The following is a 144,179-nucleotide window of genomic DNA, read 5'->3' as shown; positions in this document are numbered from 1 at the left end:
TGTACAGACAAAGGCAATGTCTTATTCTTCATAGATTGTAAGCTTGCGAGCAGGGTCCTCATTCCTCTTGGTATCTATTTTGAACTGTGATTTCTGTTATGCTGTAATGTCTATTGTCTGTACAAGTCCCCTCTATAATTTGTAAAGCGCTGCGGAATATGTTGGCGCTATATAAAAAAAATTATTATTATTATTCATTTACCAATCTACACAGTTCTTTGTTCTATATATTTGTGATTGAGGATAATGTCACTTGTGCATGTAGTTGAAAGTGTTGGCTACTGGTGGACCATTGACTCCCCAGTCCGTTACTGTTTATATGATCCGTATATTGGGTGTAGCTAAATAAAAAATTCACATTGATGTACAGTAAGTAGATGACAGACTATTATGTTGATGTCGGATTTATGTCTGCAATAAGAGATGTTGCAGCAGATTGAGGTCATTTTCATACACTGAATGACGGCAGAACTCATGTCTCGGTACATTCCTGGTTTCCTCATTCTGGACTCTTTGGGTTTTTCTCAGTCCGAGAAGTGACTGTGCAGTGGGAGACATGGCAGCCAGGAGCCTCTGTGCTTCTACAGCACATTCCTTTCCAGTAGAGACATCGCTTTGAGGCAGGCAGGTAACATTAATCTCAAGTATCCGACAGACCATAATTCTGCTACATTTTACTCAATGCTTCATGAACTCCTGGACACAGGCCAGACAGCTGCATCTCGCAAGAAGCTGGAGCCTCCAGGACCTGGGCATCATGAAAAGAGGGCCCCAAGGTTTACTTACCAGCCATCACTGATGCTTACCAGCCGCTGATGCTTTTATTGGGAACATGAAGAACATAAGGCCCCTTCCATTATTATGTGGAAGATTCATGAGTAGGTATATTATCTCCATGTTGGTGCATTAGATCCATTTCTGCTTTACAGATTTTTGTAGGTGTATTAGGTATATCTATGCCTACTTGTACGGATCCAAAATTTGGTGTTTTGGGTCCATGTATGTCTTCCTGGGTCCATGATTAAGTTTGCTTGGTCTGTTTCTGTTTTCATGGATCCATGTGGACAGGGCCAGACAGGGACTAAAATCCAGCCCTGGCATTTGAAGTTACACAGGCCCACTTGTCACATGGTGACCGTATAATAACATTGTACACTTGTAGGTTACAAGAAGTGAGGGGAGTGTAACATGACTATATAACATATAATCACAGCTGTATCCAGCATTACAGCTCAGTCCTATTTATTGCTTTTAGTTGCAGTACCAAGAAAAGCCGCTACTTTACCTACATAACTGGATCTCGTAGATAATGAAGGGATTGAGACGACCAAAGGCTATGGAACCTCATTCTGATGCTCCATAAACTTTGCCTACAGCCACTTCTGGTTCCGCTGCGCAGCATGAGACCCGGTGACTCTGAAAAGCGGTGACATCAGTAACGTCACCGCTCTGCAGATATTCCGGGTCTTGCGCTGAGCTCGGTGACTGTGGAGAGCGGTATTGTTACTACCGTCACCGCTCTTCAGAGTTGCTGGGTCTCGCCAGGTCTGGACTAGTAGTGGGGGTGTCTGATAGACACCTCTCCATTACTTACACTAGGGATTGATAGCAGCTGACATTACGCAGCTGACATCAACCCTAAAAATCATTACACATACCAGAATTAAATGCTCTGGCGGCTGGGAAAAGCAGTAGAGTTAGCGCTATTCCCAGGCGCCGGGTGCTAACTACAACTGTCATCATCCTTGCCTGGTCTCCCTGCGAAGCATTTCTGCCGTATTTACATGCGCTGATCTCACTAAATGAGTGTGATCAACAATAGTGAAGTCGTTCGCTTGTTTCCCGGCCTCTTTACACCAACTGAGAAAGAATGAAGGGATCAGAACAATCACAATTAGATCAATCTGTCCCCATACAGTATCATGTTATCAGCAGCACAACTACAGTTTACAGCGGTGATGTGCTGCTGAGAACAAGGATTTCTGTTCCCACATAAACAATCCAATCATTCAATGAATAGGCAGCATTTTGCTTGTTTAGTATAATACACCCCATAGTCCTCCATATATTATAATGTGCACCTCAGTTCTCCATATAGTATAATACACTCCTCAGTCCTCCATATAGTATAATACACTCCTCAGTCCTCCATATAGAATAATACACTCCTTATTCCTACATATAGTATAATACACTCCTCAGTCCTCCATATAGCATAATACACTCCTCAGTCCTCCATATAGTATTATACACTCCACATAGTACTCCATATAGTATAATACAGTCCTCATAGACCTCCATATATTAAAATACACTGCAATTCCTGCATATAGTATAATACACTCCTCAGTCCTCCAAATAGTATAATACATTCCTCATAGTGCTCCATATAGTATAATGCCCCGTCATTGTCATCCATGTAGTACAATTCACTTCCCATAGTATAATGCACCCCATAGTTCTTCATATAGTATAATGTATTCCCCATAGTCCTCGATACAGTATAATGCAGCCCACATATAGTATAATGATGCCACCCCAGAGTATAATGCAGCCACCCCACAGAATATATTGTAGCCCCGAGTATAATGTAACCCCCCCAGAGAATATAATGCTGCCCCCTCATATAGTATAATGCAGCCCCTGCATATATAATATATGGTAGCCCCCTCATAGAGCATAATGCAGCCCCCCATAGAATATAATGTGGCCCCTCCATAGAATACAGCACCCCATAGAATGTAATACAGCCCTCCCCCATAGAATGTAATGCAGCCAGCCACCTATAGAATGTAATACAGCCCTCCCCCATAGAATATAATGCAGCCAGCCACCCATAGAATGTAATGCAGCCAGTTCCCATAGAATGTAATGCAGCCAGCCCCCATAGAATGTAATGCAGCACAGCCCCCATAGAATGTAATGCAGCACAGCCCCATAGAATGTAATGCAGCACAGCCCCCATAGAATGTAATACAACACAGCCCGCATAGAATGTAATACAGCCAGCCCCCATAGAATGTAATACAGCCAGCCCCCATAGAATGTAATGCAGCACAGCCCCCATAGAATGTAATACAGCACAGCCCCCATAGAATGTAATACAGCCAGCCCCCATAGAATGTAATGCAGCACAGCCCCCATAGAATGTAATGCAGCACAGCCCCCATAGAATGTAATACAGCACAGCCCCCATAGAATGTAATACAGCCAGCCCCCATAGAATGTAATACAGCCAGCCCCCATAGAATGTAATGCAGCCAGCCCCCATATAATGTAAAAGAGCCAGCCCCCATACAATGTAATACAGCACAGCCCCCATAAAATGTAATGCACCACAGCCGCCATAGAATGTAATGCAGCACAGCCCCCATAGAATGTAATGCAGCACAGCCCCCATAGAATGTAATGCAGCCCCCCAATAGCCCACAATCCAGTTATCACTGTGATATATTAAAAAAAAAACCACTCACCTCTCCTCATGCCCCACGCTGCTCCTGGCTCTGGTCTCGGCAGCTGGAGTCTGCCCGCCCGACACACAGCAGGTGCACGATATGACATCATCGCACACCCGCCAGCACCAAGCAGAGCGGGGAATGATGGGAGAGGGAGCGTCAGCAGACGCTCTCTCCTCCATCATTGCATTCAACTGTACCGGCGTCATAGATGCTGGTATAGTTAAATGCGGCGGCGCTGGTGGGTGGGTGAGTCGTCGGCAGTGGGGGAGGGGTGAGTCGCGGGGGGAGTCGGCCCTGGCAAGTGGCCCACGACTGCCACTGGCCAGAACTGCCTGATGGCCAGTCCGGCCCTGCATGTGGATTTCTAAGGTGCAATTAAGCGTGTTAAGTTCATGTATGCCTACTTCTCTCTACATGGGTGTCACGATTCACACCGTGACTGTCATCCCTACGTCACGGATCGGGGGGTGACTTTAGGCCAACAGACGGCTATCACATGTGCAGGGGGGCTTATCTTAGTTATCCCTCCACTGTTACAATGTGATGAAAACACACACAAGGTTATTGACCTCTTAGTTTACCGCAGGGGCTTATTTTAGTTATCCCACTGCTCTACAATATACCACGAACTGCAGGGATTTATGTATATCCCGCTTTACAGTTCCGCTTGAAAACTTGCAGCTCTCTGGCACCCCCTTACCCTCAGGTCAGATTAGGTACTGCACCTAGGGTAATTAGTCGCCAGAAAGGCTGCCTGCTATGTACTGGCTATTGGGCACGCTGCAGCGAGGCGATATAACTACTCCCACTCAGACAGGAACAATAATTATCAACATCGCCGTCGCTACAACGACTCCCAAAGGCACAGAACAAGGTATGCTGCCACCAGCTTCGATTAACGGGTCCGAAGCTAAGCCAAAACAGTAACGTAATTCCCTTCAGAAGGCGTAGGATACGTTTTAGAGCAAGAAAAACGAAACTAGTAGTTTTATAGTTTACTCCGAAAGATTAGGCAGTGTTTATAAAAATATCACAAGGATGTTACAATAAGAGTCAATTGAAAGTATGTACAAAGTAATTATAAAATAACAGGGATTAAATGAGAAATTACCACTTACATGTGTTCAGATCATTTCAGGCAAAAAAAGTGCATCAGGAGGTCTGGATAGGAACAGCTCCTTAGGCAAAACTGAAGGCTGGGTGAAGAGTAGAGACTTATACCTGGTCGGCTGTGACATCACTAGAAAGGGCTGATTCACCTAGACCGTCCCCTTTCCTCAGACTACAACTTTTAACAGCAATTCTTATAATTCTTGTATTTTGGCTCCCGAACATGTCAGAATCACAGCACACCCCTCATTCATCTTCCTTTACAATTGGCTTTCTATTGGTACCAAATTCGGGCTAGTTGGGACACACAGCTCCGGAGAAATCCATACTTTGTACCTGTTAGGATTAGAGGCTCGCACTTAGAGTGTTTGGCAGATCTACCAATGGAAGTTAGCAATATGTACTTATTATAATCCTAGCCCAAATCAGTGGCCCAATATCTTACTATAACAGAACAAAGAACCGCATGTCTTGAGAGAGGTATCAGACCAGTTTTAGCTGGTACAATTGTCTATTGTAGCCACAGCGGTCGTAAAAATTATTTTGGTGGGAGGGAATGAGTAAGTTGCCCAGAACCTGGAATTTGCAGCTAGAAGCAATAAAACCTCTTCTACACACACGTTTCAGCAAGCAGAAACACAGAGAGAAGGGGGGTCGGCGCCCACGGTGTGCTAACAGGGAAAACTAATAATCATATTACATTTTATACATATCGTGACAATGGGCTAAGAACTTACTGTATATGTTAGGCCCATGTAGGTATGTTAGGTCCAGGTCAGCCTTCACAGATTAATATACAGTACAGACCAAAAGTTTGGACACACCTACTCATTTAAAGATTTTTCTGTATTTTCATGACTATCAACATTGTACATTCACACTGAAGGCATCAAAACTATGAATTAACACATGTGGAGTTATATATTTAACAAAAAAGTGTGAAGCAACTGAAATTATGTCTTATATTCTAGGTTCTTCAAAGTAGCCACCTTTTGCTTTGATGACTGCTTTGCAAACTCTTGGCATTCTCTGGATGAGCTTCAAGAGGTGGTCACCAGGAATGGTCTTCCAACAATCTTGAAGGAGTTCCCAGAGATGCTTAGCACTTGTTGCCCTTTTGCCTTCACTCTGCGGTCCAGCTCACCCCAAACCATCTTGATTCGGTTCAGGTCTGGTGACTGTGGAGACCAGGTCATCTGGCGTAGCACCCCATCACTCTCCTTCTTGGTTAAATAGCCCTTACACAGCCTGGAAGTGTGTCTGGGGTCATTGTCCTGTTGAAAAATAAAAGATGGTCCAACTAAATGCAAACCAGATGAAAGAGCATGCCGCTGCAAGATGCTGTGGTAGCCATGCTGGTTCAGTATGCCTTCAATTTTGAATAAATCCCCAAAAGTGTCACCAAAAAAGCACCCCCACACCATCACACCTCCTCCTCTATGCTTCACGGTGGGAACCAGGCATGTAGAGTCCATCCATTCACCTTTTCTGCATCGCAAAAAGACACGGTGGTTGGAATCAAAGATCTCAAATTTGGACTCATCAGACCAAAGCACAGATTTCCACTGGTCTAATGTCCATTCCTTAGGTTTTTAGCCGAAACGAGTCTCTTCTGCTTGTTGCCTATCCTTAGCAGTGGATTCCTAGCAGCTATTTTACCTGTTGCACAAAGTCTCCTCTTAACAGTTGTAGTAGAGATGTGTCTGCTCCTAGAACTCTGTGTGGCATTGACCTGGTCTCTAATCTGAGCTGCTGTTAACCTGCGATTTCAGAGGCTGGCGACTCGGATAAAATTATCCTCAGATGCAGAGGTGACTCTTGGTCTTCCTTTCCTGGGGCGGTCCACATATGTGCGACGGTTTCTTTGTAGCGCTTGATGTTTTTTGCCACTGCACTTGGGGACTCTTTCAAAGTTTTCACAATTTGTCGGACTGACTGACCATCATTTCTTAAAGTAATGATGGCCACTCATTTTCCTTTAGTTAGCTGCTTTTTTCTTGCCATGATGCAAATTCTAACAGTCTATTCAGTAAGACTATCAGCTGTGTATCCACCAGACTTCTGCACAACACAGCTGATGGTCCCAACCCCATTTACAAGGCAAGAAATCCCACTTATTAAACCTGACAGGGCACACCTGTGAAGTGAAAACCATTCCCGGTGACTACCTCTTGAAGCTCATCAAGAGAATGAGGCTGAACTGGAATGGACAAATGTCTTTTTTCGGCCTTACTAACTATGTTACTATGTTACTATGTTACTAGAATGCCAAGAGTGTGCAAAGCAGTCATCAAAGCAAAAGGTGGCTACTTTGAAGAACCTAGAATGTAAGACATAATTTCAGTTGTTTCACACGTTTTTGTTAAGTATATAATTCCACATATGTTAATTCATAGTTTTGATGCCTTCAGTGTGAATGTACAATTTTCATAGTCATGGAAATACAGAAAAATCTTTAAATGAGAAGGTGTGTCCAAACTTTTGGTCTGTACTGTAGGTATTTTAGGTCCATACCTGGATTCCTAGGTCCAAGAATATTAGGTCCATGTTTGCCTTTACATTTGCCTTCACATTCACTTCACATACATTTAGTTGGGTTATAATGGAAATAAGCCTCATATTTCCTTGTCACCAACAGTCTCCAGACCTGATGTTTTATTCCATGATGAACCAGGCAAACAATATTTGCCTACAATACTTGTTTAAAGGGACACTGCCACCTAAATTTGGAGGGAACAATCTTCAGCCATGGAGGCGGGGTTTTTGGGTGTTTGATTCACCCTTTCCTTACCCGCTGGCTGCATGCTGGCGGCAATATTGGATTGAAGTTCATTCTCTGTCCTCCATAGTACACGCCTGCGCAAGGCAAGATTGCCTTGTGCAGGCATGTACTACGGAGGACAGAGAATGAACTTCAATCCAATATTGCAGCCAGCATGCAGCCAGCGTGTAAGGAAAGGGTGAATCAAAAACCCAAAAACCCCACCTCCATGGCTGAAGATTATTCCCTCCAAATTCAGGTGACAGTGTCCCTTTAACCCCATGGACATGACAAGGCCAATGAGAAAAAGCAATAAATACAGAATCGGGAGGGGGTTTTTCCTGAGATGTGGAGGTCCAAAGTTTACATAATGGAGACATATTTACTTTCACAATGGGGCAATCTGAAGGATGGAGTCACTGGGTTTGTCTGATACAATTTAGAAGAAAATGTCCAGACGAGTTTCCTTTTTGAAGCCTGAAACAACAAGATTGTAAGGAATGAAATCAAACCTAGAAACAGGAAAAATTTCCTGTGAGCCACTGGATGTGAGACCAGAAGCGCAATGCTAGAGTAGAAACTACTTAAAAACATACAAAGAGAAAAGCATTCAGGACAAATCTTTATGGCAGAGTGTACAAGGGATATGATTCTTCCTAATAGTGGCCTGCTCATCTGTGTGTTGTACTAAAACACCTTTTGATAATCATACTGTTTCTGTCAGTCCTGTGTAAACGAGAAGAAACCTAGTGATAATGCCAAATACATTGAAATCTTGTAAGTCAGGACTAGATCTCAATGAACAAAAGACTCACTGTCACTTCCAAACAGAAAACAGGTGTGTACATGTGTATACTAAGAGTAGCCATCTCCTTATATACCGTATATACTCGAGTATAAGCCGACCCGAGTATAAGCCGACCCCCCTAATTTTGCCACAAAAAACTGGGAAAACTTATTGACTCGAGTATAAGCCTAGGGTGGAAATGCAGCATTTACCGGTGAATTTCAAAAATAAAAATAGATCATTATTTCCCCATAGCTGTGCCATATAGTGCTCTGCACCGTTCATATTTCCCCATAGGTGTGAACCATATAGTGCTCTGCACCGTTCATTGTGCCCCCTAGCTGTGCCATATACGGTGCTCTGCACCGTTCATTGTGCCCCATAGATGTGCTGTGCCATATACGGTGCTCTGCACCGTTCACTGTGCCCCATAGCTGTGCCATATACGGTGCTCTGCACCGTTCACTGTGCCCCATAGCTGTGCTGTGCCATATACGGTGCTCTGCACCGTTCACTGTGCCCCATACATAGCTGTGCTGTGCCATATACGGTGCTCTGTACCGTTCACTGTGCCCCATACATAGCTGTGCTGTGCCATATACGGTGCTCTGCACCGTTCACTGTGCCCCATAGCTGTGCTGTGCCATATACAGTGCTCTGCACCGTTCACTGTGCCCCATAGCTGTGCTGTGCCATATACGGTGCTCTGCACCGTTCACTGTGCCCCATAGCTGTGCTGTGCCATATACGGTGCTCTGCACCGTTCACTGTGCCCCATAGCTGTGCTGTGCCATATACGGTGCTCTGCACCGTTCACTGTGCCCCATAGCTGTGCCATATACGGTGCTCTGCACCGTTCACTGTGCCCCATAGCTGTGCTGTGCCATATACGGTGCTCTGCACCGTTCACTGTGCCCCATACATAGCTGTGCTGTGCCATATACGGTGCTCTGCACCGTTCACTGTGCCCCATAGCTGTGCTGTGCCATATACGGTGCTCTGCACCGTTCACTGTGCCCCATAGCTGTGCTGTGCCATATACGGTGATCTGCACCGTTCACTGTGCCCCATAGCTGTGCTGTGCCATATACGGTGCTCTGCACCGTTCACTGTGCCCCATAGCTGTGCTGTGCCATATACGGTGCTCTGCACCGTTCACTGTGCCCCATAGCTGTGCCATATACAGTGCTCTGCACCGTTCACTGTGCCCCATAGCTGTGCCCATATACGGTGCTCTGCACCGTTCACTGTGCCCCATAGATGTTCCACATAAATCTCTGCCGCCGCCGCCGCCGCTGCCGCAATAAAGAAAAAAAACAACACATACTCACCTCCCTTGATTGCAGCTCCCGGCGTCTCGTTCCGGCGCCTCCATCTTCCCGGCGTCTCTGCTCTGACTGATCAGGCAGAGGGCGCCGCGCACACTGTATGCGTCATCGCGCCCTCTGCCTGAACAGTCAGAGAGCAGAGACGCCGGGAAGATGGAGGCGCCGGCCGGGAAGATGGATCGGCGCCCGGCGGCTGGAACGAGGACAGGTGAATATGCTATACTTACCTAGTCTTGGCGATCCTCGCGCTGTCCCCTCCTGTCTTTGGTGCCGCAGCTTCTTTCTCTATCAGCGGTCACCGGCACCGCTGATTAGAGAAATGAATAAGCGGCTCCGCCCCTATGGGAGGTGGAGCCGCTTATTCATTTCTGTAATGAGCGGTCCCACGTGACCGCTGAAGAGAGGAAGAAGCTGCAGCACCGAAGCCCGTGGGACGGCAGGGACAGCGCGAGGATCGCTGGGACTAGGTAAGTATGCCTCAGCGCCCTCACCCCCTCACCCGCCGACCCCACCGCTACCGTGACTCGAGTATAAGCCGAGGGGGGCACTTTCAGCCCAAAAATTTGGGCTGAAAATCTCGGCTTATACTCGAGTATATACGGTAAGTAGCAAAAAAAGTTGCACTCTGTAGCACTAGAGCAGTGATGGGCAACCTTTTGAGCTTGGTGTGTCAAAATTCGCCAAAAAAACGAACATAACTTGGGTGGGGTGTCACCTTGAGAAAAAAAACATAATTTTGCGACATGTATAGTTTAAATAACAAATATGTATAATTATTTAACTTACCTGCTTAGTGACTTCTTTGTTCATGTGTCAGTTGGTTTCTTTTGTTGGTCTTACTATTATTTAACTTGTGTGGGGTGCCATGAACTAAGATAAGTGAGGGGGAGAGGGAATTCTTCCAGTGATGGCGAACCTGTGGCAGTCCAGCTGTTGCAAAACTACAATTCCCATCATGTCTTCACAGCCAAAGCTTTTGCTTTGAATGGCCAGGCATGATGGGAATTGTAGTTTTGCAACAGCTGGACTGCCACAGGTTCGCCATCACAGAATTTTTAGTGACTTTTTTGTTGCTGAATTTCATTGGCTAAATGTTCAATTGAAGGTTGGTATTTTGTACACTTCAAGCCCAAGCAAGCGCTACTAAGTTCATCTGTCAATCTGTTTCTTTTGTTGGTTTTGATATTATTTAATGCTGAGAATAAGGTCTCACAAAAGTAGGTAGAGGGAAAAATAGTGAGTAAAGCCATTGCTATATTTTTCAGGGTGCTAAAAGTGTCTGGTAACCTATTCCAGGCACTCCAAATTTCCGGTTCATAGTGGCACTCTTCTTGATTCTCCAAGTGGCACCTTTCTAGATTCTCAAGCTTTGACCTCAAGTCAACAAACACCTGAGCCCAGATGCTGTCCTGAAATTCTGCAAGTTGCATCTCCAAATCATCAATTTGTATCTACTGGAAACCATTTAATTCCAAACTACTGTAGACTACTACATCAGGATACTTAATTATTTTCATGGTCTGTTCTAGGCTTCTAAATTGATTAAATCTATCACTGAACTGGTCAAGTAATGAGTCTAAAACATGCTGGTACTTTATATGCAAGGGTTCCATTTCATTTTGTACAGCTGCACTGGCCTTCTCAAAATACTTTGTTACTCGAGGAAAATACTTATAAGTTTTAGTTTCTACATCTCGCTTGAAAATTTTAAGTTTACTTTCAAAAGCTTTTATGTATCCAAACATAATGTCAATACTTTTGCCAAAACCTTGTAGCTTTAAGTTCAGTTCATTAATATAAACAGAGAGATCTGAAAAAAACATCAGGTTGTTGACCCACTTAGAATCATAGAGCTGAAGAAAGTTTCCCAGATCCTTATCCTCAAGAAATACCTTAATTTCTTCAAAGCACTCCACAAAGCGCTCAAGAACTTTGCCTCGGCTCAGCCATCTTACATTATTGTACATCAGCAGTCCACTGTAGGTGGAATCAACCTCCAGTAAAAGTGCAGAAAATTCTCGCTTGTGAAGGGGGCGAGCAGATATTAAATTAACTATTTTTGTAACAACTGACATTAAGTCGTTTAAGTCAGTGAATCCTGCTTTGGCACATAAAGCCTCCTGATGGATAATACAATGAAAAGGCACAATCGGATGTCCAATACCTTCCGTAAACAATTTAACAAATCCGACTTTTTTCCCCACCATGTTTGGTGCCCCATCTGTCGTCACTGACACAACTTTAGAGATATCAATGCTTAGGTCACAGAATGTTTGCATAACCTTACATATTTCAGTTCCTGATGTACTTGTTGGCACTGATACTAACTTTATCAACTCTTCTCTCATTGTGAGACCATCAGAATATCGACCAATAATGGCCAACTGAGCATGTGATGTGACATCAGTAGTTTCATCAAGAGAGATCGAAAAATATTTACAAATACTTATGTCTCTCTTTAATTGATGTTGTATGCTTGTGTTCAGTCTCATTATTCGGTCTTTTATGATATTTCTACTGAGTGGTAACTCATATATTCTCTTAATAATTGCATCTTTATTCTGCATATCATGAAATAGAACTGGTGCACATCTTAAGAGAGTTTCTTTAATAAATTCTCCCTCACTGAGTGCTTTTCCATACTGAACTATGGAGTGAGCAATGCTCAGACTTGCAGATGTTAAATTTGTAGAGCTTTTTACAAATTTAAGGATGGAATTAGATTGGCTCTTATGAAGGTGTAGCTGCCTGGAAATGTATTCCTTCCTTTCATCCTCACTTTTTTTCAAGAGCTGGGAATGATTAGTTTCAAAATGTCTATTTATATTCCACGTTCTGCTTACTACCGTTTCACTACATAGAACGCAAAATGATCTGCCATTTCTATAATGCCATACATCTCAGTCCATGTCTCTTGAAAGGGTCGGCTACTGCTACTACCACTCCCTTTACTTAACTTAGTTTTTTTATTTTGTGGCTTCTCCATGAGAGGGGCAGTGAGAGAAGATTTATAGTTAGCCCTGCAGTCAATTAGTTGTTAACTAACCTAACTGACCATATGATGGCACATGTAACTTTTAGGAAAGGGCAGAGTTAATAAGCTGAAATAGGGGTTAATAAGGATGCACAACAGTAATGGTGGTGAAATGGAGTCTGTACTATGCTGCAAGATGGCGTTCCTTATGTAAATTAATGGCGGGAAACAGCACCCACAGCACAGGCCTCTTCCAGCCTCCCCCTCACTTATCTCAGTAATGGCCAATGACACCCCACAGTTCACTGGATGATGGTTGCAGTAGTAATCACAGGGCCTTCAGACAGCAATCACAGGTCCAGACAGCGATCACCTCAGGCCTCAAAAGTGCGTCCCCAGCGGCATTGCGCTGCTCCCTGCTGCGCCAGCCGGAAGTTCGGGCCTACCGGAAGTCCCAGGCCTAGACGCTCTGCGCCGGAGCTCTGTTGTTTGGGCGGCATTGCGCTGCTCCCTGCTGCGCCAGCCGGAAGTTCGGGCCTACCGGAAGCCCCAGGCCTAGACGCTCTGCGCTGGAGCTCTGTTCTTTGGGCCTACAGACCTCCGGCACAGACCTCCTGCATGGCATCCGATCCGATAAAAAATCAGAATGGCTTGCCATGCTATTTAAAGGATGCTTAATTTCTATGGGGCCGTGGCCGGCGGCCGTGTGCCACTGAAAATGACTACGCGTGTCAGCACTGACACGTGTGTCATAGGTTCGCCATCACTGCACTAGAGCATGAAAACATGAAATATATGAAATTTGAATTGCATTACTGCTCTAGAAAATAGGAAAAAATGATAATACTTAGCACATAAATTGGCAAATTCATGTATGCCCAGCAGCCGCGATAAGGCCATTCTCTTTTCTGGGAACCTATCTAATGTAAATCCTCTCCTAGGCTGAAGCCTACCTTTATATGGGAAGGTTGGATCCTGCTGTGATTAAAACTACCAGAGGCTGATTGGTGAAGTGATTGGTCAGAGGGCCTATGTATACCAATAGCAAAAGACTGACCATCACTTCCAAACAGAAACCAGGTATAGGTGTATACTAAGAGTAGCCATATCCAGATTAGAATAGGATCCAAGCAAAGAGAATCACCTTATCGCGATTGGTGGGTATACTGTTGTGAATTCTGTGGCTGAGTTCACTTCTGTGGTCACAAGTGGTATTGCAGTCTCTGGGCTTCCTCCCTCAGGTGTTTTGGTGAGCTCGTTGGCTGCCTTGCTATTTAGCTCCACCTGAGAATGTCTTCCTTGCTCCTTGTCAATGTTCCAGTGTTGGATCTGAGCTACTGCATCTTTCCTTGGGCCTGCTGCTCTGCTAGATAAGTGCTTCTAGTTTGTTTTCTGTTTTTTTCTGTCCAGCTTGCTATTGTCTTTTGCTGGAAGCTCTGAGAAGCAGAGGGGTGCACCGCCGTGCTGTTAGTTCGGCACGGTGGGTCTTTCTGCCCCTTTGCGTGGTTTTCGTTTTAGGGTTTTTTGTAGACTGCATAGTTCTCTTTGCTATCCTCGCTCTGTCTAGAATATCGGGCCTCACTTTGCTGAATCTATTTCATTCCTACGTTTGTCTTTTCATCTTGCTAACAGTCATTATATGTGGGGGGCTGCCTATTCCTTTGGGGTATTTCTCTGAGGTAAGTCAGGCTTGTATTTCTATCTTCAGGCTAGTCAGCTCCTCAGGCAGTGCCGAGTTGCATAGGTAGTTGTTAGGCGCAATCCACTGCTGCTTATAGTTGTGTGAGGATAGATCAGGTACTGCAGTCTACAGAGATTCCACGTCTCAGAGCTCGTCCTATTGTTTTTGGTTATTGCCAGATCTCTGTATGTGCGCTGATTACTGCACGCTGTGTTGCCTGATTGCCAGCCATAACAGTACAAGGAGCCAAACCAATGATTCCCAATAGAGGGAAAAAAGAAATCCTGACATCATTTTTTTTTCTTAGCTCTGTCTTCAGTCTTTTTTTTCCCCTAGACATTAGAGTGCTTCAGGACACAGCTGTGGACATGGATATTCAGGCTCTGTGCTCCTCAATGGATAATCTCGTTGTAAATGTACAAAAGATTCAAGATACTATTGATCAGAAATCAATGCTAGAACCAAGAATTCCGATTCCTGATTTGTTTTTTGGTGACAGAACTAAGTTCCTGACCTTCAGAAATAATTGTAAGCTATTTTTGGCCTTGAAACCTCATTCTTCTGGTAATCCTATTCAACAGGTTTTGATTATTATTTCTTTTTTGCGCGGCGACCCACAGGACTGGGCGTTTTCTCTTGCACCAGGAGATTCTGCATTGAGTAATGTTGATGCATTTTTCCTGGCGCTCGGATTGCTTTACGATGAGCCTAATTCAGTGGATCAGGCTGAGAAAAATCTGCTGGCTTTATGCCAGGGTCAGGATGATGTAGAAGTATATTGTCAGAAATTTAGGAAATGGTCAGTACTCACTCTGTGGAATGAATCTGCACTAGCGGCTTTGTTCAGAAAGGGTCTCTCTGAAGCTCTTAAGGATGTAATGGTGGGATTTCCTATGCCTGCTGGTTTGAATGAGTCTATGTCCTTGGCCATTCAGATCGGTCGTCGCTTGCGCGAGCGTAAATCTGTGCACCATCTGGCGGTACTGCCTGAGAGTAAACCTGAGCCTATGCAGTGCGACAGGACTATGACTAAAGTAGAACGGCAAGAACACAGACGTCTGAACAGACTGTGTTTCTATTGTGGTGATTCTACTCATGCTATTTCTAATTGTCCTAAACGCACTAGGCGGTTCGATAGCTCTGCCGTTATTGGTACTGTACAGTCCAAATTCCTTTTGTCCATTACCTTAATGTGCTCTTTGTCATCGTATTCTGTCATGGCGTTTGTGGATTCAGGCGCTGCCCTGAATCTGATGGATTTGGATTATGCTAAACGTTGTGGATTTTTCTTGGAGCCTTTGCGGTGTCCTATTCCGTTGAGAGGAATTGATGCTACACCTTTGGCCAAGAATAAGCCTCAGTACTGGGCCCAGCTGACCATGTGCATGGCTCCTGCACATCAGGAAGTTATTCGCTTTCTGGTACTGCATAATTTGCATGATGTGGTCGTGTTGGGGTTGCCATGGCTACAAACCCATAATCCAGTATTGGATTGGAACTCTATGTCGGTAACCAGCTGGGGTTGTCAGGGAGTACATGGTGATGTTCCATTTTTGTCTATTTCGTCATCCATTCCTTCTGACATCCCAGAGTTCTTGTCGGACTTTCAGGATGTATTTGAAGAGTCCAAGTCTGATGCCCTACCTCCGCATAGGAATTGTGATTGTGCTATCGATTTGATTCCTGGTAGTAAATTCCCTAAGGGTCGTTTATTTAATTTGTCCGTACCTGAACACACCGCTATGCGCAGTTATGTGAAGGAGTCCCTGGAGAAGGGACATATTCGCCCATCGTCGTCACCATTGGGAGCAGGGTTCTTTTTTGTAGCCAAGAAGGATGGTTCGCTAAGACCGTGTATTGATTACCGCCTTCTTAACAAGATCACTGTTAAGTTTCAGTATCCCTTGCCATTGATTTCTGACTTGTTTGCTCGGATTAAGGGGGCTAGTTGGTTTACTAAGATTGATCTTCGTGGTGCGTATAATCTGGTGAGAATCAGGCAGGGAGATGAATGGAAAACGGCATTTAATACGCCCGAGGGTCATTTTGAGTATCTGGTGATGCCGTTCGGACTTGCCAATGCTCCATCTGTTTTTCAGTCTTTTATGCATGACATTTTCCGTGAGTATCTGGATAAATTCTTGATTGTTTACTTGGATGACATTTTGATCTTCTCAGATGATTGGGAGTCTCATGTGAAGCAAGTCAGAATGGTTTTCCAGGTACTGCGTGCTAATTCCTTGTTCGTGAAGGGATCAAAGTGTCTCTTCGGTGTGCAGAAAGTTTCATTTTTGGGGTTCATCTTTTCCCCTTCTACTATCGAGATGGATCCGGTTAAGGTTCAGGCCATCCAGGATTGGACTCAGCCGACATCTCTAAAAAGTCTGCAGAAATTCCTGGGCTTTGCTAATTTTTATTGTCGCTTCATCTGTAATTTTTCTAGCATTGCCAGACCATTGACCGATTTGACCAAGAAGGGTGCTGATTTGGTTAATTGGTCTTCTGCTGCCGTGGAAGCTTTTCAGGAGTTGAAGCGTCGTTTTTGCTGTGCCCCTGTGTTGTGTCAACCTGATGTTTCTCTTCCGTTCCAGGTCGAGGTTGATGCTTCTGAGATTGGTGCAGGGGCGGTTTTGTCACAGAGAGGTTCTGGTTGCTCAGTGTTCAAACCATGTGCTTTCTTTTCCAGGAAATTTTCTGCTGCTGAGCGTAATTATGATGTGGGCAACCGAGAGTTGCTGGCCATGAAGTGGGCATTCGAGGAGTGGCGTCATTGGCTTGAGGGTGCTAAGCATCGCGTGGTGGTATTGACTGATCATAAGAACTTGACTTATCTCGAGTCTGCCAAGCGCTTGAATCCTAGACAGGCCCGTTGGTCGTTATTTTTTGCTCGTTTTGATTTTGTGATTTCATACCTTCCGGGCTCTAAAAATGTGAAGGCGGATGCTCTGTCTAGGAGTTTTGTGCCCGACTCTCCGGGGTTATCTGAGCCGGCGAGTATCCTCAAGGAAGGAGTCATTGTGTCTGCCATCTCCCCTGATTTGCGGAGAGTGTTGCAGAAATTTCAGGCTAATAAACCTGATCGTTGTCCGGCCGAGAAACTGTTCGTCCCTGATAGGTGGACTAGTAAAGTTATCTCTGAACTTCATTGTTCGGTGCTGGCCGGTCATCCAGGAATCTTTGGTACCAGGGAGTTGGTTGCTAGATCCTTCTGGTGGCCATCTCTGTCACGGGATGTGCGTGCTTTTGTGCAGTCCTGTGGAATTTGTGCTAGGGCTAAGCCCTGCTGTTCACGTGCTAGTGGGTTGCTTTTGCCCTTGCCGGTCCCGAAGAGGCCTTGGACACATATTTCGATGGATTTCATTTCTGACCTTCCCGTTTCTCAAAAAATGTCGGTCATTTGGGTGGTCTGTGATCGCTTTTCTAAAATGGTCCATCTGGTGCCCTTGGTTAAATTGCCTTCCTCCTCTGATTTGGTGCCTTTGTTCTTCCAGCATGTGGTTCGTTTACATGGCATTCCTGAGAATATTGTTTCTGACAGAGGTTCCCAGTTTGTCTCGAGGTTCTGGCGAGCCTTTTGTGGTAGGATGGGCATTGACCTATCTTTCTCCTCGGCCTTCCATCCTCAGACTAATGGCCAGACCGAACGAACCAATCAGACCTTGGAAACATATCTGAGATGTTTTGTTTCCGCTGACCAGGATGATTGGGTGTCATTTTTGCCGTTGGCTGAGTTCGCCCTTAATAATCGGGCCAGCTCGGCTACCTTGGTCTTTCCATTTTTCTGCAATTCTGGGTTCCATCCTCGTTTCTCTTCAGGACAGGTTGAGTCTTCGGACTGTCCTGGTGTGGATTCTGTGGTGGACAGGTTGCAGCAGATCTGGACTCAGGTAGTGGACAATTTGACCTTGTCCCAGGAGAAGGCTCAGCTTTTCGCTAATCGCAGACGCCGTGTGGGACCCCGACTTCGTGTTGGGGATTTGGTTTGGTTATCTTCTCGTCATATTCCTATGAAGGTTTCCTCTCCTAAATTTAAACCTCGTTTTATTGGTCCGTATAGGATTTCTGAGATTCTCAATCCGGTGTCTTTTCGTCTGACCCTCCCAGACTCCTTTTCCATACATAATGTATTCCATAGGTCGTTGTTGAGGAGATACGTGGCACCTATGGTTCCATCTGTGGAGCCTCCTGCCCCTGTTTTGGTGGAGGGGGAATTGGAGTATATTGTGGAGAAGATTTTGGATTCTCGTGTCTCTAGACGGAAACTCCAGTATCTGGTCAAATGGAAGGGTTATGCTCAGGAAGATAATTCCTGGGTTTTTGCCTCTGATGTCCATGCCCCAGATCTTGTTCGTGCCTTTCATGTGGCTCATCCTGGTCGGCCTGGGGGTTCTGGTGAGGGTTCGGTGACCCCTCCTCAAGGGGGGGGTACTGTTGTGAATTCTGTGGCTGAGTTCACTTCTGTGGTCACAAGTGGTATTGCAGTCTCTGGGCTTCCTCCCTCAGGTGTTTTGGTGAGCTCGTTGGCTGCCTTGCTATTTAGCTCCACCTGAGTCTGTCTTCCTTGCTCCTTGTCAATGTTCCAGTGTTGGATCTGAGCTACTGCATCTTTCCTTGGGCCTGCTGCTCTGCTAGATAAGTGCTTCTAGTTTGTTTTCTGTTTTTTTCTGTCCAGCTTGCTATTGTCTTTTGCTGGAAGCTCTGAGAAGCAGAGGGGTGCACCGCCGTGCTGTTAGTTCGGCACGGTGGGTCTTTTTGCCCCTTTGCGTGGTTTTCGTTTTAGGGTTTTTTGTAGACTGCATAGTTCTCTTTGCTATCCTCGCTCTGTCTAGAATATCGGGCCTCACTTTGCTGAATCTATTTCATTCCTACGTTTGTCTTTTCATCTTGCTAACAGTCATTATATGTGGGGGGCTGCCTATTCCTTTGGGGTATTTCTCTGAGGTAAGTCAGGCTTGTATTTCTATCTTCAGGCTAGTCAGCTCCTCAGGCAGTGCCGAGTTGCATAGGTAGTTGTTAGGCGCAATCCACTGCTGCTTATAGTTGTGTGAGGATAGATCAGGTACTGCAGTCTACAGAGATTCCACGTCTCAGAGCTCGTCCTATTGTTTTTGGTTATTGCCAGATCTCTGTATGTGCGCTGATTACTGCACGCTGTGTTGCCTGATTGCCAGCCATAACAGTATACATGAATTTGCCAATTTATGCGCTAAGCATTCTCATTTTTTCCTATTTTCTAGAGCAGTAATGCAATTTAAATGTCATATATTTTATGTTTGCATGTTATAGTGCTACAGAGTGCAACTTTTTTAGGACCAGATATCATTTAACACTGCAGGCAAAAGAAAATCGGTATGCTAGTGGATGCAGGAATAGTGGTGACTTTCTTTTGGACATCTACATGCGTTTCAGGGCTGGACTGACCCCTTCATCAGAATGGAAAAATGTGCTAAGTGTCAATGGCAGTTTACGTAATAACAAAGGGCCCCACATTTTGTAATATCACATAGTGGGTGGTTTTAAGTAATGCAAAATGCAGGTTAGTCTGGTGAAATGATCTTTTGTGCTGAAAAAAGGTCATTGTTCTCGTCAGCAAATCATTTTGTGTAATCAGGACTCGTACTGCCAACAACAATGGCAGCCTACTATATATGCACAGAACGATCTACCACAGATCATTCAGTGCTCATCTGAAGTCCAGTCTGACGGTATAAGCAGGCTAGCTGGCTGGGATAGCATGCGTGCGGGTTCGCGTGTGCAACAGATTTTAAGTGCGACAGTTTAAAGTGCTTTGCAGTTAGACAATGACATTGAAGCAGCTGATGTTCCTCTCTTCTCTTCTTCACACAGGTATTTTATCCATCCATCCATTTGTGTGCTGACCGCAAGTGTGAACAGATTCATATCTAGCAAGCTTTGCTCAGGGTATTTTATCCATCCATCCATTTGTGTGCTGACCGCAAGTGTGAACAGATTCATATCTAGCAAGCTTTGCTCAGGGTATTTTATCCATCCATCACTCCTGTGCTTTTATTTTTTATTTTTTCCCTCTGTTTTTGGTTTCTGATTTAAAGTGTTCAAAGTTTTTTTTTTTCTTTCTTTCTTCCTCCTTCCCACTGTTTTATGGCTTTGTTAAGCATTGGTTGTTTACCCTCCATAGTAATGCCTGCTCTGGCCTTATGCTAATTGGTTGATTGCTGATTGGGACCATTTGCTTTCTGATGCTAGCAGTCACTCCATTTCATATATATTTAGTCTGGCTGGGATAGCACGCGTGCGGGTTCGCGTGTGCAACAGATTTTAAGTGCGACAGTTTAAAGTGCTTTGCAGTTAGACAATGGCAGTTGGACAGGGCAGGAGACAGGTAAGGTGCATAAGTTTTTCAAACAATCATGCTTCTTGGTCAGTCAGAATACATTATGCATTAATAATATCAATCTGCTTCTTATTTGTTTTTACTTATGCTTTCTCACAACTCGCCCGCCCTTTAACACATTCTGGGCACTCCCTCTATATCCACCCCTCCCTTCTCCCCTCTCCCATGTATAACTCTGAGGCTCTACTGACATTTCTTACCCACTCCAAACCAGCCACTACCGCCATGCAGCACTCAAAACGTTCATACAAATCATCCCAACACCTGCTCTTTCTGTTTTTTCTCCTTCTACTAGTTGCAGGTGACATCTCCCCAAACCCTGGACCTCCCTCCTCCAGCATACATTACTCTCCTCCAGCTACATATAGAAACCTCTTATGATGCGGTGGTTTAGGAGCAACATGGAACGAGCTCTGAAGGAAGTGGTAACTGTACTGACCGCAGTCCCTAAGCTCCACACCACACTAGAAGTAGCCGTGGGATGCTCCTAACTCTCCCTAGGCACCTCGTCACCGCCTAAGAGCTAACTACCCCTAAAGATAGAAGCAGGTAAACTATCTTGCCTCAGAGAAAATCCCCAAAGGATAGATTAGCCCCCCACAAATAATCACTGTGAGTGGAGAGGGAAAAGACATACACAGAATGAAACCAGGATGAGCACAGGAGGCCAGTCTAACTTGATAGATAGGACAGGATGGAATACTGTGCGGTCAGTATAAAACACTACAAAAATCCACGCAGAGTTTACTAAAAATCTCCACACCTGACTAAAGGTGTGGAGGGTAAATCTGCTTCCCAGAGCTTCCAGCAAGACAGAATCAATTCATACTGATAACGCTGGACAAACATAGAAGCACAGAACGGATAAGTCCACAATCTGTGAACAGAAAAGAGCAAGCAAAAACTTAGCTTTGCTGAACTGGTCAGGATAACAGGGAACTCCAAAGAGATGTGAATCCAACCAGGAACCATTTACAAGTGGCACTGGCAGAAGGACAGAGCAGGCATAAATAGCCGAGCAGAAAAGACGATCAGTGGAAGCAGCTGAAGACAGCTAACTCCAAGGAGCAGCCATACCACTTAAAACCACAAGAGGGAGCCCAAGAGCAGAACTCACAAAAGTGCCACTTACAACCACCGGAGGGAGCCCAAGAGCGGAATTCACAACAGTACCCCCCCCCTTGAGGAGGGGTCACCGAACCCTCACCAGAGCCCCCAGGCCGATCAGGACGAGCCAAGTGAAAAGCACGAACCAAATTGGTGACATGGACATCGGAGGCAACAACCCAAGAATTATCCTCCTGACCATAACCCTTCCACTTGACAAGATACTGAAGCCTCCGCCTCGAAAAACGAGAATCCAAAATCTTCTCAATCTCATATTCCAACTCTCCCTCAACCAACACCGGGGCAGGAGGGTCAACCGAGGGAACAACGGGCACCACATATCTCCGCAACAAAGATCTATGGAAAACATTATGAATGGCAAAAGAGGCTGGAAGAGCCAAACGAAAAGACACCGGATTAATAATTTCAGAAATTTTATAAGGACCAATAAACCGAGGCTTAAACTTGGGGGACGAAACCTTCATAGGAACATGACGAGAAGACAACCAAACCAAATCCCCCACACGAAGCCGGGGACCAACACACCGACGGCGGTTAGCAAAACGTTGAGCCCTTTCCTGAGACAACGTCAAATTGTCCACCACATGAGTCCAAATCTGCTGCAGCCTGTCCACCACAGAGTCAACACCAGGACAATCAGAAGGCTCAACCTGCCCAGAAGAAAAGCGAGGATGAAAACCAAAATTACAAAAGAAAGGTGAAACCAAAGTAGCCGAACTAGCCCGATTATTAAGGGCAAACTCAGCCAACGGCATGAAAGACACCCAATCATCCTGATCAGCAGACACAAAGCATCTCAAATAGGTCTCCAAGGTCTGATTAGTTCGCTCAGTTTGGCCATTAGTCTGAGGATGAAACGCCGAAGAAAAAGACAAATCAATGCCCATCCTAGCACAAAAGGGCCGCCAAAATCTAGAGACAAACTGAGAACCTCTGTCAGACACAATATTCTCCGGAATGCAATGCAAACGAACCACATGCTGAAAAAACAATGGAACCAGATCTGAGGAGGAAGGCAACTTAGGCAAAGGTACCAGTTGGACCATTTTAGAGAACCGGTCACAAACAACCCAGATAACAAACATCTTCTGGGAAACAGGAAGATCCGAAATAAAATCCATGGAAATATGCGTCCAGGGCCTCTCAGGGACCGGCAAAGGCAAAAGCAACCCACTAGCGCGGGAACAGCAAGGCTTCGCCCGGGCGCAAGTCCCCCAGGACTGCATAAAAGCACGCACATCGCGCGACAAGGAAGGCCACCAAAAGGACCTAGCAACCAAATCTCTGGTACCAAAAATCCCAGGATGACCAGCCAACACTGAACAATGAACCTCAGAAATCACCTTACTCGTCCATCTATCAGGAACAAACAGCTTCCCCACAGGACAGCGGTCAGGCCTATCAGCCTGAAATTCCTGAAGCACCCGCCGCAAATCAGGGGAGATGGCAGAAAGAATCACCCCTTCCTTAAGAATGCCAACCGGCTCAAGGACTCCAGGAGAATCAGGCGAAAAACTCCTAGAGAGGGCATCAGCCTTAACATTCTTAGATCCTGGAAGATACGAGACCACAAAATCAAAACGGGAGAAAAACAGAGACCATCGAGCCTGTCTAGGTTTCAGCCGCTTGGCCGACTCGAGGTAAACCAGATTCCTATGATCAGTCAAGACCACAATGCGGTGCTTGGCTCCCTCAAGCCAATGTCGCCACTCCTCAAACGCCCACTTCATAGCCAACAACTCCCGATTGCCGACATCATAATTGCGTTCCGCAGGCGAAAACTTTCTGGAAAAAAAGGCACACGGTTTCATCAAAGAACCATCAGACTCCCTCTGAGACAAAACGGCCCCTGCCCCAATCTCAGAAGCGTCGACCTCAACCTGAAAAGGAAGAGAAACATCCGGCTGACGCAACACAGGGGCAGAAGTAAATCGGCGTTTAAGCTCCTGAAAGGCCTCAACAGCCGCAGAGGACCAATTCGTCACATCAGCGCCTTTCTTCGTCAAATCAGTAAGGGGCTTAACCACACTGGAAAAGTTGGCAATGAAACGGCGATAGATATTAGCAAAGCCCAAACATTTTTGAAGGCCCTTCACAGATGTGGGTTGACTCCAGTCATGAATAGCTTGAACCTTAACAGGATCCATTTCTATAGACGAGGGAGAAAAAATAAAACCCAAAAAAGAGACCTTCTGAACTCCGAATAGGCACTTAGACCCCTTCACAAACAAAGCATTATCACGAAGGATCTGGAACACCATCCTGACCTGCTTCACATGAGACTCCCAATCATCGGAAAAAATCAAAATATCATCCAAATATACGACCATGAATTTATCAAGATAATTGTGGAAAATATCATTTATGAAAGACTGGAACACAGATGGAGCATTAGAGAGCCCAAATGGCATCACAAGGTATTCAAAATGGCCTTCGGGCGTATTAAATGCAGTTTTTCATTCGTCAACCTGTTTAATACGAACAAGATTATATGCCCCTCGGAGGTCAATCTTAGTAAACCAACTAGCCCCCTTAATCTGAGCAAACAAATCAGTAAGCAGAGGCAAGGAGTATTGGAATTTGACCGTGATCTTATTAAGAAGACGATAATCAATACAGGGTCTCAAGGAGCCATCCTTCTTAGCAACAAAAAAGAAACCCGCTCCCAATGGTGACGAAGAGGGCCGAATATGCCCCTTCTCCAAAGACTCCTTAACATAACTAAGCATGGCGGCATGCTCTGGCACAGACAGATTGAAAAGTCGGCCCTTAGGGAACTTGCAACCAGGAATCAAGTTAATAGCACAATCACAGTCCCTGTGTGGTGGAAGGGAACTGGACTTGGGCTCATCAAATACCTCCTGGAAATCCGACAAAAACTCAGGGACCTCAGAAGAGGGGGAAGAGGAAATTGACATCAAAGGAACGTCACTATGTACCCCTTGACAACCCCAACTAGTCACAGTCATAGTCTTCCAATCCAGCACCGGATTATGTTCCTGTAACCATGGAAAACCCAGTACAACAACATCATGCAGGTTATGCAACACCAGAAAACGGCAATCTTCCTGATGTGCTGGGGCCGTGTACATAGTCATCTGCGTCCAGTACTGAGGTTTATCCTTGGCCAAGGGTGTAGCATCAATATCCCTCAAAGGAATAGGGCTCTGCAAAGGCTGCAAGGAAAAACCACAGCGCCTGGCGAATTCTAAGTCCATTAAGTTCAGGGCAGCGCCTGAATCCACAAATGCCACGACAGAAAAGGACGACAATGAGCAAATCAGGGTCACAGATAAAAGAAATTTAGGCTGTATAGTACTAATGGTAACAGACCTAGCGACTCTCTTAGTACGCTTAGGGCAATCAGAGATAACATGAGTAGAATCACCACAGTAAAAACACAGCCTATTCTGACGTCTGAATTCCTGCCGTTCTGTTCTAGTCAAAATCCTATCATATTGCATAGGTTCAGGACTCTGCTCCAAGGACACTGCCATATGGTGCACAGCTTTGCGCTCGCGCAGACGCCGATCAATCTGAATGGCTAGAGACATAGATACATATATGCTAGCCACCTTAGGGAGAGACCCAAGTTGGGCTAAATGTAGCGGGACGAAAGAGACCGAAAAGCCCTCTACTTAAAGGAAATACATAGTGGATGCTTTCCTGAAACGGAAAGTACCCGAAACACGTGTCCACAGGTAGGAATTGGTTGGCTGTGTAAATTTAGAAACTAATCCGCAGCATTGCACGCTTGGCGGTTCCAAGCGCTGTGGATTAGACTGGGGTGGAAAGAGATGATTTGCATAGCTCCGCCTACTGCAAAGGATTCTGAGTAAACCTGCTATTCTTTTTATTATGCTGCTTGCAAGTACTTTCCGTTTCAGGAAAGCATCCACTATGTAGAGACATAGATTCGCTCAAACCGGCAGGCGTAGGAAAGCCCACCATAACATCTTTAAGGGCTTCAGAAAGACCTTTTCTGAAAATAGCAGCCAGAGCCTCCTCATTCCATTTAGTGATCACAGACCATTTTCTAAATTTCTGGCAGTATAATTCTGCCGCTTCCTGACCTTGACACAAGGCCAACAGGGTTTTTTCTGCATGATCCACAGAATTAGGTTCGTCATACAATAATCCGAGCGCTTGAAAAAATGCGTCTACATTCAATAATGCCGGATCCCCTGTTTCGAGAAAAAAGGCCCAGTCTTGAGGGTCACCACGCAGCAAAGATATGATGATTTTCACTTGCTGAATGGGATCACCTGAAGAACGGGGTTTCAAAGCAAAAAACAATTTGCAGTTATTTTTAAAGTTCAAAAACTTGGATCTGTCCCCAAAAAACAAATCAGGAGTAGGAATTCTAGGCTCTAAAGCCGGAGTCTGGACAATGTAGTCCTGGATACTCTGTACATCCATGCCATAGCATATTTCCTGAACCACCCAGATATCAAGAGGAGAAAAAAGACAAACCAGAGCACAGAAAAAAAATGGTTCAGAACTTTCTTTTCCTTCTTTTGAGATGCATTTAATTCATTTTTGGCCACTTGTACTGTTATGATGCGGTGGTTTAGGAGCAACATGGAACGAGCTCTGAAGGAAGTGGTAACTGTACTGACCGCAGTCCCTAAGCTCAACACCACACTAGAAGTAGCCGTGGGATGCTCCTAACTCTCCCTAGGCACCTCGTCACCGCCTAAGAGCTAACTACCCCTAAAGATAGAAGCAGGTAAACTATCTTGCCTCAGATAAAATCCCCAAAGGATAGATTAGCCCCCCACAAATAATCACTGTGAGTGGAGAGGGAAAAGACATACACAGAATGAAACCAGGATGAGCACAGGAGGCCAGTCTAACTTGATAGATAGGACAGGATGGAATACTGTGCGGTCAGTATAAAACACTACAAAAATCCACGCAGAGTTTACTAAAAATCTCCACACCTGACTAAAGGTGTGGAGGGTAAATCTGCTTCCCAGAGCTTCCAGCAAGACAGAATCAATTCATACTGATAACGCTGGACAAACATAGAAGCACAGAACGGATAAGTCCACAATCTGTGAACAGAAAAGAGCAAGCAAAAACTTAGCTTTGCTGAACTGGTCAGGATAACAGGGAACTCCAAAGAGATGTGAATCCAACCAGGAACCATTTACAAGTGGCACTGGCAGAAGGACAGAGCAGGCATAAATAGCCGAGCAGAAAAGACGATCAGTGGAAGCAGCTGAAGACAGCTAACTCCAAGGAGCAGTCATACCACTTGAAACCACAAGAGGGAGCCCAAGAGCAGAACTCACAAAAGTGCCACTTACAACCACCGGAGGGAGCCCAAGAGCGGAATTCACAACAGAAACCCTGCTAATCTTATTAACATTCAGTGTATGCCTTCTCCTACTGCTTTCCACAGTGCTCTCTGGAATGCACGGTCTGTGTGCAACAAACTAACTTACATTCACGATCTTTTCCTCTCTAATTCCCCTAACCTTCTGGCTATTACAGAAACCTGGATCCAGCACTCAGACACCACCGCCACTGCCGCTCTATCATTTGGTGGGCTGAAATTTTCACATACCACCAGACCTGAGAACAGACAGGGTGGAGGTGTTGGTTTACTCCTTTCATCACAATGTGCTTTCCAGGTCATCCCCCCGGTTCCCTCACTTACATTTCCTTCCTTTGAAGTCCACGCCGTCAGACTCTATAAGCCCTTCCACTTGCGGGTGGCGGTTGTTTATCGCCCTCCAGGCTCCTCCCACCTGTTTGTAGACCACTTTGCCACCTGGCTTACTCACTTTCTATCCTGTGACATCCCCACCCTCATCATGGGAGACTTTAACATCCCCATCATTGATCCCCTCTCCCAATCTGTCTCTCATCTTCTCTCTCTAACTTCTTCATTCAACCTTTCACAGTTTACTAATTCTCCTACGCATGAGGATGGGAATACTCTGGACCTGGTTTTCTCCCGTCCCGGATCGCTGCATGACTTTACTAACTCCACTCTCCTGCTCTCGGACCACAACCTTCTTTCCTTCTCTGTCAACAATTGTCTCCTCACCCGGGACACCCCCACTTACCACACTTATCGGAATACACGTACCATTAATACCCAGCAGCTTATGGACAACCTCCACACATCTTTAGCCCCCATGTCCTCACTCTCCTGTCCAGACTTAGCATTGTCACACTTCAATATTACACTTAAGAATGCCCTGGATGAAGCAGCACCTTCTACACACGCAGAAAGACCCAACACAGACAACGGCAGCCCTGGCACACTATGCAAACACGCTTTCTTCAGCATTGCTCAAGGTGTGCAGAGCGGCAGTGGAGAAAATCTCTCTTAGCAGAAGACTTCATCCACTATAAGTTCATGCTCAAAACCTATAACTCTGCCCTTTCTCTGGCCAATCAATCCTACTTCACCACCCTCATCACCTCACTCTCCAACAACCCAAAACGACTTTTTGAAACCTTAAACTCTCTCCTGAAACCTAAAGTACAGGCCCCCATCTCCAATCTCAGTGGTGAGGATCTGGCCACTTATTTCCTAGAAAAAATCAACCACATCCATTAGGATATCTCAGCCCAATCTCCTCAGTGCCTGGATCCCCTTCCCTGCTGCACCTCAAGCTCATTAGACATCTTTGAGCCTTTTTCAGAAGAAGAAGTTTTCAAGCTCCTCGCTTCTGCCCGGCCTGCAACCTGCAATAGTGACCCCATTCCTTCACCTCTCCTGCAGTCTATGTCACCAGTGGTCACCAGTCACCTGACTAAAATATTTAACCTCTCTCTTTCCTCAGGCATCTTACCCTCCTCATTTAAAGATGCCATCATTACACCTTTACTTAAAAAGCCATCCCTGGACCAGAACTGCACGGCTAACTACAGACCTGTCTCTAACCTTTCCTTCATCTCTAAACTCCTGGAACGCTTGGTCCACTCCCGTCTAATCCGCTATCTCTCGGATAACTCTCTTCTTGACCCCTTACAATCTGGTTTCCGCTCTTTACACTCCACTGAAACTGCCCTCACTAAAGTCTCTAATGACCTAATAACAGCTAAATCCAAAGGTCATTGCTCTCTGCTGATTCTCCTGGATCTATCTGCCGCATTTGATACTGTGGATCACCAGCTCCTTCTCACCATGCTCCGCTCCATAGACCTCAAGGACACAGCCCTCTCCTGGTTCTCCTCCTATCTCTCTGACCGCTCCTTCACTGTATCTTTTGCCGGCTCCTCTTCCTCTCCTCGTCCCCTTACTATCGGGGTTCCGCAGGGCTCAGTCCTGGGCCCCCTCCTCTTCTCTCTATACACTTCCCCTATTGGACAAACAATCAGCAGATTTGGGTTCCAGTACCATCTCTATGCTGACGACACCCAATTATATACTTCTTCCCCTGACATCACCCCTACCCTAATTCAAAATACCAAGGATTGTCTGTCTGCTGTCTCTAACATCATGTCCTCCCTCTATCTAAAACTAAATCTCTCCAAAACTGAACTACTTGTGTTTCTCCCTTCTACTAAACTCACTCTACCCAACATCGAAATTACCCTGGAGGGTTCAACCATAACTCCCAAACAGCATGCCCGCTGTCTTGGGGTCATATTCGACACCAAACTTTCCTTTACTCCCTATATCCGATCACTCACTCGCTCCTATCACCTGCATCTTAAAAACATCTCCAGAATCCGACCTTTTCTCACCTTTGAAACTGCTAAGACTCTTACTGTTGCTCTTATTCATTCTCGTCTGGACTACTGCAACTCTCTTCTAATCGGTCTCCCTCTTTCCAAACTTTCTCCTCTCCAATCCATCTTGAATGCGGCAGCCAGGGTCATATTTCTGTCCAACCGCTTCACCGATGCCTCCATCTTGTGCCAGTCATTACACTGGCTACCCATTCGCTACAGGGTCCAGTATAAACTCATCTCTCTCACCCACAAAGCTCTCCGCAGTTCTGCACCGCCTTATATCTCCTCTCTCGTCTCCGTCTATGGCCCTACACGTGCCCTCCGTTCTACAAATGACCTAAGACTAACATCCCCCGTAATCCGAACCTCGCACCTCCGTCTCCAAGACTTCTCTCATGCTGCGCCAGCTCTCTGGAATGCACTTCCCCAGACGATCAGACTGATACCTAGCCCCGACCTATTCAAGCAAGCTTTAAAAACCCATCTCTTCAAACAAGCCTACCACATCAACTACTCAGTAAACTAACTTTGTCCTGTTCCCTCCTTCCAAATATTATCTGCATGTGAATCTGCACCCTACTATTCATCTGTCTCCACACCCTCCATGCACACGATAACTGCACTTGATACTTGACTATTGCACTTAAACACACGGGCTGATGACCGGATCATGCAGCTTCATATGAAAATCCCTATTTATTATAATTGCCAGACCTGAAATAACAAGCACTTTTCACCTATTGTGTCCCCCTATTTCCTTGTAGATTGTAAGCTTGCGAGCAGGGACCTCACCCCTAATGTCACTGTTTAAATTGTCTTAACTTATACTGAATTTATTGTCTGTACATGTCCCCGCTTAATTGTAAAGTGCTGCGGAATATGTTGGCGCTATATAAATAAAAATTATTATTATTATTATTAGACTGTAGGAGGGATTATTGTGTAATTTTAAGGAGGTCGATACGCTCAACCCTCTGGGCCGTCCGTAACTCAGGTTAGGTGCTGAAAGTGGTTACTGTGAGTTTGAAAAAATAGTAGTTACTCCCTATATAAAATAATCAAAGAAGTGGAGGGGAGTGTATTATATGTTGTACTTGTTGTTAAGCAGGTATTAATTTTAGTGATTCACTCTCTTTGGTAGTTAGTAGTGTACACACAGGCACATGGTTTTGATGCCACAAACAGAATAACGTTTATTTCTACAGGTTGCACCAAAAACAAAATCATAAACATAAATCCCGAGCCTTGTCCAGGTGCTAACTAAACAGTATAGATGTTGACTACTTCAGGCACTGCTGAGCTAGCCCCAGATTGGTAAAAAAAACTGCTATCGTCCATACCAACTACTGATGCTTGTGGTTTTGAGCACACAGTCTGTGCAGACCACTCTCAGAGAGATTCTAGCTGGTCTCTCTCTTCGGCTCCAAAACACATCTAGTTTGCTCAGATCCCCCAGCAGACTGACTTAGATGAACACCTAGCCTGTTTACATGCAGAGTTAGCTAGTTGCACCTAGTCAGAGCCTGCAGAGCTAGGATTTAACCCTGGCCTACCTGGTATTGCTACAAAATAAATAAAAAACACCATATACATAAAAAAAATGTTAAATCTTAAAGGTTAAATGGAATATGTAACCCTCTGTGTGGGTTGTGTACATACAGAGTAAAGTCTTCAACAATGAAATTGCAGCATCAAGAAGGAAACGTCTTGGAATTATGGAAATCAGAGTATGGAGGCATATTACTGATTCACAAATGATGAAAAAATGGAAACAACATTTTCAAAACATGTCGTAGATTTATTCAGTATGGAATATGAGCACCACGTGCAGAAATCCCGGCACTTACAGCCTTGGCTGCTATCAGTGAGGATATTAATGGGTTTCTGAGGAATGTTCTGCCGCACTGAATGCATTGGAGCATATCATCAAGAGCCGTGGCTGACATCTCCTGTGCAATTGACAACCAATGAAGTCCCAGATGTGCTAGATGAGAGACAAATCCGGAGACACTGCAGGCAAGGGTAGCACATTTAGGCCATACAGGATGCTCACAGCAGCACAAACAACATGTGGCCTGGTATTGTAGTGTTCAAAACAATTCCTGGGCAACTGGGATGAAAACTAGAGGGGTCCAACTAATGTACAGTATGACACCCACACCTAAATCCCGGTAGTAGGATTATGTTATCCTTAGCAATGAGATTGGAGTTCATAGATATGGACCCCAATTTATATATAAATATATATTTTTAAATATTTCTGCAGACTCCATATGAAACCCAAGCAGCTGACGCTGGACCCAGGGAGGGCACAAGTAACTGCTCTGTTTGCTATTTTAGGCATTTTACAGCATTTCAGGTCTACTGTCCTGAAAGTGGAAAACCCTTTACACTTAAGCTTTAGTCACACTTAACGACTTACCAACGATCACGACCAGCGATACGACCTGGCCGTGATCGTTGGTAAGTCGTTGTGTGGTCGCTGGGGAGCTGTCACACAGACAGCTCTCTCCAGCGACCAACGATGCCGAAGTCCCCGGGTAACCAGGGTAAACATCGGGTTACTAAGTGCAGGGCCGCGCTTAGTAACCCGATATTTACCCTGGTTACCATTGTAAAAGTTAAAAAAAAACACTACATACTCACATTCTGATGTCTGCCACGTCCCCCACCGGCGTCTACAGGGTTAAAACTGCTTTCGGCAAGAGCACTGCTAATGCACGCGCTGCTGCCAAGAGCTTCCCTGCACTGACTGTGTCAGCGCCGGCAGTAACAGCGGTGACGTCACCGCTGTGCTCTGCTTTACGGCCGGCGCTGACACAGTCAGTGCAGGGAAGCTCTCGGCCAGAGCGCGTGCATTAGCAGCGCTCCTGCCGAAAGCAGTTTTAACCCTGTGGACGCCGGGGGACGTGACAGACATCAGAATGTGAGCATGTACTGTTTTTTTTTTTTAACTTTTACAATGGTAACCAGGGTAAATATCGGGTTACTAAGCACGGCCCTGCGCTTAGTAACCCGATATTTACCCTGGTTACAAGTGAACACATCGCTGGTTCGGCGTCACACACGCCGATCCAGCGATGACAGCGGGTGATCAGCGACCAAAAAATGGTCCTGATCATTCCCCAACGACCAACGATCTCCCAGCAGGGGCCTGATCGTTGGTCGCTGTCACACATAACGAGATCGTTAGCGGGATCGTTGCTACGTCACCAAAAGCGTGACGTTGCAACGATTTCGTTAATGATATCGTTATGTGTGACTCCAGCTTAATAACAGAACTGACTTCTTGGTAAAAGTATGTGCTCCCTTTTACAGATTGTTAGCAGTTGTATGTGACTAATTAGTGGCTTAAAGTCAAGAAAGCTGCTGAAGTTAATCTTTGTAGTAATGGTTGCATAATGAATTCCCATAACATATCGCATCTACAGTAAGATCAGTAATGTGGCATCAGCTCTAGCCTCACCTACTGTATTCTCACCCATCCCTTGTAGATTGTGAGCCTTCGCGGGCAGGGTCCTCTCTCCTCCTGTACCAGTTATGACTTGTATTGTTTAAGATTATTTTAATTGTTTTTATTATGTATACCCCTCCTTACATGTAATGCGCCATGGAATAAATGGCGCTATAACAATAAATAATAATAATAATAATATGGGTAAAGATGCCATAGCTCAGCAATGTCTCAGTGTTGTCCTGGAAAAACCTCTTCTCATCTGAAGTAAAATCTGTTTCCTCCCAAACATCGGAAATTTCAGGGCTGCATTTGTTCCATTCCCACAGTAAAATATATCGATATCTTCATCTCCACCCACTGGCTCCAACAACATCCGCTCAACAAAATATTACATCCTGCATAAAGGCCAACAAAAAAGTGGTACTGTGCTTCTCGTACTTACAGAATAAGATAAATTATAATGTGCAGTGCAGTACAGTTACTGAGCAACATAATGAGAATTGCAACCACCATACAGGACAGAAGTGGTACTGTGCAGAGTATATACAGCATAATGCAGATACTGAGAATTACTCCCAGTATACAGGACAGGAGAAGTGGTACTGTGCAGTGTATACATACAGGATATTACAGATTCTCCACCTGGCTTCTTCACTTTCTCTCTGCTGACATACCCACCATCATCATGGGTGACTTTAATATCCCTACTGACACCTGCCAGCCAGCAGCTTCCAAACTCCTGTCTCTTACCTCATCCTTTGGACTTACTCAGTGGTCCTCCACAGCCACCCACACAGACGGACATTCACTAGACCTCATCTTCACCCGCCTCTGTTCCCTATCTAATCTCACAACCTCTCCCTTCCCCCTATCTGACCACCATCTACTCACCTTCTCATCCTTGTCCTTCCCACCCACCCCCATGTCCAGCCGCTAGCACATCTTTGCAGAAACCTTGCACACCTAGACATTCACAGACTCTCAGACTCTCTTCTACCTCTGTCCTCCATATCTTCACTCCACAACACGGACAGCGCCACAGCTTTGTATAACACTACCCTCACATCAGCCATAGACTCAGTTGCCCCTCTCATGCATGGCAAAGTGCGACAAATCAATAGGCAACCCGGGCTTAACAATCTCACCAAAAAACGTCAACAAGCATCCAGGGTCGCGGAGCGGCGTTGCAAGAAAACACGCCTGCCAGACGACTTGCCTTCAAACAAGCTACACTTGCTTTCAAATTAGCCTTCACCTCCGCTAAACAGACCTATTTCACAAGCCTTATATCTTCATTATCCTACAACCCAAAACAACTGTTCAGCATATTCAACTTTCTCCTCCTCCCACCACTGCCTGTTGTGATAAGGTAATTCAGTACCACAATGGACATAGAGGTCAGAGCACATACAGTGACCTGACAATAACCCAAAAACATAGAACGAGCTCTGAGACGTGGGAACTCTGCTGACCGCAATCCCTAATCCTCTCCAACCACACTAGAGGCAGCCGTGGATTGCGCCTAACGCTCCCTATGCAACTCGGCACAGCCTGAGAAACTAGCTAGCCTGAAGATAGAAAATAAGCCTACCTTGCCTCAGAGAAATACCCCAAAGGAAAAGGCAGCCCCCACATATAATGATGAAAAGACAAACGTAGAGATGAAATAGATTTGGCAAAGTGAGGCCCGACTTTCTGAACAGAGCGAGGATAGGAAAGGTAACTTTGCGGTCAGCACAAAACCCTACAAAAAACACGCAAAGGGGGCAAAAAGACCCTCCGTACCGAACTAACGGCACGGAGGTACACCCTCTGCGTCCCAGAGCTTCCAGCAAGCAAGAAAAAACAAAGACAAGCCGGACAGAAAAAAAACAGCAAACAAAATAGCAAAGCAGAACTTAGCTATGCAGAGCAGCAGGCCACAGGAACGATCCAGGAGGAAACAGGTCCAATACTAGAACATTGACTGGAGGCCAGGATCAAAGCACTAGGTGGAGTTAAATAGAGCAGCACCTAACGACTTCACCACATCACCTGAGGAAGGAAACTCAGAAGCCGCAGTACCACTTTCCTCCACCAACGGAAGCTCACAGAGAGAATCAGCCGAAGTACCACTTGTGACCACAGGAGGGAGCTCTGCCACAGAATTCACAACAACTGCCACCTCCAACTCCCCTCATCTCGGCCGAGGACTTTGCAGTGTATATATACAGAATAGTACAGATACTGAGAATGACACCCAGTAAACAGGACAGGAGAAGTGGTACTGTGCAGTGTATACAGGATAATACAGATACTGAAAATTACATCCAGTATACAGGGCAGGAGAAGTGGTACTGTCCAGTGTGTATATACAGGATAATACAGATATTGAGAATTACACCCAGTATACAGGACAGGAGAAGTGGTACTGTGCAGTGTATATCTACAAAATAATACAGATACTGAGAATTACCCCCAGTATACAGGATAGGAGAAGTGGTACTGTGGTGTGTATACATACAGGATAATACAGATACTGAGAATTACACCCAGTATACAGGACAGGAGAAGTGGTACTGTGCAGTGTACCGGTATATATACAGGATAATAAAGATACTGAGAATTACACCCAGTATACAGGACAGGAGAAGTGGTACTGTGCAGTGTATATACAGGATAATACAGATACTGAGAATTACATCCAGTATACAGGACAGGAGAAGCGGTACTGTGCAGTATATATATACAGAATAATACAGATACTGAGAATTAAACACAGTATACAAGACAGGAGAAGTGGTACTGTGCAGTGTATATACAGGATAATACAGATACTGAGAATTACATCCGGTATACAGGACAGGAGTAGTGGTACTGTGCAGTGTGTATATATACAGGATAATACAGATACTGAGAATCACACCCAATATACAAGACAGGAAAAGTGGTACTGTGCAGTGTATATATACAGAATAGTACAGATACCGAGAATTACACCCACTATACAGGACAGGAGAACTTGTACTTTGCACTGAATATATGCAGAATAGTACAGAAACTGAGAATGACACCCAGTATACAAGACAGTTAAAGTGGTACTGTGCAGTGTATATATACAGAATAGTACAGATACTGAGAATGACACCCAGTATACAGGACAGGAGATGTGGTACTGTGCAGTGTATATATACAGGATAATACAGATACTGAGAATTACACCCAGTATACAGGACAGGAGAAGTGGTACTGTGCAGTGTATACAGGATAATACAGATACTGAGAATTACATCCAGTATACAGGGCAGGAGAAGTGGTACTGTCCAGAGTGTATATACAGGATAATACAGATATTGAGAATTACACCCAGTATACAGGACAGGAGAAGTGGTACTGTGCAGTGAATATCTACAGAATAATACAGATACTGAGAATTACCCCCAGTATACAGGAGAGGAGAAGTGGTACTGTGGTGTGTATACATACAGGATAATACAGATACTGAGAATTACACCCAGTATACAGGACAGGAGAAGTGGTAGTGTGCAGTGTATATATGCAGGATAATAAAGATACTGAGAATTACACCCAGTATACAGGACAGGAGAAGTGGTACTGGGCAGTGTATATACAGGATAATACAGATACTGAGAATTACATGCAGTATACAGGACAGGAGAAGCGGTACTGTGCAGTGTATATATACAGAATAATACAGATACTGAGAATTAAACACAGTACACAGGACAGGAGAAGTGGTACTGTGCAGTGTATATAAAGGATAATACAGATACTGAGAATTACATCCAGTATACAGGACAGGAGTAGTGGTACTGTGCAGTGTATATATACAGGATAATACAGATACTGAGAATGACACCCAGTATACAAGACAGGAAAAGTGGTACTGTGCAGTGTATATATACAGAATAGTACAGATACTGAGAATGACACCCAGTATACAGGACAGGAGAAGTGGTACTGTGCAGTGTATACAGGATAATACAGATACTGAGAATTACACCCAGTATACAGGGCAGGAGAAGTGGTACTGTGCAGTGCGTATATACAGGATAATACAGATATTGAGATTTACACCCAGTATACAGGACAGGAGAAGTGGTACTGTGCAGTGTATATCTACAGAATAATACAGATACTGAGAATTACACCCAGTATACAGGACAGGAGAAGTGGTACTGTGCAGTGTATACATACAGTATAATACAGATACTGAGAATTACACCCAGTATACAGGACAGGAGAAGTGGTACTGTGCAGGGTATATATACAGGATAATACAGATACTGAGAATGAAACCCAGTACACAGGACAGGAGAAGTGGTACTGTGCAGTGTATATATACAGGATAATACAGATACTGAGAATTACACCCAGTATACAGTACAGGAGAAGTTGTACTGGGCAGTGTATATACAGGATAATACAGATATTGAGACTTACACCCAGTATACAGGACAGAAGTGGTACTGTGCAGTGTGTATATACAGGATAATACAGATATTGAGAATTACACCCAGTATACAGGACAGGAAAAGTGATACTGTGCAGTGTATACATACAGGATAATACAGATACTGAGAATTACACCCAGTATACAGGACAGGAGAAGTGGTACTGTGCAGTGTATATATACAGGATAATACAGATACTGAGAATTACACCCAGTATACAGGGCAGGAGAAGTGGTACTGTGCAGTGTATATATACAGAAAAATACAGATACTGAGAATTACCCCAAGTATACAGGACAGGAGGAGTGGTACTGTGCAGTGTATATATACAAGATAATACAGATACTGAGAATTACACCCAGTATACAACACAGAAAAAGTGGTACTGTGCAGTGTATATACACAGGATAATACAGACACTGATAATTACACCCAGCATACAGGACAGAAGTGGTACAGTGCAGTGTATATACACAGGATAATACAGATATTGAGAAGTACACCCAGTATACAGGAGAAGTGGTACTGTGCAGTGTATATCTACAGAATAATACGGATACTGAGAGTTACACCCAGTATACAGGACAGGAGAAGTGGTACTGTGGTGTGTATACATACAGGATAATAGAGACACTGAGAATTACACCCAGTATACAGGACAGGAGAAGTGGTACAGTGCAGTGTATATACACAGGATAATACAGATTTTGAGAATTACACCCAGTATAGAGGACAGAAGTGGTACTGTGCAGTGTATATATACAGGATAATACAGATACTGAAAATTACACCTAGTATACAGAACAGGAGAAATGGTACTGCGGTGTGTATACATACAGGATAATACAGACACTGAGAATTACACCCAGTATACAGGACAGGAGAAGTGGTACTGTGCAGTGTATATATACAGGATAATACAGATACTGAAAATTACACCCAGTATACAGGACAGGAGAAGTGGTACTGTGCAGTGTATATATACAGGATAATACAGATACTGAAAATTACACCCAGTATACAGGACAGGAGAAGTGGTACTGTGCAGTGTGTATATACAGGATAATACAGATACTGAGAATTACACCCAGTATACAGGACAGGAGAAGTGGTACTGTGCAGTGTATGCATACAGGATAATACAGATACTAAGATTCACACCCAGTATACAGGACAGGGAAAGTGGTACTGTGCAGTGTATATATGCAGAATAATACAGATACTGAGAATTACACCCAGTATACAGGACAGGAGAAGTGGTACTGTGCAGTATATGCATACAGGATAATACAGATACTGAGATTCACACCCAGTATACAGGACAGGGAAAGTGGTACTGTGCAGTGTATATATACAGAATAATACAGATACTGAGAATTACACCCAGTATACAGGACAGGTGAAGTGGTACTGTGCAGTGTATATACAGGATAATACAGATATTGAGAATTACACCCAGTATACAGGAAGGAGAAGTGGTACTGTGCAGTGTATATATACAGGATAATACAGATACTGAGAATTACACCCAGTATACAGGAAGGAGAAGTGGTACTGTGCAGTGTGTATATACAGGATAATACAGATACTGAGAATTACACCCAGTATACAGGACAGGAGAAGAGGTACTGTGCAGTGTATATATACAGAATAATACAGATACTGATAATTACACCCAGCATACAGGGCAGGAGAAGTGGTACTGTGCAGTGTACATATACAGGATAATACTGATACTGAGAATTACACCCAGTATACACGGCTGGAGAAGTGGTACTGTGCAGAGTATATACAGGATAATACAGATACTGAGAATTACACCCAGTATACAGGAAGGAGAAGTGGTACTGTGCAGTGTAAATATACAGGATAATACAGATACTGAGAATTACACCCAGTATACAGGACAGGAGAAGTGGTACTGTGCAATGTGTATATACAGGATAATACAGATACTGAGAATTACACCCAGTATACAGGACAGGAGAAGTGGTACTGTGCAGTGTATATACAGGATAATACAGATACTGAGAATTACACCCAGTATACAGGACAGGAGAAGTGGCACCGTGCAGTGTATATATACAGGATAATACAGATACTGAGAATTACACCCAGTATACAGGGCAGGAGAAGTGATACTGTGCAGTGTATATATACAGGATAATACAGATACTGAGAATTACACCCAGTATACAGGACAGGAGAAGTGGTACTGTGCAGTGTAAATATACAGGATTATACAGATACTGAAAATTACACCCAGTATACAGGACAGGAGAAGTGGTACTGTGCAATGTGTATATACAGGATAATACAGATACTGAGAATTACACCCAGTATACAGGACAGGAGAAGTGGCACTGTGCAGTGTACATATACAGGATAATACAGATACTGAGAATTAAACCCAGTATATAGGAAGGAGAAGTGGTACTGTGCAGTGTGTATATACAGGATAATACAGATACTGAGAATTACACCCAGTATACAGGGCAGGAGAAGTTGTACTGTGCAGTGTAAATATACAGGATTATACAGATACTGAGAATTACACCCAGTAAACAGGACAGGAGAAGTGGTACAGTGCAGTGTATACAGGATAAGGCCGGCGTCACACACAGCGTAAAACAATACGGTCCGTATATTACGGCCGTAATACGCTGAAAAGTCCCCCAAAAAATGGTCCGTTGCTCCTCCGTAGGCAGGCTGTGTCAGCGTTTTTTGCGCATGGCATCCTCCGTATGTAATCCGTATGGCATCCGTACTGCGTGGTTTTCTCGCAGGCTTGCAAAACCAACATACCGCTATAGAAGTGATCCATGTGTCCCAAAAAGAAAAGAATATATATATATATATATATATATGTCAGTAGACACATATATGTATATATATTAATACTTATTCCAGCGCTATACAGCTTGAAAGCCGGTAATTCAATTACCGGCTTTTTCTTTCTCCTTCATAAAACCCGACATGATTTGAGACATGGTTTACATACAGTAAACCATGTCTTCTCTCCATTTTTTTTGCAGATTCCACACTACTAATGTCAGTAGTGTGTATCTGCAAAATTTGGCCGTTCTAGCTCTTAAAATAAAGGGTTAACTGGCGGAAAAAATTGGCGTGGGCTCCCGCGCAATTTTCTCCGCCAGAGTAGTAAAGCCAGTGACTGAGGGCAGATATTAATAGCCTGGAGAGGGTCCACGGTTATTGGCCCCCCCCTGGCTAAAAATATCTGCCCCCAGCCACCCCAGAACAGGCACATCTGGAAGATGCGCCTATTCTGGCACTTGGCCACTCTCTTCCCATTCCCGTGTAGCGGTGGGATATGGGGTAATGAAGGGTTAATGCCACCTTGCTATTGTAAGGTGACATTAAGCCTAATTAATAATGGAGAGGCGTCAATTATGACACCTATCCATTATTAATCCAATTGTAGTGAAGGGTTAAATAAAACACAAACACATTCTTTAAAATTATTTTAATGAAATAAAAACAATGGTTGTTGTAGTATTTTATTCAACGCCCAATCCAGTCACTGAAGACCCTCGTTCTGTGAGTAAAGAAACATAATAAACCAACAATATACTTACCCTCCGCAGATCTGTAACGTCCAACGATGTAAATCCTTCTGAAGGGGTTAAAACATTTTGCAGCAAGGAGCTGTGCTAATGCAGGCTGCTCCTCGCTGCAAAACCCCAGGGAATGAGGCTAAAAATAGATCAATGATCTATATTTAGCATCATTTGCGGTGAGGCGCCCTCTGCTGGCTGTTCATAGATCGTGGGAAATTACCTAGAAAGCTCCCTGGCTCCCTGGCTTTCTAGGTAATTTCCCACGATCTATGAACAGCCAGCAGAGGGCGCCTCACCGCAAATGATGCTAAATATAGATCATTGATCTATTTTTAGCCTCATTCCCTGGGGTTTTGCAGCGAGGAGCAGCCTGCATTAGCACAGCTCCTTGCTGCAAAATGTTTTAACCCCTTCAGAAGGATTTACATCGTTGGACGTTACAGATCTGCGGAGGGTAAGTATATTGTTGGTTTATTATGTTTCTTTACTCACAGAACGAGGGTCTTCAGTGACTGGATTGGGCGTTGAATAAAATACTACAACAACCATTGTTTTTATTTCATTAAAATAATTTTAAAGAATGTGTTTGTGTTTTATTTAACCCTTCACTACAATTGGATTAATAATGGATAGGTGTCATAATTGACGCCTCTCCATTATTAATTAGGCTTAATGTCACCTTACAATAGCAAGGTGGCATTAACCCTTCATTACCCCATATCCCACCGCTACACGGGAATGGGAAGAGAGTGGCCAAGTGCCAGAATAGGCGCATCTTCCAGATGTGCCTGTTCTGGGGTGGCTGGGGGCAGATATTTTTAGCCAGGGGGGGGCCAATAACCGTGGACCCTCTCCAGGCTATTAATATCTGCCCTCAGTCACTGGCTTTACTACTCTGGCGGAGAAAATTGCGCGGGAGCCCACGCCAATTTTTTCCGCCAGTTAACCCTTTATTTTAAGAGCTAGAACGGCCAAATTTTGCAGATACACACTACTGACATTAGTAGTGTGGAATCTGCAAAAAAAATGGAGAGAAGACATGGTTTACTGTATGTAAACCATGTCTCAAATCATGTCGGGTTTTATGAAGGAGAAGGAAAAAGCCGGTAATTGAATTACCGGCTTTCAAGCTGTATAGCGCTGGAATAAATATTAATATATATACATATATGTGTCTCACTGACATATATATATATATATACCTATTCTATGTGTACACATTTATTATATCTATTGGACTGTAAGCTGTCAGTGTGATTTTACTGTACACCGCACTGAATTACCGGCTTTTCTCTCTAACAGCGCTGCGTATTTCTCGCAAGTCACACTGCTTGTCCGTGTGTAATCCGTATTTTTCACGCTTCCATAGACTTTCATTGGCGTATTTCTTGCGCAGTACGGTGACAAACGCAGCATGCTGCGATTTTGTACGGCCGTAGAAAGCCGTATAATACTGATCAGTAAAATACGGCAAATAGGAGCAGGGGCATAGAGAATAATTGTGCCGTATTTTTTGCGAGTTTTACGGACGTAGATTCTGCGCTCTTACGTCCGTAAAACTCGCATGTGTGACGGCGGCCTAATACAGATACTGAGAATTACACCCAGTATACAGGAGAAGTGGTACTGTGCAGTGTATATCTACAGAATAATACAGATACTGAGAATTACACCCAGTATACAGGACATGAGAAGTGGTACAGTGCAGTGTATATACACAGGATAATACAGATATTGAGAATTACACCCAGTATACAGGACAGCAGTGGTACTGTGCAGTGTATATATACAGGATAATACAGATACTGAAAATTACACCCAGTATACAGGACAGGAGAAGTGGTACTGTGCAGTGTATATACAGGATAATACAGATACTGAGAATTACACCCAGTGTACAGGACAGGAGAAGTGGTACTGTGCAGTGTATATACAGGATAATACAGATACTGAAAATTACACCCAGTATACAGGACAGAAGAAGTGGTACTGTGCAGTGTATATATACAGAATAATACAGATACTGAGAATTACACCCAGTATACAGGACAGGAGAAGTGGTACTGTGCAGTGTATATATACAGGATAATACAGATACTGAGAATGAAACCCAGTACACAGGACAGGAGAAGTGGTACTGTGCAGTGTATGCATACAGGATAATACAGATACTGAGATTCACGCCCAGTATACAGGACAGGGAAAGTGGTACTGTGCAGTGTATATATACAGAATAATACAGATACTGAGAATTACACCCAGTATACAGGACAGGTGAAGTGGTACTGTGCAGTGTATATACAGGATAATACAGATATTGAGAATTACACCCAGTATACAGGAAGGAGAAGTGGTACTGTGCAGTGTATATATACAGGATAATACAGATACTGAGAATTACACCCAGTATACAGGAAGGAGAAGTGGTACTGTGCAGTGTATATATACAGGATAATACAGATACTGAGAATTACACCCAGTATACAGGAAGGTGAAGTGGTACTGTGCAGTGTATATATACAGGATAATACAGATACTGAGAATTACACCCAGTATAAAGGACAGGAGAAGTGGTACTGTGCAGTGTAAATATACAGGATAATACAGATACTGAGAATTACACCCAGTACACAGAACAGGAGAAGTGGTACTGTGCAGTGTATACAGGATAATACAGATACTGAAAATTACACCCAGTATACAGGATAGGAGAAGTGGTACAGTGCAGTGTATATACAGGATAATACAGATACTGAGAATTACACCCAGTATACAGGACAGGAGAAGTGGTACTGTGCAGTGTATATATACATAATAATACAGATACTGAGAATTACACCCAGTATACAGGACAGGAGAAGTGGTACTGTGCAGTGTATATATACAGAATAATACAGATACTGAGAATTACACCCAGTATACAGGACAGGAGAAGTGGTACTGTGCAGTGTATATATACAGGATAATACAGATACTGAGAATGAAACCCAGTACACAGGACAGGAGAAGTGGTACTGTGCAGTGTATGCATACAGGATAATACAGATACTGAGATTCACACCCAGTATACAGGACAGGTGAAGTGGTACTGTGCAGTGTATATACAGGATAATACAGATATTGAGAATTACACCCAGTATACAGGAAGGAGAAGTGGTACTGTGCAGTGTATATATACAGGATAATACAGATACTGAGAATTACACCCAGTATACAGGACAGGAGAAGTGGTACTGTGCAGTGTATATATACAGGATAATACAGATACTGAGAACTACACCCAGTATACAGGACAGGAGAAGTGGTACTGTGCAGTGTAAATATACAGGATAATACAGATACTGAGAATTACACCCAGTATACAGGAAGGAGAAGTGGTACTGTGCAGTGTATATATACAGGATAATACAGATACTGAGAATTACACCCAGTATACAGGACAGGAGAAGTGGTACTGTGCAGTGTAAATATACAGGATAATACAGATACTGAGAATTACACCCAGTACACAGAACAGGAGAAGTGGTACTGTGCAGTGTGTATATACAGGATAATACAGATACTGAGAATTACACCCAGTATACAGGACAGGAGAAGTGGTACAGTGCAGTGTATATACACAGGATAATACAGATACTGAGAATTACACCCAGTATACAGGACAGAAGAAGTGGTACTGTGCAGTGTATATATACAGAATAATACAGATACTGAGAATTACACCCAGTATACAGGACAGGAGAAGTGGTACTGTGCAGTGTATATATACAGGATAATACAGATACTGAGAATGAAACCCAGCACACAGGACAGGAGAAGTGGTACTGTGCAGTGTATGCATACAGGATAATACAGATACTGAGATTCACACCCAGTATACAGGACAGGTGAAGTGGTACTGTGCAGTGTATATACAGGATAATACAGATATTGAGAATTACACCCAGTATACAGGAAGGAGAAGTGGTACTGTGCAGTGTATATATACAGGATAATACAGATACTGAGAATTACACCCAGTATACAGGAAGGAGAAGTGGTACTGTGCAGTGTATATATACAGGATAATACAGATACTGAGAATTACACCCAGTATACAGGACAGGAGAAGTGGTACTGTGCAGTGTAAATATACAGGATAATACAGATACTGAGAATTACACCCAGTACACAGAACAGGAGAAGTGGTACTGTGCAGTGTGTATATACAGGATAATACAGATACTGAGAATTACACCCAGTATACAGGACAGGAGAAGTGGTACAGTGCAGTGTACATATACAGGATAATACAGATACTGAGAATTAAACCCAGTATACAGGAAGAAGTGGTACTGTGCAGTGTAAATATACAGGATAATACAGATACTGAGAATTAAACCCAGTATACAGGAAGGAGAAGTGGTACTGTGCAGTGTATATACAGGATAATACAGATACTGAGAATTACACCCAGTATACAGGACAGGAGAAGTGGTACTGTGCAGTGTAAATATACAGGATAATACAGATACTGAGAATTACACCCAGTATACAGGACAGGAGAAGTGGTACAGTGCAGTGTATATACACAGGATAATACAGATATTGAGAATTACACCCAGTATACAGGACAGGAGAAGTGGTACTGTGCAGTGTATAACTACAGAATAATACAGATACTGAGAATTACACCCAGTATACAGGACATGAGAAGTGGTACTGTGGTGTGTATACATACAGGATAATACAGATACTGAAAATTACACCCAGTATACAGGACAGGAGAAGTGGTACTGTGCAGTGTATATACACAGGATAATACAGATATTGAGAATTACACCCAGTATACAGGACAGAAGTGGTACTGTGCAGTGTATATATACAGGATAATACAGATACTGAGAATTACACCCAGTATACAGGACAGAAGAAGTGGTACTGTGCAGTGTATATATGCAGAATAATACAGATACTGAGAATTGCACCCAGTATACAGGACAGGAGAAGTGGTACTGTGCAGTGTATATATACAGGATAATACAGATACTGAGAATTACACCCAGTACACAGAACAGGAGAAGTGGTATTGTGCAGTGTGTATATACAGGATAATACAGATACTGAGAATTACACCCAGTATACAGGACAGGAGAAGTGGTACTGTGCAGTGTAAATATACAGGATAATACAGATACTGAGAATTACACCCAGTATACAGAACAGGAGAAGTGGTACTGTGCAGTGTATATATACAAGATAATACAGATACTGAGAATTACACCCAGTATACGGGACAGGAGAAGTGGTCCTGTGCAGTGTATATATACAGGATAATACAGATACTGAGAATTACGCCCAGTATACGGGACAGGAGAAGTGGTACTGTGCAGTGTATATATACAGGATAATACAGATACTGAGAATTACACCCAGTATACGGGACAGGAGAAGTGGTACTGTGCAGTGTATATATATACATGATAATACAGATACTGAGAATTACACCCAGTATACAGGAAAGGAGAAGTGGTACTGTGCAGTGTATATATACAGGATAATACAGATACTGAGAATTACACCCAGTATACAGGACAGGAAAAGTGGTACTGTTCAGTGTGTATATATACAGGATAATACAGATACTGAGAATTACACCCAGTATACAGGACAGGAAAAGTGGTACTGTTCAGTGTGTATATATACAGGATAATACAGATACTGAGAATTACACCCAGTATACAGGACAGGAGAAGTGGTACTGTGCAGTGTATGCATACAGCATAATACAGATACTGAGATTCACACCCAGTATACAGGGCAGGGAAAGTGGTACTGTGCAGTGTATATATACAGAATAATACAGATACTGAGAATTACACCCAGTATACAGGACAGGTGAAGTGGTACTGTGCAGTGTAAATATACAGGATAATACAGATACTGAGAATTACACCCAGTATACAGGACAGGAGAAGTGGTACAGTGCAGTGTATATACACAGGATAATACAGATATTGAGAATTACACCCAGTATACAGGACAGGAGAAGTGGTACTGTGCAGTGTATAACTACAGAATAATACAGATACTGAGAATTACACCCAGTATACAGGACATGAGAAGTGGTACTGTGGTGTGTATACATACAGGATAATACAGATACTGAAAATTACACCCAGTATACAGGACAGGAGAAGTGGTACTGTGCAGTGTATATACACAGGATAATACAGATATTGAGAATTACACCCAGTATACAGGACAGAAGTGGTACTGTGCAGTGTATATATACAGGATAATACAGATACTGAGAATTACACCCAGTATACAGGACAGAAGAAGTGGTACTGTGCAGTGTATATATGCAGAATAATACAGATACTGAGAATTGCACCCAGTATACAGGACAGGAGAAGTGGTACTGTGCAGTGTATATATACAGGATAATACAGATACTGAGAATTACACCCAGTACACAGAACAGGAGAAGTGGTATTGTGCAGTGTGTATATACAGGATAATACAGATACTGAGAATTACACCCAGTATACAGGACAGGAGAAGTGGTACTGTGCAGTGTAAATATACAGGATAATGCAGATACTGAGAATTACACCCAGTATACAGAACAGGACATTATTGCCTGTAGGACATTATTGCAAGAGAGCTTGGCTGAGTAGATTACACAAGAAGGAAAACACACAGCAAGTCAGCAGGATCTAGGAGCAACATGGCAGATGTGACAACCTACATGGTGAGCTGCAGCATGTGCTACATGTTCACAGATCGACCAGAAGAAGAATCCAATTTCACCTGTCAGAAGTGTAGACTAGTGGCCCTTTTAGAAGAAAAGGTGCGGGGTCTGGAAGAAAGAATAGCAACTTTGAAACTCATCAAAGAGAATGAAGACTTTCTAGACAGAACAGAAGCATCTCTACTGGTCACAGAAGGTGCAAAAAGTGTCAGAGAACCTCCAAAAGCAGATGAGTGGAAGCATGTGACCAAAAGAAGCAAGAAGACCATGGAGAAATCACCAACCACACAACTGAAGAACCGATATCAAATCTTTGTAGAGGATGAAGATGGCACACCTAAGAATGAAGCAATACCAGCAAGCAAAAAAGAAAAGGGCACACAGCAACAAGTGACAGCAAAAAGTACAGCCAAGAAGCAACGAAGAGTGGTGGTGGTGGGAGACTCACTACTGAGAGGCACCGAAGCAGCCATCTGCAGACCGGACATAACTGCAAGAGAAGTATGCTGCCTTCCAGGTGCGATGATCAAAGATGTGACCGATAGGATACCAAAGCTCTTCAGCTCCAAGGACGTCCACCCATTTCTTCTGATACATGTTGGCACCAATGACACGGCAAGGAAGGACCTACCGACAATCTGCAAGGACTTTGAAGAGTTGGGGAAGAAAGTAAAGGAACTGGATGCACAGGTAGTTTTTTCTTCTATCCTTCCAGTAGACGGGCATGGCACCAGGAGATGGAACAGGATCCTTGATGCAAACAACTGGCTAAGACGATGGTGCAGACAACAAGGATTTGGATTCCTGGACCACGGTGTGAATTACTGGTATGATGGACTCCTCGCCAGAGACGGACTACACCTCAACAAACCTGGGAAACACACATTCGCCAGAAGACTCGCTACACTCATCAGGAGGGCGTTAAACTAGAAGAAGAGGGGACGGGAAGAAAAACATTAGACTCGAACAAAGACGACCCAGGAAAACATACTCAGAAGGGAGGTAAGAACATTTCTAAAACAATCCACAGTGAGGAGATTGGAACAAAACAAAATCCTCTAAACTGCATGCTCGCAAACGCCAGAAGCCTGACAAACAAGATGGAAGAACTAGAAGCAGAAATATCTACAGGTAACTTTGACATAGTGGGAATAACCGAGACATGGTTAGATGAAAGCTATGACTGGGCAGTTAACTTACAGGGTTACAGTCTGTTTAGAAAGGATCGTAAAAATCGGAGAGGAGGAGGGGTTTGTCTCTATGTAAAGTCTTGTCTAAAGTCCACTTTAAGGGAGGATATTAGCGAAGGGAATGAGGATGTCGAGTCCATATGGGTTGAAATTCATGGAGGGAAAAATGGTAACAAAATTCTCATTGGGGTCTGTTACAAACCCCCAAATATAACAGAAAGCATGGAAAGTCTACTTCTAAAGCAGATAGATGAAGCTGCAACCCATAATGAGGTCCTGGTTATGGGGGACTTTAACTACCCGGATATTAACTGGGAAACAGAAACCTGTGAAACCCATAAAGGCAACAGGTTTCTGCTAATAACCAAGAAAAATTATCTTTCACAATTGGTGCAGAATCCAACCAGAGGAGCAGCACTTTTAGACCTAATACTATCTAATAGACCTGACAGAATAACAAATCTGCAGGTGGTTGGGCATTTAGGAAATAGCGACCACAATATTGTGCAGTTTCACCTGTCTTTCACTAGGGGGACTTGTCAGGGAGTCACAAAAACATTGAACTTTAGGAAGGCAAAGTTTGAACAGCTTAGAGATGCCCTTAATCTGGTAGACTGGGACAATATCCTCAGAAATGAGAATACAGATAATAAATGGGAAATGTTTAAGAACATCCTAAATAGGCAGTGTAAGCGGTTTATACCTTGTGGGAATAAAAGGACTAGAAATAGGAAAAACCCAATGTGGCTAAACAAAGAAGTAAGACAGGCAATTAACAGTAAAAAGAAAGCATTTGCACTACTAAAGCAGGATGGCACCATTGAAGCTCTAAAAAACTATAGGGAGAAAAATACTTTATCTAAAAAACTAATTAAAGCTGCCAAAAAGGAAACAGAGAAGCACATTGCTAAGGAGAGTAAAACTAATCCCAAACTGTTCTTCAACTATATCAATAGTAAAAGAATAAAAACTGAAAATGTAGGCCCCTTAAAAAATAGTGAGGAAAGAATGGTTGTAGATGACGAGGAAAAAGCTAACATATTAAACACCTTCTTCTCCACGGTATTCACGGTGGAAAATGAAATGCTAGGTGAAATCCCAAGAAACAATGAAAACCCTATATTAAGGGTCACCAATCTAACCCAAGAAGAGGTGCGAAACCGGCTAAATAAGATTAAAATAGATAAATCTCCGGGTCCGGATGGCATACACCCACGAGTACTAAGAGAACTAAGTAATGTAATAGATAAACCATTATTTCTTATTTTTAGTGACTCTATAGCGACAGGGTCTGTTCCGCAGGACTGGCGCATAGCAAATGTGGTGCCAATATTCAAAAAGGGCTCTAAAAGTGAACCTGGAAATTATAGGCCAGTAAGTCTAACCTCTATTGTTGGTAAAATATTTGAAGGGTTTCTGAGGGATGTTATTCTGGATTATCTCAATGAGAATAACTGTTTAACTCCATATCAGCATGGGTTTATGAGAAATCGCTCCTGTCAAACCAATCTAATCAGTTTTTATGAAGAGGTAAGCTATAGACTGGACCACGGTGAGTCATTGGACGTGGTATATCTCGATTTTTCCAAAGCGTTTGATACCGTGCCGCACAAGAGGTTGGTACACAAAATGAGAATGCTTGGTCTGGGGGAAAATGTGTGTAAATGGGTTAGTAACTGGCTTAGTGATAGAAAGCAGAGGGTGGTTATAAATGGTATAGTCTCTAACTGGGTCGCTGTGACCAGTGGGGTACCGCAGGGGTCAGTATTGGGACCTGTTCTCTTCAACATATTCATTAATGATCTGGTAGAAGGTTTACACAGTAAAATATCGATATTTGCAGATGATACAAAACTATGTAAAGCAGTTAATACAAGAGAAGATAGTATTCTGCTACAGATGGATCTGGATAAGTTGGAAACTTGGGCTGAAAGGTGGCAGATGAGGTTTAACAATGATAAATGTAAGGTTATACACATGGGAAGAGGGAATCAATATCACCATTACACACTGAACGGGAAACCACTGGGTAAATCTGACAGGGAGAAGGACTTGGGGATCCTAGTTAATGATAAACTTACCTGGAGCAGCCAGTGCCAGGCAGCAGCTGCCAAGGCAAACAGGATCATGGGGTGCATTAAAAGAGGTCTGGATACACATGATGAGAGCATTATACTGCCTCTGTACAAATCCCTAGTTAGACCGCACATGGAGTACTGTGTCCAGTTTTGGGCACCGGTGCTCAGGAAGGATATAATGGAACTAGAGAGAGTACAAAGGAGGGCAACAAAATTAATAAAGGGGATGGGAGAACTACAATACCCAGATAGATTAGCGAAATTAGGATTATTTAGTCTAGAAAAAAGACGACTGAGGGGCGATCTAATAACCATGTATAAGTATATAAGGGGACAATACAAATATCTCGCTGAGGATCTGTTTATACCAAGGAAGGTGACGGGCACAAGGGGGCATTCTTTGCGTCTGGAGGAGAGAAGGTTTTTCCACCAACATAGAAGAGGATTCTTTACTGTTAGGGCGGTGAGAATCTGGAATTGCTTGCCTGAGGAGGTGGTGATGGCGAACTCAGTCGAGGGGTTCAAGAGAGGCCTGGATGTCTTCCTGGAGCAGAACAATATTGTATCATACAATTATTAGGTTCTGTAGAAGGACGTAGATCTGGGTATTTATTATGATGGAATATAGGCTGAACTGGATGGACAAATGTCTTTTTTCGGCCTTACTAACTATGTTACTATGTTACTATGTTACTATGAGAAGTGGTACTGTGCAGTGTATATATACAAGATAATACAGATACTGAGAATTACACCCAGTATACGGGACAGGAGAAGTGGTCCTGTGCAGTGTATATATACAGGATAATACAGATACTGAGAATTACGCCCAGTATACGGGACAGGAGAAGTGGTACTGTGCAGTGTATATATACAGGATAATACAGATACTGAGAATTACACCCAGTATACGGGACAGGAGAAGTGGTACTGTGCAGTGTATATATATACATGATAATACAGATACTGAGAATTACACCCAGTATACAGGAAAGGAGAAGTGGTACTGTGCAGTGTATATATACAGGATAATACAGATACTGAGAATTACACCCAGTATACAGGACAGGAAAAGTGGTACTGTTCAGTGTGTATATACAGTGGGGCAAAAAAGTATTTAGTCAGTCAGCAATAGTGCAAGTTCCACCACTTAAAAAGATGAGAGGCGTCTGTAATTTACATCATAGGTAGACCTCAACTATGGGAGACAAACTGAGAAAAAAAAATCCAGAAAATCACATTGTCTGTTTTTTTAACATTTTATTTGCATATTATGGTGGAAAATAAGTATTTGGTCAGAAACAAAATTTCATCTCAATACTTTGTAATATATCCTTTGTTGGCAATGACAGAGGTCAAACGTTTTCTGTAAGTCTTCACAAGGTTGCCACACACTGTTGTTGGTATGTTGGCCCATTCCTCCATGCAGATCTCCTCTAGAGCAGTGATGTTTTTGGCTTTTCGCTTGGCAACACGGACTTTCAACTCCCTCCAAAGGTTTTCTATAGGGTTGAGATCTGGAGAGTGGCTAGGCCACTCCAGGACCTTGAAATGCTTCTTACAAAGCCACTCCTTCGTTGCCCTGGCGGTGTGCTTTGGATCATTGTCATGTTGAAAGACCCAGCCACGTTTCATCTTCAATGCCCTTGCTGATGGAAGGAGGTTTGCACTCAAAATCTCATGATACATGGCCCCATTCATTCTTTCATGTACCCGGATCAGTCGTCCTGGCCCGTTTGCAGAGAAACAGCCCCAAAGCATGATGTTTCCACCACCATGCTTTACAGTAGGTATGGTGTTTGATGGATGCAACTCAGTATTCTTTTACCTCCTAACACGACAAGTTGTGTTTCTACCAAACAATTCCAGTTTGGTTTCATCAGACCATAGGACATTCTCCCAAAACTCCTCTGGATCATCCAAATGCTCTCTAGCAAACTTCAGACGGGCCCGGACATGTACTGGCTTAAGCAGTGGGACACGTCTGGCACTGCAGGATCTGAGTCCATGGTGGCGTAGTGTGTTACTTATGGTAGGCCTTGTTACATTGGTCCCAGCTCTCTGCAGTTCATTCACTAGGTCCCCCCGCGTGGTTCTGGGATTTTTGCTCACCGTTCTTGTGATCATTCTGACCCCACGGGGTGGGATTTTGCGTGGAGCCCCAGATCGAGGGAGATTATCAGTGGTCTTGTATGTCTTCCATTTTCTAATTATTGCTCCCACTGTTGATTTCTTCACTCCAAGCTGGTTGGCTATTGCAGATTCAGTTTTCCCAGCCTGGTGCAGGGCTACAATTTTGTTTCTGGTGTCCTTTGACAGCTCTTTGGTCTTCACCATAGTGGAGTTTGGAGTCAGACTGTTTGAGGGTGTGCACAGGTGTCTTTTTATACTGATAACAAGTTTAAACAGGTGCCATTACTACAGGTAATGAGTGGAGGAAAGAGGAGACTCTTAAAGAAGAAGTTACAGGTCTGTGAGAGCCTGAAATCTTGATTGTTTGTTTCTGACCAAATACTTATTTTCCACCATAATATGCAAACAAAATGTTAAAAAAACAGACAATGTGATTTTCTGGATTTTTTTTTCTCAGTTTGTCTCCCATAGTTGAGGTCTACCTATGATGTAAATTACAGACGCCTCTCATCTTTTTAAGTGGTGGAACTTGCACTATTGCTGACTGACTAAATACTTTTTTGCCCCACTGTATACAGGATAATACAGATACTGAGAATTACACCCAGTATACAGGACAGGAAAAGTGGTACTGTTCAGTGTGTATATATACAGGATAATACAGATACTGAGAATTACACCCAGTATACAGGACAGGAGAACTGGTACTGTGCAGTGTATATATACAGGATAATACAGATACTGAGAATTACACCCAGTATACAGGACAGGAGAAGTGGTACAGTGCAGTGTATATACAGGATAATACAGATACTGAGAATTACACCCAGTATACGGGACAGAAGAAGTGGTACTGTGCAGTGTATATACAGGATAATACAGATACTGAGAATTACACCCAGTATACAGGACAGGAGAAGTGGTACTGTTCAGTGTGTATATATACAGGATAATACAGATACTGAGAATTGCACCCACTGTACAGGACAGGAGAAGTGGTACTGTTCAGTGTGTATACACAGAATAGGGCAACATACTGAAAAATACTGTATACCCAGCATACAGGGTAAGCGTAGTGGTTCTGTGCAGTGTCCAGTCAAATAGGATAAATTGTAATTTATTAATATGATGATGTCGGATTCTATTAATTTCCTCTTGGATGCTGTTAGTACGACTGCATGTATAGGGAGCAGGAAAGTTGTGACAGAAAACATATCCTACTTTGCTATGTAACCTGAGGCTCCCGCTAGAAGCGCTGAGTGCAGACCACCCCCTAGTGGTCGTAGAATACGCAGGCCACACTAAGTAGAATTAATTTACAATTATGGTCACAATACAAATATTGTGGGTGGGTGCAGCAGTACATCTAGACAAGAAGCCTCCACTCCGAAGAGTCTATCCAACCCGAATCAAACAATTTAGTCTTTATGCAGAATCACCTTGAAATGTCGGACGCGAGTCAGGTGTGCAGTGTCCTTACTGCTTCCACTTCTGGAGTTATAGTTTTCCAGAGTATGTGATGGGAAGCTCCTATCCCAGGAGCTGAATGAATCCATAAGTCCCTACGTGTCAGGAAGTATTTTTATTGTTTGGATTACTGTAGACTTCTCTCCTTACTGATACAGAAACATCCTGAAGTATATCTTAATGGCTGTGGAGAACAATGCCAATAGTGCAGTGAGCTTACTCTATTTGAGTAGTCGGTCATCCATTCATATAGAATGGGAACGTCTGTACTACGCAAATAGCACTGACAGTCACCGTGTGGACCTCAGTCCATCCGACAGAAGGCTCAAACCTGATTTGCACAGAACCTGATGTTGCCTAATCCTCTGGCACAAAACCCTGACCTGCTGCAGTAGTACCTATCCTACTTGCCTCCACTAGATACCAACATTGGTGTTGGTAATTGATGGCTGCTTTAGTCAAGTACCGTTTTTCCTGGGACTGCCTCAATCCCATCAGAAACTTTCTGAATGGGGTTTATGTAAGCTGTTACAGCGGTGACCCCCAAAGTGCAAGTGAAAATTGCTTACACATTTATATGGAGAACTTGATGGCCCTGAAGGGGCTAACAATAGTTCTTCAGACTGTGGAAGCACTCCTCCCTTCTTTTTGATGCAAAAAACGCCACGTCATTTAAATACTAAAGTGGGGTTTTCCCATTGGTCGTCACCATCCTTGCCAATGGCTGTGGTCCAGCCTTCCTAATTTAAATCTCCCTTTCGATCCATCCTCTTCCTCCAGCAGTCTGGGGCCTTTCCTATTGAGGGGTGGAAGAAGATGGATCCATAGATATTGGAAACACTGCGCTTTCATGCACAGCAGGAAGGTTAGGGTTGGCTGCTTCGCTTGTTTGCGGAGTTCAGTTCTCAACTCAGTGGCAGGTACGGACTGGGGCTGAAATTCAGTCCTGGCATTTGAAATCACACAGGCCCATGCTGTCCCCGTCCCCATGAACCAGATGGAAGATGAGTCGCCCACCAGGGCAGGGCAGCGGGGTACTCGGCACCGGGTCCGGTCGCTATTAACCCCTAATCCCATATGATGTACTATCCCGTAGAGGTGACCTGGGACTTAATTCCCAGGGACGGGATAGTACATCATAGGCGATCGGCCGCACTCACAGGGGGAGCGCGGCCGATCACCGCCGGGTGTCAGCTGATTATTACACCTTGCATCGGTCACTATGTGTCAGGAACGGTCACGGCATAGGGAAGCATCGCGCAGGGAGGGGGCTCTCTGCGTGCTTCCCTGAGACCCTCGGAACAACGCGATGTGATAGCGTTGCTCCGAGCGTCTCCTCCCTGCAGGCCCCGGATCCAAAATGGCCGCGGGGCTCCTTCCGGGTCCTGCAGAGAGGTGGCTTGCAAGCGCCTGCTCAGAGCCTGGAGCACTGCCTGTCAGATCGCTGATCTGACACAGTGCTGTGCAAAGTGTCAGATCAGTGATCTGACACTATAATGTGATGTCCCACACTGAGACAAAGTAAAAAATATATATTTACTTGTGTAAAATAAAATTCCTAAATAATGAAAAAAAAATATTGTTCCAATGAATACATTTCTTTTTCTAAATAAAAAAAAACAATAAAAGCACACATATTTAGTATCGCCGCGTCCGTAACGACCCGACCTATAAAACTGTCCCACTATTTTACCCCTTCAGTGAACACCGTAAAAAAAACAACGCTTTATTATCATACCGCCGAACAAAAAGTGAAATAACACGCAATCAAAAAGACGGATATAAATTACCATGGTACCGCTGAAATCGTCATCTTGTCCCGCAAAAAAATGACCCACCATACAGCATCATCAGCAAAAAATAAAAAAGTTATAGACCTCAGAATAAAGCGATGCAAAAATAATTATTTTTTCTATAAAATAGTTTTTATTGTATAAAAGCGCCAACACATGAAAAAATGATATAAATGAGGCATCGCTGTAATCATACTGACACGAAGAATAAAACTGCTTTATTAATTTTATCAAACATGGAACGGTATAAACGCCCTCCAAAAAAAGAAATTCATGAATAGCTGGTTTTTGGTCATTCTGCCTCACAAAAATCGGATCAAAAAATGTCACGTGCCCAAAAATGTTACCAATTAAAACGTCAACTCGTCCCATAAAAAAACAAGACCTCACATGACTCTATGGACCAAAATATGGAAAAATTATAGCTCTCAAAATGTGGAGACGCAAAAACTATTTTTTGCAATAAAAAGCATCTTTTAGTGTGTGGCAGCTGCCAATCATAAAAATCCGCTAAAAAACCTGCTATAAAAGTAAATCAAACCCCCCTTCATCACCCCTAAGTTAGAGAAAAACAATAAAATTAAAAAAATTATTTATTTCCATTTTCACATTAGGGTTAGGGTTAGGGTTGGGGCTAAAGTTAGGGTTAGGGCTACAGTTAGGGTTAGGGTTTGGATTACATTTACAGTTGGGATTAGGGTTGGGATTAGGGTTAGGGGTGTGTCAGCATTAGGGGTGTGGTTAGGGTATGGTTGGGATTAGGGTTAGGGGTGTGTTGGAGTTAGCGGTGTGGTTAGGGTTGGGATTAGGGTTAGGGGTGTATTGGGGTTAGGGGTGTGGTTTGGATTAAGGTTGGGGGCATGTTCGGGTTAAGGGTGTGTTTGAATTATGGTTAGGGTTGGGATTAGGGTTAGGGGTGTGTTTGGGTTAGGGTTTCAGTTAGAATTGGGGGCGTTTCCACTGTTTAGGCACATCAGGGGCTCTCCAAACGCGACATAGTGTCCGATCTCAATTTCAGCCAATTCTGCGTCGAAAAAGTAAAACAGAGCTCTCCCGTGCGCCAAAACAGGGGTTTACCCCAATATATGGGGTATCAGCGTACTCAGGACAAATTGGACAACAACTTTTGGGGTCCAATTTCTCTGGTTACCCTTGGGAAAATAAAAAACTGGGAGCTAAAAAATCATTTTTGTGGGGAAAAAAATGATTTTTTATTTTCACGGCTCTGCGTTATAAACTGTAGTGAAACACTTGGGGGTTCAAAGTTCTCACAGCACATCTAGATAAGTTCCTTGGGGGGGAGGTCTATTTTCCAATATGGGGTCACTTATGGGGGGTTTCTACTGTTTAGGTACATCAGGGGCTCTGCAAACGCAATGTGACGCCTGCAGACCATTCCATCTGTCTGCATTCCAAACGGTGCTCCTTCCCTTCCGAGCTCTGCCATGCGCCCAAACAGTGGTTCCCTCTCACATATGGGGTATCAGCGTACTCAGGACAAATTGGACAAAAACTTTTGGGGTCCAATTTCTTCTGTTACCCTTGGGAAAATACAAAGCTGGGGGCTAAAAAATAATTTTTATGAAAAAAAATTATTTTTATTTTCACGGCGCTGCATTATAAACTGTAGTGAAACACTTGGCTGTTCAAATTTCTCACAACACATCTAGATAAGTTCCTTAGGGGGTCTACTTTCCAAAATGGTGTCACTTGTGGGGGTTTCAATGTTTAAGCACATCAGGGGCTCTCCAAACGCAACATAGCGTCCCTTCTCAATTCCAGCCAATTTTGCATTAAAAAGTCAAACGGCGCTCCTTCCCGTCCGAGCTCTGCCATGCACCCAAACAGTGGCTTACTCCCAAATATGGGGTATCAGCATATTCAGGACAAATTGCACAACAACTTTTGGGGTCTAATTTCTTCTGTTACCCTTGGGAAAATAAAAAATGGGGGGCAAAAATATTATTTTTGTGAAAAAATATGATTTTTTATTTTTACAGCTCTACATTATAAACTTCTGTGAAGCACTTGGTGGGTCAAAGTGCTCACCACACATCTAGATAAGTTCCTTAGGGGGTCTAGTTTCCAAAATGGTGTCACTTGTGGGAGGTTTCAATGTTTGGCACATCAGGGGCTCTCCAAACGCGACATGGCGTCCTATCTCAATTCCAGTCAATTTTACATTGAAAAGTCAAACCGCGCTCCTTCCCTTCCAAGCTCTGACATGCGCCCAAATAGTGGTTTACCCCTACATATGGGGTATCAGCATACTCAGAACAAATAGTACAACACCTTTTGGGGTCCAATTTCTCCTGTTACCCTTGGTAAAATAAAACAAATTGGAGCTAAAGTACATTTTTTTGTGAAAAAAAATAAAATGTTCATTTTTTTTAAACATTCCAAAAATTCCTGTGAAATACCTGAAGGGTTAATAAACTTCTTGAATGTGGTTTTGAGCACCTTGAGATGTGCAGTTTTTAGAATGGTGTCACACTTGAGTATTTTCTATCATATAGACCCCTCAAAGTGACTTCAAATGTGATGTAGTCCCTAAAAAAAATGGTGTTGTAAAAATGAGAAATTGCTGGTCAACTTTTAACCCTTATAACTCCCTAACAAAAAAAATTTTGGCTCCAAAAATTGTGCTGATGTAGAGTAGACATGTGGGAAATTTGCTTATTAAGTATTTCGTGTGACATAGCTCTGTGATTTAAGGGCATAAAAATTAAAATTTGGAAAATTGCGAAATTTTAAAAATTTTCGCCAAATTTCAGTTTTTCACAAATAAATGCTGGTAATATCAAAGACATTTTACCACTATCGTGAAGTACAGTATGTCTTGACAAAACAGTGTCAGAATCATCACGATCCGTTGAAGCATTCCAGAGTTTTAACCTCATAAAGGGACAGTGGTCAGAATTGTAAAAATTGTCCCGGTCATTAACGTGCAAACCACCCTTGGGGTTTAAGAGGTTAAAGGAGATGTCACGGTGGCTGCCACACGGTCCGTGGCCCTGGGACTCACTGTAAAAGGGGAACGGTCTTTAAAGGGAATTGTGATAAAGTCTGTCATGACGCCATGGGGTTCGGTCAATAGGGGGACCGACGCTGCTTTAAAGGGGTCCTCTGGGGGATGTTGTTGCAGCAATGATGGTGACGCTTCCCACAGGTGAAGCCGGGTCCCCAGGGCTCCCAAGGTGTATGGCGATGATGGTATATGCCGGTCAATGAGTAAAGGACACAGCGTTGCAGTCTTTACCTGGTTTACTGAAGATGTAACAGGCCTCAGTCCAGGGTACCGGCAACAGGTACATTAGGTGTCTCGGCAGCCCGGAAACAAGTGAAATCCCCTTGGCAAGGCAGGTTGGGAGCCTTCCACTTTATGCTCGCTATAAGTCCCTTGCTGCTTGAAGTGTCCTAACAAGGTCCTGGCTCTTTACGTGACCTGGGACAGGTACCTGTATGGTAGGCAGCTTGAGCCGTTCCTCTGCTGCTGTACCACAGGCTTAAATTGGGCAATATACGTGTAGTTCTGTGCCCTCCGGTTCTGCTATGGGGCTTGCAGCTCCCCACAGCCTCGGGCTCCCGATACCCGGTCTCTGCGCGCTGACTCCTCGGAGGCTCACTCGCAGCCTCCTTGAGCCCTATACTCTCCTCTGTGCTCCTTTCCTGTCTATGTTCACTCTCAGACTGTCTAACTCCTCCTCCAAACCAGGATCTTTATCCAGGGAAGCTGCCCTAAAACCGGGTTTTGAGCTCCCCTCCTGGCTTGGATTCAGAAGGTGTTGTGTGTGAGATTACCTGCCAAAGGGATCTCTCGTGTCTCCAGGCATAGCACTACCCTCCCCGAGACGAAGGCAGCACTACTGTGGTACCCGAACTCCTAGGGTGCCACAGATATATTACTAATATTACCCTGGATGGAGGAAAGGGAGATTTTCTACAAGACCAATATTTCTAATAATACCCGTGGCCTGCTGGAGTAAGCGTCGGAGTCAGCAACTTTGTGCTCCATCATAACTCTTAACAGTATGGGTAGTTTGAGAACACAGATTCTGTTAACGACGTAGCAGACAAGGCAGCCCATGACTAGACAGGCCCTTCTGGCATTTGCCAGAATTGCCAGATGGCCAGTTTGGCTCTGCTCAGTGGTACCTGTAGGAGGCCAGTGGTCCACATGATGCTTCAATTCTTCTGACAGGCTTTGCCCAAGTGTTTCCTCCGGTTATATTTTTGACTGTAGCCTCGTCCGCTCCTGCTGTTCTTGGCCACAATGTACATACAGCCTGTATCACTTCCAGGGAGTCCTTCCTTCCACACTATTCTCCACAAGCAGTACATGATTCCTTAACTACTCATCCAATAATGGGAGGAAATAAGTGTGCGCTACTGAGGGCAGCACAAATGGTAATTCTGACATGACACCAGTCAGTGAAAGCTAGGTTCATTCACAGTCACATCCTTTATCTATCTTAGAAGCTGATACCCCAGAAGAGTCTGTTACTACACATCAACTCCCTCACCCACTATTCCAGCAACCAAGGTTGGACTGGCCCACCAGAGAACCCGAGAATCCTCCGGTGGGCCCTGGCTTCTCTTTCAGGAGAGTTCATAGTGCAAATCTTGCAGTTGCTATGGGGCTCTTCAGTTGGGGAGAGAGGTGGGTCCTCAGAATCAAATCCTCCGGTGGGCCCAATGTTCTTCAGTATGACACTGCCAGCAACCACCAATTACTACATTCTACCTGTGCGTGTGTTTTTTATGGTGCATGGTCTCCTTCTCCTTGTGTCCCCTTGGTTGATACAGCTTTGGAAAAATAATTTTCGAATAAAAAAAAATCTGGTTTTGGACAGATAATTTAAGTGAATCAATTTCCTGCACTCATTATTCCTCCAAGTCTGAGGGCTTTTACGTCACTTCATTCTCCCTAGTCTTGAAATCTATATTTATTTCAGGGCTTGCTACATGCCTGACATTGTAAATGTGGTTGCTGATTCACTGATTCATTTCTACTTCAAGGAATTCCATCTTCCTTTCTTCAAGGCCAATCCAGAGGGCTATACATACCCCAAGGTTATGTGGGACCTAGTAGAAGAGACCAATTGATGCCGCTATTGAGATCTTCAGTTTCCCCTCCAACATGGCACCTATATGGTAAGGCCTGGGAGCACTGGAAAAAAATTGTGGGTAGCAATTAAGTAGACAATGATGATGGGGCGCCTACTGAGGTCACTCTGCATTACTTGACTCACCTCCACAGCCTTGGTTTCCCAGTTTTTGTAGCCCAAAATAGCCCATATAGCATTCCATTTTAAATTGTTAGGATGGTCTGACTTTAACCATCATGGAATGGAATGGCTCCGACAATAAAAGACCAATTCTGCACCAATTACTGTTACAATTAATTGATAGTTAAATAGGAAGAAAAAAGTGTGGCACTCACCCAGTTTTTTCAGCTAAATTCATGTCCTTTATTTAGCACTTAGCTGGTTACAGACATTTTTCGGCATCCGCAGGAGTGAGTGAGGGAGCGGGGAGTGAAAGACAGGACGACGGCCATTTCGAGAAGCGCACCGGAAATCCTGCCCATCGGCACCCATGCTAATGAGTTGGTATGACAACCAGTAGTCTCCAGCAGACCTCTTTGGTTGTCACTGCCGAATGGCTATAAGCACCGCCCGGTGATCAGCACTCATAGCAAGTGAGCAATTCTGCTACATACAGACAATCTGATCATCACCTGTATGTAGCAGAGCCAATCGAGTTATGGCTGCTTCAATAGTCTCCCATGGAGACTATTGAAGCATGCCAAAAGAAAAAAAATTGTTTTTATAAATATTAAAAAAATAAAAATATATAAAAGTTCAAGTCACCCCCCTTTCGCCCCATTCAAAATAAAACAATAAAAAAAATCAAACATACACATATTTGTTATCACTGCGTTCAGAATCGCCCGATCAATATAAAAAAAAACCTAACCCGATCGCTAAATGGCGTAATGAGCAAAAAAGTAAAAAATGCCAGAATTAAGTTTTTTTGGTTGCCACAACATTGCAATAACGGGCGACCAAAAGATTGTATCTGCACCAAAATGGTATCATTAAAAACGTCAGCTCTGCACGCAAAAAATAGGCCCTCAGCCAACCCGAGATCACGAAAAATGGAGATGCTATGGGTATTGGAAAATGGCACAATTTTTTTTTAACAAACTTTGGAATTTGCTTTCACCACTTAAATAAAAAATAACCTAAACATGTTTGGTGTCTATAAACTCGTAATGACCTGTAGAATGATAATGACAGGTCAGTTTTAGCATTTAGTGAACATGGTTAAAAACAAAACAAAAAAAACAACTGTGGAGCTTTACTTATTTTTGCAATTGTACCGCACTTGGAATTTTTTTTCCCGTTTTCCAGTGCACGACATGTTAAAACCAATGGTGTCGTTCAAAAGGACAACTCCTTTTGCAAATAAGCAGGCCCTCACATGGCCATATTGACAGAAAAATAAAAAAAAGTTATGGCTCTGGGAAGAACAAAAAAGAGCAAAAAACAAAAATGAGAATACCACTGGGGTTTAATACCAATACTATGATGAAGTTCTGACCACTTATTTATACAGCTCTGGCAAAAATTAAGAGACCACTGCACAGTTTTATAAAAATCAGCTTCTCTACATGTCTGATAGCCATTCCATTCCAGTGTCAGTTGAATTCCAACCAGAGTACACCTCATTCTACTTAATGAGCTTCTGATTAGGTGATCACCTGAACCAAATCTTATTTAATGAATGAAAGTATAAAAAACCCTGCTGTGGTGTTCACAATCCTCTTGCAATAGGACAAGCTGGATGGCAAAACAAGTGCTAGTAATATCCCGAAAGAATAGAAATGAAAAAATAACTTTTAACCATGCCAGAGGAGTTGAAAAGAAAAGTCTTGAGTGAGGAAAAGGGCCCAATTCTGGCTTTACTAGTAGAGGGACACAGTGAGCGTCATGTTGCCTCCATCTTTAAAATTTCTAAGGCAGCATTCCATAGCAACAAGGTCAAGCAGCAGACATTGGGGACAAAAAAGCTACAGAACGGCAGAGGGCGAAAACGACTCTCCACTGACCAGGATGATCATCATCTAATTCGAAAGTCACTCAACAACCGCAGGATGACATCAAGTCATACATTACTGTATGTGATATTTGTAACTTGTATCTAACCCCTTCTCATGTACAGCACCATGGAATCAATGGTGCTATATAAATAAATAATAATAATCAAGTGACCTACAAAAGGAATGGCAAATGGCAGCTGGAGAGAAGTGCATGGCAAGAACAGTTCTTAACAGGCTCTTAGAGGCAGGACTCAAGTCATGTAAAGCTAGAAAAAGCCTTTCATAATAATAATATAATATTAGTGATGAGCGAATATACTCGTTACTCAGGATTTCTCGAGCACGCTCAGGGGTCCTCCGAGTAGTTTTTAGTGCTCGGGGATTTAGTTATTCTTGCCGCAGCTGAATGACTTACATCTGTTAGCCAGCATAAGTACATGTGGAGATTCCCTAGCAACCAGGCGAGTATATTCGCTCATCACTATTATTTATATACAGTACAGTGCAAACATATTCTGCAGCGCTTTACAGTTTGTACACATTCATCAATGAGAAGCAAAGGAGAACCAGGACGAAATTTGCCAACGACCATAAGGATTGGACCATAGAGGACTGGAGTAAGGTAACCTTCTCTGATAAGTCTAATTTTCAGCTTTGTCCAACGCCTGGTTGTCTAATGGTTAGACGGAGACCTGGAGAGGCATACAAGCCACAGTGTCTTGCACCCACTGTGAAATTTGGTGGAGGATCGGTGATGATCTGGGGATGCTTAAGCTAGGCTGGAATTGGGAAGGTTGTTCTTTGCGAAGGACGTATGAATCATACAAGGTTATCCTGGAAAAACAGTTGATTCCTTCTGCTCAGGCGATGGTTCCCAACTCTGAGGACTGTTTTTTCCAGCAGGACAATGCGCCATGCCACACAGCTAGGTCAATCAATGTGTGGATGAAGGACCACCACATCAAATCCCTGTCATGGGCAGCCCAACCTCAAGACCTGAAACCCATTGAAAACCTCTGGAATGTAATCAACAGGAAGATGGATAGTCACAAGCCATCAAACAAAGAAGAACTGCTTACATTTTTGTACCAGGAGTAGCATAAGGTCACCCAAAAGCAGTGTGAAAGACTGGTGGAAAGCATGCCAAGATGCATGAAAGCTGTGATTAAAAATCATGGTTATTCCACAAAATATTGATTTCTGAACTCTTCCTGAATCAAAACATTACTATTGTGTTTTTTTGCATTATTTGAGGTCTGCAAGCAATGCATTTTTTTGTTATTTTGACCATTTCTCATTTTCAGAAAATAAATACAAAATGTATCGCTTGGAACTTCGGAGATATGTTGTCAGTAGTTTATAGAATAAAAGAACAATTTACATTTTACTCAAAAATATATGTGGCGCCCCTGAGGGTCCAGTCACCACACAGGTACTGCATCTCAGCCAGAGGTGTGGTACTCCACTCTCGGGTAAGGAGGGGACACTACCCAGGACTCACACACAAGAATCCAACACCACACCACTCCACTCCATCTGGGTGGACCCTATTTTAGGGAGGGCCCCATCTCAGGTTGGGGGGGGGCTAGATAGAGGGTGTGGGTGGAGTGTGACAGTTGGAGGGAAAGTAGTTAGGAGTTGGAGGGGAGGAGCTGAGGAAAGCAGACTTGAAGGAAGGAGCTTCTGAGAGAAGGGATCCTAGGGGTCAGGGAAGTGAGAAATCCACCAGTGGCGCCTGAATCCACGCCGACTGTAGTCGGGTGGAAGGACCAGGTCGCTCTGGGGGACCGGCCCCCAGACTAAAAACTGCAAGACTCAACTAGCAAACCTGAGGCTGTTGTCTCTGTAAGTGCCACGAAAAGGCAGCCACATAGGGTCAAGGGGAGCAAGAGGACGTCGCCCGACAGGACCTGAGGCTGCTGGCTTGGGACACTGTGCGTGAGGCGCAGGGCAGGAGGGTGAAGCCAGCGCAGAGAGATGGCCAGGGAAGGTACACAAGAAAGTGAGTCTCTGTAAAGTGCACCCAAGTTACCTGAGAGCTGGCTGGACCACAGACCCAGAGGGCACAGCACCCAGCTGGAAACTGTAACCATCTGTGAGTAAAGAGAGAAAGCTGCACCCTGCTGTGTCCTCAGTATTATTACTGCGCCACCTGCCCTGCACTTCAACATTCACCATCACTGACTTTAATACTTCAATTGCCCTGGGTCCTAGCTCTACTCGTGGAGAGCTGTAACATTTCTGCTGCTTCACCAGCTGCCCCAGTGTACCTGAACCGCAGCGTCAGCCATCTTCCTTATTGCCGAACACCACAGGTGGTGTCACAAACTAATCCTCTATAAACTTTATTTCCCCTTCATTTCAATTTTCATTGGACGCCCAGGGCCACGGACCGGGTCACTGCTGCCATGACAAACCCACGAAGAACCATCGGACCAGGCCCGAGTAGCCCACGGCCCTAGCGGGCGCTCCATATGCCTGTGAAGAGAAAAATCACACAGATTGAAAATTTTGCAGAGGTCTCTTAATTTTTGCCAGAGCTGTATATTGTCTCTCATTTTTACTGAGCTACCTAGTGGTCCTACTTGATATTTACACTCTATATTATCTGTACTCATACCACTGTTTTACATCAGCCTTTTTCCTCTCATTTTGAATTGATTTTAATTGTTGTGTTATTTTTTTTATTGTTTTTATAAGAAATGACAGTTTGCCATATAATAATGTGCTAGTTTGTACATAATTAATAAAGCGGGGATATCTTTGGAGGATTGAGGTCTTATTTTGTTATTTTTTGGCCCATTCCGAAAGCCTATTCTATATCTACATATTTCCAATTCTACAGTTTTTTCTTCAGTTCTGTCGCTGATGTACCTGAAAACAGTCATTTTATTGCCTTCCTTGACTTATTCGGCCATTTCTTCCTCTTTTGGAAATATTTGTATTATGTTTTACAACGTTGTTAACTTCACTTCTACTTTTTTCAGACCTGTTATTCTCAGACTTCTCCTTTTTTTATTATTGTTTTTAAATTGTAGTTTATAAAATTACAAACCGGGCAGAGAAGAGTAACCTTGTCAAAGTGGAGTTATACAATAGCGGAAGATACAAAGGAACTGTAATGTAAATTGACCTATAGCCTAGGCTCTTTAATTTGAACCTGAGAATCTTTTTTTTTTTTACTATACCACTTTGTTAGCCATTGTGGTTTCCTCGTCACTTTACTTCTGATGATTTTGCCATTTATAATAGAGTGTACTGGGCTCTTTTATCTTACATTTTAAACATTTCACAACATAGGACGTATTATTAATTCCTATGTGAGGTGCGGGTGTATAGAGCAGAGTCAAGAGCCCAGGTTTGGACTGGCCTACAGAAGACCAAGAGAATCCTTCCATGGGCCACCACCCTCTTATATGAGCAGTACTTGGCACAATATACTTGAATCACTATGTACTTACAAAGGCAGCAAGTAATTCATTTAACAATCTACCCAGTTCATGGTTATATGAATTTGTGATTGAGGATAATGTCACATTTGCATTAAGCTAAAAAGTGGTGCCTTGGCACCCCAACAGCCCCATACCAGCAGGTGCCATCTGTGTTATACAGCCAGCAGGGGTGTAGTTTGAAACTCGTGGGTCCCAATGCAAAATTTTCATGGGGCTGAAATAGTATTGGTTTTGATATATAGGGCCAAAGATACTAATTTGGATCACTTAGGCTCTGAGGCCTGGGTGTGACAATAATTACAGCCAGCACCTGCTGCTCATTGCAGCAGCCAGGGTAATTAACCATTTAAATGTTACTGTCAATCTCTGACGACCGCATTTAAATGGAGCATTAGCGTGACACAAATGTTACATTGTATGTACCCCAAAATGGTATGGATACAATGTGAGATCAGCACATAAAAAAACACCAGCGTTCACAGAGCTCTATCGAAAAATCAGACATGAAGTGGCTATTTACCCATTTCCTTGAGTTAGGAACCCAAATTGTCTCCTCCTAATATATACTGTCCCCAACCTGCAAGCACTTTAGAGAGAGTGGCGTCAGCGGTATATCCACTTGTTCTAATCACACTGCCTGGGCAGAAGATTCTTCAAAGCACACAGCAAAGGTACATGAAGAAGGCATCACCAGCGATTGTCTACTAGGGAGCGGCAAAACCCAACAGCAGAACTATAGCAAAAGAGAGAAAACTATTTTAGGGGACCCCAGACAAGACCAGGTCAAGGGATGGGCTGCTGTATGGGTTGTTACTTATGCATTACATTTGTGGTGTCACCCAGGGCTGCCATCAGGGCATTACAGCCATGACTGGCGTATCGGGCCTGGTGGACAGAGGGGGCCTGCATCGGGCCCCTTCTCATCTGCTCACCGGGCCCCTACCGGCAGTCGCAGGCTAAACCGGGCCCTCAGCGGCAGCGCTGCAGCTGTTTAACGCTATTAGACCCGTAGCAGCTCAGGAGAGCGAAACGGCCGTCGTCACTAGGAACCACAGGTTCTCCCTGCCATACCCTGCTATTTTACTATGAAGCCTTAATAAAGAGAGGATAATTTTTGTACGGATGGTGAGTGCTCGTTTTTCTACCAGTTTTTACAGTTGTCAGTATTTTTTTCCAATGAGCACCTGTATTTCGTTGTGGCTTTAATAACGCCATTTGGTCCGCGGAAGGTGAATAAGGGGAACACAAAAGAGCTGATTGTGCGTTACACTTTTTTTCCTTTTTGGTTTTTTTGCTACAGACTATTTTAGGGGACCCCAGACAAGACCAGGTCAAGGGATGGGCTGCTGTATGGGTTGTTACTTATGCATTACATTTGTGGTGTCACCCAGGGCTGCCATCAGGGCATTACAGCCATGACTGGCGTATCGGGCCCGGTGGACAGAGGGGGCCTGCATCGGGCCCCGTCTCATCTGCTCACCGGGCCCCTACCGGCAGTCGCAGGCTAAACCGGGCCCTCAGCGGCAGCGCTGCAGCTGTTTAACGCTATTGACGTGCGGGCCCGCGCCCGCACGTCAATAGTTAACAGCCGCCAGCCAATCTGAGGCTGGCAGCTGACGTCTGCCGCAGCGTGCATCTCGCCGGCGTCTGACGTCATTGTCAGTCGCCGGCACTTCACTGCGTGGAGAGAGCCAGAGCTTCGCCCGCCGCAGGAGCGCGGTCAAGGTGAGAAGAACTTGTTTTTTTTTATTGAGAGCGGCGATCCGGGGGGCCCAGGGCAGAATGCTGGACACAGAGGCAGTATGATGGACACAGGGGCAGTATGCTGGACACAGGGGCAGTATGCTGGACACAGGGGCATTATGCTGGACACAGGGGCAGTATGCTGGACACAGGGGCAGTATGCTGGACACAAGGGCAGTATGCTGGACACAGGGGCAGTATGCTGGACACAGGGGCAGAAAGCTGGACACAGGGGCAGAAAGCTGGACATAAGGGAAGTATGCTGGACACAGGGGCAGTATGCTGGACACACTGGCAGTATGCTGGACACAGGGGCAGTATGCTGGACACAGGGGCAGTATGCTGGACACAGAGGCAGAATGCTGGACACAGGGGCAGAAAGCTGGACACAGGGGCAGAAAGCTGGACACAGGGGCAGAATGCTGGTCACAGGGGCAGAAAGCTGGACACAGGGGAGAAAGCTGGACACGGGCAGAATGCTTGACACGGGCAGAATGCTGGTCATGGGCAGAATGCTGGTCACAGGGGCAGAATGCTGATCACAGGGGCAGAATGCTGGTCACGGGCAGAAAGCTGGACACAGGGGCAGAAAGCTGGACACAGGGGCAGAATGCTGGACAAAGGGGCAGAATGCTGGACACAGGGGCAGAATGCGAGACACGGGCAGAATGGAAATATGGGGCATGATTGGAGACACGGGGCAGGATGAAAGACATAGGGGCATGACTGCAGACAGATGGGGCAGGATTGGAGACAGATGGGGCAGAATGGGGACACAGGGGGCATGATTGGAGACATAGGGGGCATGATTGGAGACATAGGGGGCAGGATGAAAGACATGGGGCATGATTGGAGACACTGGGGGCAGAATTGGAGACAGATGGGGCAGGATTGGAGACAGATCGTGCAGGATCATGGGGCAGGATGGATATGATGGAGACAGATGGGGCAGGATGGGGAGATCATATGGGGCAGAATGGATACTCATGAGGGCAGGATGGGAGAACATATGGCTGACGCCAGGAATGAGACACACGGGGCCAGGATGGCGAATATTATTACAATAGGGGCTAATTAAGGGATATTATTACTGCAGTGATGTATTTATTTTATTTTTTGAGTATACTGTTTTAAATGGGGGGGGGGAGCGGTTCTGTTACTGTGTAGAGTGACACTATGTCGCCTCTTTTTCTTCATGTGGTGTAATGTAGAAGTTGGGAAAAATTAAGTAATGTGTTCTGCAAGCGGAGCTCGAGATAACTGTGTTATTTCCTGTAGAGACAAGTCCTGGTTGGAAGAAATGATGGCGGTCTGTGCTGGATGAAAGATGAAGGACTTCACCCCTAGAGACGTCACTGGTGAGTCAGTGTTACCTATACACTGACACTATACACTGGATACTATATACAAGGGTCCTGTGTATAATTTCACTAGTGATCACTGTATTATCTGTACACAGACACTGCATACTAAGTACAGATCTCCTGTGTATAATGGCACTTATAGTGATAGTATGGTGCTTTTTTTTATTACTGATCAGAATTGTAGTATTCAGTCACTATGTGGTGGTAACATGTGGTCTGGACATGGTGCCGTGGTATTTGTTCCTTTTATGTGATATTATTATTATTATACCTAAATTGTATTGCATATTTTAACAAATATTTAATAGGTTACAGCAGAGTAGGGCACGGCCAAAAGTGTCTACCGTGTTATGGTGGCGGCGTAAAAAATCTTTTGGCCAAAACAGAAGCTGCTGGCTATGCATGTGATCTGGTGATGGGAACTGTTAATGTGTGATAGGTGAGAAGTGGAGTTTTTCCAAGAGAGAGCGGTGGGACTGTGGACAGTTCGAGGGGTGGAGCGTGGAGGCGGGGCTGGGGTGGAGCCTGGGCAGAGTCTCAAAGGGGCCCTGAAAATGTTGCCACTATGGGGCCCCGAAATTTCTAGTGGCAGCCCTGGGTGTCACCATTTCTACTGGATTAAGAAAAATGTGCAAATGTGGAAGTTGCAAATGACAGCAGCAGTCAGGGATGTCATCAAAGTCCCAACTATGATAATTACGTTATGAGCAGAGGCCATCGGGGGCCACAAGTTTCTCTGCACTAACGTTTAGTGTAATACCACTACCAGCCTGTGGAGGGGCTGCATCCAGGACTTTTGAGAAGCTCTAGAGTTTTGGATAGGTGCAACCGAGAGAACACAATTGACAGGAGCTCACACCGCTCAGTCCTCTCTCTGGCTGCAAAAGTCGTAAAAGAATTGACTTGTTTTATGCTAATGATCACATTACTCCTGGTCAGTGGAATGGACAGTAGTCATCAGTGATATCTATCAGACCCTTACGCCACTTCGGTAGGCTACTAAAAGGTTTAGGATACTGTTGGGAATCTGAAGCCCTAGGTTCATTTCCACGAAGTTGTTGTATATTGTCGCTTGTTCTTGTAGATCGTGGAGATACTGAGGGGCATTCAGGAACCTGAAGGTGGGAGAATGAAGGACATAGACTTGGAGCTTTCGTGAGCCCTTTCATGTCTGACCTTCTTTTTCCAGTATTAAGACTTGTGTCTTGAAGTCCATAGTGGTCACTGGCCTGGAGAGCAGTAATTTGGGTGAAGCTGTGCTTGTATATACAGTACCTATAGCTTTATGGGGTTCATTAATTACTATCGCCAGTTCATTCCACACTTCTCAACTTTGGTAGCTCCCTTGGTCGCCCTCACCAAGAAGGGAGCAAATCCCAAGTTGTGGTCAGAGGAGGTCTCCAAGGCCTTTCTCTCGATTAAGTCACACTTCGCTAGCGCTCCCATCCTACATCGCCCCGATGTAGATAAACCATTCATCTTGGAGGTGGATGCCTCATCCGTTGGTGCTGGAGCAGTCCTTTTCCAAAAGGATGCTCAAGGTCGGAAGCATCCTTGCTTCTTCTTCTCCAAAACTTTCACACCAGCGGAGAGGAATTATTCCATCGGGGACAGGGAGTTGCTAGCCATGAAGTTGGCTTTTTCAGAGTGGAGACACCTCTTGGAGGGAGCTCGCTTTCCCTTCCAAGTCTTCACTGACCACAAGAACTTGGTGTATATACAGACGGCCCAGCGGCTAAATTCTCGCCAGGCTAGATGGTCCCTGTTTTTCTCCCGGTTCCATTTTACCCTCCATTTTCTCTCCGGGGAGAAGAACGTTCGTGCCGACGCTCTCTCCCGCTCCGTAGTGTCATCTGAGGAGGAGGAGGAGGAGCCTCGGCTTATTGTCCCGCCTGAGAGCTTGAGAACTGTAGCTCCGGTTTCGCTGGAGTCTGTGCCCCCGGGCAAGACTTTCGTGCCAGCTAACTTGCGACCGGAGGTTCTCTCTTGGGCTCACTCCTCCAGAGTGGGTGGGCATTTTGGGACCAAGAGGACTTCTGAGCTTTTGGCGAGAACATATTGGTGGCCGCATATGGTCCGAGATGTCAAGGACTATATTCAGGCGTGCGTTTCTTGCGCCCAGAATCGGTCTCCTCGGCAACGGCCTGCTGGGTTGCTTTACCCTCTACCGGTGGCAGACAGGCCCTGGGAGATGGTCGGAATGGACTTTGTGGTGGGCTTACCCAAGTCGCGTGGCTGCTCCATTATTTGGGTTGTCACCGACCATTTCTCTAAGATGGTACATTTGGTACCGCTTCCTCGGTTACCCTCAGCACGGGCCTTGGCGGTGTTGTTCATGAAGCATGTTTTCCGATTGCATGGTATGCCTGATAAGATTGTCAGCGATCGGGGTCCCCAGTTCGCGTCTCGGTTTTGGAGAGAGCTCTGCCGTTTGCTCAGCATAGAGTTAAACCTCTCCTCTGCATATCATCCCGAGACGAATGGGTTGGTGGAGAGAACCAACCAGACTCTGGTGACATATTTGCGACATTTCGTCTCCGCTAGGCAGGATGACTGGGCATCTTTGCTACCTTGGGCGGAATTTGCCTTGAACAACGCCGTAGCCGATTCCACTGGCCAAACTCCTTTTCTCCTTAATTACGGCCAGCATCCGCGTGTTCCTGTGCCCATGCCCGTGTCATCCACCGATTCTAGGGTGGCAGACTGGGCGGTGGAGGCACGGGACATCTGGGACCGCACACAGGATGCCATTCGGGCCTCCAAGGAGAGAATGAGGGTTTCGGCTGATACACACCGGCGTCCCGCTCCGGTCTTTGCTCCCGGCGACTTAGTGTGGCTCTCCGCCCGTAACATCAGGCTGCGAGTTGAGTCCACTAAGTTTGCTCCTCGCTACATTGGCCCGTTTAAAGTTCTGGAACAGGTCAACCCTGTGGTTTACCGTTTGGCCATTCCTCCACGCCTTGGTATCACCGATACCTTTCACGTTTCCCTCTTAAAGCCCGTTCGTTTGTCTCGGTTTTCTGAGTTATCTGCTGGGACATCGGGTTCATCCACGGATGAGTTTGAGGTGAATGCTATTGTGGGAAGCAAGGTGGTACGTGGCAAAAAATTTTATTTGGTGGATTGGAAGGGTCATGGTCCAGAGGATAGAACCTGGGAGCCTGTGGAGCACATTCGGGCTCCGCAGCTCATTGCTGCCTTCGAACGTAGCGAGGCCCAAGGAGGGGGGGGCCCTAGGAGGGGGGGTAATGTTAGGGGTCGAGTTCCCGCTTCTGCACAGGGGGAATCTCGAGCCACTTCCGCTACGGTCTCCCATTCTTGTCCAGCCGCAGTGGAGCCTGCTCAGCAAGGACGTCGGTCCCAGCGTCTTGCTCATTCTCACTCTGTTCTGAGAGTTAGTGCTGCTTCTCCAGTCTCTGCCATTAAAGTCAGTGCTGGTCAGCAGCGAGCGGACTTCTCTGGGACTAAGTCCTTGTCTGCATGTACTGAGCATGCCCAGCGTAAGGTCTCCCGTTGGAGATCGAGGGTCATGTGCTCAGGCTCTGCAGCACATTCCATTGGTCCTCTTGGCAGGTCCTAGAAGGGCAAAAGTGCTGTGGCCACTTCCTGTGCTGCTGCTATATAAACTGCGCATGACCGCACGGCCATGCGCTAGTATTGTCTAACAATTGCTAATGTGTGTATGTTGTGAGTGCAAGTCGTCCTTGGAAACCCCTACCCTAGTGAATGTCTGTTCGCGGAAGGTGTATGGCTGCTACCTAGCGCCCGACTTAGCCTACAGCACTAAACACACATCTCAGCGTCCTGTAGCTGTGCCTGCCAGTACGGCGCCGTGCGCCTGCCTTGCGCTTTCCATACCCGAGTCTGGGTGGTTAGTGGCGTCCGTTAGTGCGGCATCGCTCGCACTCTTGTGCACTTATATTTCTTTAGGTTCTCTACACACCCAGTTGTGGTGTTACGCCAGCAAGGGTCTAATCGGGCTCCAATCCCTTCTGGGGTTAAGTCCGCTGACCACTTGCTCGCGCACTAGTGCGGTACTGCGGTCCTGTGAATTAACAGGATCGCTTTCTTCACGCTGGGTGAGGTTTAACCCACGCGTGTATCCTTTAGTGTACCGCCATATTGTCCGTCTTGCTAGCTGCAGGGTCTTTTACCTGCACGGTGGACCTCGGACTGCGAACGCACCTAGTTTCTTACCATCTATACTTGGTGCGTTCCGCCAGTCCTTAACATAATACTAGCGCCAAGGTCTGGCTAGTATGGCGGACATTCAGCAATCTTTGCGGTATATCCAGCAGTTGGAGGGTAGGTTGAAGGTTCTCGAGAACTCAACCTCAGCTGTGGATGTTACCGCAGTTGCTGTAAAGGCTGCTGGCGTGGCGGCAGCAACCTTGTCCACTGCCACCCCTGTTCCGACATTATCCCGCCTCCCGTTGCCAGAAAAATTTTCTGGAGATTGCAAAACTTGTAGGGGATTCGTGAGTCAGTGCTCTATCCACCTCGAGCTCCTGGCTGCACGTTTTCCTACAGAGCGGGCTAAGGTGGGATTTATTGTCTCGCTGTTGTCGGACAGGGCGTTGGAGTGGGCTACGCCGCTGTGGGAGCGTGATGATCATGTGGTGCAGAGTGCTCCGTTGTTTCTGGGCACGCTGAAAAAGGTCTTTCTAGGACCTCAACTCACCCATGATACAGCGCTCCAACTACTGGCATTAACTCAGGGTGAGTCCTTGGTCAGCCATTTTTCCGTCCGATTCCGTACTTTAGCTTCCGAGCTGGAGTGGTCGGATAAAGCCCTTATCCCCATATTCTGGAGGGGCCTGGCTGACCATGTTAAGGACGCTCTGGCCACTAGGGAGATTCCTGCCACACTGGAGGAGTTAATATCTATTTCTACTCGTATAGACCTCCGTTTTAACGAGCGGAGGTTGGAACGAGCCCAGTGTAGGCAGAGGTTTCGGCTGGCTCCTACCTTCGCCAAACCTTTGGAATCCCCAGTCCAGGCATCTGAGTCACATGAGACCTTGGAGGTGACACGAGCGGGATCTAAGTCTCAGTCCGCTCGTGCACATAAGGTCCGTCATGTTTGCCAGCAGTCAGGACGTCTTGCCTCCAAGAGTCCTCAGCGGTCGGGGAAACGTCAGCGTCTAGTGGCAGTTGGAGGAGGTACACTAGACACGGCGACGTTTGCCTCAAAGTTGTCCTTCAAGGGGACAATTACCATAGGCCCATCCACTCTTACGGTCGAGCTATGCTTGGATTCTGGGGCAGAGGGTAACTTTATGTCCTCCGCCTTTGCCCAGCGTCACGCAATACCCTTGGTGATGCTCGCCCAGCCAGTGACCGTTCGAGTGGTAAATGGGTCAACACTACCTTCACAGATTACCCACCAAACCATTCCTTTCACGCTATCTGTGTCTCCATCACATCAGGAGATAATCTCCCTATTAGTCATTCCTGTTAGTCTTACTGTTTCACTTATTCATTCTCGTCTGGACTATTGTAACTCTCTACTAATCGGCCTCCCTCTTACCAAACTCTCCCCGCTCCAATCTGTCCTGAATGCTGCTGCCAGGATCATATTCCTCACCAACCGTTACACCGATGCCTCTACCTTGTGCCAGTCATTACACTGGTTACCCATCCACTCAAGAATCCAGTACAAAACTACTACCCTCATCCACAAAGCACTCCATGGCTCAGCACCACCCTACATCTCCTCTCTGGTCTCAGTCTACCACCCTACCCGTGCCCTCCGCTCCGCTGATGACCTCAGGTTAGCATCCTCAATAATCAGAACCTCCCACTCCCGTCTCCAAGACTTTACACGTGCTGCGCCGATTCTTTGGAATGCACTACCTAGGATAATACGATTAATCCCCAATCCCCACAGTTTTAAGCGTGCCCTAAAAACTCATTTGTTCAGACTGGCCTACCGCCTCAATGCATTAACCTAACGATCCCTGTGTGGCCTATATTAAAAAAAAAAAAAAAAAAAAAAAAAAATTAATTAACTGGTTCATGCAGCTTTACATGAACACCCAAGCCTTACACTATGGCTGGTCCGAATAACTATAGCAATTGTTACCATCCACCTCTCGTGTCTCCCCTTTTCCTCATAGTTTGTAAGCTTACGAGCAGGGCCCTCACTCCTCTTGATATCTGTTTTGAACTGTATTTCTGTTATGCTGTAATGTCTATTGTATGTACAAGTCCCCTCTATAATTTGTAAAGCGCTGCGGAATATGTTGGCGCTATATAAATAAAAATTATTATTATTATTATTATTATTATTATTCCTGAGGGAATTGATGAGGTCCTGTTGGGGATGCCATGGCTTCGCTACCATTCTCCTCATATTGAGTGGTCCTCTGGGAGAATTTTGGGATGGAGTAAATCCTGTGAGGGTAGATGTCAGAGGGAGTGCGTTCAGGTTGCTACTACACAGGTACCCGCAGATCTTTCCTCTCTCCCCAAGCACTATTGGTCCCATGTAGACGTGTTCTCCAAAAGAGCTGCGGAGACTCTTCCGCCTCACCGCCCCTATGACTGTCCTATTGACCTCTTGCCTGGTGCTGAGCCTCCCCGGGGTCGAGTCTACCCGTTATCTCTCCCGGAGACGGAGGCAATGTCCCAGTATATTCAGGAGAATCTGGCAAGAGGATTCATTAGGAAGTCAGTGTCACCGGCAGGGGCTGGGTTCTTCTTCGTACAGAAGAAGACTGGAGACTTACGTCCATGCATAGACTACAGGGGTCTTAACGCCATTACCGTTAAGAACAAGTACCCATTACCCCTGATATCTGAGCTCTTTGATAGGCTACGGGGAGCAAAGGTATTTACAAAGTTAGATCTGCGGGGTGCTTACAACCTGATTCGCATCCGTGAGGGGGATGAATGGAAGACGGCTTTTAACACCAGGGATGGGCACTATGAATATCTAGTGATGCCCTTTGGGCTCTGTAATGCCCCAGCCGTTTTCCAAGACTTTGTGAACGACATCTTTCGGGATATGCTCACCACCTCGGTCGTAGTCTATCTGGATGACATTCTCATCTACTCTCCAGATATAGACTCCCATCGGAGAGATGTTCGCAAAGTCTTCGACCTCTTACGGGCAAACTCCCTCTACGCTAAGTTGGAGAAGTGTGTGTTTGAGCAGGAGTCCTTGCCTTTCCTTGGTTATATCATTTCTGCCCAGGGTTTGGCTATGGATCCTGCCAAGCTACAGGCAGTAATGGACTGGCAGGAACCCCATTCTCTTAAAGCGGTGCAGCGCTTTATGGGGTTCATTAATTACTATCGCCAGTTCATTCCACACTTCTCAACTTTGGTAGCTCCCTTGGTCGCCCTCACCAAGAAGGGAGCAAATCCCAAGTTGTGGTCAGAGGAGGTCTCCAAGGCCTTTCTCTCGATTAAGTCACACTTCGCTAGCGCTCCCATCCTACATCGCCCCGATGTAGATAAACCATTCATCTTGGAGGTGGATGCCTCATCCGTTGGTGCTGGAGCAGTCCTTTTCCAAAAGGATGCTCAAGGTCGGAAGCATCCTTGCTTCTTCTTCTCCAAAACTTTCACACCAGCGGAGAGGAATTATTCCATCGGGGACAGGGAGTTGCTAGCCATGAAGTTGGCTTTTTCAGAGTGGAGACACCTCTTGGAGGGAGCTCGCTTTCCCTTCCAAGTCTTCACTGACCACAAGAACTTGGTGTATATACAGACGGCCCAGCGGCTAAATTCTCGCCAGGCTAGATGGTCCCTGTTTTTCTCCCGGTTCCATTTTACCCTCCATTTTCTCTCCGGGGAGAAGAACGTTCGTGCCAACGCTGTCTCCCGCTCCGTAGTGTCATCTGAGGAGGAGGAGGAGGAGCCTCGGCTTATTGTCCCGCCTGAGAGCTTGAGAACTGTAGCTCCGGTTTCGCTGGAGTCTGTGCCCCCGGGCAAGACTTTCGTGCCAGCTAACTTGCGACCGGAGGTTCTCTCTTGGGCTCACTCCTCCAGAGTGGGTGGGCATTTTGGGACCAAGAGGACTTCTGAGCTTTTGGCGAGAACATATTGGTGGCCGCATATGGTCCGAGATGTCAAGGACTATATTCAGGCGTGCGTTTCTTGCGCCCAGAATCGGTCTCCTCGGCAACGGCCTGCTGGGTTGCTTTACCCTCTACCGGTGGCAGACAGGCCCTGGGAGATGGTCGGAATGGACTTTGTGGTGGGCTTACCCAAGTCGCGTGGCTGCTCCATTATTTGGGTTGTCACCGACCATTTCTCTAAGATGGTACATTTGGTACCGCTTCCTCGGTTACCCTCAGCACGGGCCTTGGCGGTGTTGTTCATGAAGCATGTTTTCCGATTGCATGGTATGCCTGATAAGATTGTCAGCGATCGGGGTCCCCAGTTCGCGTCTCGGTTTTGGAGAGAGCTCTGCCGTTTGCTCAGCATAGAGTTAAACCTCTCCTCTGCATATCATCCCGAGACGAATGGGTTGGTGGAGAGAACCAACCAGACTCTGGTGACATATTTGCGACATTTCGTCTCCGCTAGGCAGGATGACTGGGCATCTTTGCTACCTTGGGCGGAATTTGCCTTGAACAACGCCGTAGCCGATTCCACTGGCCAAACTCCTTTTCTCCTTAATTACGGCCAGCATCCGCGTGTTCCTGTGCCCATGCCCGTGTCATCCACCGATTCTAGGGTGGCAGACTGGGCGGTGGAGGCACGGGACATCTGGGACCGCACACAGGATGCCATTCGGGCCTCCAAGGAGAGAATGAGGGTTTCGGCTGATACACACCGGCGTCCCGCTCCGGTCTTTGCTCCCGGCGACTTAGTGTGGCTCTCCGCCCGTAACATCAGGCTGCGAGTTGAGTCCACTAAGTTTGCTCCTCGCTACATTGGCCCGTTTAAAGTTCTGGAACAGGTCAACCCTGTGGTTTACCGTTTGGCCATTCCTCCACGCCTTGGTATCACCGATACCTTTCACGTTTCCCTCTTAAAGCCCGTTCGTTTGTCTCGGTTTTCTGAGTTATCTGCTGGGACATCGGGTTCATCCACGGATGAGTTTGAGGTGAATGCTATTGTGGGAAGCAAGGTGGTACGTGGCAAAAAATTTTATTTGGTGGATTGGAAGGGTCATGGTCCAGAGGATAGAACCTGGGAGCCTGTGGAGCACATTCGGGCTCCGCAGCTCATTGCTGCCTTCGAACGTAGCGAGGCCCAAGGAGGGGGGGGCCCTAGGAGGGGGGGTAATGTTAGGGGTCGAGTTCCCGCTTCTGCACAGGGGGAATCTCGAGCCACTTCCGCTACGGTCTCCCATTCTTGTCCAGCCGCAGTGGAGCCTGCTCAGCAAGGACGTCGGTCCCAGCGTCTTGCTCATTCTCACTCTGTTCTGAGAGTTAGTGCTGCTTCTCCAGTCTCTGCCATTAAAGTCAGTGCTGGTCAGCAGCGAGCGGACTTCTCTGGGACTAAGTCCTTGTCTGCATGTACTGAGCATGCCCAGCGTAAGGTCTCCCGTTGGAGATCGAGGGTCATGTGCTCAGGCTCTGCAGCACATTCCATTGGTCCTCTTGGCAGGTCCTAGAAGGGCAAAAGTGCTGTGGCCACTTCCTGTGCTGCTGCTATATAAACTGCGCATGACCGCACGGCCATGCGCTAGTATTGTCTAACAATTGCTAATGTGTGTATGTTGTGAGTGCAAGTCGTCCTTGGAAACCCCTACCCTAGTGAATGTCTGTTCGCGGAAGGTGTATGGCTGCTACCTAGCGCCCGACTTAGCCTACAGCACTAAACACACATCTCAGCGTCCTGTAGCTGTGCCTGCCAGTACGGCGCCGTGCGCCTGCCTTGCGCTTTCCATACCCGAGTCTGGGTGGTTAGTGGCGTCCGTTAGTGCGGCATCGCTCGCACTCTTGTGCACTTATATTTCTTTAGGTTCTCTACACACCCAGTTGCGGTGTTACGCCAGCAAGGGTCTAATCGGGCTCCAATCCCTTCTGGGGTTAAGTCCGCTGACCACTTGCTCGCGCACTAGTGCGGTACTGCGGTCCTGTGAATTAACAGGATCGCTTTCTTCACGCTGGGTGAGGTTTAACCCACGCGTGTATCCTTTAGTGTACCGCCATATTGTCCGTCTTGCTAGCTGCAGGGTCTTTTACCTGCACGGTGGACCTCGGACTGCGAACGCACCTAGTTTCTTACCATCTATACTTGGTGCGTTCCGCCAGTCCTTAACAACAGGTGCTGTTAATTACACAAATTAGAGAAGCATCACATGATTTTTCTAACAGTGCCAATACTATTGGCCACCCCCTTTTTATGTTTGGTGTGGAATTATATCCAATTTGGCTTTAGGACAATTCTTTTTGTGTTTTTCATTGAAGACAAATTAAATGAAGATAATAATACCAAAGAATTTGTGATTGCAATCATTTTCAGGAAGAAACTGAGTATTGTCTGACAGAATTGCAGGGGTGTCAATACTTTTGCCCACAAATTCAGAAAAATTCCCACACTTGAGTTCATATGTTATGCCAGTAGGGGGCGCAGCGCCGCAAGTCTAGGTAGCTACGTTCCCCTGCTTCCATTCATTTCCCAGCTTTTACAGGCAGGAGCACAGCTGCATTAGCAGGCTCCTGCTCGTAAAATTATTTAACCCCTTCAGATGGATTTACATCGTGGGACATGACTGAGCTCTGGAAAGGTATGGGATATTGTTGTTTTTTTATTTTTCCTTTTTTACAGAGCGAGGGTCGTCATTTGGATTAAGAGTATAATAAACTATTACAACACCCTGTGTCTTTATTTCATTAAAGGGAACCTGTCACCCCGGTTTTTCAGTACGAGATAAAAATACTGTTAAATAGGGCTTGAGCTGTGCGTTACTATAGTGTATTTTGTGTACCCTGATTCCACCCCTAAGCTGCCGAAATAACTTACCAAAGTCGACGTTTTCGCCTGTCAATCAGGCTGGTCAGGTCAGATGGGCGTGGCGACATCGCTGGTTCTTCCCCCAGATCTTGCATATATTTCCGTTGGTGGTGTAGTGGTTTGCGCATGCCCATCTTCTGAATCCACTGGGCAGGAGAAGAAAAAACGCGCGATCGGCGCCATTTCCCTGGTGATCTGTGGGGGCGGCCATCTTCCTGAGGCCGCGCGTGCGCATATGGAGTCCTCTGCTGCCCGGGGCTTCAGGAAAATGGCTGCGGGATGCCGCGCGTGCGCAGATGGAGATCGCGGCGGCCATTTTCCTGAAGTTGAGATGCGAACTCGCCACGCCCATCTGACCTGACCAGCCTGATTGACAGGCGAAAACGGCGAGTTTGGTAAGGTATTTTGGCAGCTTAGGGGTGGAATCAGGGTACACAAAATACACTATAGAAACGCACAGCTCAGGCCCTATTTAACAGTATTTTTATCTCGTACTGAAAAACCGGGGTGACAGGTTCCCTTTAAAATATTTTTTTCCTAATGTGTGTGTGTGTTTTATTAACCATTTATTAATATTGGATTAATAATGGATAGGTGTCTTATTGACATCTCTCCATTATTAACCAGGCTTAATGTCACCTTACAATAACAAGGTGGCATTAACCCTTTATTACCCCATATCCCACCGCTACAGGGGAATGGGAAGAGAGAGGCTAAGTGCCAGAATAGGCGCATCTTCCAGATGTGCCTTTTCTGGGATGGCTGGGGGCAGATGTTTTTAGCCGGGGGGGCAATATCCATGGTCCCTCTCTAGGCTATTAATATCTGCCCACAGTCACTGGCTTTCCCACTCTGGCGAAGAAAATTGCGCTGGAGCCCACACCAGTTTTTTCTGCGATTTAACCCTTTACTTTAACAGCTAGAGCCACCAAATTTTGCACACACACTACTAACATTAATAGTGAGGAATATGCAAACAAAAAGGGATATGAAAAGGTTTACTGTATGTAAACCATGTCTCATATCATGTCGGGTTTGGGAAGGAGATAGCAAAAGCCGGCAATTGAATTACCGGCTTTTCTGCTACCTAGCGCTGTATAAAATATAAATTTATGTATATCTATGTGTCTCACTGATATATATATATACTAGCTATTGAACCCGTTCTACGCCCGGGTGGCGAGCATTTATATTGGTATATGGTCTCCATCCTGGTATGTGCTGCTCCATCCTGTGTCCCCATCCTGTCATGTGCTGCACCCATCCTTCGTCCCCATCCTGTCATGTGCTGCACCCATCCTGCGTCCCCATCCTGTCATGTGCTGCTCCATCCTGCGTCCCCATCCTGTCATGTGCTGCACCCATCCTGCGTCCCCATCCTGTCATGTGCTGCACCCATCCTGCGTCCCCATCCTGTCATGTGCTGCACCCATCCTGCGCCCCCATCCTGTCATGTGCTGCACCCATCCTGCGTCCCCATCCTGTCATGTGCTGCACCCATCCTGCGTCCCAATCCTGTCATGTGCTGCACCCATCCTGCGCCCCCATCCTGTCATGTGCTGCACCCATCATGCGTCCCCATCATGGTATGTGCTGCACCCATCCTGCGTCACCATCCTGTCATGTGCTGCACCCAACCTGTGTCCCCATCCTGTCATGTGCTGCACCCATCCTGCGTCCCCATCCTGTCATGTGCGGCACCCATCCTGCGCCCCCATACTGTCATGTGCTGCACCCATCCTGCGCCCCATCCTGTCATGTGCTGCACCCATCCTGCGTCCCCATCCTGGTATGTGCTGCACCCATCCTGCGTCCCCATCCTGTCATGTGCTGCACCCATCCTGCGTCCCCATCCTGGTATGTGCTGCACCCATCCTGCGTCCCCATCCTGCATCCCCATCCTGTCATGTGCTGCACCCATCCTGCGTCCCCATCATGGTATGTGCTGCACCCATCCTGCGTCCCCATCCTGTCATGTGCTGCACCCATCCTGCGTCCCCATCCTGTCATGTGCTACACCCATCCTGCGCCCCCATCCTGTCATGTGCTGCACCCATCCTGCGTCCCCATCCTGTCATGTGCTGCACCCATCCTGCGTCCCCATCCTGTCATGTGCTGCACCCATCCTGCGTCCCCATCCTGGTATGTGCTGCACCCATCCTGCGTCCCCATCCTGTCATGTGCTGCACCCATCCTGCGTCCCCATCCTGGTATGTGCTGCACCCATCCTGCGTCCCCATCCTGTCATGTGCTGCACCCATCCTGCGTCCCCATCCTGTCATGTGCTGCACCTATCCTGCGTCTCCATCCTGGTATGTGCTGCACCCATCCTGCGTCCCCATCCTGGTATGTGCTGCACCCATCCTGCGTCCCCATCCTGTCATGTGCTGCACCCATCCTGCGTCCCCATCCTGTCATGTGCTGCACCTATCCTGCGTCCCCATCCTGGTATGTGCTGCACCCATCCTGCGTCCCCATCCTGTCATGTGCTGCACCCATCCTGCGTCCCCATCCTGGTATGTGCTGCACCCATCCTGCGTCCCCATCCTGCGTCCCCATCCTGGTATGTGCTGCAATCATCCTGCGTCCCCATCCTGCGTCCCCATCCTGGTATGTGCTGCAACCATCCTGCGTCCCCATCCTGATATGTGCTGCAACCATCCTGCGTCCCCATCCTGTCATGTGCTGCACCCATCCTGCGTCCCCATCCTGGTATGTGCTGCACCCATCCTGCGTCCCCATCCTGGTATGTGCTGCAATCATCCTGCGCCCCCATCCTGTCATGTGCTGCACCCATCCTGCGTCCCCATCCTGCGTCCCCATCCTGGTATGTGCTGCAATCATCCTGCGTCCCCATCCTGCGTCCCCATCCTGTCATGTGCTGCACCCATCCTGCGTCCCCATCCTGTCATGTGCTACACCCATCCTGCGCCCCCATCCTGTCATGTGCTGCACCCATCCTGCGTCCCCATCCTGTCATGTGCTGCACCCATCCTGCGTCCCCATCCTGTCATGTGCTGCACCCATCCTGCGTCCCCATCCTGGTATGTGCTGCACCCATCCTGCGTCCCCATCCTGTCATGTGCTGCACCCATCCTGCGTCCCCATCCTGGTATGTGCTGCACCCATCCTGCGTCCCCATCCTGTCATGTGCTGCACCCATCCTGCGTCCCCATCCTGTCATGTGCTGCACCTATCCTGCGTCTCCATCCTGGTATGTGCTGCACCCATCCTGCGTCCCCATCCTGGTATGTGCTGCACCCATCCTGCGTCCCCATCCTGTCATGTGCTGCACCCATCCTGCGTCCCCATCCTGTCATGTGCTGCACCTATCCTGCGTCCCCATCCTGGTATGTGCTGCACCCATCCTGCGTCCCCATCCTGTCATGTGCTGCACCCATCCTGCGTCCCCATCCTGGTATGTGCTGCACCCATCCTGCGTCCCCATCCTGCGTCCCCATCCTGGTATGTGCTGCAATCATCCTGCGTCCCCATCCTGCGTCCCCATCCTGGTATGTGCTGCAACCATCCTGCGTCCCCAACCATGATATGTGCTGCAACCATCCTGCGTCCCCATCCTGTCATGTGCTGCACCCATCCTGCGTCCCCATCCTGGTATGTGCTGCACCCATCCTGCGTCCCCATCCTGGTATGTGCTGCAATCATCCTGCGCCCCCATCCTGTCATGTGCTGCACCCATCCTGCGTCCCCATCCTGCGTCCCCATCCTGGTATGTGCTGCAATCATCCTGCGTCCCCATCCTGCGTCCCCATCCTGTCATGTGCTGCACCCATCCGGGGGCCTGAGCAGGCGGGGACACCGGCGCACTGTGGGGGTCAGGTGCCGGTATCGCCGCCAGCTCAGGCCCCCCAGCACTTCCTATACTCACCTGTCTGTCCCGTTCCAGCGCTGCGCGCCGCCATCTTCCCGGTCTCCTGGCTGTGACTGTTCAGTCAGAGGGCGGTGCCGGCGCGCATTAAGCGCGTCATCGCGCCCTCTGAACTGAAGGTCACAGGCCGAAGACCAGGAAGATGGCGGCGCTCAGCGGTGGAACGGAGGACAGGTGAATATGGCCGATACTCACCCTCCTGGCGGTCCCTGCTTCTCTGTTGGAGATCGCGGTGTGCGTTCAGTGTGAACGCATACCGCGATCTCCCGGGAGCGTCACTCTGTGAGGCCCAGACTGTGCCGGCGCTTGCGCATGCGCAGTCTATAAAGGCTTCGGACAGAGTGACGCTCCCAGCGTTATATTATAGATATATATAATATATATATATCTCCCTATACTATGTGTAGACATTAATTTTATCTGTTCTATTCTAACCTGTCAGTGTGATTTTACTGTACACCGCACTGAATTGCCGGCTTTTCTCTAGGACACCGCTGCGTATTTCCCGCAAGTCACACTGATGGTCCGTGTGTAATCCGTATTTTTCTCGCCCCCATAGACTTTCATTGGCGGATTTTTTGCACAATACGTTGACAAACGCAGCATGCTGCGATTTTCTACGCCCGTAAAATACAGCTGAGAAATATACGGCAGATAGGAGCTGCCCCATAGAGAATCATTGGTCCTTGTGCAATGCGTAGTTATTGCGCCTCTCATACGTCTGTAAAACACGCTAGTGTGACCCTCGCCTTACTCTGCAGAGGAGGAAACAGTAGACAAGCGAGGGGCTGCAGAAGACAAGGCAAGTGTACCTTGCCTTCCTTTTCCTCTTCACTACTGCACATGCCTGTATTATCTGATCATCCGATAACCTGCAATTGAAGGGCACAGAACTTTCCACATTCCTGTAGCTGTGATATCTCGTTCTGTGTGTAACATATAAAGGCTGACATTTACAGACTGGATGTTTATCTCGCAGATCGAGTGATCACATGTCATAAGATAAGGCTGTGCAACGAGCAAAGGAAACTGAATAGAAATACTTCAAACTTTGGACTTGCTTGGACTTTTGACTTGGTTTAATGTCCTTCAAATCTTAGATATAGCATATATAAAGAGAATACCAGCGGCCATAAAGCAGGGAAGCTGCCCATAAAAAAATATCTGCAGCTACAAGGCTGAGAACCCAATCATACAAAATGGAGCAGCGGTGGCATCCCATGAGTTCACTGTATACTAGCCTCTTTTTGGGGGGCGCTGTGGACCCATCTTGAAGTTACAACAGAGAAAGTGCACATCTTAACATAAATGGTTTTGTCAATGAGAATTTTACTGAAAAACAAATTCATAAATTAATTCATATAAAAATGTAGAAATAATAAGAACATAGTAACATAGTAACATAGTTAGTAAGGCCGAAAAAAGACATTTGTCCATCCAGTTCAGCCTATATTCCATCATAATAAATCCCCAGATCTACGTCCTTCTACAGAACCTAATAATTGTATGATACAATATTGTTCTGCTCCAGGAAGACATCCAGGCCTCTCTTGAACCCCTCGACTGAGTTCGCCATCACCACCTCCTCAGGCAAGCAATTCCAGATTCTCACTGCCCTAACAGTAAAGAATCCTCTTCTATGTTGGTGGAAAAACATTTTACATTTCAGTGCAAGTCCTCCCCAACATTTGTCTATAAATGCAAATGTTTGGGGCACAATATAAGTATGTCTAGAAGATCATATATGGCTTGTTCAAGCATCAGTGACTCTCCATGAACCTGGAGACTAACTGCATATTCCCCCTCATTGGTCTGTGATGATATTGTGTAATGTAGACACCGCAGAATCTTCCATTATCTCGTATTTCACACAAAGTCATAAACACCACAAAATGTAGATGAATCAATGGTGGGAGTCACTCCAACAAAGTCGCAGCAAAACAAACCTTATGATCCCAGGGCACTGCAGCAAAAGAATCACCCAAATTCTACTACATCCAAAACCTTGCTGGGTCCCCACTAATGCCCTGCTGATCCCCGCATCTACCCCAAATGTCCTGCTAATCCCTGCATCAGACACTTATGTCTTGGTGATCTCCAGATCCAACCTCTATGCACTGCTGGTCTCTACATTTCCCCTACAATCCTGATGATCCCTACATTCACCGTGAAGTACTGCTGATGCCTTCTATCACCCTCTATGTACTGCTGTTCTCTGTGTCTCCCGCCAATGTCCTGATAAACATTGCTTGCACCCCCATTGACCTGCTATTCTCAGCAATCACCGGTAACTGCCAATTACTTTCACCTCGATATCCTCCTAATCCATGTTTCCACCCCATAATGACTGTGTCTATCACCAATGTACTACTAGACCCAGCCGTCACTTCCTACTTTCCAGCTGAGAACTGCCTTCACCTCCAATATCCTGAAGATCCCCGAGTCCACCCCAACATCCTGCAGATCCCGAGTCTGCCAAAATTACCTGCAAATCCCCCTTTCTTCTCTTGCAGTATCGTCACAGAATTATCATTAAACCTATTACCTAAGCATACAATCTTCCCAGCCAGATTCAGGGCGGAAGCCGTTCCATTCATTTTGACTAGTGAAGATGGGGTTGTCCCGCTCCTGCCAGGAGGATCATTTACCCACAAAAAAAATAAAATAAATCCAGTAATAATCTTGTATTTCCCATACATCAGTGCTTCACAACTATGACAGAGGACATGTACTCCTATGAGTAAGGGTCCTGTCCAGCCATATTGTCATGTAGAGGGCTCAACGGAAGCTCACTCTATGTGCGTGGTGTTCAGAGCTTCCACAATAAAACAGGCATATATAAAAAATCATGACCTCATACCCTGCATGATGACATCACAGCCCCCTCATCATGTGACTGAATATAAAGTATCAGCGCCTCTTAACAAACAAGCATAAATGAGGGAATTATTTGGCATTGCACAATTTGGGTAAGGTACAAATGAGGCCCTGATGGTTGACAGTCTCATGGAGAAGCCAAACCTTATGATTGGGAATGAATGGAAAGGAGGACTGGGGTCAGAGCCACCATCACACTATAGAACAGACAGCACTGGGGGGAAGAAGTACATGGTTGTCACCATCCAGCCAGCAGTAGTGAAATACACCAATGTATACAATGTAGAAAGAGAAGACATTAATCAGCTAGGACTGATTATCATGATGTTCCTCCTCAGTCCCAGGCACCCTCACAACTCAAAAAATGAATGTGGACCCCCTAATACTGAAAACTGTCACCGAACATAGGGAAAAAAAGCAGCGTGATGTCTGTGTAAACAGTGGGGATGGGGGGGGATTGTCCATGTTCTGGGATTTTATACTCGCCCTCATCATGTCGGCACAGCCTGCAGTGATGGAGGAGACACTGTTTTCAAGGCTGCATTCAGTAATCGCTCACCATGGCCAGCTCAGGGCTCAGATCTACGGTGATGTTCTTGTACAAGGCGTCATACGTGATATTTGGGTAGTAGTTCAGGTTATTGAGGCCGTCCATTTTCTGACGTTCTTTGGATCTTCTCAGCAGTCCATACCTGAGAAGAGACACATGTAACCGTCATGGAAGATGAAAACAATGGGTCCTTTAATCTTCCATTCTCTGGCTGCACCGCTGCTTTAGGGACCAGGGGGCGACTATAATGGACCGGTTAGGGTAAAGTATACAGCCTAGCGTTTATTGCCTCTTTTGTCAAATACCTCTTTTTTGATCTATCATGTCATTTGATGTATGTATGAGCACTATCTAGGGCAATTTAACAGATAGATTTGAAATCAGTGTATATGTGTATATCTTGACCACATTACTTGTTTGAAAGTGCCAGAATATGCAAACTAGCTGTACCATAGGAACGTTGTGTTATCAAGCAAGCGCTCTTTGCCCAACACCCATATATGGGGTGGTCAAACAATAGATCTAACAAGAGCCCCCACGAGGATTCCGTTAATTTGCAATAGAATTTCTCTTGTTTAAGATATATGCAGCATTTATACTATGTAATCATCTTGGTGCAAATGAATATTTATGGGCAGATAAATTGTATCTAAATATGGAAGTTTGGCTTTATCTACTCGTTGGAGTAGTTTTTTAGATGTTTTTAACTGTGTGTAGTACTTTTCGTGTACAAATAAAATTTGATATTTTTTGAAATTATCGATTTGTGGAGTTCCAACCGTTTTTTGCATGTACTCTTCGTTCTTCTTTATGGAAGATGAAAACAATGGACACAACCGTGAGTTGCACTTTAGTCTCTACTGTACAGTATATATGGGAACTGGTGCTGACTAGTCTGTAGAGGAACAGTCTAAAGTCTAAGACAATAAATTCTTTATACATGAGAGGCACAGATGGAGTGGGATTGTGTGCACAACTTAAACTGTTGAATATATAAAATTACAAAATTTGTATGGTAAGAACTGGCGTGTTAGATGATGCCTTTAAAGGGACTCTGTGACCTGAATTTGGAGGGAACAATTTTCAGCCATAGGGGCGGGGTTTTCGGGTGTTTGATTCACAAGATTGCCTTGTGCAGGCATGTACTACAGAGGACAGAGAATGAACTTCAATCCAATATTGCAGCCAGCATGCAGCCAGCGGGTAAGGAAAGGGTGAATCAAACACCCGAAAACCCCGCCCCTATGGCTGAAAATTGTTCCCTCCAAATTCAGGTGTCAGAGTCCCTTTAACCAACAGCATTCCTCCCAACCTAACCGTACAAATCCACACTCACCTCACATGTATGTGTTTACTATTGGAAAGCATGACTAAGCCTATCGAGGGCTTACCTTCCATGAGAGCAAAATTATTGCTTGAAAATCTTTGGCAAACCCGACTCTAATGTGTATTGTCTCTGAAACCTGTAGAAGACAGGTAGATTTCCTGGCCAAGCAAAAGTGCTGTTAAAATGATAGTTGATTGATTTTCAATTGACAACCTACACTGGTTTAAAGGGTCAATATACACTGTATGGCGATGATAGTTGATATGTTGCATAATTTCAGAAAAATACACTATATGGAGAAAAGTATTGGGACACACATTTTAATAATTGGATTCAGGCTCTTCATTCAGACTCCGTTCAGGTCGGACCCTGTAAAATTTGGCGAACGTGTGGATGGAGGACCAGGTTGCCGCTTTGCAGGAGGCGCTCTGTTCTTGACCCAGTATGTCCCCAAAATTGCTGTCCGGATCCAGTGAGCAATCGTAGCCTTGGAGTCTGGAAGGCCTCTATGTGCACCCTCAGGTATGACAAAGAGGGAGTCTGTCTTCAGAAAGGGGGCGGTCCTAGCCAGATAGACCCGTATCGCCCTGACCAGGTCTAACCTATTCAGGGAATTCTCCAGAGCATCAGTGGGAGCCGGGCAAAAGAAATGGAGGATAATATCCTCATTTGGGTGAAAGGCGAACACCACCTTGGAGAACCAGGAAAAGGGGATGACAGGAAAGTGCCTCCAACTCCGAGATGCGAATAATATAGGTGTTGGCCACAAGAAACACCACCTTCCAAGACAGGAGAGAGAAACTTCTCGAAGAGGTTCAAAAGAAGAACTCCTAAGGGCCTCCAGGACTAAATTGAGGTCCCAAGGGTCCACAGGTAACCAGTATGGGGGCGCGGCATGCCCTACCCCCTGGAGAAAAGTTCTGACCTGAGAACGGGAGGATAAGTTCTTCCGAAAAAGAATGGTAAGCTCTGATACCTGGCCCTTTAGCGAACTAGAAGCAAGGCCAGCGTCAAGTCCCGCCTGAAGAAAAGCCAGAATAGAAGGGAGAGCAAAGGACATAGGCGCAATGTGATTAGACTCATAACAGCGGAAATAGGCTTTCCAGGTCCGATAGACCCGAGACGACGACGGCTTCCTAGCTGGATCTTGGTTTGAATCACCTGATCTGAAAAGCCGGACGCTCTTAGAACCGTGGTTTCAACAGCCATGCTGTTAAATCGAGTGAGAATTCTGGTGGGAGATCGAGCCTCCAGGAGGCGTCCGTGAAAAGATTGACGACCTATGCGAACCAAGACCTCCTGGGCCAATCCAGTGCTATTAGAATGACCGACACCGCTTCCGACTTGATCCTTTTCAACAGCCTGGGAAGTAGGGGGAGAGAACAGATAGGGAAGGGTAAACTGTGACCAGGGTAACACCAGAGCGTCGGCGCCCACTGCGAGAGAATCGTGGTACCTGGAAACGAACTGTGAACCCTTCCTGTTTAGCCGGGACGCCATGAGGTCTACATCGGGAGTGCCCCATTGAAGTCAAATTTGATGGAAGACTTCCTGATGAAGGGATCACTCACCCGCTGCAAGACCCTCGTGGCTGAGAAAGTCGACGGCCCAGTTGTCCATGCCAGGGATATGCACTGCAGACATCGCTGGAAGTCTCACCTCTACCCAGAGGAGTATCTTGGATAACTCAGCCATCGCCAAAGAACTCAGAGTTCCTCCCTGGTGATTGACATATGCCACTGTCGTGGCATTGTCTGTCTGAAATCAAATTGGCAGGTCCCTGAGAAACCTCTCCTAGTGATGGAGGGACAGAAGAATGGCCCTTATCTCGAGAATGTTGATCGTAAGGGAGGATTCCTCCACCGACCAATGTCCCTGATGTCAGGTTGCAAAAGACTGCACCCCAGCCGAGAAGGAAAGAATGACTCTGGAAGATGAGCGGGGATGGCAGCCACCAATTGAGAGACTTCTTGACTAGGGAGATCCAAACCGTATGGTCCAGAGAGAGAACAGACTTGTTCCACTGTGATAGGATAGCCTGCTGAAGCTGTCTGGAGTGAAATTGAGCAAAAGGAATCGCTTCCGACGCTGTCAACATCCTTCCCAGGACTGCCATGGCAAAGCGGAAAGAAGGAGGCCGAGGACCCTGCAAAGAGCGAAATCCCTGGTGAAGGGTTGCCCTTCTCTCCTTGGGAAGGAAAACCCTTGCCTGACGGGTTTTGAACAGCATGCCTAGCAAAATGAGGCATTGAGTCATGACAAGGCAAGACTTTTCTCTGTTGATTAGCCAATCAAGTCGAGACAGTTTCGAGAACGATGGACAGACTTTCCTAGGCCTGGTAAAAGGATTATAATGTCGTCGAGGTACGGGATGAGCACTAGACCTTTGATTCACAGAATGGCTATTACTGCTGCCATGATCTTTGTGAAGACCCTGGGAGCGGTTGCGAGCCCGAACGGCAGGGCGACAAACTGAAAATGGTCCACCCGCACCACAAAACACAGGAATCTCTGATGCACTGAGAAAATAGGGACATGCAGATAGGTGTCTTAGATGTCTATGGAGCACAGGAATTCCTGCAACTCCATGGAAGCAATTACTGAACCAAGGGACTCCATCCCGAAATGTCGCAGATTGACCCTTTTGTTAAGTAATTTTGATCCAGGATGTGTCGGACCATGCCATCCTTCTTTGGCATGATAAATAGGTTAGAATAAAACCCTGTGAAAAGTTCCTGGGGTCGGACGGGAACGATGACTGAACTTAGAAGGGAGGCAATGGAAGCAAAGAACCCCAGAACCAGAGAAGCATCTCTTGGAGGACGGTATTCGAAGAATCTATCTTGGGGCCGTAAAACGAAATCTATATTGTGTCCTGAAGACACAACCTCAGTGACCCATGTGTCCTCCACCGAGGCGAGCCAGACGTCCCTGAAAAAACGGAGGCGGCCACCAAGCCTGGGAGATTCCCTGGGATCTGGAGAAGAGTCATGCAGAGGAAACTCTGCCAGGTCTAGTCCTAGTGGATCTATCCTGCGCGTTACGGGAATGCCAGGAGGGGGTGGGTTTAAAGGAAGCCCTTTTCCTATCCTGGCAAGCCTGTGGCCTCTCTTGGCAAGAGAAATCCTCTGTCGAAGAGAAAGGGCCGAAAGGACCGAAACTTACGCTTCAAAGGAGGACAACGAGGTTTGGCCTGAGCGAAGGAGATGGCTCGTCCCTCCGGTGGCCTCCTTAATAATTTGGTCCAGCTTGGAGCCAAATAGACGGAAACAATGGAAATGCAAGTTGGTAAGAGACTTTTTTGAAGATAACTCCGCCTACAACGCCTTAAGCCAAATGGTCTGTTAGATGGCCACTATATTGCTGGACGCTTGGGCAGCACAAGAAGCAGCTTCCAGGGAGGCGGATACCATGTACTTTCCTGCATGAGAAATCTGGACCGTGAGGTTTACCAATTCCTCCGGTCGGGCTCCAGAAAGAATGCCCTTACGTAGCTGCTTAGCCCATGCTGCTGTAGACTTTGACATCCAGGTGGCAAAGACAGGGCACAATGTAAAAGCGGCCGCTTCAAAGGCTGACTTTGCAAAGGACTCTATGAGCCTGTCATGAGGGATGCTCCATCCGTAAGAGGGAGGGCCGTGTTGGTGGACAGTCTGGAAACTGGAGGGTTCACAGTTGGAGAAGTGGTCCAATTGGCAGTGAGCTCAGAGGCGAAGGGATATAGGATGCCGAGGCACTTCCCTCTTTGGAAGCGTCTGGTCGGGTTTTCCTGTTCCCGGGAAAGTACAAATTCCCTATGAGTAGCAAAAGACCTTAGGAGCTGGTCTCGACCATCTAAATGAAACCGCCTGTTCTGCGGGTTCCATAGTGGCATCCTTAATGTTAATGGTCTGGTTGGCTGCCACAATGAGGCTCTGAACCATGTCTCTCATATTAGAAGCCTGGTCAGAATCCAGGTCTGAATCATCCTCGAACAGTACATCCGAAACCTCGGCAGGTGAATCAGAAGAGGAGGATTGGAAAGAAGCTGTCCGCCGGGAGAGGCCAGGGGGAGAGAGGGAGCGGGAGGAGGACCTAGAACAACACTTCTGCCTAGATCTCTTATGGCCCATGTTGGTAGGCACACCCGGTGAGTCCCGGTGAGTCCTGCGATCCATTAGCAATGGCGGAGGGGAGGACAGGCAATCTGTCAAGAACAGACACCAGGGTCTGCGACACCTTGGTGAACTCTGCCCCAGATTGAGACAGAGAGGTAGCCCACACTGGGATAGGGGCACCACTCGCTCCTGGGGCAGCAGAGGACTCCTCGGTAGCAGGTGCAGGGGGGTTGCTGCAGTCCTGACAGAGGAATGAGAACTGACCTGAAGAGAGTGTGCATTTACATGAAGAACAAAGTGCCTGACAATAGCAGAGGAGGAAGAAGAAGAAGCAGCAGGATGGCGAGAGCGCTCTCCCTTAGGATTATGCATGATAGAAAGCAAACCCACTAACTAATGCCAGAAGGTTATGGGACAGAAAGATACAGCTCTTGCAAAAATTAAGAGACCACCACATCAAAACCCTGTCATGGGCAGCCCGATCTCCAGACCTTAACCCCACTGAAAACCACTGGAATGTAATCAAGAGGATGATGGATAGTCACAAGCCGTCAAACAAAGAAGAACTGCTTACATTTTTGCGCCAGGAGCAGTGTGACTGGTGGAAAGCATGCCAAGGCGCATGAAAGCTGTGATTAAAAATCATGGTTATTCCACAAAATATTGATTTCTGAACTCTACCTGAGTTAAAACATCAGTATTGTTGTTTCTAAATGATTATGTACTTGTTTTCTTTGCATTATTTGAGGTCTGAAAACACTTGTTTTTTTTTTTTTTGTAATTTTGACCATTTCTCCTTTTCAGAAAAAAAAACAGCATTTGTTGCTTTGAAATTCGGAGACATGCTGTCAGTAGTTTATAGAATAAAAGAAAAATTTACATTTTACTCAAATATATACCTATAAAGAGAAACTGAACATTTTGCAGTGGTCTCTTAATTTTTGCCAGAGCTGTATATGCTGAGGAGAATGTCAGTGTGCAGAGTAGAGCTTACTCACAGGAAGATGCAGGTCCTGAAGTCTGCTACCAGGCTGTAGAAGAGCTCCAGGAGACAAGCAGTGCTGCAGGGCAATTGCAGGATTAGATGCAGAGTTCCCTGCAGAGAGATGCCACCTTTTGGGTCCAGATGCCGGCAAATGGCAACCGCAGGGAGGAAGAGGAGGCCCAAAGAGAGAAAGCGAGTGCAGATTCCGCACTACTGAGTGGAGAGGAGGGGGCGTTTGCAGAAAAGCCCACTAAATGAGGCTCTAAGGGGGATGAGAAAACAGCTGGAATTGAGATGAGGGTGCGTGACAGCGATGGGCGGAAGAAAAAGCTTGCACGATAATGCCAGGAAGAGAGGGCGGTGCTAATCACTGGAAACAGGAAGAGGAGACGTACCAGTGATGGGCGGGAGAAAACCCACCCAAAGTTGCCAAGAGAAGGGGGTGCAGCTACTGCCGAGACTAGGCCGCGCTGAAGTCAGGGCCTAGCTTTGTGAAAGCAGCCATCAAGACAGGGGAGTGCGGAGGCCCAGAAATTACCTGAAAGGTAACCCTGATCCACAAATCTAGATGGAAATAAAAGGAGAACAGGCCCCATCTAGACCAAAAAGGTCTATACCGATATAAAGCCCTAGGAATAAAACCCTGCCCATACCTCACTACCCCTAGAATAAAAAGAGGGTTTAGCGGGGGCAGGAACACCTTATCCTTCTTTTTCCATCTTTCTCTATCTTGAACCTGTCTTCATTATCTTCATCTACTTTAAAGGTACCTTCACACTCAGCAACTTTGCAAAGAGAATGACAACAATCCGTGACGTTACAGCGTCCTGGATAGCGATCTCGTTGTGTTTGACACGCAGCAGTGATCTGGATCCCGCTGTGCCATCGTTGGTCGGAGCTAGAAGTCCAGAACTTTATTTCGTCGCCAGGTCGGCGTGTATCGTCATGTTTGACATCAAAAGCAACAACGCCAGCAACGAGCATAGGGCCCCTAGATGTGTGTCGGATCGGTACACTCCGGCTGTTTGACATGGAGCTAACAACCAGCGAGAACGAGAAGTGAGTCGCCGTTACGTCACTGGATCGCTCCTGCATTGTTCTGGAGTTGCTGTGTTTGACGTCTCTACAGCGACCTAAACAGCGACGCTCCCGCGATCTAGTTTAGGTCGGCTCGTTGTCTATATCACTGCAGCGTCGCTGAGTGTGACGGTACCTTAACTTCTTCTTTATCTTATTCTTCTCCTCTATCACCTCTGGACCAGACCTGAAGATGAGACATTCATTAGATGTCCGAGCCTCTTGGAAATGTGGGACGTCCATGCCTCCTCAAATCGACAGGCTAGGGTGGGCAAGTGGGTAGGAGACAGGGGCCAGAACAAAAATTTGGATCACCTAAACACTCTTCATGTGTTAGGGGTTGGGGTCCTGCTGGCTAGACGTATAAGGATATGGGGTGGCAGTTCACGCCGTACTAATAGTCTCCACGTAGGAATACAGTGTGACTGTTCACACTATATCTCTCCAGAGGTAAAGGAGAAGATCCATCTAAAAAATGAAAAAAGTGAAACATTACTGGGAAACAACGAAAACTGAGGTAGATATGGGTCTAGTAAAAGACCCCTGTCCACCTCCTACTGACACTAAGCTAAATTGATTAACCTAGTGCCAGTCAGTGGGGTGTACACTGCTGAGAAGGAGCTAATTTTTTTGGTGCATAGTGTCAGCCTCCTAGAAGCAGCAACATACACCCATGGTTTTCTGTGTCCCCTAATGAAGCAATAGAGAAAGTATTTACTGATTACATGAGATGTACTGTACTACCGACAATGATGATTTTAGGACACAGAATAGATTTGTTGAGCCAAATACCAGCTTATCTCTGCCTTGTTCACACCAATGGCCAATGATCAGGTATGAGCCATCTTAAGAATGTTCTTTTGGGCTGATTATTGGCCCATATATAATCTAATGGTGAGCAGAGTTAATACCTTATTAAGGGGCACCCACACACTCATGGCCAGGGAGGGACTGGCAATACGTTCTGAATTAAGTCAGCAAATATCTACATGTCACAAACGTCCAACAAAGCTTAGAGCACTTACCGTCCAAGAAACTGGACTTCACCTCGGTGGTGGTGTGGGATGGACTTGTATTTCCCAATATCTCCTTCTGGTCGTGACACTGTGTACCCTGCATTCTGCACCCTGCGGGTAGATGATTATGGCATCCATTAGTAATACAACACTATGAATTATGCCAATGAAGCTGAGGTTCAGATCAGGGAACATCGTGGTCTGAACTTTAAACGTCAGTTGTTTAAAACTGGCCTAATCCAGAGACCTCAGTTACACTGTTCACCACAAAGAGCAGCAGAGAACAAGAGAAGCTCAGATAAAATGCTGTTTCTCCCAATAAGATGAGGTCTCAGACAATGGACATCCGATTACATTACCTATTCCAGAGATCATCATCTTCCCCTCCCCAACCCCAGAATGCATTAGGGAATCCATTAATGTTACGAAACTGCTCCACTGTAAGACCGCTAACGCCTCCAAAGAATTCACTGTACGGCAGCCTGTGGGAGGGGAGCAGGGAACATGTCAGCATTAAGTCACAGCTCCACCATCTTCTGTGATAAGGTTTTATAGGGCAGTGCGCTACATGATGGTAACTTACAGGTACATGTATTTGTCCAACTTGGCAGCAAAATGTCGTGGCATATTCTGGCAGCCATAGTAATTGCGATCATTCTCGGGAATATGGTCGACATCATGAAATATCAAACAGTCCCATTCGAGGTCCTTCATGGCTTCAAGGAAGCCTATATTAAAAAGCATTGCTCGGTTAAATTGGTGATTCCCAGTCTGCAGAGATAAACATATAAGAAAAGTCATGGTAAATGCGAACGGCTCCGTAACTGTGAGTGATAGCCTGAACCCACTGTACATCCACAGCTGATCACTAAGATTAGTGCTATATCAACACTGAATGTCCAAGATAGGGATGAGACCAAAAATCTATTAGTTACAGACTATCAAAGACAAAAGATTATCCCTATTGAAGACTTTAAAATAAATAATATAACTTATATTAGTACAGTTAATAATTTATAACACCTACATATGGATAAAGAGTATCAATTAACCACTCACACAAGAGTAAAAATCAATACAATTTTATTAAACATTTTTTAAAAACACGTATCATACAAAAAGATGACACATGTATGAGGATCTCGGCAAGGAGGATAAATCAAGTACAAAAAAGTGATAGTGAGTCAAGTGTAATTTAGGGCATAGGTGCTACATCAAATCAACTAGGTCATAAAAAATACTAGCCTAGATCTCCTGATGACAAAAGCAGGCGAAACATGTTGAAGAAGTTATGAGTGTTGTACACTAGCTTTGTTCACCTGATGATACATGCAGGTAAAACACATCGGGGAGGCTATGAGTGTTTTATAATAGCCTCATTCCCCTGATGATGCTGTTAGGGGTCGAGCTCCTGCCTCTGCACAGGGGGAATCTCGGGCCATCTCCGCTGCGGTCTCCCATTCTTCTCCTGCCGCAGTGGAGCCTGCTCAGCGGAGACGTTGATCCCAGCATCTCACTCAGTCTGACTCTGTGCTAAGAATTACTGCTGCATTTCCTGCTTCTGCCATTGAAGTCAGTGCTGGGCAGCGGCGAGCAGACGCTTCTGGGACTAAGTCCTGCTTTTCACGTTCTGAGCATGCCCAGAGTAAGATCTCTCAGTGGAGATTGAGGGTCACATGATCAGATACTGCAGCTAAGGTCCTTGTAGGTGCTAGGACTAAATCCTGCTTTGCACTCTGAGCATGCCCAGGGCAAGATCTCTCAGTGAAGATCTAGGGTCACATGCTCAGGTACTGCAGCAACTCCATTGGTCCTTCTTTGAAAGGTCCTAAACGTGCTGCAACTATTTAAGGCCCGCATGGCCGCACGGCCATGCGCTAGTATTGTCTATTGTTATATGCTTTGCGCCAGTGTGATCACATGAGAGTGTGTTCAGGGACCCGGCTGAAATAAGCCCCTAGAATGCTGGCACCTCCGGCGAGGAGTTTGTGTTTGGATGTATTCAGGGACCCGGCTGAATTAAGCCCCTAGAATGCTGGCTCCTCCGGCGAGGAGATTGTGTTTATGTGTATTCAGGGACCCGGCTGAAATAAGCCCCTAGAATGCTGTCTCCTCCGGCGAGGAGTTTTGTGTACATGTGTGACCACTGACTGCTCTCTGTTTGGGCAGTTAGCCTGTGCCTCTGTGGAGTCTAACAGGGCACAGTGCTTCTCTTTCACGGCTACTCGGTGAATTAACTGAGTTAGTCTATACCGCCATATAGTTCCGCCGTTTGCTAGCAGCAGGTACTCCTGCACGGTGGACCCCGGGCTGCGAACGCACCAATATCAATAAAAACATCTCTATTTACTCGGTGCGTTCCGCTAGCCCTAACAGATGCTAACAGGTGAAATATAATGGGAGGCTAGGAGTGGTGTTTTAAAATAATGGGTGTGACTGATCTTGAATATTGAAAAAATGAAAGCAAACCATTGTTGAGGACTGCAGCCGCTGTAGTAGGTGATCTGAATGACACATGGTGCCTCAATGTCAGTATATACAGAGAATATAATAAACCAAAAAACTGGCCTAATGAAGGCACTTCCAATTAAGCAAATTCTACACAAAACCACGGAAGTAATGCCACAGTAGAAGATTTAAAATGTCATTTTATTACATATATGCGAACATTACAGAAATTAACAAAAAGGAAGGGGGGGAAAAAAACAACACAAAATAGCCGCAATACCAAAAATATAATGCACTTCAAAGTGCTAAAGGGGATGTTTAGAAAATTAATATCCCATGCTACTCTTACTCACTCCAGCAGTCACAGTGTAAATTCCAAATATAGATTTAAATAAATAATATAAAATCATAATGAATATAAATCATATATCAAAGTGAAACAAAACACTGAGCTGCAGCCTATATCATGACACTATTGCACTATACAAAAAGTCCTAATGTATACAAAAATATATATTTTTTGTTGTTTTAAGGACACAAAAAAATTTTTAATACATAATTAGTAAAGTGCAAAGTGCTTAGTATAAAAAGGATTTTTTTATATTGGAAAAGATTTTCAAATAAATGTCCTTAATACTGAGATAGCAAAGAAAAGTGCCATATGCCAGAAACTATATAGCAGCTAAATAGTAATTGCAAAAAAGTGCATAGTGCTATCCAAAGTGCCATGTGCCAAGACACAGTAGCAGCCAAATGATAAGGGCAAAAGTGCACCGTGCAGACAGGAGTTAAAGAGAGCTAAATATAAGAGTAATACATGACCTGTTTGGGCGGCTCAAAAACCCGCAGAACCCGACGCGCGTTTCGCGTATAGCTTCTTCGTTGGGGAAAGTGAATATGTATATGAAAGTTTTGTTAATTTCTGTAATGTTCGCATATATGTAATAAAATGACATTTTAAATCTTCTACTGCGGCATTACTTCCGTGGTTTTGTGTAGAATATACAGAGAATAGTTGAGAGTGAGATTTACTGTAGGTATTGGGGAGTTTCTTTAAGTGGCGTTTAGCACACTAATGATTACTGGCAGTATCTTACGGTCAGTTCCGTCCCAAATTGTGATTTTAAATTTCCTCAGGATGGTGTGTATAAAATATAAAATAGATCATTAGTTGGTGTAAGAAAGGTTAACCTTAATTTATTACACAGTCCTGAATAACAGATAATGTTTTCAATCTGAAAATAATAGTGTAAGCTTATGGGATATCAACACTCCTGACATTGTCTACTTTAGCAAATATTTCTACTCTTCATGAAATAAGCATTCTGAAGCTTCTTTTCTTATAATTCTGCATTGTGCCGTTTCTCTTTGTATCTCCAAGAAATGTATACAATGACCGTACTGTTAGGACAGTGTTAGGCCCCCTTCACACATTCTAGTGATTCGTTTACTGGAAAAGGAGTACTAATGAGTAGTGATGAGTGAGTATACTCGTTGCTCGGGTTTTCCCGAGCACGCTCGGGTGGTCTCCGAGTATTTGTTAGTGTTCGGAGATTTAGTTTTCATCGCAGCAGCTGAATGATTTACATCTGTTAGCCAGCATAAGTACATGTGGGGGTTGCCTGGTTGCTAGGGAATCCCCACATGTATTCAAGCTGTGTAGCAGCTGTAAATCATTCAGCTGAGGTGACGAAAACTAAATCTCCAAGCAGTCATAAACACTCGGAGATCACCCGAGCGTGCTCGGGAAAACCCGAGCAACAAGTATACTCGCTCATTACTACTAGTGAGATCCATGGTCCGTTTTTGCGTGCCATCCATATGTATGTAAGTGACACCCGTGTGACATCAGTGTATCCATTTGGTATCCACATGTCACATCCATGTGGCATTAGTGTGCTCGTGTGCCACGCACCGGCGCCAGGGAAAAGCAGTACAGTTAGCTGGTCCCAGGCGCCAGGTACTGAAGGCAGTTCTTATCATTGTCGCCTGGTCTCCCTGAGATCAGCATGACCAGGCGAAAATCATGTGAGTTGTATTCAGCACCCGCTGTGTACATTGTGTATAAAATAAATAATTTAAAGAAAAATGGTGTGGGCTCCCTCATAAGTTTTTGAACCAGCAGAGGGAAAGCCGAGCGCTGGAGGCTGATGTTAATATTTTGGGAAAAGGGCCAATAGCCATAAATGTCCAGGGCTATTAATATTAGCTCACAGCAGTTTGTTTAGCCTTTACTGGTTATTGTAGGGGAGACCACCCCCAAAATGACTTGAGGTCCCTCATATACAGTGGGGCAAAAAAGTATTTAGTCAGTCAGCAATAGTGCAAGTTCCACCACTTAAAAAGATGAGAGACGTCTGTAATTTACATCATAGGTAGACCTCAACTATGGGAGACAAACTGAGGAAAAGAAATCCAGAAAATCACATTGTCTGTTTTTTTATCATTTTTTTTGCATATTATGGTGGAAAATAAGTATTTGGTCAGAAACAAACAATCAAGATTTCTGGCTCTCACAGACCTGTAACTTCTTCTTTAAGAGTCTCCTCTTTCCTCCACTCATTACCTGTAGTAATGGCACCTGTTTAAACTTGTTATCAGTATAAAAAGACACCTGTGCACACCCTCAAACAGTCTGACTCCAAACTCCACTATGGTGAAGACCAAAGAGCTGTCAAAGGACACCAGAAACAAAATTGTAGCCCTGCACCAGGCTGGGAAGACTGAATCTGCAATAGCCAACCAGCTTGGAGTGAAGAAATCAACAGTGGGAGCAATAATTAGAAAATGGAAGACATACAAGACCACTGATAATCTCCCTCGATCTGGGGCTCCACGCAAAATCCCACCCCGTGGGGTCAGAATGATCACAAGAACGGTGAGCAAAAATCCCAGAACCACGCGGGGGGACCTAGTGAATGAACTGCAGAGAGCTGGGACCAATGTAACAAGGCCTACCATAAGTAACACACTACGCCACCATGGACTCAGATCCTGCAGTGCCAGACGTGTCCCACTGCTTAAGCCAGTACATGTCCGGGCCCGTCTGAAGTTTGCTAGAGAGCATTTGGATGATCCAGAGGAGTTTTGGGAGAATGTCCTATGGTCTGATGAAACCAAACTGGAACTGTTTGGTAGAAACACAACTTGTCGTGTTTGGAGGAAAAAGAATACTGAGTTGCATCCATCAAACACCATACCTACTGTAAAGCATGGTGGTGGAAACATCATGCTTTGGGGCTGTTTCTCTGCAAAGGGGCCAGGACACCTGATCCGGGTACATGAAAGAATGAATGGGGCCATGCATCGTGAGATTTTGAGTGCAAACCTCCTTCCATCAGCAAGGGCATTGAAGATGAAACGTGGCTGGGTCTTTCAACATGACAATGATCCAAAGCACACCGCCAGGGCAACGAAGGAGTGGCTTCGTAAGAAGCATTTCAAGGTCCTGGAGTGGCCTAGCCAGTCTCCAGATCTCAACCCTATAGAAAACCTTTGGAGGGAGTTGAAAGTTCGTGTTGCCAAGCGAAAAGCCAAAAACATCACTGCTCTAGAGGAGATCTGCATGGAGGAATGGGCCAACATACCAACAACAGTGTGTGGCAACCTTGTGAAGACTTACAGAAAACGTTTGACCTCTGTCATTGCCAACAAAGGATATATTACAAAGTATTGAGATGAAATTTTGTTTCTGACCAAATACTTATTTTCCACCATAATATGCAAATAAAATGTTAAAAAAAACAGACAATGTGATTTTCTGGATTTTTTTTTCTCAGTTTGTCTCCCATAGTTGAGGTCTACCTATGATGTAAATTACAGACGCCTCTCATCTTTTTAAGTGGTGGAACTTGCACTATTGCTGACTGACTAAATACTTTTTTGCCCCACTGTAATTAAAAAAAAGCAAAGGCTAACCGGATAGCTGCAGGCTGATATTAATAGCCTAGAATGGACTAAAAACATCAGCTTTCAGCTGCCCCAGAAATGGCGCATTCATATGATGCGCCAATTCTGGTGTGTAGCCTTGCTCTTCACACTAGCCCTGTTGCGGTGGCAAGTGGGGTAATAGGGTTGGGGTTGATGTTAGCTTTGTAATGTCAGCTGACATCAAGCCAAGGGGTTAGTAATGGAGAGGCTTTTATAAGACGCCCCTATTACTAACTCCATAGTGAGTTTTGAGATAAAACACACAGAAAGATAAAATCCTTTATTTTAAATAAATACTCCCCATTCCTCTTTTTCCCATTTATTCCAGTATAAATTAAAAAAATGCATATTCCTCACCTGTCTGACAATAATCCATTTGTCCCACATCGTAATTTATCTCTGCTTCATCTGGATGCGCAGCTAGCTGATCGGTGGCATGATGCAACAGTTCATCCTGACATCCAGGAGACATCCTAGCTGAACGTCAGAGCGCAGCTTCATTGACCTGCGGTGACGTCATTGAGGTTATCGCCGGTCACTTAAGCTGCAGTTCCTATGGGTAGCTCATCCTGATTGGCCAGATGAACTACGGTGACCTCAATTAGAACACCGCTAGAACCGTGAGAAATTTATCACGGTGCTAGCGGTGACATAATGAACGTTACAGCAGTTCATCAGCCAGCTCACACTGAACAGAGTGGGAACAGCTGGCAGTGACCAGCGGTAACCTCTATGATATTACCGTTCATCATTGAAGCTGCGTCCCAAGCTCAGATCAGTGTGTCTTGGATTCATGGCTGAGAAGTCACATCATGCCACTGCTTAGCCATGTAATGCAGGTGGAGCAGAGCTGGACTTCTTCATGGGACAAAAGGATTGTTTTTGTACAGGTGAGGAATATGTTTTTTTATTATTTTCATGTTTACAGTAACAAATGGGAAAATGAGGGTGGGGTGTGTTTATGTCAATCAAAGGATTTTATCCTTGCTGTGTCTTTTTTACAATATGACTATTGGGTTAGTAATGGGGGAATCTTATAGACACCTCTCCATTACTAACCCCTGGGCTTGATTTCAGCTGACAATACAAAGCTGACATCAACCCCAATCCTATTACCCACTTGCGCACCAGGGCAAGTGGGAAGAGCGAAGCTAAGTACCACATTTGTGCATCTTATGGATGCACCATTTCTGGGGTGGCTGATGGCTGATGTTGGTAGCCTGGAAGGGATGGCAATATCTCTGGCCCCTTTCCAGGCTATTAATATCAACCCACAGCTGTCTGTTTAACCTTTGCTGGTTAGAATTTATAGGGGGCCCTACATCATTTTTTTCTGGGGTCCCTCCTGTCAACTAGCCAGTAAAGGCTAAACAAACAGCTATGAGCTGTTATTAATAGCCTGAGAACCTTTTGGGATATTGTCCCCTTTCAAAGATTAGTAACATCAGCCCCCAGCCGTGAGCTTTCCCTCTGCTGGTTATCAAAATAACGCAGGCCACACCATTTTTTTCATTTAATTCTGAATACAACTACCACCATTGTTGCCTGGTCGCACTGATCTCAGGGAGACTAGGCGACAATAATGTGAGCTGTTGTCACTACTCTTTTTTTGAGTCATCACAGCTCTGGTTCTGCTTTAATTTAAACATGGTTTTTACTTTTGGGCCAGCAAAAGTTAAACAGTTAATGTCAGTTTTTTTGCGGGCAGTTGCTGTGTTGCTGGTCAGCTGATCTGGGTGGTAACCTCTCTCACCATCCTTTAAATAGTCACGTTACACATCAGCTGACTGTTGGTAATAGAGTTTTTCTATAAAGACCACCCTTGGAGTGTGTAACTCTCTGGTGCCAGTGGTTTATCTGCTACGTATGTGGAGTTCAGTTTACTGAATCTATGTCCTTTGCTGTGTGGCGCATGGCAGCAGTGGTGGGAGCTAAGTTTCTTGTTCCCCTTTTCTTGTCTGTCTCGGGCTTGTCACTATCCCCTGTATTTACACCATCTGCAGTGATGAGGCTAGTGTCCTTCCCAGCCAATGCACTAGTCAGGGTTAAGTGAGGTGACAGCTAGGGACTAGGCACGTGACAGCAGCGGGGGGAAGGACCCGCATAGGGCATTAAGGGAGCTTAGGGATAGACACAGGCTGTGTTAGGAGGTGCCCCATCCCTCGTTCCCTACTGTTAGGGTCTTCCACTCCCTTTTTCCATTCCGTTGTTGGTGTTTGTTGTGCCGTTCTGCTGGACCGACACTTGTGGGTCGTGACAGCTGTCTTCAGCATCCAGCAACTGGGAACAGCGTGAACTGTACCAATTTTTCCCAGGCGCCGATACCTGTCACACGGATGACACACGAATATCATCTGTGTGCACGTAAAATAAAGGGAGAGATTGAAGGAAAACCTGCTGCAGTCTGTAATTTCTATCAGACTCCAACTATCTTGGAAGATTTTTTTCACAGAAATGGCCACAAACAGCAATGTTAATGTGCTGGTCAATGTGCATGAGAATCTGTGATACTTACTTGCTCAATGACATAGAAGGCAAATTGCAAACGTTGTTTTTGCAGCATTGGGATCAAATGTTTGAACAGAACAGGAAGATGCTCATGACGATTCCGGAATGGGATGAGAATGGCGACCTGGATGCACAGATATGAATATTAGACTGGATCCCTTGACAATACAGATAATGAACCCCCAACACTGCATTACTATACAAATATTGTCACATTAGCGAATCTGCCATTTTTTCATGTTTTTACCTTCCATTGAGGAACACAATCACTCGGCCTCCAGTGACCTCCCATTTTTATAAAGTCCTTGGAAAACATCTTGTGGACGTCAGCCATCTCCACCTCACTCATGTTCACATCGACTGCACCTCCTAAATATTAATACAAAGACGAGTAAGAGGGAAATCCACAGAAAGCAAAAGGAATGCAATAGCTCCTGGCCTGGAGCTGAAAAAGACAAGAGACCAGGTTCTGCTGGGTACACTGCCTACTTACTCATGAAGGGGAGATGCTCCGGGCATGGCTGGTGAGGCGGTAAGGCTACTTTCACACTAGCGTCGTTCGACGCACGTCACAATGCGTCGTTTTGAAGAAAAAACGCATCCTGCAAAGTTGCCTGCAGGATGCGATATTTCTCCATAGACTTTAATTAGCGACGCATTGCGACGGATTGCCACACGTTGCATCCGTCATGCGACGGATGCGACGTGTTTGTGTTTTTGCAGTCCGTCGGGACAAAAAAACGTTGCTTGCAACGTTTTTTTGTCTTTCGGGTCCACTTTTTCAGACCGCACATGCACGGCCAGAACTCAACCCCCTCCTCCCCAGACCTTACAATGGGGCAGCAAATGCGTTGTAAAACTGCATCCGGAGCCTCCGTTGTGATTTTACTTCACAGCATGCGTTGGTACGTCAGCCCGACGCTAGTGTGAAAGTAGCCTAAGTGAAGAATGGAGGGAAGAAATTTGTCGTCTGAATAAATTATTCATTTTGGTTCCATTTGAGAATAGGGATTTCTGAACAGACAAGAAACATAAATTAATCTATGTTTTTTTTTAGGAAGGTCCACTCTGTGATCCACCTGAAAAAGCACCAACTAAATGCTCAAAACAATGATCATATACATTTCTCTTCAAAAATGACTTGCTGGTCATAAGTTAAGGCTTTTGAGCGTCTTTAATCAATTCACTACGAAGCCTGTTTTCACCTTCCTGACCAGGCCCTTGTTTCACTTTATGAGGTAATAACTCTGGAACACTTCAATGGATCCCATGACACTGTTTTTTTGTGACATACTGTTCTTCATGACAGTGGTAACGTTTCTTTGATATGACTTATGTTTATTTGGAAAAAAAAATCTGAAATTCTGGCAAACATTTTGAAAAATTAGCATTATTCATACTTTTAATTTTTATACCCTTCATTCAGAGAGTCATGACACACAAAATAGTTAATAAATAAAATTTCCCACATGTCTACTTTAGGCCGGTTTCACACGTCAGTGGCTCCGGTACGTGAGGTGACAGTTTCCTCACGTACCGGAGCCACTGACACACGTAGACACAGTGAAATCAATGCATCTGTGCAGATGTCATTGATTTTTTGCGGACCGTGTCTCCGTGTGCCAAACACGGAGACATGTCAGTGTTCGGGGGAGCGCACGGATTACACGGACCCATTAAAGTCAATGGGTCCGTGTAAAACACGTGCCGCACACGGATGTTGTCCGTGTGCCGTGCAGGAGACAGCGCTACTGTAAGCGCTGTCCCCCCCACTGGTGCTGAAGCCGCGATTCATATCTTCCCTGCAGCAGCGTTTGCTGTAGAGAAGATATGAATAATCGTGCTTAAAATAAAGATCCATGACCCCACCCCCTTCCCACCCCCTGTGCGCCCCCCCTGCTGTTATTAAAATACTCACCCGGCTCCCTCGCTGGCTGGCGCTGCTTCCTGTCATGACCGCACCTTCTACTGTATGAGCGGTCACGTGGGGCCGCCCATTACAATCATGAATATGCGGCTCCACCTCCCATAGGAGTGGAGCCGCATATTCATTACTGTAAATGAGCGGCCCCACGTGACCGCTCATACAGTAGAAGGTGCGGCCAGGACAGGAAGCAGCGCCAGCCAGCGAGAGAGCCGGGTGAGTATATTAATAACAGCGGGGGGGCGCACAGGGGGTGGGAGGGGGGTGGGGTCATGTATCTTTATTGTAAACACGATTATTCATATCTTCTCTACAGCAAACGCTGCTGCAGGGAAGATATGAATCGCGGCTTCAGCACCAGATGCAGGGGACAGCGCTAAACTTTAGCGCTGTCTCCTGCACGGTGCGTGTGGTACCCAGTGGGCACATGGGCAGCACACGTGTGCCGCACGTGTGCCACACTGATGTGCCACAGAAACGCACCGGCACACGGACACGGATAATTCCGGTACCGATTTTTCTGGTACCGGAATTATCTGGACGTGTGAGACTGCCCTTACATCAGCACAATTTTTGAAACACAATTTTTTTGTTAGGAAGTTATAAGGGTTAAAAACTGACCAGCAATTTCTCATTTTTACAATAAAATTTACAAAAAACATTTTTTAGGGACCACATCACATTTGAAGTGACATTGAGGGATCTATATGACAGAAAATACCCAAAAGTGACACCATTCTAAAAACTGTACCCCTCAAGGTGCTCAAAACCACATTCAAGAAGTTTGTTAACCCTTCAGGTGCTTCACAGGAATTAACAGAAAATGGAAGGAAAAAATAAAAACATTTTCACAAAATTTTCCTTTAGACCCAATTTTTTACTTTTACTTGAGAAAATAGACCATACAGCTGGTTGTGCAATTTCTCCTGACCACACCAATATCTCATATGTGGGGAAAACCATGGCAGGGCTCGGAAGGCAAGGAATGCCATTTGACTTTTTGAATGTAAAATTTGCTGGTATAATTAGCGGATGCCATGTCGTGTTTGGAGAGCTCCATGTGCCTAAACATGAATGTAGAAATACCTCATGTGGCTGTACAGTATTGCTTAGCCACACGGCGAGACCAAGGAGGGACGGAGCGCTATTTGCCTCTTGGAGAACAGATTTTCCTAGAATAGTTTGCAGACTCCATACACAGAGCCCCTAAGTGCTAGAAAAGCAGTATCCCCCCTCGGGTGTCCTCCGAGTATTTTTTAGTGCTCGGAGATTTAGTTTTCATCGCCGCAGCTGAATGATTTACATGTACATCTGTTAGCCAGCATAAGTACATGTGGGGGTTGCCTGGTTGCTAGGGAATCCCCACATGTAATGAAGCTGGCTTACAGATGTAAATCATTCAGCTGCGGCGCTGAAAACTAAATCTCTGAGCACTAAAAAATACTCGGAGGTCACCCGAGCGTGCTCGGAAAATCTTGAGTAACGAGTATATTCGCTCATCACTACAATTTTGACTCCATGGGTGTTTTCCCGAAACAAGCAGTAGTGGATGTTGCTAAGTGAAAATTAGACACAGTATAAATGTGAGCAGAGCCTTACTGCGATCTTTCGGAGTCAGAATGAACAATTAATAGCAGGTGAAGAATTGGTTTTATTTATTTTTTAAGCAGTTCCTCGTGTGGTATAATTGATCATACGACTTTATTGTCCCTTGTCAGTGCGATTACAACAATACAAGATTTATATTGGGTTTTTATGTTTGTTTTTATGTTTGGCAGCTGTCACCTAGTAAAAGACGCTTTTTATTGCAAAAATTAATTTTTGCATTGCCATATTTAGACAGATATAATTTTTACAGATTTCAGCCGAAGCGAGTTGTCGTTTTTATTGGTAACATTTAAGGTGAAATGCATTTTTTGATCTCTTTCTATTCCAAATTTTGTCAGGTAGAATGAACGAAAACCAGCAATTCAGGAGTTGTGTTTTTTCATATCGTTCATGTGTGGTAAAATTGATGAAGTAGTTTTATCTCCTGGTCAGTACGATTACAGCGATACCACATTTATATATTTTTTTTATGGTTTGGCGCTTGTACACAATAAAAACTATTCTATAGAAAAAATAATTATTGTTGCAGCACTTTATTCTGAGAGCTATAACTTTTTTATTTTTCCGCTGACGGAGCTTTATGGTTGCATGTTTTTTTGCGTGACTAGATGACATTTTCAACGGTACCCATTTTTATTTACATTCGTCTTTTTTATCGTGTTTTATTGCACTTTTTGTATGATGATTTAATAGTTTTTTGCCTTCGTTTTTTTTTTTACTGTTCACTGAAGCGGTTAACTAGTGACACAGTTATGTAGGTTGGATCCTTCCGGACGTGGCGATACAAAATATGTGTCCTTTTTCTTTTTTACATAAATAAATGTATTTATTGGATTAATATTTTTGAAAAATATTTTTATACTTTTTAATAACTTTTTTACATTGTCATCCTTCTTATGCTGACAGATCGCTGATCTGATACTCTGCAATGCTTATCCACTGCAGAGTAGATATAGTAGATATATATGGTGGCCCGATTCTAACGCATCGGGTATTCTAGAATATGTATGCGTAGTGTATAGCACAGCCCACGCAGTACGTTGCGCAGCCCACGCAGTACATTGCGCAGCCCACGCAGTACATTGCGCAGCCCACGCAGTACACGTTGTATATTGCGCAGCCCACGTAGTATATTGCCCAGCCCACATAGTACATTGCGCAGCGCACGTTGTATATTGCGCAGCCCACGTAGTATATTGCGCAACCCACATTGTATATTGCGCAGCCCACGTAGTATATTGCGCAGCCCACGTTGTATATTGCGCAGCCCACGTAGTATATTGCGCAGCCCATGTTGTATATTGCCCAGCCCACGTAGTATATTGCGCAGCCCACGTTGTATATTGCGCAGCCCACATTGTATATTGCACAGCCCACGTAGTATATTGCACAGTCCATGTAGTATATTGCAAAGCCCACGTAGTGTATTGCACAGTCCATGTAGTATATTGCACAGCCCACGTAGTATATTGCACAGTCCATGTAGTATATTGCAAAGCCCACGTAGTATATTGCACAGTCCATGTAGTATATTGCAAAGCCCACATAGTGTATTGCACAGTCCATGTAGTATATTGCACAGCTCACGTAGTATATTAAACAGCTCACGTAGTATATTGCACAGTCCATGTAGTATATTGCAAAGCCCACGTAGTGTATTGCACAGTCCATGTAGTATATTGTACAGCCCACGCAGTCTATAGCAATGTGGGCACCATATCCCTGTTAAAAAAAAAGAATTAAAATAAAAAATAGTTATATACTCCGTTGGCCCCCCGGATCGAAGCGGTTACCGACGCTCCTCGTGCGCTCCGGTCTGAAGAGTGCATTGCAGTCTCACGAGAAGATGACGTGGCAGTCTCGCGAGACCGCACGTCATCATCTCGCGAGACCGCAATGCATGGAGCGGTCATCGGGGCGTCGTGAGGAGCGTCGGTAACCGCTTCGATCCGGGGAGGCCACCGGAGGGGGAGTATATACCAGTTTTTTGTTTTTTTTTAAACATTAGATCTTTTTACTATTCATGCTGCATACGCAGCATGAATAGTGAAAAGTTGGTCACACAGGGTTAATAGTAGTGTTAACTGAGTGCGTTGCACCGCGGTCAACGCTGCCATTAATCCTGTGTGAGCGCTGACCGGAGGGGAGTATGCGGGCGCTGGGCACTGATTGCGGGGAGGAAGGAGCGGCCATTTTCTTCCGGACTGTGGCCGTCGCTGATTGGTTGCGGCAGCCATGACAGGCAGCTGGCGCGACCAATCAGCGACTTGGATTCCATGACAGACAGAGGCCTCGACCAATGAATATCCGTGACAGAAAGAAGGACAGACAGAAGGACAGACAGATGGAAGTGACCCGTAGACAATTATATAGTAGATGTATATATACAGTACAGACCAAAAGTTTGGACACACCTTCTCATTTAAAGATTTTTCTGTATTTTCATGACTATGAAAATTGTAAATTCACACTGAAGGCATCAAAACTATGAATTAACACATGTGGAATTATATACTTAACAAAAAAGTGTGAAACAACTGAAAATATGTCTTATATTCTAGGCTCTTCAAAGTAGCCAACTATTGCTTTGATGAATGTTTTGCACACTCTTGGCATTCTCTTGATGATCTTCAAGAGGTAGTCACCGGAAATGGTTTTCACTTCACAGGTGTGCCCTGTCAGGTTTAATAAGTGGGATTTCTTGCCTTATAAATGGGGTTGGGACCATCAGTTGTGTTGTGCAGAAAGATACTGACACTCGCATGACACTCGCATGATTTACCTCCGTTTTTTCGGTCTGTAAATCGGAACTTTTTTTTCTCTCACGTGGAAATGAGCCCTTGAAAAAAAAAAGCGGGTTCGACAGCTTGGAAAAGACTTGTGCACATACAGATGATGGTATTATTATCAAGGCATCAGAAATTGCCACAGCTTCTGTGCAATACTAAGGAATCCTGAAAACATGATCTCTGGGGGGCCGTAAAGACTCGATGTTGGGGAACAATGCCTTAACACATCAACTGTTAATTTAATTATACAAATGAATCCAAAAGTATCTCACACTTTTCCTTAACACTCAATGCCCCATCATAAAAGTAAAAACTATGGTGCAATGAGAGATAAATTTAGGCACAACCCTCTCTTAGTTTAGACTATGGGCATCGCTTCTGTCATACCCCCTTTAACATTACCGATCAGTCTCCTTAAGTCTCTGTTTAACTACTATATAGGAACTTATGACATTCTTTCCTGCCCTGATACCTCCAATATCAGAACAATGCTTCGAAACATGTGACGTACCTGGTGATCTATGGTACATATGGTGGACTTGCCCACAGTAGTGTCTCTATAATAAATAATTTTTATTTTTCTATAGCGCTAACATATTTCGCAGCGCTTTACAGTTTGCACACATTATCATCGCTGTCCCCAATGGGGCTCACAATCTAAATGTAAATAAATAAATGTAAATGTAAATAATGTAACGTAAAACCTCTAATATTTACCGCCAAACCTCAATTCTAGCCCAATAGCTGCCTGTGGATGTGGGTGCACACAGTTACACGTAGGTCACTGCAGGAAACTGCAAACTATACAGGTCATGCAGGATTGCAGGTTTTTGTGGTCAACGTGTTACTGCAGGAATTGGCACACAAACCTGTGTCATTAATGCTGCTGTTGTTCCTCAACGTGTAAGCTTCACGCACCACTTGTTCATACATCTGGACTCCCATCGTCCGTATGTTCTCCCGGATGATCATCCCATGAGCTTGCATCATAAAAAGGTAAGTGGTCACTGTGAAGATAGAACACGGATATACAATGAGTTAATGGTGGCCCACATGTTAATCCGCAGTAGGTTTTATTGTGGGGAATACTCCACCAATCTATACCAGTGATGGTCCTCATGTTCTCCTCAGACACCTCTGTGACTTCTCCTGCCTTTTACGTATCAGTATAACCATCAACAGTAGACATCTTAAGCTGGACAAAGACATAAAACTATGATCAGCCAAACACAACCGATCAATCGCCTGTTGAATTCATGCCATACACGTGTAGTTTCAGATAGTCACAACTCGTCAGATCACATTTTTGGTAGAGAATAGGCAGCCATCTTAGATAATCGTTTGTGTATAATTTACAAATGATCGTTGGCCAAAGTGATCAAAATTGCCTATTTCCATGATTCTGATCCAATGTGTATGGGCAACTTTCGGGGCATCTTTATAACATGAATGATCCTGTGATTTTATAGTCTTGTAATTCTTCTAAAGAGTAATTTTGTGCTAAGTTGTGGGCAGTCAAGGCAGAAATTTGCTCCTAGTACAAAAAGTTAAGTTTACACCTAACAATAATTACGATTAGTAGCCAATGGTCCCTGAAACTGTTGCCAGAATTAAAGGTCCTTAAACCGCTACTAACCTAAGGTTACGGTCACACATGGCGTTTTTTGGGTATATTTTTCTGATAAGAAACAAAGCTGGATTTTACAGTGCCAGCAAAAACTTTGGGATTTCAGAAATCTCATACACATGCAGCCTTAATTTTCCTAACTGAATTGGAGTATGGCAGCATTTTTAAAAATATAAAGCATGTAAATTCTTTAAGGGTTTTTGGATCATTTTTTAATCTTTGAAAGTAAGGAAAAATTGCAGCCAAAAATTCGAGCTACGTTTTTGTTGACTAACTTTATTAAAACGCACTATAGACAAATCACACATGTCATCTGGTTGGAAAACGCAGCAAAAAACTAGGCTATTTGTTACTTTTATACAGTATCTTTCTGCCAAGAGTAAAGGTTTTGGCTGTAGAAAAAAAAATGTAGCAATGCTGCATAAATGGCATGTGTGAACATACCCTAAGTGATTGGGAGAACTTAATATGCATTTACGGTGGTATCACTGATCTACAGACTCAGGTCTGAATGAAGCCAATCAAGTGAAATCTCTACAATTTTTTACATAAAAATAGTCAACAATAAGAACATAATTTATAATTTTGTGGTTTTACATCAGGAGATTGCCCAAAAAATAGTTTTAAACATTCTTAAAGTGCATTACGATTCTGACCAAAAAAGTGGATCTTTGAGCTGGTTTGCAATAGCTAAACTAAGATGTAGCGTATATATGCAGAGGGACAAATCAGACAGGGAGTTAGCGGTTCCTAACCCGTGGGTCTATTTCTTGGCAGCCCAGGTTCAATATTTTAGAGGATGGGAAGATACAGGTAAAAATGTATCAAAGGATCTCTTGCAGTGGGGGGTAAATAGCCGATCTTTACATGAAGCACTAGAGTGTAACAAATTCAAATCTTCTAAAAAAAAGTCCCACATTATCGTTAATGCATAAAATATGGTGGAAAATTTAGAGATCTGCAACAAATAGAGTTGCGCACAATTTACATCAATATGGGACACCCCATGGTTAGTTAATCTGAGAAGTTTGGTGGGTTTTGAAAATTGGAGGGAGAAGGGGGTGGGCAGGGTATCCCAGCTATGTCATGCATTCAATGCGGACTTTACGGAGAGCGGTTTGAAAGTCTATGTACCAAATACTGTTATACCGTTAATTAGTAGATCAAATAGTTCATCTAGGATAATATCGCGGCAATATAGATCTTTATTAACATTAGTGCTAAGCAAACATCCAATTCATAGTAAAGAGAGGTGGGAGGCAGAGATCGGCCCAATAGAAGAAGGTCAATGAATAGAGATATTAGAAAGGGTACCTCAACTCTCTGTTAGTGAAGCGCATAGACTTTCTCAACTTTAATACATAAGGTGTATAGAACACCGGAGTTTATGTGTAGGATTGGGGACAGAGCAGACGCATGCTGTCCTAGAGCCGGCTACTCTACTTCATATGATGTGGTCATGTCCTAAACTAGAGGGATACTGGAGGAAAGTATTAGGATTAATTAGACGAGTGTTTAAGGTGGTGTTGGAAACTACGCCCTTAGTTTGTGTGCTGGGGTACGTGGAAGATCTACAGACAACTGAGCCGGGTAAAATAGCTATAGCACGAATGCTGTATTTAGCAAGGAAACTAATAGGGCAACACTGGTTGAATACTGAGAGCCCAACAAAAAAGGAATATATTAACAAAATAAATTGGTTTATAAGTTTGAAAAAAAGTGTGTACTAAAAAAGAGGTAATATTAATAAATTTGAACAGCTTTGGGCTGCCTGGATGGATGAACCAGGGCTCCCGTCGAGGGAATTAGTGAGATAAAGATTGGGCTTGATTTAATAAAGAGGATTACGAGAGATATGATCCATGTTTACCCATGAGCAATAATAATGATTGCACGGTTAGAAGCTCCAAAACGAGATGTTTTCCTTGTAGGCATTACAGTTGTGATGACTATATGTTTTGTCCCTTTTTTTTAGAATGGGAATTTTTGTTTTTAATTTAATTTGGTCTTTTCCTTTCCATGTCGCATTCGCCCCCTTCCCAGTTGTTCTTAATTTTCTGTGTTTACCCGAAGCGGGTAATATCTTTGTGTAAAAATTGTTGGAAAACTTAAATAAAGATACTTTATTAAAAAAAGATGTAAAGTATAAGGAATCTCCCTGTTCTTCACCCTTCTTACAGGTATATGTGTATAGACATTTCTGGTGAGATACCCAAGATGCAGTCCCAAGCATAGTCACTTATTAGTAGGCCTGTGGAGTCGGAATCGGAGTCGTGGACTTGGTGTTCATTTTGGTGGAGTCGGTTTAAAATGGACCGACATATAAAATGTTTAATAAATTGGGTTCAGTAGTTCAGTGCAGGATGTGCTGTAATTTTTGTCATAAGAATTTGAGAAAGTTCGGAAATGATCTAAGGATCTCAGCTTTTAGTTGAGATGAATCTGTGCAGCACTTTATGTACATGATCAGAAGTGAGGCAGTCCTGTGGAGTCAGAGTTGGGGGTCAGGAAATTGAGGAGTCGGAGGTTTGGCTTATTAGTTGTCTGAGACACAAGTGATTATAAACTTGTGTATACGAGTCATTGTTTGGCCTCTGATGTCCATCAATAATCTCTAACAGCTTCCATTGTGTAATTCTAAGAAAGTCTAGCTGGCTTCTGCAGAGTCCCTACTGAGCTATGTTCACCACCAGCTACAAACTAGATGAGTAAATCATGTCCTTCGTCATTTTGATACTCCAGCAGAAATGTTACAGACATTTTATGCTATCTGAAAATGGCAAAATAAGTTTGGCTTCCCTAAAATCATAAGTTCTAATCCCTTGCATCCTCAATGACCTTGTTACATCATGTCACTTCGAGAGCTGCGTGAGGAATCACTTGTTACCTGGAGGCAATTGAGTCATGAGGGAAGAACTGGCTAGAAATGCAAAACAAGACTCAACATCCCAAGAGGAAACCAGTTTTTGTCTTTGTAATCCCAGAGCCGCCATTACCTTCATGTTTTCCAGGATCTAGCGATAAAAATAAAACACCTCTGATAAGAAAACTCCTCACCGGTTCTATCTGACTAACTCATTACCACTTACATCTGAAAAGTAGAAAAACAAACTGGAGTCAGATATCTCTGGGCTTTTCATCAAGTCTCCAGTGAAAGCATCAGGTAAATACAATAGCCATTAACTTTGTCAAAAACTTTAAAAGTTAATTAGTCATGAATCAAAATTCTTCACAATTCACGTCATCCTCAAAACCCAAAAGCTTAAAGTCTCCCAGCCTGTTCAAAAGTTATCAAAATTTAGGTTGTAAAAATAAACATTTTCATTTCTGTCATGCCACTTTGCATTCATTCCTGAAAAAACACCTGAAGAGTTATTAAACTACCCCAAAGCAATTTTGAATACGTTGAGAGGTGCGGTTTTTAAAATGGCATCACTTTTGGAGGTTTCCAATATACTGTATAAGACCCCCAAAGTCAATTCAAAATTTAACATGTCTGCAAAAAAATCTGGTTTGTAAATTTCTTTGAAAAAAGAACAAATTACTGCTACATTTTTAAACCTTCTAACAAAAAGAAAGAACATTTTACAAATGGTGCTGATGTAAAGTAGATATGAGGGAAATGTTATTTATTAATGTTTTGTGAGGTATGACTATCTGGTTTGAAGGGATCATCAAAGTTTGAAAATTGCTAATTTTTATGGCACATTTCTGATACTTTTATAAATAAATGCAAAACTTAGCAACCTAAATTTACCTTTACTGTAAAGTATGATGTGTCATGAAAAAACATTCTCAAAATCGATAGAATTTGTTGAAGCGTTCCATTGTTATTACTACATAAAGTGACACTGGTCAGTTTTAAAAAACTGGCCTGGTCACTAAGGGGTTAATATTTTGGTACTCAAACCTTATACTGGATCCGGTACTCTAGAAGAACCTTTATCGTTTTTTTTATTTAAATATTTTTTGTATTTAATTTACAGAGGCATTGACCACAATCAGTCTTTTTCATCGACTTCTACAGTATTATGCATTGGGGCATTTATGCACATTTTATCTAAATGCCATATTTTGTCAAAGTGACAGGTCAGTTAAACATGGCATGGATCTAATACTCATATCTCTTCTCTTCATACAGGTATATACAGTTAGGGCCAGAAATATTTGGACAGTGACACAAGTTTTGTTATTTTAGCTGTTTACAAAAACATGTTCAGAAATACAATTATATATATAATATGGGCTGAAAGTGCACACTCCCAGCTGCAATATGATAGTTTCCACATCCAAATCGGAGAAAGGGTTTAGGAATCATAGCTCTGTAATGCATAGCGTCCTCTTTTTCAAGGGACCAAAAGTAATTGGACAATGGACTCTAAGGGCTGCAATTAACTCTGAAGGCGTCTCCCTCGTTAACCTGTAATCAATGAAGTAGTTAAAAGGTCAGGGGTGGATTCCAGGTGTGTGGTTTTGCATTTGGAAGCTGTTGCTGTGAGCAGACAACATGCGGTCAAAGGAACTCTCAATTGAGGTGAAGCAGAACATCCTGAGGCTGAAAAAAAAGAAAAAATCCATCAGAGAGATAGCAGACATGCTTGGAGTAGCAAAATCAACAGTTGGGTACATTCTGAGAAAAAAGGAATTGACTGGTGAGCTTGGGAACTCAAAAAGGCCTGGGCGTCCACGGATGACAACAGTGGTGGATGATCGCCGCATACTTAATTTGGTGAAGAAGAACCCGTTCACAACATCAACTGAAGTCCAGAACACTCTCAGTGAAGTAGGTGTATCTGTCTCTAAGTCAACAGTAAAGAGAAGACTCCATGACAGTAAATACAAAGGGTTCACATCTAGATGCAAACCATTCATCAATAACAAAAATAGACAGGCAAGAGTTAAATTTGCAGAAAAACACCTCAAGAAGCCAGCTCAGTTCTGGAAAAGTATTCTATGGACAGATGAGACAAAGATCAACCTGTACCAGAATGATGGGAAGAAAAAAGTTTGGAGAAGAAAGGGAACGGCACATGATCCAAGGCACACCACATCCTCTGTAAAACATGGTGGAGGCAACGTGATGGCATGGGCATGCATGGCTTTCAATGGCACTGGGTCACTTGTGTTTATTGATGACATAAGAGCAGACAAGAGTAGCCGGATGAATTCTGAAGTGTACCGGGATATACTTTCAGCCCAGATTCAGCCAAATGCTGCAAAGTTGATTGGACGGCGCTTCATAGTACAGATGGACAATGACCCCAAGCATACATCCAAAGCTACCCAGGAGTTCATGAGTGCCAAAAAGTGGAACATTCTGCAATGGCCAAGTCAATCTCCAGATCTAAACCCAATTGAGCATGCATTTCACTTGCTGAAATCCAGACTTAAGACGGAAAGACCCACAAACAAGCAAGACCTGAAGGCTGCGGCTGTAAAGGCCTGGCAAAGCATTAAGAAGGAGGAAACCCAGCGTTTGGTGATGTCCATGGGTTCCAGACTTAAGGCAGTGATTGCCTCCAAAGGATTTGCAACAAAATATTGAAAATAGAAATATTTTGTTTGGGTTATGTTTATTTGTCCAATTACTTTTGACCTCCTAAAATGTGGAGTGTTTGTAAAGAAATGTGTACAATTCCTACATTTTCTATCAGATATTTTTGTTCAACCCTTCAAATTAAACGTTACAATCTGCACTTGAATTCTGTTGTAGAGGTTTCATTTCAAATCCAATGTGGTGGCATGCAGAGCCCAACTCGCGAAAATTGTGTCACTGTCCAAATATTTCTGGCCCTAACTGTATATATTTGATTCATCTGCTGTGATTCAACCCTTCTGAGGCCTGCATCCCATTCCCATGTCTGCAAAGCTCTGCTATTCAATTGTATATATAGTTCATTCATCTGTTGTGTTTTAACCCTTCTGAGGCCTGCATCTCACTCCCATGTCTGTAAATCTCTGGTATTTAATGGTATATATTTAATTCTTTAATCGATGATATTGTGGTCTCACTTACTTTTACAGTTTATGATCCATGTTGGCCTGCAAGATTGTTTGTTTGTCTCTGCATTTTATTGCCTCCTGCTGTCTTATGTTAGTTGATAGATTGCTAATGAGTTAAATTAGTGTTAGATCTAAGACATGGGCAGACATACCGCTGGTTCAACCGCTGCAGCTGCAGCGGGGCCCGGAAGCTCCAGGGGGCCCCTGCAGGTAGGGTCGGCATTGGGGGCAGGCAGCTGCCTAGGGCCCGGCTCCCCCAGGGGCCCCCAGCTAGCGGCACATCACGCAGCCGCTATGGGGCCCCTATGAGGCAGGGGGCCCGCCTGCCACCAGCAGCGACCCCCCTGCCGCATTGAACTATACCAGCGTCTGCCAGTACAGTTCAAAGCAATGATGGAGGAGAGAGTGTCAGATGACGCTCCCTCTCCCATCATTCCCCGCTCTGCCTCTGACACTACGGGTGCGCGATGACGTCATCACGCACTCACTATGTGTCGGGCAGTGCAGCCGCTGAGACAGGAGGAGGGAGCAGCGTGGGCACGTGAAGAGGTGAGGAGTGTTTTTCTTACTATAACAGGAAAATGCTGGCTGTGGTATATACTGGTACGAGGGCTGTGTTATACTAAGTGGCTGTGATATATACTAAGTGGCTGTGCTATATACTACGTGGCTGTGCTATATACTACGTGTTCTGTGTTATACTATGTGGGCTGTGTTATACTACGTGGCTGTGCTATATACTACGTGACTGTGCTATATGCTACGTGGGCTGTTATATACTAAGTGGCTGTGCTATATACTAGTATGTGAGCTGTGTTATATACTACATGGCTGTGCTATGTACTAAGTGGCTGTGCTATATACTATGTGGGCTGTGTTATACTATGTGGCTGTGCTATATAGTAAGTGGCTGTGCTATATACTACGTGGGCTGTTATACTACTTGGCTGTTCTATATGCTACATGGCTGTGCTATATACTACGTTGCTGTGTTATATACTACATGGGCTGTGTTATACTATGTGGCTGTGTTATACTATGTGGCTGTGTTATATACTACGTGGGCTGTGCTATATACTAGTACGTGGGCTGTGTTATATACTAAGTGGCTGTGCTATATACTACGTGGGCTGTGTTAAATACTATGTGGGCCATACTATATGCTACGTGGGCTGTGTTATATACTACATGGGCTGTGCTATATACTACGTGGCTGTGCTATATACTACTTGTGTGGTGTTATATACTACGTGGGCTGTGCTATATACTAGGTGGGCTGTGCTATATACTAGGTGGGCTGTGCTATATACTAGGTGGGCTGTGTTAAATGCTACATGGGCTGTTCTATATGCTACGTGGGCCGTGTTATATACTATGTGGCTGTGCTATATACTATGCGGGCTGTGCTATATACTATGCGGGTTGTGCTATATACTAAAGGGTTATATATTATATTTTATGGGGAGGCTGTGTTATATACTATGTGGGCTGTGTTAAATGCTACGTGGGCTGTGCTATATACTACGTGGGCTGTGCTATATACTATGGGGGTATATTATATTCTATGGGGGAGGCTATGTTATATATTATGGGGGGTATATTATATTCTATGGGGGAGGCTGTGTTATATATTATGGGGAGTATATTATATTCTATGGGGGAGGCTGTGCAAGGATTCCGGACTTTCCTTGTGCCTGTTCGCCCTGATCCAAGATGGAGTCTTTGATCTTGCCCAGTCATGGAACTTCCTGTCTGTCCTGATTATTGAAGACCAGGTCATGTGTTCTCCAGTGCCTGAGTATTTTGTGCTGCTGGCTCCTGAGCGTCTGCCTGTGGTCAGGTGAACTCCCTGCTTCTGCTGCTCACTACTCGGTGGTCTGCCTCGCCCCTTTCAGCTGCCTCTCACCTCTGGAACTGCTGTGACGGGAAGTACACCAGTCGAAGGATTAACCTTGTTTGCTTGTCAGCTGCCTCTCACCTCTGGAGCACAAGGTCAGCCTGTAACAAACTCTCCTACATCCATGACTTTTTCTTTTCAAATTTCCTTAACCTTCTGGGTCTTACTGAAACCTGGATCCAGCAGTCAAACACCACCACCGCTGCTACACTCTCATATGGTGGCCTACAGTTTTCATATACCGCCAGACCTAACAACAGACCAGGTGGAGGTGTTGGTCTGTTCCTCTCATAAAAATGTACTTTTCAGGTTATCCCCCCATTACCCTCACTTTTCTTCCCTTCTTTTGAGGTCTACGCTGTCAGACTCTACCGGCCCTACTCCCTGCGAGTGGCGGTTATGTATTGCCCCTTCAGTCAGTTCCTGGATCACTTTGGCACCTGGTCCCACAGTTCCTATTCTGTGACATCCTCACCCTTATCATAGGGGACTTCAACATTTCCATTGGTGATCCCCTTTCTCCATCTGCCACTCTCTTTTTATCTCTAACTTCCTCCTTTAGCCTTTTATAGCTTACTAACTCTCCTACACAAAAGATGGGAATACTCTGTACCTGATCTTTTCCCCGCTCTGCTCAGTGCATGATTTTACTAACTTCCCTCTCCCGCTCTCTGACCACAGTCTTCGTTCTTATTCTGTCAAGAACTGTCACATCACACAGGACATCCCACTTACCACACAAATAGGAATATATGTGCCATTAAAAGGAACCTGCCAGCAGAATTGTACAGACAGTATCAGGTCGGCGCCGTTATACTGATTAAAATGATACCTTGGATGATGAAATCTGTCTTGTGGTTTATTGATATTGTCTGGATCGGTCAATATCAATCTAATATGTAAGGGGACCTGTAGGCTACCAACTTACGTCCAAAGATATCTCTGCAAAGCATCTTAGCTGAACAATCTACACAAAATGCAGAGATTGCAGTAAACTGAGATCATATCCTCCTTGTTAAGGACTGGCGGAACGCACCATGTATAGATGGTACGAAACTAGGTGCGTTCGCAGTCCGAGGTCCACCGTGCAGGTAAAAGACTCTGCAGCTAGCAAGACGGACAATATGGCGGTACACTAAAGGATACACGCGTGGGTTAAACCTCACCCAGCGTGAAGAAAGCGATCCTGTTAATCCACAGGACCGCAGTACCGCACTAGTGCGCGAGCAAGTGGTCAGCGGACTTAACCCCAGAAGGGATTGGAGCCCGATTAGACCCTTGCTGGCGTAACACCGCAACTGGGTGTGTAGAGAACTTTAAGAAGTAAGTGCACAAGAGTGCGAGCGATGCCGCACTAACGGACGCCACTAACCACCCAGACTCGGGTATGGAAAGCGCAAGGCATGCGCACGGCGCCGTACTGGCAGGCACAGCTACAGGACGCTGAGATGTGTGTCTAGTGCTGTAGGCTAAGTCGGGCGCTAGGTAGCAGCCATACACCTTCCGCGAACAGACATTCAATAGGGAAGGGTTTTCAAAGGACGACTTGCACTCACAACATACACACATCAACAATTGTTAGACAATACTAGCGCATGGCCGTGCGGTCATGCGCAGTTTATATAGGAGCAGCACAGGAAGTGGCCACAGCACTTTTGCCCTTCTAGGACCTGCCAAGAGGACCAATGGAATGTGCTGCAGAGCCTGAGCACATGACCCTCGATCTCCAACGGGAGACCTTACGCTGGGCATGCTCAGTACATGCAGACAAGGACTTAGTCCCAGAGAAGTCCGCTCGTTGCTGACCAGTACTGACTTTAATGGCAGAGACTGGAGAAGCAGCACTAACTCTCTGAACAGAGTGAGAATGAGCAAGACGCTGGGACCGACGTCCTTGCTGAGCAGGCTCCACTGCGGCTGGACAAGAATGGGAGACCGCAGCGGAAGTGGCTCGAGATTCCCCCAGTGCAGAAGCGGGAACTCGACCCCTAACATTACCCCCCCTCCTAGGGCCCCCCCCTCCTTGGGCCTCGCTACGTTCAAAGGCAGCAATGAGCTGCGGAGCCCGAATGTGCTCCACAGGCTCCCAGGTTCTATCCTCTGGACCATGACCCTTCCAATCCACCAAAAAAAATTTTTTGCCACGTACCACCTTGCTTCCCACAATAGCATTCACCTCAAATTCATCCGTGGATGAACCCGATGTCCCAGCAGATGACTCAGAAAACCGAGACAAACGAACGGGCTTTAAGAGGGAAACGTGAAAGGTATCGGTGATACCAAGGCGTGGAGGAATGGCCAAACGGTAAACCACAGGGTTGACCTGTTCCAGAACTTTAAACGGGCCAATGTAGCGAGGAGCAAACTTAGTGGACTCAACTCGCAGCCTGATGTTACGGGCGGAGAGCCACACTAAGTCGCCGGGAGCAAAGACCGGAGCGGGGCGCCGGTGTGTATCAGCCGAAACCCTCATTCTCTCCTTGGAGGCCCGGATAGCATCCTGTGTGCGGTCCCAGATGTCACGTGCCTCCACCGCCCAGTCTGCCACCCTGGAATCGGTGGAGGACACGGGCATGGGCACAGGGACACGCGGATGCTGGCCGTAATTAAGGAGAAAAGGAGTTTGACCAGTGGAATCGGCTACGGCGTTGTTCAGGGCAAATTCCGCCCAAGGTAGCAAAGATGCCCAGTCATCCTGCCTAGCAGAAACGAAATGTCGCAAATATGTCACCAGAGTCTGGTTGGTTCTCTCCACCAACCCATTCGTCTCGGGATGGTAAGCAGAGGAGAGGTTTAACTCTATGCTGAGTAAACGGCAGAGCTCTCTCCAAAACCGAGATGCGAACTGGGGACCCCGATCGCTGACAATTTTATCAGGCATACCATGCAAACGGAAAACGTGTTTAACGAACAACACCGCCAAGGCCCGTGCTGAGGGTAACCGAGGAAGCGGCACCAAATGCACCATCTTAGAGAAATGGTCAGTGACAACCCAAATAATGGAGCAGCCACGCGACTTGGGTAGACCCACCACAAAGTCCATTCCGACCATCTCCCAGGGCCTGTCTGCCACCGGTAGAGGGTAAAGCAACCCAGCAGGCCGTTGCCGAGGAGACCGATTCTGGGCGCAAGAAACGCACGCCTGAATGTAGTCCCTGACATCTCGGGCCATATGCGGCCACCAGTATGTTCTCGCCAAAAGCTCTGATGTCCTCTTTGTCCCAAAATGCCCCCCCACTCTGGAGGAGTGAGCCCAAGAGAGAACCTCCGGTCGCAAGTTAGCTGGCACGAAAGTCTTGCCCGGGGGCACAGACTCTAGCGAAACCGGAGCTACAGTTCTCAGGCTCTCAGAAGGGACAATAAGCCGAGGCTCCTCCTCCTCCTCCTCAGATGACACTACGGAGCGGGAGAGAGCGTCGGCACGAACGTTCTTCTCCCCGGAGAGAAAATGGAGAGTAAAATGGAACCGGGAGAAGAACAGGGACCATCTAGCCTGGCGAGAATTCAGCCGCTGGGCCGTCTGTATATACACCAAGTTCTTGTGGTCAGTGAAGACTTGGAAGGGAAAGCGAGCTCCCTCCAAGAGGTGTCTCCACTCTGAAAAAGCCAACTTCATAGCTAGCAACTCCCTGTCCCCGATGGAATAATTCCTCTCCGCTGGTGTGAAGGTCTTGGAGAAGAAGAAGCAAGGATGCTTCCGACCTTGAGCATCCTTTTGGAAAAGGACTGCTCCAGCACCAACGGATGAGGCATCCACCTCCAAGATGAATGGTTTATCTACATCGGGGCGATGTAGGATGGGAGCGCTAGCGAAGTGTGACTTAATCGAGAGAAAGGCCTTGGAGACCTCCTCTGACCACAACTTGGGATTTGCTCCCTTCTTGGTGAGGGCGACCAAGGGAGCTACCAAAGTTGAGAAGTGTGGAATGAACTGGCGATAATAATTAATGAACCCCATAAAGCGCTGCACCGCTTTAAGAGAATGGGGTTCCTGCCAGTCCATTACAGCCTGTAGCTTGGCAGGATCCATAGCCAAACCCTGGGCAGAAATGATATATCCAAGGAAAGGCAAGGACTCCTGCTCAAACACACACTTCTCCAACTTAGCGTAGAGGGAGTTTGCCCGTAAGAGGTCGAAGACTTTGCGAACATCTCTCCGATGGGAGTCTATATCTGGAGAGTAGATGAGAATGTCATCCAGATAGACTACGACCGAGGTGGTGAGCATATCCCGAAAGATGTCGTTCACAAAGTCTTGGAAAACGGCTGGGGCATTACAGAGCCCAAAGGGCATCACTAGATATTCATAGTGCCCATCCCTGGTGTTAAAAGCCGTCTTCCATTCATCCCCCTCACGGATGCGAATCAGGTTGTAAGCACCCCGCAGATCTAACTTTGTAAATACCTTTGCTCCCCGTAGCCTATCAAAGAGCTCAGATATCAGGGGTAATGGGTACTTGTTCTTAACGGTAATTGCGTTAAGACCCCTGTAGTCTATGCATGGACGTAAGTCTCCAGTCTTCTTCTGTACGAAGAAGAACCCAGCCCCTGCCGGTGACACTGACTTCCTAATGAATCCTCTTGCCAGATTCTCCTGAATATACTGGGACATTGCCTCCGTCTCCGGGAGAGATAACGGGTAGACTCGACCCCGGGGAGGCTCAGCACCAGGCAAGAGGTCAATAGGACAGTCATAGGGGCGGTGAGGCGGAAGGGTCTCCGCAGCTCTTTTGGAGAACACGTCTGCATGGGACCAATAGTGCTTGGGGAGAGAGGAAAGATCTGCGGGTACCTGTGTAGAAGCAACCTGAACGCACTCCCTCTGACATCTACCCTCACAGGATTTACTCCATCCCAAAATTCTCCCAGAGGACCACTCAATATGAGGAGAATGGTAGCGAAGCCATGGCATCCCCAACAGGACCTCATCAATTCCCTCAGGAATGACTAATAGGGAGATTATCTCCTGATGTGATGGAGACACAGATAGGGTGAAGGGAATGGTTTGGTGGGTAATCTGTGAAGGTAGTGTTGACCCATTTACCACTCGAACGGTCACTGGCTGGGCGAGCATCACCAAGGGTATTGCGTGACGCTGGGCAAAGGCGGAGGACATAAAGTTACCCTCTGCCCCAGAGTCCAAGCATAGCTCGACCGTGAGAGTGGATGGGCCTATGGTAATTGTCCCCTTGAAGGACAACTTTGAGGCAAACGTCGCCGTGTCTAGTGTACCTCCTCCAACTGCCACTAGACGCTGACGTTTCCCCGACCGCTGAGGACTCTTGGAGGCAAGACGTCCTGACTGCTGGCGAACATGACGAACCTTATGTGCACGAGCGGACTGAGACTTGGATCCCGCTCGTGTCACCTCCAAGGTCTCATGTGACTCAGATGTCTGGACTGGAGATTTCAAAGGTTTGGCGAAGGTAGGAGCCAGCCGAAACCTCTGCCTACACTGGGCTCGTTCCAACCTCCGCTCGTTAAAACGGAGGTCTATACGAGTAGAAATAGATATTAACTCCTCCAGTGTGGCAGGAATCTCCCTAGTGGCCAGAGCGTCCTTAACATGGTCAGCCAGGCCCCTCCAGAATATGGGGATAAGGGCTTTATCCGACCACTCCAGCTCGGAAGCTAACATACGGAATCGGACGGAAAAATGGCTGACCAAGGACTCACCCTGAGTTAATGCCAGTAGTTGGAGCGCTGTATCATGGGTGAGTTGAGGTCCTAGAAAGACCTTTTTCAGCGTGCCCAGAAACAACGGAGCACTCTGCACCACATGATCATCACGCTCCCACAGCGGCGTAGCCCACTCCAACGCCCTGTCCGACAACAGCGAGACAATAAATCCCACCTTAGCCCGCTCTGTAGGAAAACGTGCAGCCAGGAGCTCGAGGTGGATAGAGCACTGACTCACGAATCCCCTACAAGTTTTGCAATCTCCAGAAAATTTTTCTGGCAACGGGAGGCGGGATAATGTCGGAACAGGGGTGGCAGTGGACAAGGTTGCTGCCGCCACGCCAGCAGCCTTTACAGCAACTGCGGTAACATCCACAGCTGAGGTTGAGTTCTCGAGAACCTTCAACCTACCCTCCAACTGCTGGATATACCGCAAAGATTGCTGAATGTCCGCCATACTAGCCAGACCTTGGCGCTAGTATTATGTTAAGGACTGGCGGAACGCACCATGTATAGATGGTACGAAACTAGGTGCGTTCGCAGTCCGAGGTCCACCGTGCAGGTAAAAGACTCTGCAGCTAGCAAGACGGACAATATGGCGGTACACTAAAGGATACACGCGTGGGTTAAACCTCACCCAGCGTGAAGAAAGCGATCCTGTTAATCCACAGGACCGCAGTACCGCACTAGTGCGCGAGCAAGTGGTCAGCGGACTTAACCCCAGAAGGGATTGGAGCCCGATTAGACCCTTGCTGGCGTAACACCGCAACTGGGTGTGTAGAGAACTTTAAGAAGTAAGTGCACAAGAGTGCGAGCGATGCCGCACTAACGGACGCCACTAACCACCCAGACTCGGGTATGGAAAGCGCAAGGCATGCGCACGGCGCCGTACTGGCAGGCACAGCTACAGGACGCTGAGATGTGTGTCTAGTGCTGTAGGCTAAGTCGGGCGCTAGGTAGCAGCCATACACCTTCCGCGAACAGACATTCAATAGGGAAGGGTTTTCAAAGGACGACTTGCACTCACAACATACACACATCAACAATTGTTAGACAATACTAGCGCATGGCCGTGCGGTCATGCGCAGTTTATATAGGAGCAGCACAGGAAGTGGCCACAGCACTTTTGCCCTTCTAGGACCTGCCAAGAGGACCAATGGAATGTGCTGCAGAGCCTGAGCACATGACCCTCGATCTCCAACGGGAGACCTTACGCTGGGCATGCTCAGTACATGCAGACAAGGACTTAGTCCCAGAGAAGTCCGCTCGTTGCTGACCAGTACTGACTTTAATGGCAGAGACTGGAGAAGCAGCACTAACTCTCTGAACAGAGTGAGAATGAGCAAGACGCTGGGACCGACGTCCTTGCTGAGCAGGCTCCACTGCGGCTGGACAAGAATGGGAGACCGCAGCGGAAGTGGCTCGAGATTCCCCCAGTGCAGAAGCGGGAACTCGACCCCTAACACTCCTATGAACAGTTTAGGGATTTCTGTCCACAGCCTACATTTTGTGCAGCAAACCCTGCACTGACCTACTGCATGTGCTCAGGGCTATACAGGAAATAACAAGTCACATGCTGATATTGCAGCTATAGGATTATCGCTGGTGCATTGTGCCCAAATCATGTGTATACCAGTGTGAAATCTAACTGAATCAGCTGCTCCATGTGCTGGTGACAACAGCTAAATATCTGATCAGGTTAAGGCCTCGTCATGCTACTCTTGAGCAGAATATATAACACTAGATGGTGGCCCGATTCTAACGCATCGGGTATTCTAGAATATGTATGTAGTATATAGCACAGCCCACATACTATATTGCACAGCCACGTAGTATATAGCACAGGCCACGCAGTATATAACACAGCCCACATAGTACATAACATAGCCACTTAGTATATTGCCCAGCCACATAGTATATAGCACAGCGCCCGTAGTGTATAGCACAGACACGTAGTATATTGTCCAGCCACGTAGTATATAGCACAGCCAAGTAGTATATAGCACAGCCACGTAGTACATAGCACAGCCACATAGCATATAACACAGCCTACGTAGTATATAGCAGAGCCACGTAGTATATAACACAGCCACGTAAAATATTGCCCAGCCACATAGTATATAGCACAGCCACGTGGTATATAGCACAGCCACATAGCATATAACACAGCCACGTAGTATATAGCACAGCCACATAGTAAATAGCACAGCCCACATAGTATATTGCCCAGCCACGTAGTATATAGCACAGCCATGTAGTATATAGCACAGCCACGTAGTATATAGCACAGCCCGCATAGTATATAGCACAGCCCACGTAGTATATAGCACAGCCCACGCAGTATATAGCACAGCCCACGTAGTATATAGCACAGCCCACGTAGTATATAGCACAGGCCACGTAGTAAATAGCAGACACATAGTATATTGCCCAGCCACGTATATTGACCAGCCATGTAGTATATTGCTCAGCCACGTAGTATATTGCTCAGCAAAGTAGTATATTGCCCAAACATGTAGTATATTGCTCAGCCACGTAGTATATTGCTCAGCCACGTAGTATATTGCTCAGCCACGTAGTATATTGCCCAGCCATGTAGTATATTGCTCAGCCACATAGTATATTGCCCAGCCATGTAGTATATAGCACAGAAATGTAGTATATAGCACAGCCCACGCAGTATCTAACACAGCCCACATAGTATATAGCAATATATATCTGCTAAAAAAAGAATTAAAATAAAAAATAGTTATATACTCACCCTCCGTCGGCCCCCCGGATCCAGCCGAGGCGTTTACCGATGCTCCTCGCGATGCTCCGGTCCCAAGAGTGCATTGCGGTCTCGCGAGATGATGACGTAGCGGTCTCGCGAGACCGCTACGTCATCATCTCGCGAGACCGCAATGCATGGACCGGTCACCGGAGCGTTGCGAGGAGTGGGAAAGGCCTGGGCTGGATCTGGAAAGTGAGTATATAATGATTTTTTACTTTTAATTATTTTTAACATTAGATCCCGCGCCAATGTCGCTGATTGGTCGCGCCGGCTGGGCGCGAACAATCAGCGAAACGGGATTTAAATCCCGCGCCAATGTCGCCCAACCAGCGAAGCGGGATTTAAATCCCGTGCCAATGTTGCTGATTGGTCGCGCTGGCTGGGCGCGACCAATCAGCGAAGCAGGATTTAAATCCCGTGGCAATGTCACTGATTGCTGGCGCCGGCTGGGCGCGAGCCATCAACGAAGCGGGATTTAAATCCAGCGCCAATGTCGGTGATTGGTCGCACCGGCTGGGCGCGAGCAATCAGCAAAGCGGGATTTAAACCCCACGCCAATGTCGCTGATTGGTCGCGCCGGCTGGGCGCGAGCAATCAACGAAGCGGGATTTAAATACCGTGCCAATGTTGCTGATTGGTCGCGCTGGCTGGGCGCGACCAATCAGCGAAGCAGGATTTAAATCCCGTGGCAATGTCCCTGATTGGTCGCGCCGGCTGGGCGCGAGCAATCAACGAAGCGGGATTTAAATCCAGCGCCAATGTCGGTGATTGGTCACACCGGCTGGGCGTGAGCAATCAGCGAAGCGGGATTTAAATCCCACGCCAATGTCGCTGATTGGTCGCGCCAGCTGGGCGCGAGCAATCAACGAAGCGGGATTTAAATCCCGCGCCGATGACGGTGATTGGTCGCATCGGCTGGGCGTGAGCAATCAACGAAGCGGGATTTAAATGCAGCGCCAATGTCGGTGATTGGTCACACCGGCTGGGCGTGAGCAATCAGCGAAGCGGGATTTAAATCCCACGCCAATGTCGCTGATTGGTCGCGCCGGCTGGGCGCGAGCAATCAGCGAAGCGGGATTTAAATCCCGCGCCAATGACGGTGATTGGTCGCAATGGCTGGGCGCGAGCAATCAACGAAGCGGGATTTAAATACCGTGCCAATGTTGCTGATTGGTCGCGCTGGCTGGGCGCGACCAATCAGCGAAGCAGGATTTAAATCCCGTGGCAATGTCCCTGATTGGTCGCGCCGGCTGGGCGCGAGCAATCAACGAAGCGGGATTTAAATCCAGCGCCAATGTCGGTGATTGGTCACACCGGCTGGGCGTGAGCAATCAGCGAAGCGGGATTTAAATCCCACGCCAATGTCGCTGATTGGTCGCGCCAGCTGGGCGCGAGCAATCAACGAAGCGGGATTTAAATCCCGCGCCGATGACGGTGATTGGTCGCATCGGCTGGGCGTGAGCAATCAACGAAGCGGGATTTAAATGCAGCGCCAATGTCGGTGATTGGTCACACCGGCTGGTCGCGACCAATCAGCGAAGCGGTTGGACTGTAGCATCGCAAGCTGCAGGAAAAGCTGCTGCGGAGGCGACGGAAGGTGAGAATATCACGATTTTTTTTTTATTATTATTTTTAACATTATATTTTTTTACTATTGATGCTGCTTAGGCAGCATCAATAGTAAAAAGTTTGTCACATAGGATCAATAGCAACATTAACAGAATGCCGCGGTGTAATGCAATCGGTTTAATGGACTGCTACAACTCTATGTGGGCGGCGGGCGCTGACTGGGGGGGGGGGGGGGAGTATGGAGGGGGCACTGACTGCAGGGGAGTAGGGGGCGGCCGGACTGTGCCCGTCGCTCCCAAGAGTGCATTGCGGTCTCGCGAGATGTTGACGTGCGGTCTCGCGAGACCGCTACGTCATCATCTCGCGAGACATCAATGCATGGACCGGTTACCGGAGCGTCGCGAGGAACGGGAAAGGCCTGGGCTGGATCCAGAAGGTGAGTATAAAATGATTTTTTATTTTTTTTAAATTATTTTTAACATTAGATCTTTTTACTATTGATGCTGCATAGGCAGCATCAATAGTAAAAAGTTGGTCACACAGGGTTAATAGCAGCGTTAACAGAGTGCGTTACACCGCTGGATAACGCGGTCCATTAACGCTGCCATTAACCCTGTGTGAGCGCTGACTGGAGGGGAGCATGGAGCGGGCACTGACTGCGGGGAGTAAGGAGCGGCCATTTTGCCGCTGGACTGTGCTCGTCGCTGATTGGTTGCGGCAAAACAGCCACGACCAATCAGTGAATTGGGATTTCCGTTACAGACAGACAGACAGACAGACAGAAAGACGGAAGTGACCCTTAGACAATTATATATATAGATAAGATTTCTGTTAATGGAGCATGGCTTTCATATCAGCAGATCTGAAGGATGTTCCTAAACTTGCTCTGAGGGCAGACCTGACAGGAAACACAATCTAGCCTCCTTCAAGTCCTCCTTTATTTCAGGTCACCCACCTTGTGACCTGTGTGTATACCTGTGTGTGTTATTCACACATATAATCATGACATATGGTTATTTCCCACTTCCGCCATTGTTTCCTACATCTGCTTCGTCTCTAAGTTCACACTGCGTTCAGTGACTACATTAAACCGACTACATTACACCGCGGCATAACGCGGTCTAACGTAGTTCGATAACGCCGCCATTGAATGCAATGTCGGACGCATCGCTAGCGCACGCCCACAATGGGCGTGCGCTAGCGATATGCCATCATTTGAGTGACGGACCTGAGACGCGGACTGCAGCGTTTCCAGGTCCGTCACTGCTAGCGCAGATGGAGCTAGCAGATGCGCCGGCACTTGCGCTAGCAGCAGCCCGTTAGCGTATGTGTTGAACGGGCTGCTGCTAACGCAATGTGAACTTAGACGATTGTCTACACATCACTTTATTGATTTTGCAGAAAGGATTTCCTCAGTTCTGAGAATGGTAAAGTAACCCTAATCCAGTTCCTAAATTCACACAAACCGACAGTGGCAAGTCAATAGTCGATATATTCTGTTGTCTTGGCACCGTACAGCTCAAGGACTTCAGAGCACCAGAATAGAGACATCTTCACTTCTACACTCATGACCTTGTGAGTCGGATGCAGATTGTAGGAAACTAGAACACGGATCATCTTCATTTGCTAAAGTTTAACTGCAACGTCAGAAAACTTTTGACATGTCAAAATAGAGACATGTCGGAAGAGTTGACAAGTTGGGATCTAGTTGCTGAATCCCCCACTGTTCGCTAAAACAAAAGAACAGTAGTACTCAGCTGAATCAGATCTTCTTCAAGACTGGAAACAGTCTCAGTACAAAATCTATGAGCCCCTCTTCAGTCTCCAAAAATAGCAGAGAGCAGTGCTTGGCTGAGCGCTAGTGACTGTTCAAGTTAGTGACGGGTAGGACTACTGGCAGCGAGAACCAAAACAATCAAACCTTCACTGACCAGACATCGGTCCCTGTACTGATTTATCACTGATAAGTCCTAGATCTGAGCTACCACTGACCAGACATCGGTCCCTGTACTGATCAGTCCAATATCTGAGCTACTAGTGACCATACATCGGTCCCTGTACTGATCAGTCTTATATCTGAGCTACCACTTACCAGACATCGGTCCCTGTACTGATCAGTCTTATATCTGAGCTACCACTTACCAGACATCGGTCCCTGTACTGATCAGTCTTATATCTGAGCTACCACTTACCAGACATCGGTCCCTGTACTGATCAGTCTTATATCTGAGCTACCACTTACCAGACATCGGTCCCTGTACTGATCAGTCTTATATCTGAGCTACCACTTACCAGACATCGGTCCCTGTACTGATCAGTCACATATCTGAGCTACCACTGACCAGACATCGGTCTCTGTACTGATCAGTCTTATATCTGAGCTACCACTGACCAGACATCGGTCCCTGTACTGATCAGTCTTATATCTGAGCTACCACTTACCAGACATCGGTCCCTGTACTGATCAGTCTTATATCTGAGCTACCACTTACCAGACATCGGTCCCTGTACTGATCAGTCACATATCTGAGCTACCACTGACCAGACATCGGTCCCTGTACTGATCAGTCTTATATCTGAGCTACTAGTGACCATACATCGGTCTCTGTACTGATCAGTCCAATATCTGAGCTACTAGTGACCATACATCGGTCACTGTACTGATCAGTCTTATATCTGAGCTACCACTTACCAGACATCGGTCCCTGTACTGATCAGTCCAATATCTGAGCTACTAGTGACCATACATCGGTCACTGTACTGATCAGTCTTATATCTGAGCTACCACTTACCAGACATCGGTCCCTGTACTGATCAGTCTTATATCTGAGCTACCACTTACCAGACATCGGTCCCTGTACTGATCAGTCTTATATCTGAGCTACTACTGACCAGACATCGGTCCCTGTACTGATCAGTCACATATCTGAGCTACCACTGACCAGACATCGGTCCCTGTACTGATCAGTCTTATATCTGAGCTACTAGTGACCATACATCGGTCCCTGTACTGATCAGTCGCATATCTAAGCTACCACTGACCCAGACATCGGTCACTGTACTGATCAGTCCTATATCTGAGCTACTACTGACCAGACATCGGTCTCTGTACTGATCAGTCCTATATCTGAGCTACCACTGACCCAGACATCGGTTCCTGTACTGATCAGTCGCATATCTAAGCTACCACTGACCCAGACATCGGTCCCTGTACTGATCAGTCGCATATCTAAGCTACCACTGACCCAGACATCGGTCCCTGTACTGATCAGTCCTATATCTGAGCTACTACTGACCAGACATCGGTCCCTGTACTGATCAGTTCTATATCTGAGCTACTACTGACCAGACATCGGTCCCTGTACTGATCAGTCCTATATCTGAGCTACTACTGACCAGACATCGGTCCCTGTACTGATCAGTTCTATATCTGAGCTACCACTGTCCAGACATCGGTCCCTGTACTGATCAGTTCTATATCTGAGCTACCACTGACCCAGACATCGGTCCCTGTACTGATCAGTCCTATATCTGAGCTACTACTGACCAGACATCGGTCCCTGTACTGATCAGTTCTATATCTGAGCTACCACTGTCCAGACATCGGTCCCTGTACTGTCAGTCCTATATCTGAGCTACCACTGACCCAGACATCGGTCCCTGTACTGATCAGTTCTATATCTGAGCTACCACTGTCCAGACATCGGTCTCTGTACTGATCAGTTCTATATCTGAGCTACCACTGACCAGACATCGGTCCCTGTACTGATCAGTTCTATATCTGAGCTACCACTGTCCAGACATCGGTCCCTGTACTGTCAGTCCTATATCTGAGCTACCACTGACCCAGACATCGGTCCCTGTACTGATCAGTCCTATATCTGAGCTACCACTTACCAGACATCGGTCCCTGTACTGATCAGTCCTATATCTGAGCTACCACTGACCGTTTCTGTACTTCCCCATCACTAACTGACATCAGTCTCTGTACTGATCCATCAGTGACCACACATTAGTCTCACTACTGATCGATGACTGACCAGACATTAATCCCCAAATTGATCCATCTCTGATTAGACATCAGTCCTTGTACTGATTCATCACTGGTCAGTCTTAGATCTGCTCTACCACAGTCCAGACATCAGTCTCTACAATTATCCACCACTGACCAGATGACATCAATTCTTAAGCTGATACATCTCTGACCAGACATTAGTTTCTGTACTGATCCATTACCAACAAGACATTAGTCCATGAACTGATCCACCACTGCCTAGACATTGGTCAGTGCATTGCTACTGTCCATCACTGACCAGACATTAGTCCCTTCACTCACACATCACTGACCAGGTAACGGTCCCTGTATTTACACTGACCAGGAGTCTCTGCAATTATTATCACTTAAAGGGGTATGGCCATCTTCAAGATCCAATCCCAATATGTAGTAGGTGTAATAATAATAATATTAGCAAATACCTCCAATTAGAAATTTAGTATAGTTCTTCTGACACGCTATGTCGCTTACCCCATGTGCAGGGCATTGCAGTAGCTTAACTATCCATGGTTATGGCCACTGATATAGTGACAGTTAGTTGTTAGTGGTCATAACAATGGATATCTAAGCTACTGCAATGTGCCCTGCACATGGGGTAACATAGCTTATCAGAAGAAATATACCTCATTTCTAATTGCAGGTATTTGCTGATATTATTATGATTATTACCACCACACCTACTACCGGTACATATTGGGATAGGATCTAGGAGATGGGAATGCCTCTTTAATGATCTGTCAATGACATCAATCACTGGACTTAGAAACAACCACAATCCATATATTGTCTGGCCTTCGCTCACCTTGAAGCTCTATAGGCACAGGAAACTCCCATCGCAGTTCAAAGAGAGGAAATAGTTGGACCTTGAGAGGGACTACAAGTCAAAGCAGAGCCTGACCATGAAAAGACCTGTCACAGTCTACCCACAATAAACACAGCAATGTATGTAAAATAATCTACACACGGATTCTCGGCGGTACGTAGGATCTTTGATGGAAGCTCAGTCCACGTCAGTATATGCTGGGACTGATCAGGTCTCCACATCTGGTATAGAACATATAATACATACAGATGCTCTTCCCAAAATTAAAATATCATCAAAAAGTTAATTTATTTCAGTTCTTCAATACAAACAGAGAAACTCATGTATTATATAGAGTCATTATAGAGTGATTTATTTCAAGTGTTTATTTCTGTTAATGTTGATGATTATGGCTTGCATAATCACAGTAAATTAGAATACTTTATAACACCAGCTTGAAAAATGATTTTAAAATCCGAAATGTTGGCCTCCTGAAATGTATGTTCAGTAAATGCACTCAATACTTGGTCGGAGTATGGAGGTGATCGGCCTGTGGCACTGCTGAGGTGTTATGGAAGCCCAGGTCGCTTTGATAGCAGCCTTCAGCTTGTCTGCATTGTTGGGTCTGGTGTCTCTCATCTTCCTCTTGACAATATCCCATAGGGGGGGGTTAAGGTCTTTTGAGTTTGCTGGCCAATCAAGCACAGTGATACTGTTGTTTTTACACCAGGTATTGGTACTTTTGGCAGTGTGGACAGATGCCAAGTCTTGCTGGAGAATTAAATTTCCTTCTCCAAAAAGCTTGTCGACAGAGGAAAGCATGAAGTGCTCTCAAATTTCCAGATAGATGGCTACGCTGACTTTGGTCTTGAGAAAACACAGTGGACCTACACCAGCAGATGATATGGCTCCCCAAACAACCACTGACCTCAAGCAGCTTGGATTGTGGCCTCTCCACTCTTCCTCCAGACTCTCGGACCTTGATTTCCAAATGAAATGCAAAATGTACTGTTATCTGAAAACAACACCTTGGACCACTGAGCAACAGTCCAGTTCTTTTTCTCCTTGGCCCAGGTAAGTCCACTCCTTGTAAATCTCCCACGAAGTTTTGAATGGCCTTTTCTTAACAATCCTTTCAAGGCTGCGGTTATCCCGGTTGCTTGTGCACCTTTTTCTGCCACACTTTTTCCTTCCACTCAACTTTCCATTAATATTCTTGGATACAGCACTCTGTGAATAGCCAGCTTCTTTAGCCTTGTCCTTTTGTGGCTTAACCTCCTTATGGAGTGTGTCACTGACTGCCTTCTGGACATCTGTCAAGTCAGCAGTCTTCCCCATGATTGTGGAGCCTACTGAAACAGACTAAGGGACCTTTTTAAACGCTTAGGAAGCCTTTGCAGGTGTTTTTTGTTAACTATTCTAATTTACTGAGATAATGACTTTCGGGTTTCTAGAGGAATTTTCAACTTGGCAGGGTTTTTTCTTAGACAAACATGCGACTTTTTAAAAAGGTGGCGACTTTTTGTGCTAAATGGTCACAAAAAAAGTTAAATTAAAAGATAAAGATCATTTTTGACATTGCGCCAAAGTTTATTAACCATGTGCTCCATTTTCAAGAGACTGGTGCTAAAAAATTGTTAATGAATACCATAAGTCAAAAAATAAAAATATGGCTTCAATAAATCGAAAATGATGGATAGGGCCCTAAGTCTTAAAAAACAGTGATAATATCTCATTAGGAGTAAAGGTACCTTCACACTAAACGACGCTGCAGCGATCCAGACAACGATCCGGATCGCTGCAGCGTCGCTGTATGGTCGCTGAAGAGCTGTCACACAGACCTCTCTTCAGCGACCAACGATGCCGGTAACCAGGGTAAACATCGGGTTACTAAGCGCAGGGCCGCGCTTAGTAACCCGATGTTTACCCTGGATACCATCCTAAAAGTAAAAAAAAAAAAACGCTTCATACTTACCTTCCGCTGTCTGTCCCCGGCGCTCTGCTTCTCTGTACTGGCTGTGAGCACAGCGGCCGGAAAGCAGAGCGGTGACGTCACCGCTGTGCTTTCCGGCCGCTGTGCTCAGTGAGTGCAGGAAAGCACAGCGCCGAGGGACAGACAGCGGAAGGTAAGTATGAAGCGTTTGGTTTTTTTAACTTTTAGGATGGTATCCAGGGTAAACATCGGGTTACTAAGCGCGGCCCTGCGCTTAGTAACCCGATGTTTACCCTGGTTACCAGCGAAGACATCGCTGAATCGTCACACACACCGATTCAGCGATGTCAGCGGGAGATCCAGCGACCAAATAAAGTTCTGGCCCTCTAGCCCCGACCAACGACATCACAGCAGGATTCTGATCGCTGCTGGGTGTCAAACTGAACGATATCGCTAGCGAGGACGCTGCAACGTCACGGATCGCTAGCGATATCGTTTAGTGTGAAGGTACCTTAAGAACATCTTGTGAAATGACCAGGACTGGATATCTCACAAGGAACAGGTAATACATGTCACCAAGGCTCTGATACCATATACAATGACCAGGACTGGATAGCTCATAAAGAACAGATAGTACATGCCACCAAAACTCAACAATACCATATACAATGACCAGCCTTGAATATCTCATAAAGAACAGATAATACAGGCCACCAATGCTCTGATACCATATACAATGACCAGGACTGAATATCTCATAAAGAACAGGTATCACGTGACACCAAGGCTCTACGATACCATATACAATGACCAGGACTGGATATCTCATAAAGAACAGATAATACATGCCACCAATGCTTTATGATACCATATACAATGACCAGGGCTGGATATCTCATAAAGAACAGGTATCACGTGACACCAAGGCTCTACGATACCATATACAATGACCAGGACTGGATATCTCATAAAGAACAGTTAATACATGCCACCAAGGCTCTACGAGACCATACACAATGACCAGGACTGAATATCTCATAAAGAACAGATAATACATGCCACCAAGGCTCTACGAGACCATACACAATGACCAGGACTGAATATCTCATAAAGAACAGATAATACATGCCACCAAGGCTCTACGATACCATATACAATGACAAGGCCGCCTGAATATCTCATAAAGAACAGGTAACACGTGCCACCAAGGCTCTACGATACCATATACAATGACCAGGACTGAATATCTCATAAAGAACAGATAATACATGCCACCAAGGCTATGATACCATATACAATGACCAGGACTGGATATCTCATAAAGAACAGATAATACATGCCATTAAGGCTCTACAATACCATATACAATGACCAGGACTGAATATCTCATAAAGAACAGGTAATACATGCCACCAAGGCTCTACGATACCATATACAATGACCAGGACTGAATATCTCATAAAGAACAGATAATACATGCCACCAATGCTTTATGATACCATATACAATGACCAGGGCTGGATATCTCATAAAGAACAGTTAATACATGCCACCAAGGCTCTACAATACCATATACAATGACCATGACTGAATATCTCATAAAGAACAGGTAATACATGCCACCAAGACTCTACGATACCATATACAATGACCAGGCCTGAATATCTCATAAAGAACAGGTAATGCATGCCACTAAGGCTCTACGATACCATATACAATGACCAGGACTGGATATCTCATAAAGAACAGTTAATACATGCCACCAAGGCTCTACGATACCATATACAATGACCAGGACTGAATATCTCATAAAGAACAAATAATACACGTCACCAAGGCTCTACGATACCATATACAATGACCAGGACTGAATATCTCATAAAGAACAGATAATACACGTCACCAAGGCTCTACGATACCATATACAATGACCAGGACTGGATATCTTATAAAGAACAGATAATACACGTCACCAAGGCTCTACGATACCATATACAATGACCAGGACTGGATATCTCCTAAAGAACAGGTAATGCATGCCACTAAGGCTCTACGATACCATATACAATGACCAGGACTGAACATCTGGCATATAACAGGTGGCTGGTCTAGTCCTATTCTGTCAGTAGAGTTGCACTCTCAGTCATACACACCCATTGACAACACACACTATTTCCCACCGCTCAAGTCTCTTACCTATGCCTGGGGCAGCGTATATAAAGTAAAGGAATGAAGATGACAAGGAGAAGAGGAAGAGGACTGCGATGGCTGATCGATTCCGGATCTGCAAGATCTTCTTCATGGCACGACAGACCATAAAGCAATGGGGAAGTCAATGGAAGAGGTTTCTAAAAGTGTGGAGCAGTCACAAAGACTCCTGATCACTTGGATCCCAAAGTGGAGGAGGTAAAAAGTTTCTCGAAATCACTGGGGCCATAAAGGCGAAGGGGGTTGTGTACTTCTCTAAATCATTGTGACTATGGCACGGCTACTTCTCCACACCAGTGGGATCCTTAAAATGTGTAGGCTTTGTAGTTTTCCTGATTACAGGGATCCTAATAAGGAGAAGATTGTCCACTTCTCCAGATCACTGTGACCCGTAGTTCACTAGAACATTAGGACACTTAAGATGTCTAGGATGCGTACTTCTCCAGATCATTGGGATCACACAGAGGAGGCTGTGAACTTCTCCAGATCATTGGGATCACACAGAGGAGGCTGTGAACTTCTCCAGATCATTGGGATCACACAGAGGAGGCTGTGAACTTCTCCAGATCATTGGGATCACACAGAGGAGGCTGTGAACTTCTCCAGATCATTGGGATCACACAGAGGAGGCTGTGACCTTCTCCAGATCATTGGGATCACACAGAGGAGGCTGTGAACTTCTCCAGATCATTGGGATCACACAGAGGAGGCTGTGAACTTCTCCAGATCATTGGGATCACACAGAGGAGGCTGTGAACTTCTCCAGATCATTGGGATCACACAGAGGAGGCTGTGAACTTCTCCAGATCATTGGGATCACACAGAGGAGGCTGTGAACTTCTCCAGATCATTGGGATCACACAGAGGAGGCTGTGAACTTCTCCAGATCATTGGGATCACACAGAGGAGGCTGTGAACTTCTCCAGATCATTGGGATCACACAGAGGAGGCTGTGAACTTCTCCAGATCATTGGGATCACACAGAGGAGGCTGTGAACTTCTCCAGATCATTGGGATCACACAGAGGAGGCTGTGAACTTCTCCAGATCATTGGGATCACACAGAGGAGGCTGTGAACTTCTCCAGATCATTGGGATCACACAGAGGAGGCTGTGAACTTCTCCAGATCATTGGGATCACACAGAGGAGGCTGTGTACTTCTCTAGATCGCTGGGATCCTACAGAGGAGGCTGTGTACTTCTCTAGATCACTGGGATCCTACAGAGGGGGCTGTGTACTTCTCCAGATCATTGGGATCCTACAGAGGGGGCTGTGTACTTCTCCAGATCATTGGGATCCTACAGAGGAGGATGCTGCGTACTTCTCCAGATCACTGGGATTCTATAGAGGAGGCTGTGTACTTCTCCAGATCATTGGGATCCTACAGAAAAGGATGCTGTGTACTTCTCCAGATCATTGGGATCCTACAGAGGAGGATGCTGCATACTTCTCCAGATCACTGGGATTCTACAGAGGAGGCTGTGTACTTCTCCAGATCATTGGGATCCTACAGGGGAGGAGGCTGTGTACTTCACCAGATCGCTGGGATCCTACATAGGAGGCTGTGTACTTTTCTAGATCACTGGGATCCTACAGATGGGGTTGTGTACTTCTCCAGATCATTGGGATCCTACAGAGGAGGAGGCTGTGTACTTCTCCAGGTCACTGGGATCCTACAGAGGGGGCTGTGTACTTCTCCAGATCACTGGGATCCTACAGAGGAGGAGGCTGTGTACTTCTCCAGATCACTGGGATCCTACAGAGGAGGCTGTGTACTTCTCTAGATCACTGGGATCCCACAGAGGAGGCTGTGTATTTCTCCAGATCATTGGGATCCTACAGAGGAGGAGGCTGTGTACTTCTCCAGATCACTGGGATCCTACAGAGGAGGCTGTGTACTTCTCTGGATCACTGGGATCCAGAGGAGGCTGTGTACTTCTCCAGATCACTGGGATCCCACAGAGGAGGCTGTGTACTTCTCCAGATCACTGGGATCCCACAGAGGAGGCTGTGTACTTCTCTAGATCACTGGGATCCCACAGAGGAGGCTGTGTTCTTCTCCAGATCACTGGGATCCACAGAGGAGGCTGTGTACTTCTCTAGATCACTGGGATGCCACAGAGGAGGCTGTGTACTTCTCTAGATCACTGGGATCCCACAGAGGAGGCTGTGTACTTCTCTAGATCACTGGGATCCCACAGAGGAGGCTGTGTACTTCTATAGATCACTGGGATCCACATAGGAGGCTGTGTACTTCTCCAGATCACTGGGATCCACAGAGGAGGCTGTGTACTTCTCTAGATCACTGGGATCCCAGAGGAGGCTGTGTACTTCTCCAGATCACACAGAGGGGGCTGTGTACTTCTCCAGATCACTGGGATCCACAGAGGAGGCTGTGTACTTCTCTAGATCACTGGGATCCCAGAGGAGGCTGTGTACTTCTCCAGATCACACAGAGGGGGATGTGTACTTCTCCAGATCACTGGGATCCCACAGAGGAGGCTGTGTACTTCTCCAGATCACTGGGATCCCACAGAGGAGGCTGTGTACTTCTCCAGATCACTGGGATCCCACAGAGGAGGCTGTGTACTTCTCCAGATCACTGGGATCCCACAGAGGAGGCTGTGTACTTCTCCAGATCACTGGGATCCCACAGAGGAGGCTTTGTACGTCTCCAGATCACTGGGATCTCACAGAGGAGGCTGTGTACTTCTCCAGATCACTGGGATCCACAGAGGAGGCTGTGTACTTCTCTAGATCACTGGGATCCCAGAGGAGGCTGTGTACTTCTCTAGATCACTGGGATCCACAGAGGAGGCTGTGTACTTCTCTAGATCACTGTGATCCCAGAAGAGGCTGTGTACTTCTCCAGATCACACAGAGGAGGCTGTGTACTTCTCCAGATCACTGGGATCCAGAGGAGGCTGTGTACTTCTCCAGATCACACAGAGGAGGCTGTGAACTTCTCCAGATCACACAGAGGAGGCTGTGTACTTCTCCAGATCACTGGGATCCCACAGAGGAGGCTGTGTACTTCTCCAGATCACTGGGATCCAGAGGAGGCTGTGAACTTCTCCAGATCACACAGAGGAGGCTGTGTACTTCTCCAGATCACTGGGATGCCACAGAGGAGGCTGTGTACTTCTCCAGATCACTGGGATCCAGAGGAGGCTGTGAACTTCTCCAGATCACACAGAGGAGGCTGTGTACTTCTCCAGATCACTGGGATCCCACAGAGGAGGCTGTGTACTTCTCCAGATCACTGGGATCCAGAGGAGGCTGTGAACTTCTCCAGATCACACAGAGGAGGCTGTGTACTTCTCTAGATCACTGGGATGCCACAGAGGAGGCTGTGTACTTCTCCAGATCACTGGGATCCCACAGAGGAGGCTGTGTACTTCTCTAGATCACTGGGATCCCAGAAGAGGCTGTGTACTTCTCCAGATCACACAGAGGAGGCTGTGTACTTCTCCAGATCACACAGAGGAGGCTGTGTACTTCTCCAGATCACACAGAGGAGGCTGTGTACTTCTCCAGATCACACAGAGGAGGCTGTGTACTTCTCCAGATCACTGGGATCCCACAGAGGAGGCTGTGTACTTCTCCAGATCACTGGGATCCCACAGAGGAGGCTGTGTACTTCTCCAGATCACTGGGATCCAGAGGAGGCTGTGTACTTCTCCAGATGATTCTCGGATGCTTAGGAGGAGGAAGCTGATACTTGCCCAGATTATAGGGCCCCTGGACAGTAGGATGCAGGGCTCTTCTCTCGGTACTGTAGATCCTGATTAGAAGGCTAGGACCCTGGCACAGATCGCAGGCTAGCCTAGTGTGCGAGGCT

At 45.5% G+C, this 144,179-nt stretch overlaps 1 protein-coding gene across 2 annotated transcripts; it reads right to left on the bottom strand.

Annotated features, from left to right (window-relative positions):
• Window positions 1-85,967: 85,967 nt before the first annotated feature.
• B4GALT5 (beta-1,4-galactosyltransferase 5) lies at window positions 85,968-142,114 on the bottom strand. 2 transcript variants are annotated; one of them, XM_069750818.1, is made up of 8 exons: window positions 140,327-142,114; window positions 112,663-112,800; window positions 105,720-105,841; window positions 105,480-105,596; window positions 97,170-97,357; window positions 96,946-97,068; window positions 96,596-96,697; window positions 85,968-88,226 (listed from the first exon to the last, which is right to left on the bottom strand). In XM_069750818.1, the coding sequence occupies exons 1-8, from the start codon at window positions 140,445-140,447 to the stop codon at window positions 88,079-88,081; spliced, it is 1,059 nt and encodes a 352-aa protein (XP_069606919.1). In that variant the 5' UTR covers window positions 140,448-142,114; the 3' UTR covers window positions 85,968-88,078. The 2 variants fall into 2 exon arrangements, with proteins under 2 accessions (XP_069606919.1, XP_069606920.1); XM_069750819.1 differs by lacking the exon at window positions 140,327-142,114 and adding an exon at window positions 116,308-116,389 and having other exon boundaries at window positions 87,947-88,226.
• Between the last annotated feature and the right edge of the window lie 2,065 nt (window positions 142,115-144,179).

Source organism: Ranitomeya imitator, chromosome 2, assembly GCF_032444005.1.
Source record: "Ranitomeya imitator isolate aRanImi1 chromosome 2, aRanImi1.pri, whole genome shotgun sequence".
Classification (NCBI taxonomy): domain Eukaryota; kingdom Metazoa; phylum Chordata; class Amphibia; order Anura; family Dendrobatidae; genus Ranitomeya; species Ranitomeya imitator.
Note: the sequence above shows the minus strand (reverse complement) of the source record. Positions and strands in the feature narration are given on the sequence as shown.

Coding starts and splice junctions, on each gene's coding strand:
- B4GALT5 (XM_069750818.1), bottom strand. CDS start 140,447: ATGGTCTGTCGTGCCATGAAGAAGATCTTGCAGATCCGGAATCGATCA. Junction 112,801..140,326: donor ATACGCTGCCCCAGGCATAG/GTAAGAGACTTG, acceptor CTATCTTCACAG/TGACCACTTACCTTTTTATG. Junction 97,069..97,169: donor TTGGACAAATACATGTACCT/GTAAGTTACCAT, acceptor CCCCTCCCACAG/GCTGCCGTACAGTGAATTCT.